Source organism: Brassica napus, chromosome A5, assembly GCF_020379485.1.
Source record: "Brassica napus cultivar Da-Ae chromosome A5, Da-Ae, whole genome shotgun sequence".
In the NCBI taxonomy this organism is placed as follows: Eukaryota; Viridiplantae; Streptophyta; class Magnoliopsida; order Brassicales; family Brassicaceae; genus Brassica; species Brassica napus.
Window position 1 is genome coordinate 4,597,675 of NC_063438.1, and position 123,458 is coordinate 4,721,132.

General features: G+C 34.6%; 17 protein-coding genes, 1 long non-coding RNA gene, 1 other non-coding gene and 1 pseudogene across 23 annotated transcripts; 9 read left to right on the plus strand and 11 right to left on the minus strand.

Annotated features, from left to right (window-relative positions):
* The first annotated feature begins 2,241 nt into the window (after positions 1 to 2,241).
* On the plus strand, positions 2,242 to 5,918 carry LOC106398760 (interactor of constitutive active ROPs 2, chloroplastic-like). Its single transcript, XM_013839280.3, has 4 exons — positions 2,242 to 2,512; positions 3,380 to 3,443; positions 3,566 to 3,746; positions 4,313 to 5,918. Exons 2-4 carry the CDS (start codon positions 3,424 to 3,426, stop codon positions 5,723 to 5,725), a joined length of 1,614 nt encoding a protein of 537 aa, XP_013694734.2. The 5' UTR covers positions 2,242 to 2,512; positions 3,380 to 3,423; the 3' UTR covers positions 5,726 to 5,918.
* A 256-nt stretch (positions 5,919 to 6,174) lies between these two features.
* On the minus strand, positions 6,175 to 10,899 carry LOC106398782 (probable LRR receptor-like serine/threonine-protein kinase At1g67720). 3 transcript variants are annotated; one of them, XM_048780565.1, is made up of 12 exons: positions 10,761 to 10,899; positions 10,556 to 10,643; positions 9,183 to 10,223; positions 8,954 to 9,086; positions 8,425 to 8,496; positions 8,279 to 8,347; positions 8,124 to 8,195; positions 7,989 to 8,051; positions 7,493 to 7,898; positions 7,038 to 7,420; positions 6,836 to 6,971; positions 6,175 to 6,655 (listed from the first exon to the last, which is right to left on the minus strand). In XM_048780565.1, the coding sequence occupies exons 2-12, from the start codon at positions 10,632 to 10,634 to the stop codon at positions 6,314 to 6,316; spliced, it is 2,796 nt and encodes a 931-aa protein (XP_048636522.1). In that variant the 5' UTR covers positions 10,635 to 10,643; positions 10,761 to 10,899; the 3' UTR covers positions 6,175 to 6,313. The 3 variants fall into 3 exon arrangements, with proteins under 3 accessions (XP_048636522.1, XP_048636524.1, XP_048636523.1); XM_048780567.1 differs by having other exon boundaries at positions 10,556 to 10,655; positions 10,761 to 10,891; XM_048780566.1 differs by having other exon boundaries at positions 10,556 to 10,638; positions 10,761 to 10,887.
* Positions 10,900 to 22,187: 11,288 nt separating this feature from the next.
* On the plus strand, positions 22,188 to 25,380 carry LOC106398793 (phenylalanine ammonia-lyase 1-like). The gene is made up of 2 exons (XM_013839306.3): positions 22,188 to 22,807; positions 23,434 to 25,380. The coding sequence occupies exons 1-2, from the start codon at positions 22,398 to 22,400 to the stop codon at positions 25,181 to 25,183; spliced, it is 2,160 nt and encodes a 719-aa protein (XP_013694760.2). The 5' UTR covers positions 22,188 to 22,397; the 3' UTR covers positions 25,184 to 25,380.
* A 1,868-nt stretch (positions 25,381 to 27,248) lies between these two features.
* Positions 27,249 to 29,024, plus strand: LOC106398803. Its single transcript, XM_013839314.3, has one exon. The coding sequence runs from the start codon at positions 27,348 to 27,350 to the stop codon at positions 28,704 to 28,706; it is 1,359 nt and encodes a 452-aa protein (XP_013694768.2). The 5' UTR covers positions 27,249 to 27,347; the 3' UTR covers positions 28,707 to 29,024.
* Positions 29,025 to 29,154: 130 nt separating this feature from the next.
* Positions 29,155 to 30,319, minus strand: LOC106398810 (indole-3-acetic acid-induced protein ARG7-like). The gene has a single exon (XM_013839318.3). The coding sequence runs from the start codon at positions 29,684 to 29,686 to the stop codon at positions 29,309 to 29,311; it is 378 nt and encodes a 125-aa protein (XP_013694772.2). The 5' UTR covers positions 29,687 to 30,319; the 3' UTR covers positions 29,155 to 29,308.
* A 2,557-nt stretch (positions 30,320 to 32,876) lies between these two features.
* LOC106423095 (putative white-brown complex homolog protein 30) lies at positions 32,877 to 37,839 on the minus strand. The gene is made up of 14 exons (XM_013863884.3): positions 37,421 to 37,839; positions 37,242 to 37,318; positions 36,851 to 37,126; positions 36,679 to 36,742; positions 36,449 to 36,595; positions 36,252 to 36,286; positions 36,092 to 36,165; positions 35,143 to 35,993; positions 34,648 to 34,944; positions 34,094 to 34,555; positions 33,860 to 34,008; positions 33,480 to 33,769; positions 33,268 to 33,401; positions 32,877 to 33,139 (listed from the first exon to the last, which is right to left on the minus strand). The coding sequence occupies exons 1-14, from the start codon at positions 37,651 to 37,653 to the stop codon at positions 32,983 to 32,985; spliced, it is 3,246 nt and encodes a 1,081-aa protein (XP_013719338.2). The 5' UTR covers positions 37,654 to 37,839; the 3' UTR covers positions 32,877 to 32,982.
* A 3,610-nt stretch (positions 37,840 to 41,449) lies between these two features.
* Positions 41,450 to 42,234, plus strand: LOC106352500 (small polypeptide DEVIL 16). The gene has a single exon (XM_013792123.3). It carries the CDS (start codon positions 41,733 to 41,735, stop codon positions 41,892 to 41,894), a length of 162 nt encoding a protein of 53 aa, XP_013647577.1. The 5' UTR covers positions 41,450 to 41,732; the 3' UTR covers positions 41,895 to 42,234.
* Positions 42,235 to 44,165: 1,931 nt separating this feature from the next.
* Positions 44,166 to 46,834, minus strand: LOC106352289 (annotated as a pseudogene).
* Positions 46,835 to 49,901: 3,067 nt separating this feature from the next.
* On the minus strand, positions 49,902 to 52,201 carry LOC106398816 (pentatricopeptide repeat-containing protein At2g36980, mitochondrial-like). Its single transcript, XM_013839325.3, has one exon. It carries the CDS (start codon positions 51,921 to 51,923, stop codon positions 50,031 to 50,033), a length of 1,893 nt encoding a protein of 630 aa, XP_013694779.2. The 5' UTR covers positions 51,924 to 52,201; the 3' UTR covers positions 49,902 to 50,030.
* A 4,108-nt stretch (positions 52,202 to 56,309) lies between these two features.
* LOC106398829 (UDP-glycosyltransferase 86A1-like) lies at positions 56,310 to 58,096 on the minus strand. The gene is made up of 2 exons (XM_013839334.3): positions 57,456 to 58,096; positions 56,310 to 57,236 (listed from the first exon to the last, which is right to left on the minus strand). Exons 1-2 carry the CDS (start codon positions 57,982 to 57,984, stop codon positions 56,311 to 56,313), a joined length of 1,455 nt encoding a protein of 484 aa, XP_013694788.2. The 5' UTR covers positions 57,985 to 58,096; the 3' UTR covers position 56,310.
* Positions 58,097 to 63,013: 4,917 nt separating this feature from the next.
* On the minus strand, positions 63,014 to 64,965 carry LOC106451080 (UDP-glycosyltransferase 86A1-like). Its single transcript, XM_013892936.3, has 2 exons — positions 64,373 to 64,965; positions 63,014 to 64,115 (listed from the first exon to the last, which is right to left on the minus strand). The coding sequence occupies exons 1-2, from the start codon at positions 64,899 to 64,901 to the stop codon at positions 63,205 to 63,207; spliced, it is 1,440 nt and encodes a 479-aa protein (XP_013748390.2). The 5' UTR covers positions 64,902 to 64,965; the 3' UTR covers positions 63,014 to 63,204.
* A 1,439-nt stretch (positions 64,966 to 66,404) lies between these two features.
* On the minus strand, positions 66,405 to 70,636 carry LOC106451081 (TSL-kinase interacting protein 1). Of its 3 annotated transcripts, none has more exons than XM_013892937.3 (13): positions 70,442 to 70,636; positions 69,935 to 70,126; positions 69,769 to 69,851; positions 69,630 to 69,677; positions 69,430 to 69,539; positions 69,062 to 69,146; positions 68,701 to 68,971; positions 68,407 to 68,532; positions 68,152 to 68,306; positions 67,842 to 68,080; positions 67,163 to 67,769; positions 66,952 to 67,083; positions 66,405 to 66,853 (listed from the first exon to the last, which is right to left on the minus strand). In XM_013892937.3, exons 2-13 carry the CDS (start codon positions 70,077 to 70,079, stop codon positions 66,731 to 66,733), a joined length of 2,124 nt encoding a protein of 707 aa, XP_013748391.2. In that variant the 5' UTR covers positions 70,080 to 70,126; positions 70,442 to 70,636; the 3' UTR covers positions 66,405 to 66,730. The 3 variants fall into 3 exon arrangements, with proteins under 3 accessions (XP_013748391.2, XP_013748393.2, XP_013748394.2); XM_013892939.3 differs by having other exon boundaries at positions 68,407 to 68,517; positions 70,442 to 70,619; XM_013892940.3 differs by having other exon boundaries at positions 68,407 to 68,514; positions 70,442 to 70,618.
* Positions 70,637 to 79,364: 8,728 nt separating this feature from the next.
* LOC106454695 (heavy metal-associated isoprenylated plant protein 5-like) lies at positions 79,365 to 81,171 on the minus strand. Its single transcript, XM_048780569.1, has 4 exons — positions 81,015 to 81,171; positions 80,482 to 80,928; positions 80,232 to 80,310; positions 79,365 to 80,124 (listed from the first exon to the last, which is right to left on the minus strand). Exons 1-4 carry the CDS (start codon positions 81,021 to 81,023, stop codon positions 79,469 to 79,471), a joined length of 1,191 nt encoding a protein of 396 aa, XP_048636526.1. The 5' UTR covers positions 81,024 to 81,171; the 3' UTR covers positions 79,365 to 79,468.
* Positions 81,172 to 82,123: 952 nt separating this feature from the next.
* On the plus strand, positions 82,124 to 84,856 carry LOC125609284. The gene is made up of 4 exons (XR_007339679.1): positions 82,124 to 83,700; positions 83,839 to 83,913; positions 84,010 to 84,207; positions 84,301 to 84,856. It is a non-coding gene; the product is annotated as an uncharacterized LOC125609284 (long non-coding RNA).
* A 4,433-nt stretch (positions 84,857 to 89,289) lies between these two features.
* LOC125609767 lies at positions 89,290 to 89,402 on the minus strand. Its single transcript, XR_007339913.1, has one exon. It is a non-coding gene; the product is annotated as a U5 spliceosomal RNA (small nuclear RNA).
* A 174-nt stretch (positions 89,403 to 89,576) lies between these two features.
* Positions 89,577 to 90,611, plus strand: LOC106451083 (zinc finger protein 593 homolog). Its single transcript, XM_048780570.1, has 4 exons — positions 89,577 to 89,718; positions 89,792 to 89,995; positions 90,107 to 90,169; positions 90,377 to 90,611. Exons 2-4 carry the CDS (start codon positions 89,805 to 89,807, stop codon positions 90,477 to 90,479), a joined length of 357 nt encoding a protein of 118 aa, XP_048636527.1. The 5' UTR covers positions 89,577 to 89,718; positions 89,792 to 89,804; the 3' UTR covers positions 90,480 to 90,611.
* A 794-nt stretch (positions 90,612 to 91,405) lies between these two features.
* LOC106454696 (membrin-11) lies at positions 91,406 to 92,866 on the plus strand. Its single transcript, XM_013896810.3, has 3 exons — positions 91,406 to 91,732; positions 91,915 to 92,185; positions 92,552 to 92,866. The coding sequence occupies exons 1-3, from the start codon at positions 91,485 to 91,487 to the stop codon at positions 92,711 to 92,713; spliced, it is 681 nt and encodes a 226-aa protein (XP_013752264.3). The 5' UTR covers positions 91,406 to 91,484; the 3' UTR covers positions 92,714 to 92,866.
* Positions 92,867 to 95,466: 2,600 nt separating this feature from the next.
* Positions 95,467 to 97,221, minus strand: LOC106454697 (transcription factor RAX2). The gene is made up of 3 exons (XM_013896812.3): positions 96,857 to 97,221; positions 96,597 to 96,726; positions 95,467 to 96,182 (listed from the first exon to the last, which is right to left on the minus strand). Exons 1-3 carry the CDS (start codon positions 96,990 to 96,992, stop codon positions 95,582 to 95,584), a joined length of 867 nt encoding a protein of 288 aa, XP_013752266.2. The 5' UTR covers positions 96,993 to 97,221; the 3' UTR covers positions 95,467 to 95,581.
* Positions 97,222 to 105,163: 7,942 nt separating this feature from the next.
* On the plus strand, positions 105,164 to 106,695 carry LOC106451084. The gene is made up of 6 exons (XM_013892944.3): positions 105,164 to 105,625; positions 105,718 to 105,815; positions 105,921 to 105,992; positions 106,083 to 106,207; positions 106,290 to 106,362; positions 106,459 to 106,695. Exons 1-6 carry the CDS (start codon positions 105,343 to 105,345, stop codon positions 106,561 to 106,563), a joined length of 756 nt encoding a protein of 251 aa, XP_013748398.2. The 5' UTR covers positions 105,164 to 105,342; the 3' UTR covers positions 106,564 to 106,695.
* A 644-nt stretch (positions 106,696 to 107,339) lies between these two features.
* On the plus strand, positions 107,340 to 109,232 carry LOC125609285 (S-adenosylmethionine synthase 3). The gene is made up of 2 exons (XM_048780572.1): positions 107,340 to 107,601; positions 107,741 to 109,232. Exon 2 carries the CDS (start codon positions 107,751 to 107,753, stop codon positions 108,921 to 108,923), a length of 1,173 nt encoding a protein of 390 aa, XP_048636529.1. The 5' UTR covers positions 107,340 to 107,601; positions 107,741 to 107,750; the 3' UTR covers positions 108,924 to 109,232.
* The last annotated feature ends 14,226 nt before the right edge of the window (positions 109,233 to 123,458 follow it).

Here is a 123,458-nt window from a genome sequence, read left to right on the forward strand (position 1 = left end):
AGTTTCAGATTATATGTTTTCAGATTCGAAATTTTTATAATTTTTTTCAAATTCTTTTTTTTGAATTTTTTTTTATTTTTTTTAATTTTCTTTTTATAATTTAAAAACAATTTTTGAAACTGTTTTAAATTTTTTTATTTTTTTATTTTAATATTTATTTTTTATAAAATTTTAAACCCTAATTCCAAAACCCCACCCCCTTAACTCTAAATCCTAAGGTTTGGATTAATTAACCGAAAGGGTATAAGTGTATATTTACCTCTTTAATGAAACCTATTTTTATGACTTTTGAGCCTTGAGTGCTACTTTGTGAACAAAAATTTAGTTTGGTGCTATCCTAGTCTTTTTCTCTTTATTTTTTATAAAATTTTAAACCCTAATTCCAAAACTCCACCCCTTAACTCTAAACCCTAAAGTTTGGATTAATTAATCTAAGGGATATAAGTGTATATTTACCTCTTTAATGAAACCTATTTTTGTGACTTTGAGCCTTGAATGCAACTTTAGGAACAAAAACTTGGTTTAGTGCTATCCTTATCTTTTTCTCTAGTAGACTAGTATATATGTATTAAAATAATAAATATGCAGGTTGCATTTATATCCCGGTAACCTATTGCGGTGGCAACTGGGCATTCCTAGGATCCCCGATAAGATAAAAAAACAGTAATGCATGGACTCCCTAAACTACTAATATTATTATGAGCACTTCTCCATCAAAGTATACACAATTCAAGAGAAAATTCAAAATCTAAATCAGAAAAGGAGCTAGTACATGGTTTTAATAAGAATCCACTGTCCACTTTTTGATGCTTTCTACGGCAGTTATGTGGTTGTTGGATCAGTGGTAGTCTATTTTAACTTAACAGTTTGACATTTATAGTGGAGTTGGATTTGTTTTGTGCAATTGATTTGCTATATTAATTTTTTTTTATTTCAATGTATTAGATTATGGTTAAGTGATGGTTTATATTTAAACCATCACTTAACCATAATCTAATACAATGTTACTAATGCATGAAGAAGAGAGAGATAGTCTTTGCGAGAACAATGTGATTCAAATAAACCCTATAAAAAAGTGGACTGAGGGATTAGGTGTATATTTTTAGCAAAAAGGTAGCGGATGGGAGTATAAAAACTATAAAGTATATAGAAAATTGCATCCTAAATCTTAAGTTATTCACAATAAACTATAGGGGTGTGTGACTCATAATATTACCGTTGGCAATTAAGGAGTCTTATGCGGCCGAACAATGTCACGTGACTGGCGCGTCTTCAAGCTTTTTACTGTTTTACTACTTTCTTTCACTTCATATATGGACATCTTTTTACTTTTTTTTCGGATAAAAGACCTTTGTACTGTTTAACTCCTTTTTTTTTTAAACTTGATGCAACTATCAATCCCAGGAGAACTGAAAAAAGAAATTAAAGTGTAGCTAATGCCATTGACCAAAAAATAATAGAGTAGCTAATGCCTTGATGATCAAGGTGATAAAACATGTTCCCACATATTGTATTGGTAGACTATGGCTTCGAATGTTTACAACCGCCCCGCCCCACACCGCAGTTAACAGTAACAAAAATCTCTACATATACCATATATCTATACGTTTTTATAACTGTTAAAACCGCACTGCATGTGAACCGCTTGTCCCGCACCGCTCAAACCGCAGTTACTATTCGGAGCCATAAGCGGTTTAATTGCAGTGCGGTTTTAACACTTATAAAAACGTATAGATATATGATATATGTAGAGATTTTTGTTATTGTTAACTGTGGTGCAGGGTAGAGCAGTTCGTAACATTCGAAAGCCATAATGCCTTCAGACAAATTTACATTGGAAATTTTGTTGGTGAGCACTAGTTTGAGATTATTTTTTTTTTTGGTCAAATAGTTTGAGATTATTTAGGCACATTTTAACAACATGAAAGGTGTAAAGTAGGGTTTGAAGCCACCACTCAAACTTAAATCATTTTAAATAAATTAAATTATTTATCTCAATAACATACTACTAAACTAGATATTGTTCATGCAAATTAAAAACAAATTTGAAAATTAATTAAGGAATAAATTAATTGTAACTATTACTTCTAAACAACTTATATGTCATATCACTGAGGTCGGAAAGAGAAGGGGTAAATAAAACTAGGGACTAATTTGAAATATAATTATCCGGGGGTAAAATCATGATTTCACCAAAATCTAATTTTCTGCACAGGTCTCTATTTTCTCTTTCTGGAAATTAATGTAAACAAATAGACAGTTCAGTGCAAAAAAAAAGAAAAGAAAAAAGACTTGGGGAAACGAGTAGAGTCCAGTAAGAGAACAACACTAGGGACAAAGAGAGAAGAAGATTCATGTCTGAAGCTCAATTGGTCTGAAGACTCTTCAAAGTTTGGTCCTTTTCCTCTTTTTTATTTCCATATCTTGGCATCTCCGATCTCTCTCTCTATCTCTCTGTTCTTAAAGCATTTTGGACCAAAAGAGAGAAGCAGCTGAAGCTACAGTTTTGCAGGTGATGAACATTGAACACTACTTTCTCTTCTTTGAATTAAGCTTTCAAATGATTCTCTCACAGATTATTTGGTAAAAGATTTCATTTTTGATGTGTTTAAAATACCTAATTTTTTTATCAAATTTTTATGCATTATTATGCTGCAGAAAGTACAAATCTTTTAGAGTTTGGTTTAATTATCATGTTTACTCTCCTCTGAAAATTAGACATCTGTTTCTTTTTGGATTGTTATTAAAGCTTGAAGATTCGGCCAAAAACTTTTAATAATAATTTTTCCAGGAAAAATGCAAAGCGTTTCTCTGTTGTTTTCTTTTAAAGAAAATTATTTTCTGTGGCTTAAATTCAAATTTCTTCTTGTTTTTTTTTCTCTTCTTAAAGATCTGTTATATGCTATTTTGGGGGAAATACACCTAATAAAACCAGAACCCACCGTTAACTAAATGACAGATAATGTTATTTTCTCCCACCAAAGATTCCAAAATTTGAAGACATTAAAAAAAATCTAAAAATTTATGACTTGACAACTAAAATAGATTTATGTGGGATTTAGAAACGTACTTTCTTTGCTTGTAACTTGGTTTATCTTTGTGATTAGATTGAAACTTATCTTGACTGTGAACAGTTTTATTCTTTTTAATGTTTGTCTTGTTGCCTTGGTTTGGTGGTAGTGTGGTAGTTAGTTTGAGATGGAGTCTCTTTGAAGCTAGTGTAGTTTTAGTTTGTTAGGTCTTTTCTGTATACTTGCTTAAGTTTTGTACTTCGGTTGAGTTTGTTGTATATGCTGCTTATCATAATATCTTATAATACATATTTGTGTGTGTGTTTCTTCCTTCTTTCTCACACATACACAGTTTCTTCTTTTACCAGGTTCTTCTTCAAAGGGTGTGTGTTTCAAACTCTAATCCCAAACAATGCAGACTCCAAAACAAAGGTAATAATAATAATAATAATCCTTACTCTTGTCCACAGCTTTCCCTGTTCTGTTCTTTTACTGTCTTTATTATGGTCACTGGGACTGAGTTGTTGGTTGTTTTTTCACTGTGATTATGATAGGCCTGGGTCGTTAGAGGTGCCTCAGAAGAAGTCTCCTACAGCAACTCCTAGAACTGCTCGTAAGCTCAAAACTGCAGATGCTGACCCTGTTTCATCTCCCAACCCGAAAATCAGGACGCCTAAAACACAGAGCCCAAAAGTAGTTGCTGATCGCCGTTCTCCAAAAGCCCCTGTAAATGAGGTACTTGTAGCTTTACAAAATGCTTTTCTTGCATCATTACCTATATGCTTTGACGCATACTAGTCTCAGTTTTGACCTTTCACTGAATTTGTTTGTGTTATGGAGCGCTTGAGACTTATTTTTGTTTCTGCTTCATGCTAAAGTATCTTTTAGGTGTTTGTGTATTCATTCTTACAACAACTCACTGAACCTTGAAAGTTGGCAAGTCTGGAACAATAATGTATAGTTTGTACCATGGTTCTAAAAATCAGTCTAGGTGGAAATCGTCCTAGCTGATACAATTTTTGGACTTATGCAACTCAAATCGGTTTAAACCATTCTAAATCGATTTAAATAATTCTAAATCAGTTTAAATCGGTTTTAATAGTTGAAACTACTCTAAATCTGTTAAATTAAGTAATAAAATTAGTACAAGTCCACAAATTTGTCCTTTTGTTTTATACATCTAATTTTAATAAATTATCAAAAAAATATAATAATTAAACCCCAGAAACTAAATATCTTATTTAAATTAAGATATATATAATTGAGTTGTTTTGTATTTGTTGTTGCTTAATGCATGCAAGATTCAGAAGAGGAGAACATGGGGAACACCAGAAGCAGCAGCATCTCAGCTATCACAGCTGCAAGAGGAGCTAAAGAAGGCCAAGGAACAGCTAAGCGCATCAGAAGCTTCCAAGAACAAAGCTCAAGACGAAGCAAACGAAACAAAACAGCAGCTAACAGAGATAACCGCCTCCGAGGACTCAAGAATCGACGAGCTCCGCAAACTCTCTCAAGAGCGAGACAAAGCGTGGCAGTCCGAACTCGAAGCAATGCAGAGACAGCACGCCATGGACTCCGCCGCGCTAGCTTCTGCGATGAGCGAGGTCCAGAAACTCAAAGCACAGGTGTCTGAATCCGAGTCAGTTAGGATGGAACTTAAAGAGACGCTGGCTCTCGTCGAGGAGCTTAGAGTTGAGGTGTACGACGCAAAGGAAGGAGAAGCTAAGGCCCATGAGGTTGTTTCAGCGACTGAGAAGCAGTTGGAGATAGCTAACTTGACTCTGGAGATGCTGCGTTCTGATGGGATGAAGATGTCTGAAGCTTGCAACGCTCTTACGACCGAGCTAGAGCAGTGTAAGTCAGAGGTGAAGTCGCTGGAGGAGCTTGTGAGACAGATGGAGGAAGAACGAGGTAACAATGAGGAGGATGATTCAGAGATAAACGCTGCGAGGGAAGAGATTAGCCAGCTGAAGAATGCAGTGGAAGTTACTGAGAGAAGGTATCACGAAGAGTATATACAAAGCACGTTGCAGATAAGAAGCGCTTATGAGCAAGTGGAGGTTGTTAAGTCCGGATACGCGGAGAAAGAAGCTGAGTTTGAGGAAGAGCTGAAGAGAATTAAAGCTGAGAGAGAGGCTTTGCATGAACGGTTGATGGATAAAGAAGCTAAGCTGAGGATACTGGTTGATGATAACGAGTTACTCAACTTGAAGATTAAAGAAGCTGAGGAGGTGGAGAGTGATATGATGGAGCTGAGAGGGAATCTAATGGACAAGGAGATGGAGCTGCAGAGTCTAAGGAGCGAGATGGAGAAGATGGGGAGGGAGAAGGAGGAAGCCTTGGAGAGGCTTGGGAGTTTGAGTGAGGAAGCTGAGAAGAGCGGGAAGAGAGCGGAGAACGCGAGGGAACAGCTAGGAGCAGCGCAAGTGACTAACACGGAGCTAGAAGGTGAGCTTAGGAGACTTAAGGTTCAGTGTGATCAGTGGAGGAAAGCGGCTGAAGCTGCAGCTTCTATGCTCTCTGGTGGTAATAATAACAGTAATGGGAAGTATGTGGAGAGAACAGGATCGCTGGAGAGTCCGTTGAGGAGGAACGTGAACATGTTGTCGCCTTATAGAGATGAAACTGATGATGACTTGTTGTCTTCGCCGAAGAAGAAGAATGGGAGTATGCTTAAGAAGTTTGGTGTGTTACTTAAGAAGAGTCAGAAGTGATAACTGAAGTAAGATTAAAAAAAAAAATCTACCATTGTTGTCTTTAATTTTCGCTTGTTGTTTTTTCTTTAATTCTCAATGTGTAGACATGTTTTAGTTCCCTAAGCTGTATTCTGAACTGCTTTAGCTTCTTTGTCTATGTGACTAAGCTCAAACTCTGATCAACATTTATGAAGCTGAACTTTGTTGTTTACTTGGAACACAACAACGAGTTCGGTCCAATTCGACAGGTTTATAAAAAACTTTGTTTTCAGTTTGATAATCGGTCAGTTCAGTTTTCGAAAATAAAAAATTGGGATCAAACGAATCTAATTAACCAATTTTTTGACTGAACCAACTTAAATTATTCAAATTTAATCAATTTAAACAAAATTTTCAACCGAAAATATAATCAAAACCAAAAACTTTGGTTAGTTTCAATAAATTTTTTAAAAACTTTTCCGGTTCAATTCGGCAAAAGATTATGATCGAACCAAACTACCTGAACCCACGTGCCTAAACAGAATAATAGTATAGAAAAGCAAGTCAAAGGTTAAAGAAAAAACACTAGTGAAAGTGATGCATCTGTACAAAAGCTGAATCCTGCTACTACCTAGCTTTTGGCTGCAACACAGACTCATCAATAGCCACAAAGTTCTGCGAACCAGCCAAGTCATGCATTCCCATGTTGAGAGACGACGAATGCGCCGAGCTCCTAGAAAACTCATCTGATAAACCTCCTCTCGCCGCCAATGCTTCCTTCTCAATCCTTATAGCGTCTTGAATATCTTTCTGCACCTCAGACATAGACGGTCTCATGTTCCCGTGAGGTCTCACACACAGCAACGCCTTCTCTGCGATCTTCCACATTGACTGGAGACTGTAATCGTCTTCCGCTAGTGCTGGATCAATGATCCCTCTTATGTCCCCGTTCTCTATATGCATCTTGGCCTACACAAACCAAACCAAACCGAACCACTTTAAGACTGGTAATAATCTCCTTTTCGACCCGAAGCTCTGATACCATTTTAAGTTTTCTGAACATTCAACTTAAAACCAATTAGTGATAAGTGTTTTCTTTTAACTTCCGATATGGGATCTCAACAAACCAAAAACCGAAATGCAACTAACCCATTGGACAATGTTTCTGCAGTTGGCACCGAAGTTTTCATTAGAAATGGCTTCTTGGCCTGATATAAGCTCAAGAAGAATGACTCCAAAGCTGTATACGTCACTCTTCTCCGTTAACTGTTGCGATATATAGTACCTTAAAACAACATTATGTTAGTTTTTTTCTTCAAATTATTAGTTATTGGCGTTAAGTCTAGCTTACTCAGGGTCTAGGTATCCAACTGTGCCACGGACAATGCTGGAGACATGTGAGGCTCCATCAACTGCGAACTTGGACAAACCGAAGTCTGAAACCTTTGCCCTCATGTGTTTATCTAGTAAGATGTTACTTGTCTTGAGATCTCTGTGTATGATCGCTGGTACACACCCTGTGTGTAGATACTCAATCCCTCTGGCTGCATCTTCAGCTATCTCAAGCCGTTTAATCCAACTGATTCTCCTCTCTCGTGGTACCACGCTGTAGAGATGCTCCTTCAAAGTTCCGTTGTGCATGAACTCATACACAAGCATGTTTCTTCCCTCTTCTTCACAATAACCAAGAAACTGCACTAGGTTTCTATGATGTATCCTTGACAGTAATGTAACCTGAACAAAACTCTTGTTACATTCTAAGCAAAAACAAAACCTTGATACTTGTGGTTTAAGGCATGTGTATACCTCGTTTGCGAACTCTTTCTTTCCCTGGAAAGAGTTATTCCCAAGAACTTTAACCGCAATCTCCTTCCCCTCTCGTGTTTTCCCGTAGTAGACAATCCCAAAACCTCCCGAACCAATCCTCTTCTCAAACTTCTTTGTGGCTTCCTCTATCTCATATAGTGTGAAGCACTGTGCAGCGTCCCCATGAGCATCACTCAGGGTAGATGACGCTCTTTGAACATGCAAAGGACGGTTCGTTAACTCCGCCGAAGTTTTACACTTGTTGTTCTTCTTAGCTTTGCACAACCAGATGCAAGAAAAGATTGTGGCGATAAGAAGAACACAAGCACCAAATGATGCACCAATGATGACACCTAGCTTCTTCCCTTTATCTCCACGTTCTTTAAGGTTAAGGTTACCAGTTAAGCTGCAAACACACAAAGATAGAGGAACTTATAAGCTACTTATAGTGTTTAAAGCAGCTTAACTCTGTACTTGAAAGGGACGAGATACTTACTTCGAGTACACGTTTTTGAGGCGTGATGGTATTGTCCCACTTAACATATTGTTCTGCAGGTACCTGCAATACTCAATGCAGGTTAGGTGCATAAAAATGTATTTTCCACCATATCAATAAGTCTAAGTAGCTTACACTTCGGTCAGATTTGGTAGTTTAGCCAACGGTGAAGGGATCTTTCCGATTAATCGGTTGTTCTCGAGGTGTCTGCCACATAAAAACAATTCATATTAAAACCAATAGACAATACAAAATCCGGAAGAGAGTGTTTTGTTTTCTTTTTTTATTACATTATCTTCAGGTTTGTGCACCTAGAGAAATCTGGTATTTGACCCGTCAGAGAGTTCCCATCAAGCCACCTGCCAGAGACAAAAGTTGAAACATCAATAACAAACCCAAAGATACAACAAGAGTCCCAAGAGATAAGTACACTTACAACTCAACTAAACCAGTTAACTTTGTCAAGTCAGATGGTATATCTCCTGTCATGTTCTTATTCGAGAGCTTTCTGCAGTTAAACAACATGCAAAGGAAAATAAGTGAACCATAACATAGTCAAAACCATGGTTCTAAAAATCATCTAAGCAGCACCCAGAAGGCAAATCCCTCCTAGCCGAAACGATTTTCTTAAAATAACGACTCAAATCGTTTTTAAACCTTTCTAAATCGGTTTAAACTGTTCTAAAGGGGTTTGAATCAGTTTAAATCCATCTAAATTAGTAGAAATTTGTTAAAGTAAGTAAAGTAAATAATGTAAGTACATGTATTTTATTTTGATAATTCATCAAAATAATTTTGTAACTAAACTCGAAAACCAAAATATTTTATATAAATGTAAAATATATATATATAACAAATGATAATTTGTTACTGCCTGCCTAATGATTTTTTGAGCATTGGTTGAAACATATGTGCAAATTCTACTGAGTGCAAATGCTACAGCCTACAGGGATAGGCATCCTTACACTGCAACAACTCTTGGTTGTGGATCCGAGTTACATATCACCCACGACCACGGTGAAGGTAAACATGGATCACCACCTTCTTGACCCCATTCGGTTGAAGAATATAGAGCCGCCACATTAGCCATAACAGTCGCTGCAATACAAGTCAAAAGACTCATCAAAATTCAAAACACCACAACACTTAACACTAAAGAGTAAACCCCCAACAAAAAAAAAATGCAAAACTCACCATCTACTGAACCATCACTCTTCTCCAGATACTTACAAATCTCCATAGCATTCAGAATAGGCCCTCTAGATGAATCAGCCGTTTTCGCGAACCGAAAGTTGAGCACATAAGGAAGGGTTATGTTATAGTACCCAGGCTCATAAACCTTGAACGCTCTCTGAGTGTTCTCCCTTATGTTAACAATCGCTTTGCTGTAGTCAGGCTGGTCAGGCAGAACCAACCTGAACTTCCTAGACTCGTCATCAGCCAAATCCTCAATCTCAGCGAAGTAAGTGAACGCCCAGCCGTAGCCAGGAAACCCCTCGAGGTTCATCCTGTAAGTCAAGGACCCGTTGGTCCCCACCACAGCCGTCTGCATAACCTTCTCAGGCGGTCTATCATTGCCACCTGCTTCAATAGGCAATGAGGTGGACACACGCTTGGTCCCAGCAGCCACGTCGACAAGGTAGTTAGCTCTTTTGACAAGATCAGACTCCCATATTCTGTCGTAGGGATCGTCTGGATACCGTACAGGCTCTTCAGTCTCTGCACCGAAGTTTATCCTTGCAGCCACGCTCAGATGGAACCTGTCTTCGTACTCGGTTAAGTACATTGACCCGTTCAATTGCCTAAGCTCGAGTGTTGAGATAAACGGCTGTCCTGTAGTGGCGTTTGACAGACAAACGCTAACGCTAGGAGATAAAGCGAGGAACACAAGCTCTGCCTTTTCGATGAGGTTGGCGTCTGAGATGACGATGGTGGTCCAGTGAGTGGCGCCAAGGGAGATGTCGAACTTGGGGTACACGTTGTTGTTGTCGAAGTTGCCGTAGAGGAAAGTGGCTCTGATGAGGTAACGGTTACGGCTTGTGACGTTGAGTGTGTAGCAGTATTTTCTTGAATCCTCGGCGGGGAAGTGTCTTAAGGTTGTGTACTGTGTTTTGGTTTGGTTAGGGGAAGAGATGGTGGCGGTTGTGCCGAAGAGGAGGTGAGTGTCTGGTGACCATTTGAGTCCGAGTTCGTCGGTGAATGGCTCTGCTCCTCCACAGTCCAAGCTCACAAAACCTGCCCTTTTCAAGAACAAGAACAAGTAAAGTTTCATTCTTTATGTTAGAATTGAGTTCAAATCCCATAAAGACTCCATTTTTATAATCACAAAACCTGCACTTATCAACAAGAACAATAACAACAAATAAAGTTTCATACTTTACGATAGAATTGACTTCAAATCCAACAAAGACTCAATCTTTATCTCTACTTGAATTCAACTAAACATACAAACACCAAAGCTCTTGAGATTTGTGATTCAAAGGAAAGTTTTTTCTAAGACCCTTGTTATGTTTCGATCCATTACAAGTAGGAATACATAAGAAAGTGCTCCAAAAAAAGACAATTACCTGGAGATTGGGCAGATGAAGAAGTGAAGAGAGAAATGGAAACTAGCAGACAGAACAGAAGCAGTGTCTCTCTCACCATCTCCCTGCTCTGAAGAACACACTTTTGCAACAGTTTTACATAAAAAATGGCGATAAATAAAGAAAAAAAGAATGTGATTTCAGAAAAGTGGAAGAAAAAAAAAGAATGTGGTCTCAGAGACAGAACCTGAAGTTAAACTACTTCTCTAACTTGTCTTAAAATTCTTAAGAGAGGGAACTAATGATAAACGAGAAAACGAGTGTGGAAGCGTGAGGAGATGAGTTTTGTTTGTGTTTTTGCTTTTTCTTATGCGAGGAGCTTGCATTAGCAGTGGGAGGAGAAAGAGATAGAGGTTAAAGGTGGAATGTGGGGTCCATCTTGGACCTTACTCTCTACTAGCTTCGAGTATTAAGCTACATCTAACGGTTCGTATGGTTTTAACCTTTAATCTAATGGTCCAGATCTTGCGCAATTAATGTGTGGTCAACTTTCCATGTTGTAGAGGATTATCAATCATAAACGGTGTCGTTATGTTTCCGGATTTTAATAAACGACATTCTCTAAATCTCTGCGGTTTTTAAATCATGAGATCTGTTTTTAGAAAAAAATATAGTGTTTTATTTAACCAGGGAAGATAATAATATTCTAAAACTACGTGATTCGGGTTTATCATACGCTAAAAATGAATGTGATCGATATCTTGATTACCTCGAAATTCAGTTTTTATTCAGATATACTTGACTTTATTCTTTATTTGATTTTGGTCAAGATACTTGACTAATTTTACCAACAGATAGATAGAAATGTAAGATTTTGTTTGAATAAATTTAAAATTCTTAAAATAATATTTGATGTTATCTCTATATGATATTTAGGTAAATTACATGTTTACCATTTTCATGGTACCACTTTTCATTTTTATCACCACTAAAGAGACATTTTCAAAAATACCTTATTCATTAAGTGCCAAAAGACTTTTATGTCATTATTATTTATATATATAATAAATTATTATTTAAATAAAAAATTAAAAAAAAAATTAAAAAATTAAAAAAATAAAAAAAAATTAAAAAAATAAATGTTTTTGAATTATACTTTTTCAAATTCGAACTTTTTTATAATTTTTTTATTACATTTTTTCCGAATTTTTCCGAATTTTTTTAATTTTTTTTTTCAAATTTCTTTTTGGAAAATGAAAATTATGTTTGAAACTATTTTAAAAAAAAATTATATATTTTTTAAGTATTTATTTGTATATTTATTAGAATCCTAAATTTCACATTCCAAAAACATGATTTATTATCTACTTCACCCCTCAACTCTAAACCTTAAGTCTAAATTAATTAATCCTAAGGATATAATTGTTTTTTATCCTTCATTTAAAGTGAGGTTAAAAGTTAGTGTAAACATGAAAAGTGATACTATGAATGTGATATTTGTGGCAATTTCCTCAAAAAAGAAAGATATATTCTTTTGTCACTGTTATCTTTTTCTTTAGTAAAAATTTTGTCCTCTTTTTAATGGTAATGCATCTCAACTTTACAGTATAGTATATTCCAGCGGTGATTGTAGCGATCCGTCAAAAAAGAAAGGATGTAGTGATCTCTCTCCCTAGCCATTTCCAGGTCGTTCGCCTATATTGTTGTTAATTTATATGATTATGAACTTTATTTGACAGCTCTGCAATTATATAAAGTATGAAGTGACATGCACTGACAACAATGAACGTCAAATCAATAACATTGATATGATTAAATTTAATTGAAGCATTAGTTGAAGCTTTATGTGAATTTTGGTTTACGGAAATTTCAGTTTTCTTGGGCTTTCTTATTAACCTGTTATTGAAGTCTTATGTTTTCCTCTCTTTTGTTGGACCTGGTGAGCTAAAAATGTGGTGGGCTTCAGAAGGGGTGGTGCAGAATCCATTTTCTTTCTAAACTTTCTTAACGAGTAACACATATATATGATATAATAATCTAATCCTATGACGTGCATTGATTAGGTTTGTGTGTTTTTTGAAGTTGTGTCTGATTTGGACAGCAAGAGGAAAGGGGTTTGGTGAAAATGTAAAGTGGGACCTAAATGAGCTCTCAAGAAAGAAAAGAGGGTTAGGTGAGACGAGTGGTGTGCGATGGTCCTTGCTACTGTTGTTGTTTGGTGGCCTAATTTTAAGTCATTCCCTTTTCATAATTTCTTAAGTAAAACGATGACACATCCTTTACATCTAAAAATCAGTAAAATAACAATTTAGTTCACCAAATAATTCGCTTAACAACTTTAGTTATATATATGTTTCTCTAAGATTGTCTTTTCCTTGATGATAATCTATCACATATCCGTTTTTTTGTTTTTGTTTTACATAGTTCCATCCTTAGATATCAATCAAAGCTTCCTTCGTGTTATTGTATTGTAATCTTCTAAAGAATAATAACACATTTACATATGACAAAAACAAAAGAAAATCTTTAAGTTTACATGAAGGACGATGAATATAGGGCAGGAAATCATTCATATGATACATTATTACGTACGTGGTTGGTATGATATGGTATATCGAAGAAATTCTTTCTGATTTGAGGTTGTTTATAAAAACACAAGTATTTAATTATATAGACCAGCCATGTTCTATATAATAAATGTTTTTGTTGTACACTTACCACATTCTTAAATATTCAAACATTAACCTATATAGCAAGCAATCTATTCATTCAAAGACTCCAATTTATTCAGACTTAGTATAAGAAGAAAAACATTGGTGTGACTAATATTTGGATTTATATCGTATAGCTTAGGTGGATATTTAAAAATGTGAACCGAAAGTTGTAGGAATTGCCACTACAAGAAAACAGCGGTATTCTGACGGACGTTCCGACGGAAAATGAATTCCTCGGAATATACCGAGGCATTTCCGAGGCAATTCCGAGGAAACACAAAATTTTGCTTCCTCGGAATTCCGTCGGAATATTCCGACGGAATTCCGAGGAAAATTCATTTCGTCGGAATATTCCGACGGAATACCGAGGAAACTAGTATTCCTCGGAAAAAACCGATGAATTCCGAGGAAATATTATAGACGTTAGAGAGCCGTTGGAGAGCCGTTGGGGGGGTTTTAAAAATTCCGAGGAAATTCCGACGAACTAGCCGTTTGCATCGGAATTCCGTCGGAATTTCCTCGGACCGTCGGCAGGATTTCAACTATAAATACAAGCACCCCTCTTCCTCTTCATTCACACCATATCTTCATCCTCCCTCTCACTTTCTTTACACACGAATTTGATTCATAAAAAACATGTCTTCTTCAAATTATTTTCGTTCTTGGATCGATCGACCTCATTTGGATCCGAACACGAGATTGCTTACGGAAGAATACCAACAAGGTATAACCGAATTCATGGGGTTAGTTCACCGACAACCGGAAGCAAAAACAGGTATGTTAAGATGTCCTTGCTCTAATTGTAAAAATAAAAAAGTTATTAAAGAATGGGATGTTTGGACTCATTTATATTTGAGTGGGTTTACACGAAGTTACAAAATTTGGTATCATCATGGAGAAACTGATTATGAACTTGGTAGTACTAGCGAACCTCAGCCAGCGGTTAGATTAGAAGATCCAATTAGAACGGATGTAGATTACGGTGTAGGTACTGAGCAGATGGTAAATGATCATTTTAGAGGGGAAGATTTACCCAATGCCGAAGCTAGGAGATTTTATGATATGTTGGATGCTGGAAAGCAACCATTGTACGAAGGTTGCAGAGATGGTCATTCAGCTTTATCATCTGCTACAAGATTGATGGGCATTAAGACGGATTATAATTTGGCTGAAGACTGTGTGGATGCGATTGCTGATTATGTAAAAGGTATTCTACCCGAAGATAATGTAGCTCCTGGCTCATACTACGAGGTTCAGAAACTCGTAGCTGGTCTTGGTTTATCGTATCAGGTAATAGATGTATGCAGAGACAACTGCATGATTTTTTTTTTTAAAGGAAAATTCCGAGGAAATTCCGAGGACAGATAGGTTTTCCTCGGAATTTCCTCGGAATAGATCTTCTCGATTGAAAACCCCAAGTTCCTCGGAATTCCCTCGGAAAATTCCGAGGAAATTCCGAGGAACTCTTTATGTTCGTCGGAATTTCCTCGGAAAATTCCGAGGAAATTCCGAGGAGATGGGGATTTGATTATTGATTCTTTTTCCTCGGAATCTCCTCGGTATATTCCGAGGAAATGCTGACGAACATAAGGATTTCCTCGGAATTTCCTCGGTATATTCCGAGGAAATTCCGAGGAACTGGGGGTTTTAAATCGAAAACAACGTTTTACGGATTGAATAACACGTATATAACCTTCATTAAGTGTCATAACCAGATTATGATGTTTGGAACTATGAACTTTGGTGTTTTATCCAATAACAAACACTTTTACGATTGCATGAACGAAAACCACACAACATAAGAGAAACACTTATACACTTTAATAAATGGTAAAGGGAATACTTACAATTATTTTTGAAATTGTGTTATTTCATGGTTTATGATCATCTATACAAAGAATCCTCAATGGTATGCATTATAATTGTATAAGAAATGAAATACGGCGAAAATAATCGATGTTTTAAAACCCCAAACCCTGGTTCATCAGAAATTCCTCGGAGATTACCGAGGGTATTCCGAGGAATCATTGTTCGTCGGAATATTTTCATTTAACCGGGTAAACCAAGCCGCCAAATATTTCGGGAAAATTGAATCAAAGAATTCCGAGGAAATTCCGACGAAAATATTAAATATTTCCGAGGAAATTACGACGGATAGTTTCCGTTGGACGCCTCATAATATTAGGGCGAGCCCGATCTTCTTCCCCATTTCTCTCTTTCTCTCCGCGCCGCTGAGCCTCTCCTCTCGCGATTTCCGGCGACTCCACCGTTCTCTCTCGCGTTTTTCCGGCGAATCTCCCATAATCATGTAAGAACCCTATCCCACTCTTTTAGGTTAGATTTGTATGGTTTTTAAGTAGATTTGATGATTTTGGAATGAGATTTATAGATTTTGTTAGGGTGAATGGTAGATTTGTGTAAAATCGAGTTTGATTATGTATTTCACTTGATTTGAATTTTTTTTTTAGTTTTTATTAATTTTGTGGTTATAAAAATCGAATTTGAAATTATATATATATATTGAAAACGTTTTTTGTATATAAAATCTATTTTTTGCATTTTAAATTCATTTATATATTTATTAAACATTTTAAAAATCTATAAAACTTTTTTTAAGATTAAAAATCATTTATATAATATTTAAAAACATTTTCTTTGTATTTTATATGTAAAATATAAATTTCTATATTTATTAAACATTTTTAATATTATGAAAACTATTTTTGTAATTATTTAACATTTTAAACATTTTTAAAACTATTTTTCGTAATTATTATGTTTTTGGGATTTATTTAAACTATTTTTAAAAATTTTAAACTATTTTTTATTTATTAAAACTTTTTTTATTTAAACTGTTTTTTTTAATTAAAATTATTAGAACTAATTTTTAAATATGTTTTTTTTTTAATTTACAGGTCCAATGATGATCAGATCCGGCCTCGCCAGCGTCGTAGCCGGGGTGGTATGGGGAGCCAGTCTCGGGGTTCTTCCAGCCATGTTCAGGATTCCGTTTCGCCCCACAGCTCATACCATACATCTCCCTCTCCATTACTCGCTCCTGCTGCTCCCGCTCCCGCTGCTGCACCCGCTCCTGGTCCCGCTGCTGCACCCGGTCCTATGGGAGTGATGAGGGTTGCGGAGTTGGTTCGACAGCCCGGTCGTGACCATCTTCCCTATCTCACTGAGTATCCACATGGACATGGTCAAACATGGTAATTTAAACTTTTATTTTTTAAACTATTTTTTATTTAAACTATTTTTTTATTAATAATTTATTTATTTTATTAGGTTCAACCGATCCGGGAATGGGATCAGCGCATGGATCAACCGTATGATGTACTCGGCCCTCGACAGCGGACATCCGACTTTCACTCACTTCCCTGTCGAGAAGCAGCATCTGTGGTTTCAGCAGTTTGCGGTAAGTATTCTAATTTTTAAATTATATTTTTTATATTATTAAAACTATTTTTTGTAATTATTAAACTATTTTCTATATTTATTAGACATTTTAAATATTATTAAAACTTATTTTTGTAATTATTAAACTAATTTCTATATTTATTAGACATTTTAAATATTATTAAAACTTATTTTTGTAATTATTAAATTATTTTTTTAATTATTAAACTATTTTTTATTTATTAAAACGATGATTTTTGTAATTATTAAACTATTATATTTTTGTGCTTAAAAACTATTTTTAAACTATTTCAGCAAGAATTCAACTGGAATGCCGATGATACGCTCTCTATCTATCACCATTTTGTCCATAAAGTTATGGACAACTATGGGAAGCAGATGTACGAGTGGAAGAAGAAGTGGGAAGTAAACAAGGTAGTTTTTAATTTATTAACAATTTTTAATTTATTAAACTATTTTTAAAATTATTAAACTTTTTTTTTTTAAATTAAAAGGTCCCAAAGTCGATGAACGACACGGTCTGGAAGGAGTTGTGTGCGCATTGGGATAAAGAAGAGACGAAAGAAACTTCTTCCACCAACTCCAACAACCGCAGGAGCGACCGTAAAGGAAAGGACATCTACAAGCATAACTTGGGTGCTCAATCTATTGCCACTCTGGCGGATCGCATGGTAAGCTCAACCGCTTTTTCTTCAATTATTTAAGTTTCAGAATTTTATTTTTTTGCATTTTCAAATTTCTAATGTTTGTCTAATTTATTTTTTTTCAAGGCGGAAGAAAATGAAGGCCACCCAGTTGATGATCTCGCCCTTATGAAAAGGGCGTATACCAACAAGAAGACCGGCCAGATTGATGATGGTCTTGTGAGGGACGTGGTCGACCTGGTCCAAACTCAGGTGTATGACGAAGTGTCTCAGCTTCAAACCGATGATGACGATTCGACGGCCTCGACCAACTTGTCTCGGGTTCGAATCAACGAAATCGTTGAATCGGTAAGTTTTTTTTTAAAAAAGTTCAATTTAATTATTTCTTGATTTTTATTTTATCATCAATTTAAATTATCTAAACTTGGTTATTTATATTTCAGTCGGTTCCAAAGAAAAAGGGACGTTTGGTCGGTTTGGGTCGTCGCTCCCGGTCGGCTGCTCCTTCTTCTGCACCACATGCGTATGTTGATCCAGAAGTTCTTACGGCTCAGCTGAAGGACAAGGATGATCGGATATCTGCGTTGGAGACTCAGATGGCAGCTCAACAGGCGGGCTATGAGACCTAGAAGAGGCTGAACGAGCAGATGATGGAGATGATGAAGAGGATGTACCCGAACGAGACGTTCCCGAACATTCAAGACCCGTAGTTTTTTTTTTTTTCCAAAAACTCTGAATGTTTTATTTAAATTTGAATATTATCTACTATGTTTTATTTTATGTTTTATTCAATTTTAATTTTAAATTTTAAAAATTTTAATTTTTAAAAATAAAATTAATTTAAAAAAAAAAAAAATTTTAAAAAAATAAATTTTTTCATAATTCCGAGGGAATGGAGTTCCTCGGAAAATTCCGAGGAACATTCTCCCCTCGGCAATTTCCGACGAACTTTACGTTCCTCGGAATTTTCTGAGGGAAATAGTTCCTCGGAAAAGTCCGAGGAACATTTGTTCCTCGGTATTTTCCGATAAACATTCCGAGGAATATTTCGTCGAAACTTCCGAGGATGGGACCATCGGAATTCCCTCGGTATTTTCCGAGGAACATTCCGACGAACTTCGTGTCCTCGGAGTATCCTCGGAATTTTGTTTCCTCGGAATTCCGTCGGAAAATTCCGACGGAATTCCGAGGAATTATGAATTTCCGAGGAGTTATTTCCGAGGACTTTTTTCCTCGGTATGTCCTCGGAATAGCGTTATTCCGACGACATACCGACGATTTTTTCCCTCAGTATCCCGATGTTTTCTTGTAGTGTGCGAGCTAGTGATTAAAGTTTGGGAATTCAAAATTGACCAAAAAAACAAAAGATGGTTTCTGACTTCAAATTGATCGGATGATCTGGGTAAAATCTCAACAGTTCAAGAACTCAATCATAAAAAGTAGTTAAACATACATTTCCCTATCTTTCTTTTCTCTAACATTTCAAATACTAAGTATATATAGGAAATTACTGTTGTGTGAAAATTTATCATAAATATCTTAAAACGTTAGTTGAGTCGTGATGGCAACAACTCTTATCAAGTGCGCACACAATTCTTCTTTTTCTTCTCCCCCACACTTTTGTTTTTACGCTGAAAGGACAAGATAACAAATCAGCACGACTTTCATGCATCGAATTACAAAGCAAACATTAGTACTACTCCACATTATAATTAGATATATTGTGTTGGAATTTCCATTTTTAGCTAAGAAATGAAAAATCATGGTTTAGAAGTGATACTGGAACTATAGATGCTGGATTTCTCCAATTTAAATATTGGACATATACGAGGAAAAGTAGATACTGCTTGGAGTGGTAAAGCAAGTATCAGAAGAAGTGTTCATCCCCCTTAGTAGGAGAACGAGTCATAGGAATGATGGTCTACTTAATGAGATCCAAGGAGGATAACTGAACGAGTATTTTGCTCTATTTCCGATTTGTATACTCCAAATTAATGTGAAAGACTATTTTTTAGTTTCACTCAGCCATATGTTTTAGTTTCATATTAATGTGTCAGTCATAATGTGCAAATCGCTTTTTAATTGGTCGTTCATATTAAATTGTTTTCTCCGAATACGCTAGATTGTGAAGTTTTTTATTGTGGTAACTTACATAATAGCTAGGTAAGTATAGTTTGTGATATAGTACGTAGTATTTTGCATAAGAAACTAACTACCAACTAGCTATTGCTGGCAGATCTAGGTGTGAAAATGCGCATACACGAATTAAGATCATTCAGACACCTATATTAATAGTTCCTGGCGTTGGCTTAACATATGGCAACCAGTTATAGTTAATGTTAAACCAGTTACCTACGCTATCTAGTACTATCTATATTAGCCACTAGGCGGATAAAATAAGATCCACCAATTTATAGACATATAGAGTCGTGTTCAGACTTTAAATACGTGTTCAGAAACGAAGATATAAAACCTTTAATTTGTATTATTCATTTTCGCTTAGAACTAGAAGTGAGGAAAAACTTAAACCACATTAATGGTATGGTAGATCTGTATACATTTTGCACTAGCCGTATATATTAATGCATATACCTGAATCACAACTAAACCACTTTATCTACGGTTTTCAGTATCCCTTTTGTCATTATAAACGTCTTAAGTGATAATTCATATAATTTTCTTCAAAATCTGAACTATACCGACCAAATGAAAAAATTCTAAACCTATCGGCCAAAACAAGATGAGATGCGCTCAAATCTTTGAAACGATACTGTTTATATTTAACAACAAAATAAAAGTGTATTGTTTACAAAGAGTTGGAGATAACTAAATTGCAGGAGTATAAAAAGAGTAAGAAAGAGAGAAAGAGTAAACCGATCAATCGACTAAACGAAAATCGGATATTTGCATAAGTTTCCTTTCACATTGGCCGACATCCACCTGCATCGTTTGGACCTTATCCTAAATAGTCACAACAGCTGAAAACGAGATATATTTCTAACGCCAACAAAATATTTTTAGGTGTCCAATAAACATTTATTTCAAACAAATTAACGTTACTGCTAATTTGGTAGACTGCCTAGATAGTTAAATTAATAAAATAAAATAACTTCTAAACGAAATTAACCTAAAAGTAAAGATATTTGTGTATTAATAAAATGGAGACTTTCGGATGCTAAGAATGGAAGTAAAAAATGCATGCACATGCAGGTGTTTTAGTTAAGGCGCCTTGCCATACCAACCCACCAATTCTTCCACCCATATCATCTCTACCATTTATTTGTTTTTTTTTTCTTTTTGTCCGTCCATTACTATTTTAATTTTAGCTTTCGATTAGTAATAATTCATAAAATAAACCAAATAAAGAGATTGATAATGAATTTATATATATTAGCAAATAGACGGATACATTTATTATCTTTTATCATACCCCCTGAAAAATGCAAGACACTCCTATCTACGGGTATTATTAATTTACATTAAAATTAAGATTTTGTACGACTACAAGTCTACACATTTAATCATGTGTATTCATGCTTGGTTTGATAAGGATCTATAAACTAAAAAAAATCACGACCATTAGAAAAACTCTCGTGATGATGATAGCGCAAAATTTGAACTTTCTAAACAATATGATAATTACAAAGAAATTCATTATAATATTCTTGTTGATATATTTTAATTACTTGACATTAGGGTAACAAACGAAATATAATGGAGGCTGTGTTTACACAAAGCAATTGCTTTTGTCATGCAAACGGCGTGTTGCGTCAGTCGACTCCTGTTGGAAATCTTTCCACGTAAGAATTATCTCAAACACAAATTTTATACCCAAACCAAAATTAATGAAAGATGTAAAATTGTGTCTATAATATGATTATAATGTGTCAAATTGCAATGTTCAAAATATTTTGTTTAGATTTTTTTCAGGTTTTTACCTAATGATTGGTGTGTAGATGCATTTAAACAAGTGACAAAACTTTAAGTTTTATTTGTCTCGTTGGATTTTGAATGTAAGTGCATGTACTGTCACTCAAAACAAACGAAACAAAGTTGAAAAATGCCATTACACATTTGGGTGATTCGTTAGTTGAAACAAAATAGAAAATACACATGTTTATAAAAATTAGTAAAACAAAACATATAATAAAAGAATACAAAAAAAACACAACAGGATAATTGAAATGAAAACAAAACCCTTTGAAATGTCTTATTAAACTGAAACAATATCCAAAATTTCAAAAACATTATAGAAAATATAAAAGAAATGAAAGAGTGTTATGGTGGGGACGTTAATTGAGTCAATTACGTTCATACATTATACACCTACTCCCATCACAATGAAACGCTTTACTCCAAAAAAATACTCTTTAATCCCAAAAAAAAAAAAAATCTCACAGTCTCACCAACCACGGAATGCAACTATCGTCAGCCACCAGCCACGACCATTTTTACCACCGCGATGTTGACGAGAACAAATAAAAATGACCACCGCGTTAAGAAAATCTCTTTTTTGCGATTTAAGAGTACGTAATTTCAATAAAATAGTTTTTTAGTTTTGAAAAAAAAAGAAATCAAATGAAATTCATGAGATGTTTAATTATGAGATACTCTTCTTCCATATGTCAATTTATAAATAACTTAATTATTAATTATTACTAAAAAATCAAAACTTAATTAATTACAATATCTAATAATATTAAGATATATGATAATATATTATTAGTGAGAGATTTATTTTTCATATCTGACCCTAACAAATGCTCTAAACCAAATCCACAAACTATAATCTCCACCACCCAAAGTCTCCCACACTCCATCTAACGGTCATAATTAATTCTCAACTAACTCCTTTCTCACTAATTTCCATTTTTGTTTTTATGTATGAAATGTTGTCACTACAGAAAAAAATAAATAAAAAATAATTAGCTCTCTTTGGCTTACCTACCATCAAACATTACCACCTATTTAAACCACCCTTCATTCATCTCTTTTCCCTCAGGACCAAACTCCTAAAACAAACAAAAATATATATTACGACATCTCTCAGTTCTCACCTTAGAGATCCCTCCATAATCTCCTACATTTAATTAACTCAATATTCAAATGGAGATTAACGGATCATCACACAAAGTCGACGCTATGTTATGCGGCGGAGAGATCAAGAATGTCACGGTGGCTGCGGCGGATCCTCTCAACTGGGGGGCTGCGGCGGAGCAAATGAAAGGGAGCCATTTGGATGAAGTGAAGAGAATGGTTATGGAGTTTAGGAAGCCTGTGGTGAATCTCGGAGGAGAGACTCTGACGATCGGACAAGTAGCAGCGATCTCGACCGTTGGAAATGGTGTGAAGGTGGAGCTGTCGGAGACGGCAAGAGCCGGTGTGAAGGCGAGCAGTGATTGGGTGATGGAGAGTATGGGCAAAGGCACTGATAGTTATGGTGTTACTACTGGTTTTGGTGCTACTTCTCATCGTAGAACCAAAAATGGCGTCGCACTTCAGAAGGAGCTTATAAGGTAATTAATGGATTGTAATATTTTTGCATGTTTCTGTAATTGGAAATTTAGAATAATATAAGGGTAAGTATCTTAGGTAGATACGTGGCGATTAATTGTTGGATTTGGTATGATATATCTTCTTTATATATATGAAAGATTCTTAAGATTATTGTGTATATATTGCAATTAACTTGATTTAAAATATTATTTAACATATATATATATATATAAATACTTAATTAAATTATCAGAAGCTTTGGGTAACGATGAAAAGATTTCTTTACATTAATATACTCCAATTAAATAGATTTTAAAATATTATTTAATGAGAATATATATGTATACTTTTAGTAAATTAACATAAATTTCAATAATGAATTTATGAAAAGATTTCATTAAATTTAATATATACATACTCCAATTAACTAGATTTCAAAATATTATTTAATAAGAATATATATGTATAGTTAAATAAAATAACAACCTTTAATAATAAATTTCAAATTATTAAAATCACCGGAAACAACTTCTTTTAGTCTTTATTGTTTCTTTTGGGGTAATTATTATTATTTTTAATTAAACTTGATGAATTAAATCAGGTAACTTAACCCACACGCAACTCAAATGTTTTTGTTGGTTTTCAGATTCCTGAACGCCGGAATATTCGGCAGCACGAAAGAAACATGCCACACACTACCACACTCCGCCACGAGAGCCGCCATGCTCGTACGCATCAACACTCTCCTCCAAGGATACTCCGGCATCCGCTTCGAGATCCTCGAGGCCATAACCAGCTTCCTCAACACCAACATCACTCCTTCCCTCCCTCTCCGCGGCACCATCACCGCCTCCGGAGACCTCGTCCCCCTCTCCTACATCGCCGGCCTCCTCACCGGCCGTCCCAACTCCAAAGCCACCGGTCCCAACGGCGAAGCCTTGAACGCAGAGGAAGCCTTCAAGAAGGCTGGAATCCCCTCCGGATTCTTTGACTTGCAGCCCAAGGAAGGTCTCGCCCTAGTCAACGGCACTGCCGTTGGCTCCGGCATGGCCTCGATGGTGCTCTTCGAGACGAACGTCCTCTCGGTCCTGGCAGAGGTTCTCTCAGCTGTCTTCGCCGAGGTGATGAGCGGCAAGCCGGAGTTCACCGACCACTTAACCCACAGGCTGAAACACCACCCAGGTCAGATCGAAGCCGCGGCGATAATGGAGCACATCCTCGACGGGAGCTCGTACATGAAGCTAGCTCAGAAGCTACACGAGATGGATCCGTTACAAAAACCTAAACAAGACCGTTACGCGCTCCGCACGTCACCTCAATGGCTAGGTCCTCAGATAGAAGTGATCCGTTACGCCACCAAGTCCATCGAGCGTGAGATTAACTCCGTCAACGACAACCCTTTGATCGACGTTTCAAGAAACAAGGCGATTCACGGAGGTAACTTCCAGGGAACACCCATCGGTGTCTCCATGGACAACACGCGTCTCGCTATAGCATCGATAGGGAAGCTCATGTTCGCTCAGTTCTCCGAGCTCGTCAACGACTTCTACAACAACGGTCTTCCTTCTAACCTAACCGCTTCGAGGAACCCTAGTTTGGACTACGGTTTCAAAGGAGCGGAGATCGCTATGGCTTCCTACTGCTCAGAGCTTCAGTACTTAGCCAATCCAGTTACAACCCATGTTCAATCCGCGGAGCAACACAACCAAGACGTGAACTCTTTAGGACTAATCTCGTCTCGCAAGACGGCAGAAGCTGTTGACATACTCAAACTCATGTCGACAACGTTCCTTGTCGCAATCTGCCAAGCTGTGGATCTAAGACACTTGGAGGAGAATCTAAAACAAACCGTGAAGAACACCGTCTCTCAAGTGGCTAAGAAAGTTCTAACCACTGGAGTCAACGGTGAGCTTCACCCATCTCGCTTCTGCGAGAAAGATTTACTCAAAGTCGTTGACCGTGAACAAGTCTACACGTACGCGGACGATCCATGCAGCGCTACGTACCCGTTGATCCAGAAGCTAAGGCAAGTTATCGTTGACCATGCTTTGGTCAACGGTGAGAGTGAGAAGAACGCTATGACTTCGATCTTCCACAAGATTGGTGCTTTCGAGGAGGAGCTCAAGGCGGTGCTTCCTGATGAAGTGGAGGCAGCTAGAGTGGCGTACGATAACGGGACATCTGCTATACCGAACCGGATCAAGGAGTGTAGGTCGTATCCTTTGTATAGGTTCGTGAGGGAGGAGCTTGGAACAGAGCTTTTGACCGGAGAGAAGGTGACGTCGCCGGGAGAAGAGTTTGATAAGGTTTTCACGGCGATATGTGAAGGGAAGATCATTGATCCGTTGATGGAGTGTCTCAGTGAGTGGAACGGAGCTCCCATTCCAATCTGCTAAGAGGAAGTCCTCTGTTTTTTTACTACAAAAGTTCTTTTTTTTTTCCTTTAAATATCTGAATAATTTGTACTAAGTGATACTCTGTGAAGTCCTATTTATTTGTCTAATTCCAAAGTTGTTTTATAAAACTCATTGTAAGTTCTCAAATGAACAGTTTTCTTGTTACAAAATGTGGAATGATATAATCTTCTTCGGTATATGGACTATATAACATAGGCAGACAATTGTTATAATATTTTTTGAAATAATATTAAATTTATTCAAAAAAACATTTGTACAGTGACTGTGACTTTACCTGAGTGTTTTAAAAAAATAAGACTTAAACTTAGAATCCAAAAAGAAAAATAGATCATCAAAAGGAGAACTATATCTCCATGGCTTTTGTATACTTTCGATCTTCCATCATTCTTAAACTTGAGATACGGTTCCTGACCAGCTTGTCGATCTGTTTAATCAGAGCTGCAGGGGAATTAGCCTTCTCTCCATGCCGCCTTCCATTCCTTTCGTACCAGATAGTTGATAGTGTGGCAATAAAAGAACTAGAACAATGCTTTTCAACTCTATATTATAATCTATCATACTGAGTTACCTTAATCCATACTGTATTGAATTATAGTAACAAGAGTAGATTATGTTTGTGCATGTTAGGTCTGTCCCTTTGATCCAACTTGCATTTACTCTGTATTACCCCCTTAATAGGAGTGTATTCTTAAGTAGGTTTATTATTGTTTGACGTGTTACTATTTTCGTGTGGGAGGGAGACATGTAGCAATAATGTAAAAGATAATAAAACATAAATTCAACTAACATGGTGTTTTTCTAATTACCAAAATGAGGAGAACATCTATGAGAAAAACGAGACATCTGGACATTTCATTAGTTTTATTTTTTATTTTTTTCTTATTGGTTTTTGTGTTTCCTAATTTTGGGTCAATTAGGCTTGAAGCTTCTTTGAGAGCCACACAAAGATTGTGGCTGGAACTTTGGTGGCTGGTAGACTATCCACGAAAGAAGGGTCTTGCAACTCTCTACAACCACATCAAAGATAGTGATGATCCCACTAAGTGGACGTTCTTGTAAGCTGTGTAGAGCCCTCCCATTTCACTTGTGTTCTGGTACAAGTTTATGTGGAACACCAAACCTGATATTTTGAAGACAATCACATTATGAAGATGGGTCCTCCAAAGTACCAAAAAATTAGGTGGACATAAATTAGGAGTGATTTGACATTCAACTTCTTGGTTGATGTTTACATTGTTGCCTTGTTTTTCTTTTAATTTTGTACGTTTTTGGTTTGTTAGAGCATGTCTAACATCAGTATGTAAGTGGAGTTTTCAAATTTTATAAAAATAAAAAATTAACAAAAATAGGAGTAGATAGACTTTGTATCTAAAATGAGATGTTTACCGGACCTCTTGCATGCCACATGTAATGTTCTAAATTCTAACTAGTTAAATTATTAAAAAGATAATAAACTTTAATCAAAAGAATAAGGAGTATTAACATATAATTTTAAATCTGACAAGAACCTCATCTTGTATATTTTACCGTTAAAATTGCTCTTACAATACTCATTTGATAAAAAAAGTCAACGAAACTTGTATTATACAACTTTTTTTTTGAACTTCTAAACAATTTTTTTCTTCTTTTGCATAAAATTCAAACATAAAATGTAGTTGAAATGTAGTTGAGAAGTACACCGCACAGTAAAACAATCAATATAAACAATGTCTTATGACCGAATCTAGTAATCTTAGCCAAAGAATCATCTAGAAAAAGATAACATTCCGAGAGATGCATGAGATAAAGAAGGATAAAAGCACACTTTCATAATCGCATACACTCTTTAAGCTATGCTGAAAAAGTATGCTAGTAATTCATCTTAATCATATCTTGATAATCCATCCTAAATGCATGAATGTTGAAATGCTGAAATATACACTCATCAACACCCATGAGAGGCCACTGAATAGATACTTCTTATAGATACTTCCACAACTATATATGAGATTAGATAAGGCCCAATCTAAAGCCCATATATAGCCCATCAGAGTCGTTACCAACAATAGAGATTAGGATGCGTTACACAAAATCTCTCCTCTCCTCTCTCTCTCTGTTTCGATCTACCCAAAGTCGCGGGAGCGAATAGTAAAACAACACCGACATGTCCGATCACCACCACCACCACGCGCGGCTGAACCGCCTCCGCACAACCTCCCAGCTCCTCCGCCAAACCACCGCATCCTTCTCCTCGCACCCCCTCACTTTCATCTTCCTAACGTTCCTCCTCTTCTCCTTCCACTCCCTCCTCGACCACTTCTCCCTCCTCCTCACCTCCTTCGTCGACACCGACCCTTCCCTCCGCTCCCTCCTCTCCCGCCTCCCCAACTCCCCCACGCGCCCTCATCATCACCCTCATCCACGCGCTCCCTTCCTCCAGCTCACGCGCCTCGGCACCTTAGACGACGACTTCTTCTCCACCGACGAGCACGATCCCTCCCGCCGATCCCTCCAAGGCTCCCCCTTTCGCTCTCCCCTCAACGCCACGACCTTAATCCTCTCCGGATTCGATCGCATTCCCGGCTTCCACCGCCCCATCGGCGACAACGGCCTCTCCTTACCTCAGATCATCCGCTCCGGCTTCTCCCTCAAAGATCAAGAAGAAGACGCATCTGGGCACGATCAAGAACCCCAGAGCGACAAGAAAGACCAAGACTTTGATGATAGCTTCGTGGATCTGAAACTCTTCCTCAAAGGGCTAGACCTCGGCGGCGGCGACGCGGCGGCTCTGTTTTATTTAGTGACCTTCTTATCCGCCGCCTACGGGTGGGTGATTCTAGGGTTCACCACAGTGTACTCTTTGGTGTTAGCGATTACGTTTGTTACTGTAGTCAACGATTTGCTCGGTAGGTTTCCTTCTTTCGTCGACTCTGTGTGGAGTGGTTCGAGATTAGGGTTTAAGAGAGTCACTGGCTTCGTTTTGATGAGGTGGGCGGTGAGAGACGCGTTGACGCAGCTTCTTGGGTTATGGTACTTTGGCGAGGTGGAGGATCAGTCCTCGTTTTTTCGTCTCTTCGTGAGGCTAAAGCTGATGCCTTTCACGGTTATGCCGCCGTGGATCCGAGGGTTTGAGAAGGAGGTCTCTGGGTTCTTGTTCGCTTGGTTTTTAACTGATACGCTTGTTGGTTTGGTGTTGGCGCTTGATGCTTTTGTCGCCGTTGTGGATCCGAGGATGAGGGGGAGGGAGATTGTGAAGGAAGGGGTTTACTTGATGTCTCTTTTGTTGCACCAGGCTGTGCAGATCAAGTGTCTTGAGGCGATTCTGTGTGGGTCTTTCTTCAGATGGGCGTTGGTTCGTGTTGTGGGGAAAGGGTTTGCTTCTGTGGTTCAGTCCGCGTTGGAGGTTTACTTCATGGCGGTTTGGTTAGTGTTTTACTTAGCGGTTAGGTGTAAAGATGCAAATGCGGAAGGTAGGAGGTTTGGGAGGAGAGAGATGGAGAATATGGTTGATGGGATAAGATGATAATGGATTGGTTCTCTGTAGAATAAGCTTTCAGTTTTTCGAAGGAGTCAATGCCAATGGCTACATCTCTGTGCCTCCTTTGGTTTTGAGAGTTGCAGTTGATTCATGTGATTGCCAACAATTTGATGTATGTAAGGCTGTGAGCTGTGAAAGAGAGGAAGCATTATACGACTACTGTGTATACTCATTTGCAAGAGTGTGTCTCTTTTGTATATATCTTGCTGCAGTTGTTGATGTCAATTGTACCTATCTTGTGACCTATTTGTCCCAGCCGTTTTGATCTTTATTTCTGTTTATGCATTCTTTGGATAGACGCAATTGGGAATCGGTTGCAGTAATGTTAGCTCTTGTGTGTGTTTTTTTAGTCGTTTTTCATGTTTTAGTGTCCTCTGTTAACTGGCTCTAGCTTTAGTGGCTTCATTATATCTTTGGAGGTAAAGAAGCCTAATAGAGAACTTTAATCGTATTTACTGCTTACCATTTAGCTAATAACAATGTTCACACTGAAATTTAATGACACATTCAATACAAAAAGTTTTACATTACTCTGATAGCTTAGCATTATCCAATGAATGTTCTGAGTCCTCTGTACAAGAACCTTCCTAGATACACATGCAGTTGCTCTGGTCCTGTGGAGCACCGGCGCAACGGACAACATTGAGGAAGGTACTCACATCGCAAGGAATCCATAGTCTGGAGTCAGCACTACTGAAACCGTAAGCATCTTGTGCTTGATCCAGCAATGCCTTGAAGAGTGGGTGTGTAAGCAAGGTGATCTTTATAACAAACCTCCTTGATTCCTCACCCACATAGACAACCAAGTGTCCCTTAGGGACATCTTTTGGTATCGTCTGAGCTTCCTTCTTGAACGCCAAGCAAAATCTTTGGCAGCATGTCTCGCAAAACGTACAAGGTGTTGTGACTTTGCTTGTCATTACTTTGAGTTTCTTTTCACAAGACTTGATGAATTTGCTCTTCATCTTAGTAGGAGGAGAAGATTAATACACAAGTTATAGAGTAGAGTGTTGTGATGAGAGTACTAGCTAGGTGAACTGGTTTATATATATATAGCCGAAGTAGAAATATCAAAGCTCCATAATAAATGTTTGGACATGACAGTTAGCCAGAGGGGTGAGATGGGGCAACTTTTAAGTAATACAATACTTGAATCGTGCGGTTCTGTTTTTTTTTGCTTATAAAGTAGCAACTTCATACGAAACTGTACGAACACACACTCTATGGTTAGATGTGCATTAAAGTATTGCTCTATTTTCTTGCTTAGTTCAGATTGTTGTCAGAGTTCTTGGGGAGTTGGGGGATTAAGACCCCACAAGACAGTAAGAGTAGAGATGGAGAGATAAGATCTGAAGGACAATGTCCAGTATGGGTTTACATATTCTTGGAGAGAGTGTGACCCTGGTTTATATATGATTCATGCATTGGATATTCTAAAATATTAATTCAGTTTTGATCTGCAGAAATGTTTGTCTTCTTGACTTTTCCTACAGCTGTGTTGGATCTAAGCAGCTCAAGTGACTTCTTAAATTCTCTAAACATGGACTAACATAGAATCCTGCAATGATGTTGGCTAAGTATGATCAGCATTTGCTGTATAATGCTTTGATCATATTTGGTAAAAACTTACTTGAAAAGGTGAAATTTTTTTATTTTTTACAGATGAAAAGGGGTTAGATAGGACGGTACAAGTAGACGGGGAGAAATGTAGTTCACAAGATAGAGATGGGCATGATGAAAACCTTATTGTCTCTTGGGAGGTTACATAGATGGAGATGTCAATGTTGGAGTGGTCCATAATACGAGAGAAAGAGAGTATCATTGATTAAGGTTCATCCCCCTTAAGAACTCATCCCAAATATGTTTCCTTCTAACTGAGTGAGAGAACCTCATTGTTACACCATTTCTCTTCCAAAATGTCTTTCTCAAATCTATCCATCTGTAATGTTTGTGTTGTGTGTGTGTTTTGTGAAGTTGGTTTGAGTCTGTCAAATTGAGTAACAACGACTGCTATTCTAAAACTAAGCTGGATTCTTCTGCCTTTAATTTATTGCGTGCATGTGCACTTATGCTGTTTATCTATACTTGTCTCTCTTCTCACTTTCTTGTAAGAGAGAAAATATCTGGCCATAGAACATGTTACATGTAGAAATGCCTTAGAGTTCAATTAGATTTTATAGTATAAAATTATTAGTTTAGCAAATTTTAGTGTATATATGTATATTTAAAAACGTCTGGACTTCATTTTACAATGTACTTAAATCTTAAAAATTATAGTTATTATAACGTTTTGGTTTCTATTTGCATGGCCAAAAGTGGTATGCAAATTTTTTTATTCACTAGCTTTATTACCATTCAAAATAGAAACAGGCAAAAGTTTAGATTAATTAACCAATGTATTGCTGGGTTCTCACTTCTCAGACCAGGTTTAACCATGAACCGGATGTGTATTCTGATTGGATTGATTATATATTCAAGAGGCATTTAGACCGGTAATAAAACCAAAAAATCAGCAACAAAAAAAAAATATCGAAAAACCAAAAAAATTGTTTTTCATCAAAAGTCACACAACTCTTCATTGTTGTTCTGAGCACACGTGCATTGCCGGTGGTCTTTGGTTTAAACTTGCAAAATACAGACATTGTTATTATATTGGATGGTGACTGGATTCAAGCAAGCAGAACATCCTGCCCCATCGAATTGACCGGAAGAAGGTAGTGAGAGTGTTTGCTGTTATATACAGATACAGTGTTACATAAAAAGAGCCTTTGATTCATGAATGGTATGTAACTCATGATTCAATTCACAGTAATCAAGCAATGTTTAATAAGTTAGTTTTACTTATCTACTATCTCCTATAAGGTTTTGCTATTGCATCATCACTTATACAATCAATTCAAGAACATTAATTAGTACGTAAATTAATCTAAATAAACTAAAATTTGCATTATTAAAGGGTCATTCTAAAAAAACAAGATATCTAAACTTGGACTTTTGAATCTGATGGTTCCAGCCTTGGGGGGTCTTTTGTTTAAATACGGACCCAGTATCATTAAGAAAATGTTCTGTCTGTATTTAGGTATCTAAAACTACTGTATACAAATAAGACTTTAAATTAAGGATGATGCTTCATTCAATTAATGAGATTCTTCTGTCAAGAAATAGTAAATTCGTTATATTCTTTTTGTCTGGGGGCAACAAAACCAACACACAAAAAAAAAACTATTGTTATTCACTTACTCTTGTTGCACAAGGACTTGAACCTAATATTTGCCAAATGCTTTACACATAGGCCAAAGGTACCAGTAGACTAAAAGTAGACATTGACACTGCAAGAAATCATTTTATGTTCAGACAAAAACAAGCCTATTGTGGCTGTGTTGCTACTGTTTGATGGATTATTCTCATTGGAGGATAAAGAGCACATAAGGAAATGAAGGACTATCCAAGCAGATATGTTTGATATCTAAAGATAGCTTAAACATTCAAAGCTATTTGGTGTAGATCTTGACTTTACTATGAAGGACTATCAATATCAACTCCTCTTCTTCTTGAAGTACTTTGGCTTCTTGAAGAACCATGAACAACACCATCTGATGATCAACAAACAGAATCATACAGCTTCAACAAGACCATACATACATTGCGATCTATCACAAACAAAAATCTAAACTTTACCAAAAAAACACTTATTAGTTATGGGAAGCTAGTCTTCATCAACGTATACGGATTCCTTTGAACGCCGTTAATTTGACCCCCTTATCCTTTTACCACCAACACTCTTGCCGTTTCAGTTCAGGGATCGCAAACTAAACTGATACGGTACCGCTTTAATTTACAAAATAACACTCCTTGCCGTTTTCCTCTTGTCATAAGAGACTTCGGAGTGGGCTTGGACGATTTATATGGGTTCAAAAATTTATACGCTGACGATAGAGATGTATTACAGGTTGATTCTATAGAGATGTATATGGGTTCAAAAATTTATACGCTGACGATAGAGATGTATTACAGGTTAACCATTTTTTTCCTTTTTTTGTGCTGACTGATTTATTTGCTGAAATCCCTTTACAAATTGGAAGTCTGTTGTAACTTGTAACAGAATATAATTGGAAATCTATTTTTTTAAATTCAATAAACTACTTATATTATCTGATTTAATTTCATATAATTTATCAAAAATAGAACTTTGTTACATGATTTTATACAATATGTACGCTTTTTAATCACAGGGGGCTTCAACAACAGGGAATATTATAGGTTACAGTTTCTTGAAGGTAACCATGCAGAAATAAGCTATGAATCGGCATATAACACCCATGAGAACGAGGACAATGAGACATAAGAGCCAATCACTAAGATCATATCCGTATTGAGACAACGAGCTGCATCTAGTCACCACCCACACTCCAGAGTACCTAAACCAACCAAATAACCCAAAATCAAAATCTTGTGATTTTTTTTTTTTTTGGTAAAAATGTTAGGTTAATATCTTCTTATGAATTTTGAATGATACTATGTGATGAAGACAAATCTAAAACTATACCTTTGAGCATTGGAAAGGACAAAAGCTTCAAGAGTCCATTTAGGGTAACAGAAGCTTCCAAGATACTTAAGAACAATGCTATCTCTATCTTGATTCGCGATGAGAGTCAATACAACAGGTACTAACACCGACATCTGCAAGACAAATATGATATGGTTAGTAAAATATTTGGTTGTGAAACTTCAATAAGTTATTAGAAAGTGAGGACAAACCAATTGGGCAGCACTAGCACTGTATAATATGGCAAATACATAAGCCATGCCCGTTACGCAGTAGACCAAACACACTAGCACAATATAATTGTCCTCGAAACTAGATCTCGGATTGTTGAAGAAGTAGAACATGGACAAGTACACTAAAGGTTTGATAATTGTGTTCAGATGATCCATTGTGTCTTTGGCCATAAAATGTGCCAAGCTGCTGATTCCAGCGGCACTTTCTCTCCAATATTGTATTTTATCTACAGAGAATGATCTCAGCGCTGAAATCTTACACAAAAGAGCTACAAGAAAAATAAAGCTTGGTTAATTTTCCAAAACTATTGCAAGTTCTGATGAATACAAATCAATATTTGTGTACTTTTACAACTTACAGACTGCTATAATCGTGTATGTGTAGCCAAGTGAATTAATCGTCTCATCATTCACCTTCGCAAGAGTTCCTAAACAAGCTCCTGCAACTAGTAATATTAGCAAATCTAGGGCTTGTAGTCTTGCTTCTCTAAGTCTTTGTTTCCCAATCCTGAAACATATAAACAAAACTTTAATGTACACATGATGAACACTACTAGTTTTTTTCATTCTATCGAAGTCTATAAAAACCATACCTTCCCATAAAATATCTATACTGTCGACCTACAGTAGGAGTTACTCGATTAGAATTGTCTTGAGAATTGGAGTAATTGTCTTGTAGCTGATCTTTTTGTATCTCCACATTGGTTTTAACATCTTGCCATAGATCATTACTGAAAGAATTGTCAGTGGAATCATTTTGAGCTGATCCAGATGATGATGGGAGTCCATCACATAACTTTAACATATCATGTGGTACTGGATAACCATTGTGAAGCATCCATCTCACAGGAAGTTGTTCTATAGTGATATCACTATTTGGTTTCACGATGCCTTCAAGAATATCTATATAATGATCAGGAGGATTAACACGATCAGGAACCGTGATACCTATTCCAGCAAAATACTCTTCGATTTTTTTGACAGATCCATGGTACGCGGTAAGACCACCTTTTGCTAGTAATATCATGTCATCGAACATTTTGTACATCGTATAACTGATAAAACAAAAAAAAAGAACTCGTTATTTACATTGTGATTATAACGTTAAAACGAAAATACTAATACATTATGGACATATATATCGTACCTGGGTTGATGCACGACCATGCAAATGTTGACCCCTTCAACTGCTTCACGTCGAAGTGCTCTAAGTAGCAACTGAGAAGATGCACTATCTAAACCTGTGGTAGGTTCATCTAATATCAGTAGAGAAGGTTCCATGACCATTTCAACACCAACGTTCACTCGTTTCCTTTGTCCTCCGGAGATTCCTCTTTTTTCTACCGTGCCAACCAATGAGTCTCTTACATGTTGTAGTCCTAAGCTTTCAATCACTCTTTCAATGATCAACACCTTTTCTGCTTTTGGCATATAAGCACTCAGCCTGCATGTAAAAGAAACATATGTGAACAACGCTAATCAAGCACAAAGAAAACAATAACACTTAAAGATTTAAGTCACATTTAATGAATTAATGCGGTCTCTTACTGGTGCATTGAAATTTAATTCACTTCCAGAATCAATAGAACATTATGCAGCATGTATTCTAGTATAAAAGCTAGTTCTAACTTCTAAGACATACCTGCATCTTGCACTAAAACGAAGGTTCTCCTCGACGGTAAGATTTCCATGGACAACATCATCTTGTGGTACAAATCCAGTAATCTTCTTGTATGAGTTTATAGATTCATTTTTACCATTTATGAGGATTAGACCAGCCCTAGTACATCCGGTTGACTTTCCTGCCAAGGCAGAAAGAAATGTAGTTTTTCCAGCTCCTGATGGACCCATTACTGCGGAAACACGGCCAGGCATGATCTTTCCGGTAACAGATCTCAATATCTGCTTATGTTTACCCTTCAAAGTAAGAGTTAAATCCTTAAACGCAACCTCTATCACAGGCCTAGACCTAATCTCAGTGTCTTGGGCCATGGAGATAACTCCTGAGAATGTCAAGTTCTGGTTGTTTTGCTCCATAGCTTTCTCCTTCTCTATTTGACCATACGCGTACTTAAAGATCTGACTCTGAGTATGAAGCTGTTTACCCTTTGGAGCTTGAGGCTTCTTCCCAGGCTTACTACCTCCAGTTCCAACATTAAACCCTTCATGGTTACTCGAGTTGTCTTCCATTGATTTCATCATCTTGGTCAAGTTACTCGGTCCTTTTTTCTTGTCCTTGGACTTTCCAGATGCTTTATCAGGTGTATCTTTCTTAGATGTCATGCGAGAAAATGTTTGAGATAGTTGTGCAGTTAATCCCATCTTAGGGTTTTTGGCAGCATCTCTTGCACTTTTCCACCTTTCTCGAGCTTGTGTTGTTTCTTTTGCGTGCCTCGCTGCTGCTTCTCTAGATTTGGCTTGTCTCTTTTCTCGAGTGGCAAGAACTTGATCGGAGCAGTTGTAAATCATGATCATAAGAAGACTTAGTGACGCCTACATAAACAATAAATAAAGAAACTCTAATTTAAACATGGAAAAATAAATAATAATGTAATATATATAGTTTACTTTCTTCTCATCAACTAACTTACGATTAAGATGGCTCCATATGCATGAATATTTTGGTTTGCAGTATTTGGATTACAAGTTGCGAGCTTGAAGCATGCTAAAATACCAAGAAAAGATAAATAATTATATAAACTTCATATGTTTATAATAAAAAATAATTTTCTCTGGTTTTTAGAAACTTACGTTTTTGTGAAGTAGAACCTTGTCTGCAGTAATGTCTGAATAACACATGAAAATGTTTGATCAGATCATTAACTATGTATATAAAAGGAAAACTATGTGCGTGTTGTTATTACATTTTTAACGTAACAAATTTTAGGAATATTTCATATATGAACAAATCAATCGAAGCATAAGTTGTGAGATAAAAGAATCAATACCCACTACCACAAGTGACCTTTCTAATCGTCGTTGGGCAATATGAACCTGGAGAACAAAACATATCACCACTACTCTCAGCATCAGCCCAACTATCTGCAGAACCACATGTGTGGTTTAACTTTCCAGGAGGAATTTGGTAATTATATCTGCAATGAAAAACTCTTTAATCAACCATGCAATACTATTTTTAATAAAAGTAGTAAATTAACCTAATGAATGAGCAACTTACGGCTCGCAAACTCCTGTTGCTTTATTAAGCTTGGCAAGTGGGCAATATGCACCTAGTGGACACGCTCCATTTACATAAATCAAAAGAGTAAACAACAATGAAGATGTTAGTTTAAAGTCTTAGTAATAATATTGATATAACATTAACATGTATATGTATATGAATATCTTACGTATCATGCAAGCAAGACCTTGTGGACAAAAGAAGCCCTCACAACAAGGTTGGCATTTACGAGTTCTAGATGGAAGAACTTTTCCATTTTTTATATCAAACTTTTTATCATCATCTGCATTACAACTCCATCCCGGTTCGCATCCAGAAACCCATTTAGCCAAATTGCAGTTGACATTAGGTTTTACATGAACCGTTGTTACTTCATCCCTTCTAACAAAACTACTGAAATAGAATTTTATCTCAGCAGCTGAACATAGTCTAAGTGTGATGTCACCTGCAAAACAAGAATATGAAAATTTCATTGTTTAAATGTTTGACGTCCAGTTACAAAAAAAAAAAAAAATGTTTGACGTAATAAATGTTTTAAAAAAAACAGTTCTCCTTTTTACCATCGGTTTTCTTGATACAATTGCTTAAGAAGTCTAGATTTTTATCAAAATCAAATGCTTCATCCCAATCGTCCTTCCTGAATTATATCAATAAATTATAGGTAAAATATATGTGTAAATATGTGTGTATATGCTTAAATATCGAATATACTTACAATTTTTTGAGAATATATACTTACAAATTTTTGATGCAATATCCTAAATCCCGATCAATGTCAGCCTTTAAGACATTCTTTAGACTCTGAAGTCGGTTATATATCAGGTTTGTAACGGGAACAAGAACTTTTGGATTCCCTGTTTTGCTGTAATCATCTCCATCTAAACATGATGCAAGCGATATAAACCCCAAGCCACAAACGAAGAATAACAAGATGTGTTGGAACCAACCAACATCAATCCGAAAGCGTCTCATCGTTTTCAATCAAAGTTTTGGAAAAAAAGTCAGAACTGTTCGAGCCAAAATATTTGAATTGTTTGAACAAACAGTAGAATGGATACATTGGAAGCTACCAATAGAAATATTTGTTGAAACGTAATATGTTTCTCTCTATCATGTCTTGAGAACAAAAGTTCAGTCGTCTTATAAAAAGACAATAGATAGAGAAAAACAAGTTTTTTTGGGAGAGGAAGGATTTAAATAAAAACTAACGAGCTTTTTGCAATACAAAATAAGAAAACTTGAAATGGTAACGACTAGAGATCAATGTTGGAAAGGCGAAAAATGAGAGACTTGTGTGAAAAAAGAGAGTTGAGAATAGTCACCGTAAGAGCCATGGAAGGAGATCCATGTTTGTAGCAAATGCAAAAATGGCTGAGAAAAATGAGAGGTTTTTCTTTAAATATATAATTGCTTTCCAAAAATAGAAACGGGTAGCTCTATATTGGTGAAGCATGACATTGATGATTGCTTCGGTTGCACGAATGCATGTGTTGCACGATAATATTCTTTGTTAATCTACGACAATGATTTGACTTAGGTTTTTGCCAAAACTAGTAACAGGCATTATAACAAAACAACAACAAAATCAGTAAGGAGAAAAGTCATTTATACGTTTTGAACATAAATACAGCAATTTAGGTCAAATTGTCTCGGAAACCAATCATGCAATATGTAGGCTGGGTGAATCTAATATATTAGCTAATGTAGTTACAATACGAGACAAAACGATTTTTGTTTATAAAAATCTATAGTAAGTCATATTAGTCAAGGTTACAGTAGACAGAACTATGGATTCACTTAAATTGTGAAGCAATATAATATAGCACTAAATCTACTTGTGTGGCCATGGGGATATGGGTTACACTTTACTACTTTTGGCCTCATTTGAATATTCAGAAAAAAAAATTCATGTGAGTTGCATTTTATATCGAAGATTAGTCTGAGTCGTTCAATAGATTTTGATAGCCTCGTGTTAAAAAAACATAACACATACATAAGTTAATACTATTAACACACCTAGATAGATCATGATCTGATACTGATATAAATTACTATATAGAAGTCAACATTATGGTTTTTTTCAAATATACTCATCATATTAGTTCGTTACAAATATACTGGTCGTATATATAATGTTTACAATCAATATTGTATAATGTATACATATATATAATTTCTCAAGCCATCTTGAGTAAATTAATAAACTATATTACATATAGATCACGGTTGAATTTTCTTGTGACGCAACATTTTCACATGTTAACCACATTGTGGTGGTCTAATGGTTTCTATAGGAGAGAAGTTGTCCTGTTGATCCAGACTAGGAATCGATTTTCTTCTAATGCGAAATTATTAGCTTCACATGTGGCCACATGGATATGAGCCCATGCTTACGGCCCATTTGAATACTCAGAAGAGGATCTATCTGTATGTTACACCTTTCACCCAGGTTAGGTATGTGTCTTTAATAAATTCCGATTTAACTCTTTCTTTTGTCAAAAAAAAAGACATTTTCACATGTTCATGCAAAAAGTAAACAGATACTCCTGGTACCATATCTATACGACTATACCTAGCTACTGTCCTACTTCTACATTGACATCCACCGCTTTTGTTCTGATACAAATGAAGATAAATATACAATGACTCCGCACCACAATTAATATTTATATATATTATTGTATCTCTATGTTTTTATTATTATGACCGCGCGGTCCGCACTATAATTATTTCAAGTTTGCCATTCTGATCTTATATAAAACATTTATATAGATTTTTTTTGTTCAATTTATATACAAATATTGTTTATTTAAAAAAAAAAATTGAGAAAGGGCCTTGTTTGTTTAAAAACTTACTACTAAATATTTTGTAATCATACAATCTCTACAAAATGAATAACATATTTAACAAATATGAAACGTGGTCATTTTTTTTTTGGTAAAAAAACGTGGTCATTTTCTTATGCATTTCGAATATATCGGCATATATTACATGGTCTCATACCGAAATATCGTTGACCTTCGTAGTATGTGAATTAACTGGATATTCTTAAAATTGAAAGCATTTAAAAAGTGACGAACTAAAATTGAAGTTTTAATGAAAAAAACTGACAACTCGAACAATAGTCCCACAATCTGAATCTTTTAATCATTAATGGATCGGCATGAATTAGTTAACGTATTTATATATGTTATGTAATATTTTAAATTTTAAATATTGATGTGTTAGTGTTACAAAGACTAATAACATTGAGCTTGCAATTTGTTCATTTTGAAAATAATAATTTAAAGTTTCATTTCCTTATAATAGAGACAAATAAGTATAATTTTTATACTTTTTCCAAAATCTAAAGGTAATTTGGATACGTAAATTTTCAGGAAAAGCGTGTAAAAGGTAATATAGTACGAACCCAATAAATTGCAAAGAAGACGACAGTTCTTACACATGGTAGGGTTCGGCTTACACGGACGACCACTCACGTTCAGGTGCATGCCAATGCGGCAATTGCCTCAACGATTAAGAGCATGATCAATGGAAAGATCCTAATTAGGTATAAGACACATATCTTATAAAAGATGTTTCTTCTACCTCTTATTTAAAATACGTTTCTTTTAGTTAAAAATCATGTACGAAAACGCGGATAAGACATCCGATTGAAACGTTGGGTAGTGTTTGGCTGTGGTGATTTCGCCATAGGTGGCGAACAAATTGGAGATTGCAGTATAATTTTTTTTTTTTGAAGTTTTGAATGTTCGAAACAGATGTTAAATGGCAAATATATGTATCTATGACCTAACTAACACGAAATCACTTTACAGAAAAATAGTTGATGGACGCCATGAGAAAAGCCTTGTAGAGTCAAAATCCTAAAAAAAAATTGTGGGGAAAATTGTAAAATTACAAATATACCACTCACTAAAAGAAAAATTAAATAAAATAAGAAAAAAAAGCATGGGTTGCATCGGGCCCGGAAACTGGCTATTAAACTAACAACTCTTACCACTAGACCATTGGAATTTAATTGTATCCTTTCAAAACAAAATGTAGTATTACATATATTATCTGAAATTAAAAAAAAACATTAAAAACTAGGTTCCGAATAATCTCTGATTTTCTGCTAACTCGCTAGATCTATATCAACTGCTCGATTCACGTTTAGAGTAATTCCGAATATAGGTTAAAAGCTTTTTTTTTTAATTCCTAATTATACTAAAAAATCTTTTTAAGAGACTGCGTTAATCATGATCTAAGTAGTTCAAATATTGATCTTACAATAGAGTTCGACCAGAATAAAAATAAATATAAAATTTAAATTTAACTGTGCGTCACTATGTTTTTGTTTCTTTCGCTTACGACATAACATAACAGTATAACTCTTCTTTTTCCAACAGTGTCAGTGTTTTGTTTTCTTCGTAATCATGTATGTTTTACTTTTACCTTGTATAGTACATCTATTTCATGAGTTTGTAAGATATATTCTATTGGGTTATCTTGGTAAAAACTAAATATTCAGATTTGCTTTTACCTTACTCTTTTGTTAAATGCTTTTATATTAACATTCACATTTTAGTATAAAATATATATTTTGGTTTTGGTGTAAATAGTATCAAAAATATTTTTATCATGTATATATATATAAACATTCAAGTAAACATTTGCAACCTTAAAAGGAATGACAATGAGCTCATTGTATTTTTGTTTGGTTTACGTTTCTTTGGTTTATTCTCAACTAGCAAATAAAACAAAAGCACACAACAACTTATAAATGTCTCCAATATTTTTGAGACAAGTTAAAATATATTTACTATATAAACAAAGTAAATATTCATCGCGTATGGTTGGTTTGGACAATTACTTAGTGAAAAACATACTTTTGAGCTTTTGATAATACTTGCCCCCTCCACTTGAGGACTATATACTAAACCCTCCATCTTTGTCTCTCTTCTAAAAAATCAAAGCTCATAAGCAGAAACCTTCAAACCTTCCAGTTTTTTTTTATTCTTTAAAAGTTTGTATATTGTATCGGACTCACTAAGGGAAGAAACGAATCAATGGCAGCAGAGGAGAATAGAACGTGCGAGCCTTGCAAGACTTTTGGACAGAAGTGCAGTCATGTCGTGAAGAAACAAAGGGCCAAGTTTTATATTCTTCGCCGTTGTATCGCCATGTTAGTCTGCTGGCGTGACAACAACCACGACCGCAAGGACTCTTGATTTGTTTTCTCTTGGATAACTCCTCCTGCTTTTCTAATAGCGTTTTAGTCTCTTTTCTGTCCGCTCAAGACAATTTTAGTAGCTTTTACTTGTGTACTCATTGTATCACCATCCGAGTTCAAACTTGGCATAATATGCATGCTACATTTTTTTTGGTATATTGGTTCTCATCTGCCTTTTCGTAAAATTATTAACGTGAATACGTTTTATCAATATGTATGAGTTACATAAATATGGTTACACAACTAGTGTTAAGAAGTTGTATATTATGAGATGACAGATCTATAGCTTATGTATCTCTTAGAAGAAACAATATTTGCAGTATAGAAATTAACTGGAACTGGCGTACTTGTATGTGTTGGCAACGGTTGATCTTGAATGAGAATTTTCCATCTTGAATTCAAGAGAATAGATAGACAAAAACCGATGATGTAACTTTCTGCCAAAGAATTATCAGCTCTTCAGCCCGAAGCCCTTGGAAATAGATGTTAAACGTGGAACAATTCTGGCCTTTTGTATTTTCTTTGTTAATTTAATGTTCAGGATTAAATAATTGTTTTCTATGTTAAATCACTGAATAAGAGTAAAAGTAGACTCTGCCCTATAATCTAAAGATAGAAAATTCTCTGCTTTAGAATAAATATAATACATCAAAGTCATCATCAGACTCGGAGTCATGAACAGCACAGACTCCGTCTCTTCTGCGAGTGAGGTTTTTCATTCTTGTCCTTTCTTAAACTCTCTAGCTATATATGCCAATGACGTTTTCCTTCTATAAATAATTACTATTTCTAAAATTTATGTATCATTCGTATGTTCTTTTGTTTAAATTTCTTGACCTACTGTATAATATGATCATGCATGCAGATTTAGTAATCAGTTACTGTCACTTGTCAGTAAAAAATTGAATCGGATTGATATTAACCACATATTCTATATAATTACAATAAGGGGACCATATAAAACTGTAGGACAAGTGAATCAAATTTACCTTGAAGTTTTCTTTTATTGTCTATGTTCAGCATGCAGGTTAGTTTGAATTTGTATACTGATGCAGCAATGACATTACAATAACCACTAGAATATATATATATTCTGAGAAATCATTTGGACATGCATTTATAAAGGTCGTAAAATATGCTATTTAAGTTGCTATAACTCCAACTTGAATCCATGCATGCGTATACAGATTCACCACTTCAATAATAATGCAACGCATTAATATTATGTTGACAACTAATAGAAAAAAGAAGAAGCAAACTTAGAGCAACTCCAACAATAAAAAAACATATATTTTTAAAAGAAAAAAATATTAATATTATAGTTAATCAATTATAAATTACTTTTTAAAATCAATAAAAACACTAATTTTCTCTTACATGATGACATGTATTTTGGGGTTATTAATAGTAACTAAAAACCTCTAAATTTAGAACTTTTTGTCTTTTTTCTCTTAATTTCATTTTTTTTTAAATACTTTGAACCGTTTTTCATGTTCATTATTGGAGGTGCTCTTAATGACGCCGACACACAAAATAAAAAGCAAACTAAACAATCATATACTCGGCTAATTACTCTCGACGACAGTTTTTTTTTCTACACGCTTTCAGACTATATTAAAGGCAAACTAAGTGATAGTACTACTCTATTAGTCGAGGTTAAAATTAAGAAAATCATACTCAATGACTGTTTTTTCTACACGCTTTCTGATCATCTAAAGGCAACTTAAGTGATGCTGACAAAAATAAGTGATAATATTATTCTATTAATGAAGCTTTACACATTATTCTGCAGTACTGTTTTCACACGCTTAGAAATCATTTAAGCGGCTCCAAATTTCTGAATATACTGAAATTTTCCAACCATAGAAAATAAAGAATTGTAGTGGAGAAACAGGAATAGAAAATCATTATGAACAAGTTCAGTACGAGTTATAAGAGCCCACGTGATCTTAGTCAAATTCAATCTATCATTTTGACTAGTAGGTGAGAGAGATGTAGACATTGTTTGTTTTGATTGTATCACACTGCTTGTTTGCAGAAAAAAAATAGTAACACATGATTTTGGGATAATTACATAATATATACATACCATACATCTGAGTTCCAATACTTTCGATTGGATTTTCCGTAAAGTTTAGAACTTCACAATTACATACACATATATAATATATACATACATACATATGTAATTTTAGGATCTCAACACTAGAATCTTCTATTGGTGGGGTGCTCTTAGATTTTAAGTTAACACAACTTCATGTTCTTCATAAAAAGAAGGTAAGCTCGTTTTCATGTTACCGATACAATAGTGAATGTGTATGAACAGTTTTTGTGTCTGCTTACAATTTCTCAAGGTCCAAACGTTACAGGGTTTATCATGTCATATTGAAGGCATCTCAAAGTTTCAGAAAGCTCATCAATGCGTTAGTGTGAAGTACAGTCACCGACTACAAAAGCTGAAACTTGGTTTCCTACTTCAATCCAACTACATCCAGGCGTTTTCTTCATGCCTCGTTCAGCCATTTCTCTCCTTACATCCTCAGCTTCCTTCCACCTCCCACTCGAGCACGAGCAGTACAAGTTAGACAACAGAACAAAACTCATCTCCTCGCTTGGTTCAGCCATCTTCAAAACGTTGCTAACCTCTCTCCCTAACTCTGTCTGCCAATGCGTAGAACAAGCACCAAGAAGAGCTTCCCATGAACCATTATAAGATGTAGCCAGCTCCTTTGCTTCTGCTAGGTGTCCACTTCTCCCAAACGTATCTATCATACATGTCACATGATCTACTTCCAATGGGATTCCATAATCATTAACCATTGATTTAAAAACCGCGCTGAGTGGCTGCAAGTTGTCAGCAGTCCAATGAACGTCACTTTGTCTGGTTTAGTCACTGACGCTATCATGTCTTCATAGAGCTTTAGAGCTTCCTCTGCTAACCCGTGCACACCGAATGCGAAAATCATCGTGTTCCAAGAGACCAAATCTTTGTTACCTATATCACTAAACGCACGGTTTGATTCGTTGATATCTCCACATTTAGCATACAAATTAACCAAAGCGTTACCAACATAAGCATAGCCTTGAAAGCCACAAGCCCACAATGGATCAAACAACCGTGAATCATTCTCCCCTGTCCCAAAAGAGCTAATCCTGAACACGCGTGAAGAACGGAACCATACGCAAAATGATCTGAACACACATCAGATCTCATCATCTCAACGAAAAACCTCAGAGCTTGCTCTCCATCTCCGTTCTTACCGTACCCTGCAATCATAGTAGTCCAAGTAATAATATTTCTCTCAGGAGCTAGTTTAAAAACCTCAAGAGCCTTCTCTGTTTCCCCTGTTTTCATACACGCGTCGATAACAGAGTTCCAAGATACCTGAGTCAAGACTTCAATAGACTCAAACTCTCTCATAACATCATCTTTACATCCTAATTTCGCGTATAAACTCAACACAGAGTTGCTCGCCTCAACCGCAGAGTCCCACCCGTTCTTTACCATAAACAAGATTTAATGACTCAACACAAGCATTCATCAGAGAACTAAACGTATAACAATCAGGTTCACACTCACTCTCTACCAACATCGCCTTGAATAGCCTCAAACAAGACTCAACCTTTCCACATTGGGCATGACCAGAGATCATTATATTCCACGCATACACAACCCTTTTCGGCATTTCGACAAAAACATCAAGGGCGGTTTCAAACTCTCCGGTGTTCATATACGCGAACAAAAGCGAGCACCAAGTTACTTCGTTTCTAACATCACTACACATATCTCTAAACGTTTTCTTTGCGCTAAGAGTGTCAGAACACTTACCGTACATGTCAATAAGAGAATTGTTCACCTCTAACGAAGCAACATAGCTAGAACGTACAGCTAGAGAGTGAACCTGTCGACTAGCGCAAGTGCTCAAGATCGCTGTAAAGGAGTAACCATCAGGCTTAGCGTCGGAAAGTCTCAAGTGGGTGAAGATCGAAATAGCTTCCTGATGTAGACCTAACCGAGAATAGCTCGTTAGCATTGTGTTCCACGCAACGGTGTCTCGTTCAGGCATTTCGTCGAACACTTGGCGGGCGGCTGATATACGACCTGATTTCGCTAAAGACGCGACCTTTGAAGTAAGACGAAACAAAACAGACATTTGGGTCTGATCATGAACTCGAAAGTTTGCATAAGCCAAAGTCCCTTTTCACAACAATCACCAGAATTTTGAAAGAGTAGCATTGCCGCCAAATTAATGTAAAGTGACAAAATTCGGTTTGATAACACGGTTAGCAAAGACTTTTCTTAATAACGGATTAAAGTCTATTTAGTTAGATAAATTACGTCTAGACATTCGGATACTCATTCAAGTTTAGGAGTGATTCTTTTAAAAGTTTGGATATTTTGTTCCATTTATATTTTTCGGATTAGAATTAGTTTATAATTTCACCTAATTGGTTGAGATCATTTGTCATCCCAGCATTCATCAAATTCAAATGTTTATATTTGTACATTCAAACTAATAATTGTAATTTTGGATAACTAAATTATTTCAAATATTAATATGACTACTGTATTTTGGATATATATTTATGTTTCAAAATGTATTTTTTTGGTATTCATTCGAATTTCAGTTTGGTTCAGAATCAAGTTTTAGTTCTTTAAATATAGGAATTGAGTTCATGTTAGAGTATAGCCTTCCAATTAGTTGAACTGGTTTTGGTTTGATTCTTGGGTCCAGTTATTTTGCACAAATAATGTACAAATGTAGGTCTAATTGGATCATAGGCGTCTGGATCTGGAGCAAGCTTGATAACTCTCCTGAACATTGTCATTAACACGTCATCAACCAGAAATGGGTAACCAACAGACAGTCTAATGCATAATCTGACTCATGCAATTGATCTTTGGCGCTGAAGACTTGAAAGGAGCCAGACGTTGTGATCCCTATTTCACTCATTGTCTACGCGGTAAATACCCTCAGTTTCCATATGTATTAGTTGTGTGTTTATGATCTGGAACTCTTCTGCATGGTAAAATAACCATATCAGCTGGTCTGCCCTTAACCAATTTAATTAGGATGTGTGTAAAATATTTTGCAGATCTGTATAATCTAGGGTTAATATCGCTTTATTATTAACTAATCGAACTCATTATTTGTATAATATGCTCCAAAACTGACTAATCTAGGGTTCGTAATCGCTTTATCAATCGATCGCCTCATATATGACAGATTATTCTTACATTTTGATTCAATTTATCGATATTCATACATTTGTCTTGAACGATTTGATTTCGCAGGTTTAGCGGTGGCTGGTTGGGGCCGCCGCTGCCGCCGCCGCCCTCATCTTCGCCGTTTTCCATCTCTCCCGAAGTTTTTTCCGCTCTAAGCAAGATCTTTGAATATTTGAAATCTATGTTGTCGATTTTTGAATATTGGTTTAAAGTATCCCAGTTGTTTTTGGGTTTGGGCCGGGAAATTGATGAAATTTATCTTTTTTGGGTTTGGCATTTCATATTTTTATATGATATGATTCACGAGCTCCAAATTTGATTATTGTTCAAAGCTATCAAATAGTTCTGGTCCAAAGTGTGTCCGCCTGAGCAGCGTCATGGACGTACTCATCATGGATCAACTCAGGGTCTAAGCGAAGGACTAACTCCTCAATACCGCAGGGCCGGTCCAAAGGACAGGCCACTCAAGCCATCGATTTGGGCATATATTTAAAAAAAAAAAAATCTTATATGTATCTGTTAAACAAATAGAATTTGCAAGATTCTAGGTAAATATTTATTTTGGGGATTATTCTAGCAAAGTTTAAAATGATTATGTTCATGCAATTAGAGTTAATATTGAATTAATTATAAAAATATTTTGTACAAATTATTTACAGAATATTACGCATTCACATATGGTGATGATTTAGTTATAGAACTAATGATTTTTCGAAAAATCAAGATCTGTGGAGGTCCAAAGTTTATTGAAGTTTCCAATCATTTTGCTACTCACAATATCCTGAAACTTCATATCATTAGGACTTAATATAACATTACAATTTAGATCAGTAGCACATTTCTTTTCTGAAAGTAAATTAGAGGTAAATTCAAGCATATAAAAGGCTTTTGACTTTTTATCAAACAATTTAAGCTTTTCTATTCCTCTAATAGGAATCTTATCACCATTAGCAATCATGACATTATCATGAGCATATTCAATATTTTTAATTAAGCTAGTGTCGCTAATTATATGATGAGATACACACATAAATTGCTTATCCTATACTATTAATCATTATGCTATCAAACACCGGAAGAAGTTTTCCAAAGTTAAAGCTGATAAAAATTATTTGCATTGTACTATATCACAAAATAGTTCAAGTGGACTTTATATGTTATCAATTGAGGCATATATAATTAAAAGACTTAACTATATAGATTTGGTGGATAATTTTACAAGAAATAAATGCAATAAAATCTATATTCAACAAAAAATATCATGAATTTCAATAGCTTATATAAATAGTTTATGAAATTTGATTTTCTTTGTTGCTTGATATTATTTTGTCTTCTTGATCAAATATTTATAAGGGCATAATTTTTTATTTTGGTTTCAGGCAGTATAAACCATTAGACCGGCACTGCAAAACCATGATTGATGATGCGGTAGTAGTTGGGGATGGCAAGGTTTCTCCCAAGGACCGGATCCGGATGAAAACCGAGGAAGCGGCAAGCTGGGTTGCGGAGGAAGTTGGCGAAGACACCGGAAACGTCAACCCATGTCGCATCCAACTGAAGAAGGAGGCAGTGCGATCCGGTTGAACGGCTATGACACTAACACCGTTTGTGGTATTACTGTGGGAGCTAATCCTCACATGCATTGCATAGTAGTGAAGATCATCAAAAGACAAGACAATGTGATAGAAACACGTATATCCACTTTCAGGCCCGGCTCAGTTAGACTATGGGCCTTGTGCCAAAAAAAACAATGTATTATTATAAATTAAAAAATCAGAACTCTAATTATACTATGTTTACAGATCAGGATCCTAATTACACTATTTTTATAAATCAGGAAAAGGAAATTATCAAAAAAAAAAATAGAGGAACCTAGTGCAAAACACCTTCCTAACTGTACATTTTACTCTTAAACAAACGGATTCAATATGTAAACATTATGATATGACGTAGAACATATCAAATCAGAATAAGCCATAAGCACTCTGTTTAACTTATATTTGGCTAGGAAAAGAAAGGGAGAGTACCCGCAGATTATCGATATGGCGGTGGTGGAGCAGCCATGAAAGATCTCGTCATGGTGCCTCAAGCTCCTTCCAGCACCAATTTGGACATCAGACCTGTAGGTATCCATCTTTTCTGGTACAGATTCTCGGCAGAGAGACTAAATAAGAAGAGAGCTATGATGAGAAACATCCACATAGGAAATATAAGAATTAATCTACTATTATATAAAAGGTTAGGGTCAATCCACTAATTGCCAATTAGTTTTAAGTTGAAAGACCATAATAAACCTAAATCTAACAAGAGGAGATTTTGTACTTTTTCTTCTACACGGTTTCAAACTAAATATTGTTGACAAAATAAAAAAGTAAACTAAGTGATAATATTACTCTATTAGTCCACCTTAAGATTAAGAAAATCATACCCAATGTCTTTTTTCCTACACGCTTTCTGATTAAGGCAACCTAAGTAATGCTGACAAACATAAAAGCAATTAAGTTAAGAAACTATTCTGCAGTACTGTTTTTTTTTTTTCCAACAAGCTTACAAATCAATTAGTGCGACTGCAAATATATGAATATACAGAAAATTTCCAACCAAAGAATGGTAGTGGAGAAACATTGACTGACGCAAGAAGAAAATAAAGTTAGAGAGAATAGGGATATAAAATCATTACTAACAAGTTCAGTACGACCTATAAGAGCCCACGTGATCTTAGTCAAATTCAATCTACCATTTTGACTAGTAGGTGAGAGAGATGTAGACATTGTCTGTTTGGAATAATTAGATTTTAAGTTAACACAACTTCATGTTTTTCATGAAAAGAAGGTAAGCTCGTTTTCATGTTACCGATACAATAGTGAATGTGTATGAACAGTTTTTGTGTCTGCTTACAATTTCTCAAGGTCCAAACGTTACAGGGTTTATCATGTCATATTGAAGGCATCTCAAAGTTTCCGAAAGCTCATTAATGCGTGGGTGTGAAGTACAGTCACCGACTACAAAAGCTGACACTTGGTTTCCTACTTCTATCCAGCTACATCCAGGTGTTTTCTTCATGCCTCGCTCAACCATTTCTCTCCTCACATCTTCTGCTTCCTTCCACCTCCCACTAGAGCAGTACAAGTTAGACAACAGAACAAAACTCATCTCCTCGCTTGGCTCCGCTATCTTCAGAACTTTGCTGACTTCTCTGCCTAACTCTGTGTGCCAATGCGTAGAACAAGCACCCAAAAGAGCTTCCCATGAACTATTATTATTACTACTAGCGTTATTGACGAGTGAGTTGTAAGCTGTAGCCAGCTCCTTTGCTTCTGCTAGATGCCCACTCCTCCCAAACATATCTATCATACATGTTACATGATCTACTTCCAATGCGACTCCATAATCTTCAACCATAGATTTAAAAATTTTGCATCCTTCCTCCACAAGCCCTGAATGGCTGCAAGTTGTCAGCAACCCAATGAACGTCACTTTGTCTGGTTTAGTCCCTGACGCTATCATGTCTTCACATAGCTTTAGAGCTTCCTCTGCTAACCCGTGGACACCGAACGCGAAAATCATCGTGTTCCAAGAGACCAAATCTTTGTTACCTATATCACCAAACGCACGGTTTGATTCGTTGATATCTCCACATTTAGCATACAAATTAACCAAAGCGTTACCGACATAAGCATAGCCTTGAAAGCCACGATGGATCAAACAACCGTGTATCATTCTCCCCTGTCCTAAAAGAGCTAATCCTGAACACGCGTGAAGAACAGCACCATACGCAAAATGATCAGAATACACTTCAGATCTCATCATCTCAACGAAAAACCTCAGTGCTTGCTCTCCATCGCCGTTCTTACCGTACCCTGCAATCATAGTAGTCCAAGTAATGATATTTCTCTCAGGAGCTAGTTTAAAAACCTCAAGAGCCCTCTCTGTATCTCCTGTTTTCATACACGCGTCGATAACAGAGTTCCAAGACACCTGAGTCAAGACTTCAATAGACTCAAACTCTCTCAGAGCATCATCTTTGCATCCTACTTTCGCGTAGAAGCTCAAAACAGAGTTCTTCGCCTCAACCGCAGAGTCCCACCCGCTCTTCACCATAACAGCATGAACCATCCGTCCATAAACAAGACTCGATGAATCACCACCACAAGCAGCGTTCATCAGAGAGCTAAACGTATAACAGTCCGGTTCACACTCACTCTCCAGCAACATCTCTCTGAATAAACTTAAACAAGATTCAACCTTTCCACATTGGGCATGACCAGAGATCATTATATTCCACGCATACACAACCCTTTTCGGCATTTCATCAAAAACATCAACGCCAGATTCAAACTCTCCAGAACTCATATACGCAGACAGAAGCGAGCACCAAGTTACTTCATTTCTACTATCATTGCCCATATCTCTAAACACTTTGTTCGCGCTGAGAGTGTCAGAGCACTTACCGTACATGTCAATAAGAGAATTGTTCACCTCCAACGAAGCACCATAGCTAGACCTTATAACAAGAGAGTGAATCTGTGTTCCGAATCTAACATCACGTAGACTCGCACAAGTGCTCAAGATCGCTGTAAAGGAGTAACCATCAGGCTTAGCGTCGGAGAATCTCAAGTGGGTGAACATCGAAATAGCTTCCTGATGTAGACCTAATCGGGAATAGCTCGTTAGCATTGTGTTCCACGCCACGGTGTCTCGTTCAGGCATTTCGTCGAACACTTGGCGGGCGGTGGCTATGCGACCTGATTTGGCCAAAGACGCGACCTTTGAAGTGAGACGAAACAAAACAGACATTTGGGTATATGATCACGATGAAGTCAGATCGGTTCTGTTTTTTTGTTTCAGCGGTGCGATGTAGAATCGAGAAACAGAGAAGAAAGTAAAGTGCATATATATCGCTGATGAAAAGTGGATTTGAGCAGATGGAGTAACATTTTCTGGTGTCCTAAGAACATAGTTGCACAAGCAAAACTACCTTTTCACAACAATCACCAGAATTTTGAAAGGGGGTTTGGGGTCGGCAAAGAGTAGCATTGCCGCCAAATTAATGTAAACTGACAAACCCGGTTTAATAACGGTTTATAGATTGGATAAACCGATAAATGAGAAACCTAGAATTTATATAGTTTACAGAGAGATAGTGTATTCAACTAGTTTCAGATGATTTCTATTAAAATGATAAATCCACTACTATTCAAATGAGGATTTTAAAAACCACTTTAAAATTTAGTATTATTGAACTTGTTATTTTGTAAAAACATTCTGAAATCCATTTTTATTGAACAAAATTTAAGTTTGAGATTTTAGAATGTTTTAGATGTTTTAAGGATGTTTGAGAGGAATTTCTTAGTTATAAAAATTAAATCCAAAACATATGATTTTAGATGAAATTCTAGACTTGTTTAACAAAAATCACACTAAATTATAATAGGGGAATTGGGGCATATAGCCACGAAAAAAACGTTAATTAGAGGACTAGCACTTTACCCTAACGGATCGATATACGCCGTGATATATACATAATATTACTGTAAGACCCTCTTTAATTTACCGGCTCACCTGCTATGAAAAAAAATGAAAAATCATTTTCTTTTAACCTCTAAGTAAACCGTGTCTCTTCCCTTTCCACACAACCTCCATTCCCACTTTCTTCATCTACGGTTCTTCCCCCTCCATACGCTTCTCTCGCAAATCTCCTCCACCCGCTCGCCTCCGTCTCCGTCGTTCTCGCTTCAGATCGTCTCCGTCTTTTATTTTGCTTCTCGGTTCTCTCCATCTTCGCTAACGCGTTACGGTGACGGCAGAGCCAAGTAAAACTGCCGGTGTCTTTAACTTCATATCGCCGCGGGGTTCTCAATTCTCTGCCACGACCGTAAGTTCTTGCCTCCTTATGCTTCTTCTCTGTTTCTCTGTTTTGATTATTCTATCTCGTCAAAATAGGGTTTTTACTAGTTCTCTGTATCATCGTGAAGGAACCAATAACAGATCGTATGAAGCTGTTTATACTACTATTTCTTGGAATTATCCATTTCAAATGACATAGTATTCGGGAATCACTCAACCATTTTTTGTAGTATACTATATCCTGTCATATCATGGTATGTATTGTCATTTTAGGTTTCCACTTCGAATGACATAGTAATCAGGAATCACTCACCCAGGATATTTAGTAAACTATAAGTTTGCAATTGCTTGATTTGCTACCGGTGATTCTGTGTTGTTTGAGTAGTATGCGCATGTTCAAAAGAACTGGCCTCAACCATTATGTGTAGTTTTGGTGTGGTTTGATTAGTAAGTTCGTCATGTCCGTTTTGTTGTTCATTTAATTAACAAGTGGAATAGAATTCAGCTACACTAACAAGACAAATAATATACATGTCAAACTATTCCATTTCATCTCTAATAGTAAAGCCCCTAATACTATTTTCCATTCTTCTATCGGTTCACCATCCTCCTAGTCTTTCATATGTACTTGTTTTCATTAATTTTTGTTAAGTATTTAACGTCATGTGTAGGTTTACCACTCTCCCATTAGATTTGTATCCAAGTGACGTATATAGTATATGGAATGGAAAATGTCCACCAGAATATACATGTCACTACAAGCTTTGTATATAAGTTTACCATAGATTTCGCTTCCCTGTGCTGGATTGGAGTTTATATTTTTCTATCTTGGGTTTAGTATTTGATGTCAAGTGTTCTATTATCATACCCCCTATCTTTCTATTTGATTTTGCTCATGAAGCGTCTACATACATATGTCCCCTATTATGTCAGGTGAGTTTTATTCAAAAAGGTTTGGGTTCCATTAACTAGGTTTTGGGGTTTACATTCCCCTAACTTGGCTTTAGTGTTTACTCTCAAGTATAGTTTTAACACTCCCTCGTAATGAAGCATCTAAATACATATGTTCCCTATTATGCCATGTGGGTTTAATTACAAAAAGGTTTTGGTTCCGTTTACTATGTCTTGGGGTTTATATTCCCACAACTTGGGTTTAGTGATTACTCTCAACCGTAGTTTTAACAGGCCCTCATTAAATTTGTTTCCACCTAACTTAGTATACTGTAAATGGAATGGAATGAATATAAAACTATATAACTATCAGAATAGGATTTGGGGTTTATATTTCCCCTAACTTGGGTTTAGTGATTACTTTGTCCCCTATTATGCCATGTGGGTTTAATTAGAAAAATGTTTGGGTTCCGTTTACTATGTCTTGGGGTTTATATTCCACTAACTTGGGTTTAGTGATTACTCTCAAGCCTAGTTTTAACAAGCTTTCATTAAACTTGTTTCCACCTCACATAGTATACTGTATGTGGAATGTAATGAATATAAAACTATATAACTATTTTGGATGGCAGAAGAAAGCTTTGATTGAAGCTAGAAACGAAATTTGGGAGAAAAACAAAATTATTGCACAATTGAAGAAGACAATTGCTGAGCTTAGTAGTGATTTGGTCAAGAAAGCAGAGATAGAAGAAGACATAATTAACCGCTTTCTTAAGATATAATGATCTTATTGTAATGTTTAAGCGATATTATTGTAGTGCTTACGACATGTCTTGGTCGGAACTTCTTTGTAGTTCCTATAATATCGACTAGTTTTTAATTGAAGACATCATGTTTCCTTTGTCGTAGGGTGAAGGTGAATGCAAATCTCCTTTACCTTTGTATATAATCTAGCTCATTAGGAATGTAAATACAAGTCTCCCATCTCCATTATATTATTTAGATATATGTATATATGATATACTATACAGTTACTATATGATTAACATGGCTTATATAAGGTTGAATTGTAGTTCAGATCGAATATAAATGATTAAGTGATAGAAATGTACATAACATACACTATACTATATGGAATATAACTACCTTCAATTACAAATTTATTGCACTAACGATATCATCACAGACGAACTGTAACCCACAATTGAAAATTTATTGCACTAACGACATCACCACCTTTCCCCAACCGCACACTTCACCGTCTTCGGTTTTGATTATTTTAGTAAATATAAACTGATCTATATCCAATAGAATGGAAAATATTCTCATATGACATGGCGGTGACAAACTTTAAACTGTTGTTATACTATGTGTATTCTATTTGAAGTGGAACTATTTCTATATTTTGGTATCAGCATTACGATCTATGCATTCTCCGTTTATAACGTTCTTTCTTTTACACTTCTGTTTTTTTATATTTTCATCTCTCTAGAATGTTTTCCTTCCTTTCATTTTTATTTCAGGCGTTGCCAAAATACTCTCATTGTTACTATGGTCAGTAAATCACCACGTCGTTTACTTTAGTTAAAGGAACTGGAAACCTGTTCTCTACAAGGGTATAACCGGCTAGTAAGATGGTAAAAAGACAGTGAGTACATTATGTCAACATCGTAGCTACTCTCTTAATTTCCATCTCAAATATGGCTATTGCTGCAATAAGCCCATTATAATATTCACCTAAAATTATGTAAAGCTCACTAAAATCAGATCACTTTAAATTTTTGATTCAATACACCTTCCTTAGGTCTGGACACTCTACTCATTTGATTTAAGTTTGGATCGATTCTTTTGAAGCTTAGTTACAATTATTTTTCGGATTATAACCGGTTTAATTTAACCCTAATTTGAATTGGTTGAGACCATAATTCATATGAGCATTCATCAAATATAATTTACATCAATTATTTTATTCGAAAATAACTATATATAGTTTAACTTTATATATTTATATTTAAACTATCTAACTGTATTAAAAATTTAAAACCCATATCAAAATAATTAATATATTTAAATTAATAATTGTAATTTTTATATTTAAAATATTACACGTATTAATATAACTAATGTATTTTGGATATATATATATATATATATATATATATATATTTATATGTTTTTAATATATTTTTGGTATTCATTTTCAATTTGGTTTGAATTAGGTTTTAGTTCTTCAAGTATAGGAATTTAGTTCGTGTATTGGTGCTTTCTAATCGAGTTGGCTTTGGTTTGATTCTTGGGTCCAACTATTTTTCACATGCCTAAGATAAACTATCATTCATGTTTAAGGTAGTTTTTTCATAAAGATCCTTAATTTGATTAATAGGGTTTGTATGCAAAATACATAAATGACCATATCATTACATAAGCTTCAGCCAATCGACTTATTCTAACCCATTATATGACAAAGTTTAGTTTCTATCTTATCTCGGACCTCACCAACGAATGAGTTAAAATTTGTGTCTGAAGATCCAACGCTAGTAACCGCATCTTTAATATGACATTTAACCTTCTCAACGTTGCTTCTCAGCTCACTCGAAGTTTCTTGGTTCATCAACCGTTTAATATTCACTGAGACTTCATCCCTTGTGACCATCTTCTTATCACAAAGGTTAATTCCAATTTGCCAATCATCAACCACAAGTTTTCGGTTCGTGAACTGATCGGTTAAAAGCGGATAACACAACAATGGTAAACCGCACCAAACGCTTTCTAGAATCGAATTCCATCCACAATGTGTCAAAAATCCTCCAATAACCGGGTTTGAGATTACTGCCTTCTGACAGCACCATTGGACCACAATGCCTCGACCTTCGGCCTGGTCCATAAACCCGGTTGGAAGAAAATCCGGCACGTCAGAGCTGACTATATCTGGTCGTAAAACCCAAATAAAACTAAGCCCGCTAAGAAGAAGCCCATGGGCTATCTCCACGATCTCCTTCTTACCAACATGTGCATAGCTACCAAACGAAACATAGAGAACTGATCCGGTGGGGCGGCCTTTGAGCCACTCGGTACAATCTGACTCGGTCCACAGGCTTGTGGGGACAACCGATTCGCTTGAGATAACCGGGCCGATGGCGTAAACCGGTTGGTTGGCTTGTAGAGCCGAGAGAGAGTCTGGTTCGAGTTCTTGTACGGTGTTGCATAAAACGAAATCTGCTTTCTTGACGTCTGTGAAGGCCTTGAATATTATTCTATAGACCACAGTGGTTGTGTCAACGTCTTTATCGCTCACTTGAAGATATGACATCAAGTCCTTTGGTTCTATTGCATTAACTCCTGGTATGTAATCGATCACGTCTTCACGGTTATCTAGCATATAGTTAAAAAAATGTTCAATAAATGATGTAACAAAAAACATTTAATATATAAGAAAATTTCATTGAAATTCGCTTCCACAAAATATTCAAATCATGAAAAGTCATACACCAATTTTTTGTGAATTTTTATGGATTTCATTTCATATACAGCTACGTAAATATAATATGTAACAAAATATCAGTGGCATGATTAATTAATTAAGAGGGTTACCAAGAGACTTGAAATGACCGTTGGATATGAGGAGATGCATGTGATAATAGAGATTAAGGACCAAGGCAGGTTCGGTCCAAAACGAGACATTAACAAGGTTGTGTTTCTCGCAAATCATAGATGACCAAACGTAAAACGTGTCGTTGATCAAGCAAGTCACCGGAGGATCATCACCCTGGCGGGAGATTTTGGTGATGAGATCGTCAACGTGGGCAGGGAAGACGTGGATAATGCCTTCGAAGAATTGGTCATGGTTAAGCGACCGGTCAAACTCCAAAGGGAAGCCGTCGCTCACCGTGGTGTAACGTATGTCAAGGTTCCCGGAATTGCGAGCTTCGGAGAAGATATCTCCGGCGTCACCTTGGCGAGCGGTGGAGATGTGGTGGTGGATGGAGTCAGTGTTGACGAAAGTGATGGTGAAGCCGTGAGAAGCGAGTTTGATGGCTAGGTGGACAAAAGGGATGACATGGCCTTGAAGTGGGTATGGTATCATCATGGCATGAGGCTTTCTCGACTTTGTTCTCCCCATTGATCTTCGATATTTGGAACGATTTTATTCTCTTGGTATATTTTGAGTGGTATAGATGTGCAGCTGGATATTTATACATGGTTTAGTACTTTTCTAATGGATCTTTTTATTATTATTTTTCCACACCATTCGTAGTAAACTTGAGAGAATATTCTTTTGAAGAAAAGTAAACAGTTTACCAATTAAACAATTTCTTTCAAGCTTAACATATCTCCTTTCAAGTTATATACTCTGGGCTGCTCTGGATCGACAACAAACAATATATTAACCACACGACTAATACTATATCATGCTAAGCTATATAAGTTTCCAACTTGAAACCAATTAACAATGAACGAATGAACGGACTGATTTGTGTATCATTTATTCTAGGTCTTAATTATCTCAATTCCAACATAGAATCCCTAACACTTACTCACTAATCATACATGCTCTATTGTGAATATATTAGAACTCGAATATGCATGTACATAAACATATAATGAATGATATTATATCTTTTTAGAGAAATATCTTAGATAGCCTTTAAAAAATTTGTCACCAATATAATCCCAAATAGTGCCTCCAAATGTTAGAAACCATAAAGGTTTCTAATATATATATAGTATTATAATTATTTATTTATGTTTTACTTTCTTTAAATTAGTTAATCATCTATTCGAATGACATCTGTTATTTTAGTATCCTATAGTTTTTTAAAAAACTCATAATTAAGAATTTTTGCTTCATCTCTCTCTTAATTTTATTTCTTTTTCTTTTTCTTTAAATGCTAAGAACTCTTCGTAAAACTACTACCGAAAGTGCTTTAAGAATCAAAATGATCAAATCTTTCATTAAAAAGGTAAATAAACACTTATACTCCTAGGATTAACTAATCTAGACCTTAGGTTTAGAGTAAATGGATGGAGTTTTGGGGGTGGATTTTAAAATTAAAAATACATATATATATTAAAAGGTTAAAAATAAAAATTTAAAAAATAGTGTCAAAAAGCATATTTTGAATTTCAAAAAGAAAAAGAAAAAAAATTTGAAAAAAATTTCAAAAAAATATGAAAAAGTTTGAATTTGAAAACATATAATTTGAATTTATAAAAGAAATTTATATTTATATCTAAGATATAAAAGTTGTTTGCCTCTTTACTAAAGGTTATTTTAGTCATTGAAGAATGTTTTTTTTGTGATAAAAACTTAAAATGTCTACCTTAGAGAATTGCTCTTGTTTTTATCTCGGAGAGTATATTGGGACAACATAAGCCGTCAAATTTGGTTTTGGGAAAAGATGAGGACGAAGAATTTTCAAAGGGCACGTAGATACAGTCTTTTCGTGTACGAGGACGACATGATAAGAACGAGTGGACCAGTGTATTTTCAAAGAGCACGTAGAGACAGTCTGTTCGTGTACGAGGACGACATGATAAGAACGAGTGGACCAGTGTAACTAAAGCAGATTTGTCATCTTATTGACAAGTTGGCTTGTAAGTTTTGTAATTATAACTTTAGATGTTTACTTATGGCAACAAGCACTTCAATAAGTTGTTATAAGCGCGACTAACCATTTAGTACAAACCCTCATATCTAATACATATAATATTAGTTCAGAAAACTGGTGCTTTGGATGATATTCACTCACAACACTATAAAAAGAGTGGATGTTTTCTTTCTAATGAGGAAACCAATATGGTTTGGTTTAATGAATCAAACTTAGCTACTAAAAGACTTAGGATGACGAGTCTAGCTAGTGATGATATTCAGCTTTGACTTGGACTAATTGCTGAATACGAGAAATTGAATGTTGGTTAGTGTTTGTCATGTGTAGATAAAATTGAAGGAGATAAATCTAGACATGTTTTATCTCGACAACATCGAAGACTCGTAGACTTTTATTTACAGTGGAGAAGATAGTCTTCTATCAACCAGTTATGAGAACAACTTTTTTTGTGAGGTCATATGTTTTGGAGATTAATTTTGTTAACCGTAATCACTTGATGTACTTGGTGGAGATAATGGGATAATTGTTGAACTTTTTTCTTATAACGAGGTAACCGATGTGGTTTAGTTCAAAACAAACTTAGTAACTATAGATCGACTTTGATTTTCAAGAGTGGAAATGGTTTAATATTTTGATTGGTTTGAAAGAGACGTTGAACGCTAAAATAACGGTAAAAATTTTTGACGAGAAAGTTACTCTGTTCTTTTACTCAAAACGCTTTAAAGAATTTCCTATATATTAATTTTGGAGCATTACAACATCACGATGATGATTCTTAGAATTTTTATAAAAATAAGTTGGTCCATAAAAATTTATACTATGTTTTTATTAAACTAACTATCAAATTAATATTAGTGTACCAAAGAATATTTTTTCTTTCCTTAAATAAAAGCTACGGAATTACCTAATATGGTTAACATATATATGACAATTAATGTTTATTAATAATACATATTTGATAACAATTTTTGTATTCTCTCTCTTTTTTTTGTTTAATTTTATATTATTAAAATAAATTAAACAATACATTAAAGATATAATAAAAAAATTTAGATTTTTTCTTATATGTTATATTTTTAATTTTTAAAAATGAATTTAAATTACTAAAAATGATAAAAGTTTCACATTGAAAATTTTGTGATCAATGGTTTAACTTATTTTTTTGTTCAAGCAAGATACAAATGATCATATATCGTAGGACTGAGCGTTCAGATACACGTTCGGGTTCGTATCGGATATTTAGGATTTTTGGATATTTCAGTATAAATGTATAGAACATGTTCGAGTATTTTTACACTTCTGGTCCGATTCGGGTATTTATGTTTGGGTTCGGATATTTTGGCTCGGGTTTGGATATCTAAATTTTGAAGAAAAAAATAAATAAATTATTCATTTTTTAATTTTTTTGAATTTAAAATACACTTTTAACTTAATTGGTTTACTAGTTTTCAAAAGATTAATCTTTTAATAGTTTTGGAGATAAAAAATTAAAAATAGAAAACCACTAATTTAGTTGTTGTTTTGTAATTTTAGATGAAACTTTTGTTAATACAAGAAACAAGAGATTGATTTGTATTCTAAGTGAGTAGCAAATGATTTCGTACATAATTATATGTATATTATCTAATTTTGAGCAATGTGCATCATTAATATAAATATTTTGAATAAAATGAGAGGAGTAAACTAGAAATATAGGGTTACATATACTTATGTATGGTTATCTTCGGATATTATTTGGGTTTCGATATTTTCCATTTGGGTTTGGATATCCAATCTCTATGAATTCAATAACCGCTCGGTATTTTGCTACTTCGGACCAGATTCAGATATCGGTTTGGGTATCGGATAAAATGTCCAACCCTAATAAATCGTATGAATATGAAGTTTCAATAATAGATATTTATATTATATATATATATATATATATATATATATCATTTGAAATAAATTACGTACTATATACAAATATATAAATATGTTAATTTTAAAATTTCCAGTGAAAAATTATTGAGATCATAATACTTAAATTTTGAAATTTGTATTGAAAAATCTCACACTAAAAAATTTGTGATTAATAGTTTAAATTTTTGTTACAATAAATATACAAATGTTAGAAAATAATATGAGTAGGAAGTGTCAATAATAAATATTTATATTAAAATATACTATATATCTATGTCAATATCAATAAATTTTAATTTATATCATATAGAGTAAATAAAGTAATTGTTTTGATTTATTTACCAAAAACGTGATTGTAAATTAACAAAGGGTATTGGTTTTAATTTATGTGATTACTCTATTGTATATACTTTTATATATACAATTTTTTTTTAAATAGGTGGTTTCTGATATCTTATTTCATCCTGAGAATCCGAGAAACACACTTCTTCAAATCGAAGTGATTTTTAATATTGGAAGCACTATATATATTATTTCATTCAGATTAAATAATTTAGTCTTGATTTTTATTCCTAAAAAGTTTTTAATGAAATATCATCATGAAAAGATTCCAATCACCTCCTTTTGAGTTTGTTCGAAGAATGAGAGATTTGATCATTCGTCTAATATTGTTTCTTCATAATTTTCTATCTAACTATTATAATTGTAAGAATAAGAGATTTGAACTATTTATTATAATTTTTCTGGTTTATCATTTAATAAATCAAACAGTTCTTAGTTTATACGTAATTTACATATACGAGAATGGTAAAGTATTATATATATTCTATCTATATACTATTAAGTAACTAAACCTCAAAAACCTAGGCTAATAAAATAAGTAATTTGTTTTGTTGTTCTAGAATTAAATGATTTTTAGACAAAACTGGTGAATATATACTAGACAGACATTTATATATCGCGTTTTGCACTTATATGATATATTAGATATGAACACTAACCTGTTAATATAGTTTGCCGGTGATTTTCTTCAAAATTTTGATTATTAGATATGTATCTGGAGTAGAACTAATTTTTACAGATGTCAATCTTTTTAAATTGACACTTATGTAATTCACCGAATTCATAGAAGAAGTTAAAAAAAGAAACTAAACTCATATCAACGCAACGAAAGCACAATATTGTAGAGTTAGAAAATGAAATCACTTATGGAAAGCTAATAGTAAACAAATCGAGAGCTGAAAACCCAATCTCTTTTCGTCATTATTCAATCGATGTTGTCTATTTGGTTTTGGTGATTTGTATCACCCATAATAATTAATTTTTGTTTGTGCATATGAAGTCTTAAAAATAATTAAAATAATATGTAATACGTTAACTCTTTAAAAACGATGATACAATTAAGAGATCAACATTTGTATTCGTCATTTTATAGTCGATAAAGATGGTAGTGTTGCAAAATATTAAAATCATTTAATAAACAAACATTATTATAAAACCTCACGCCGTGCATACACGCAGATTATCATCTAGTTAAAAATATTATTCGGCATGCTTATTTTCTATGAACCCACGAAACTTCTATGAACAAAAGAAGAAATGAAAAGGGAACCATAGTGTTCCAAAAAAAAAAAAAAAAAAAGGGAACCATAGCAAACTAAGCATATAAAAAACAGAAGTGTAAACATAGAAACATGTATCAACACAGAAGAAAGTGTGAAAGAGTTAAAATTTACATCAGGTTTTTGTACAGTGAAGTTATCAGTTAGTCTACACCATTACATACATTAGTCTAATCGACTTAATGTAACCCATTTATACGACACACTTCAGTTTCTAATTTCTATTCTATCTTGTACATCGCCAACGAATGAGTTAAAATTAACCTCTGAAGATCCAACGGTTGTAATCGCATCTTTGATATGGCGATTAACCTTCTCAACATTGCTTCTCAGCTCACTTAAAGTTTCTTCGTTCATCAACCGCTTAATATTCACCGAGACTTCATCCCTTGTGACCATCTTGTTCTCACAAAGGTTAATTCCAGTGCGCCAATCATCCACCACAAGCTTCCGGTTCGTGAACTGATCGTTTAAAAGCGGATAACACAACAATGGTAAACCACACCAAACGCTTTCTAGAACCGAATTCCACCCGCATTGTGTCAAAAACCCTCCAATGGCCGGGTTTGAGATTACTGCCATTTGACAACACCACTGGACCACGATGCCTCGACTTTGGGCTCGGTCCATAAACCCAGTTGGAAGAAAATCCTGCACGTCAGAGCTAACTATATCTGGACGTAAAACCCAAATGAAACTAACTCCACTTAGCAAAAGCCCATGTGCTATCTCCACAATCTCCTTCTTACCAACATGGGCATAGCTACCAAACGAGACGTAGAGGACTGATCCGGTGGGCCGGCCTTTGAGCCACTCGGTACAATCTGACTCGGCCCACAGGCTTGTTGGGACGACCAATTCGGTTGAGAAAACCGGACCGATGGCATAAACCGGTTGGTTGGCTTGTAGAGCAGAGAGAGAGTCTGGTTCTAGCTCTTGTACGGTGTTGCATAAAACGAAATCTGCTTTCTTGACGTCTGTGAAGGCCTCGAATATTATTCTATAGACAACTCTGTTTGTGTCGACGTCTTTGTCGCTCACTTGAAGATATGACATCAAGTCCTTTGGATCTATTGCCTTAACTCCTGGTATGTAATCGATCACGTCTTCACGGTTATCTAGCATATAGTTACAAATGTTCAATAAATGATGCAACTAATACCATTTAATTAAAAGTTCAGTAAAAAAAAACTAATACCATTTAATATATAAGAAAAATTCTACGTAAATTCCCTTCTACAAAATAATCAAATCATGAAGTCATATACCTAATTTTGGTGCCTTTGTATGGACTTAATTTTAGATACAGCTAAGTGAAAATAATATGTAATAAACACATCACTGGCAGGATTAGTTAAGTACTTAAGTGTGTTACCAAGAGAATTGAAATGGCCGTTGGATATGAGGAGATGCAAGTGATAATAGATATTAAGGGCCAAGGCAGGTTGGGTCCAAAACGAGACATTAACGAGGTTGTGCTTGTTACAAATCATAGATGACCAAACGTAAAACGTGTCGGCGATAAAGCAAGTCACCGGAGGATCATCGCCCCGGCGGGAGATTTTGGTGATGAGATCATCAACGTGGGCAGGAAAGACGTGGAAAAGGCCTTCGAAGAATTGGTCATGGTTAAGCGACCGGTCAAACTCCAAAGGGAAGCCGTCGCTCACCGTGGTGTAACGTATGTCAAGGTTTCCGGAGGTTCGAGCGGCGGAGAAGATATCTCCGGCGTCACCTTGGCGAGCGGTGGAGATGTGGTGGTGGATGGAATCGGTGTTGACGAAAGTAATGGTGAAGCCATGTGAAGCTAGTTTGATGGCTAAGTGGACAAAAGGGATGACATGGCCTTGAAGTGGGAATGGTATCATCATGGCATGAGGCTTTCTCGACTTTGCTCTCTCCATTGATCTTCTATATTTGGAAGAGTTTTATTCTCTTGGTATTTTGAGTGGTATAGATGCATATACGGACTTCATATTTATATATGGTATAAATGAGTTTTTTTAAGTTGATTTATTACGATATTCTAATTATTAGAAAGATTACATAGAAGATTCGACAACCGATAATATTAATCTTTATAAGAATCTACGCCTAACTGCACCATCCTGAGCCTTCCTATAAAGATCTACGCCTGTCCGATTTTACTTTCACTATGTTGAAGATCATTTGTAAGTTTTTTTTATCCGTAGTCTCCATAATTGTTTAATAAATCGATTTTTCCGGAATTGAAATATGGACATGCCGGTGTATAAATATTAATGAATTCTCGGTCTAACCACTGGATTAAGGGGTTTCCGAGTTTTTAATGGGTTTTGTTTTGGTTAGATGTTTTTTATTTAATGGATCTTCTTTTCTTTTTCTTTTGTCGATAGAAAACTTGTAAGGATGTTCTTTTGAAGAAAACTAAAACAAATTGCCAATTAAACCAATTCTTTTTTAGCTTAACATGATAATCTCCCTTCAAAGTTTCAACTATTGGCTACTTGATGAACAACATATAATGAGCATAACGTCGTATTGTTCCGGTGGAGAAAATAAACTATGCTTAGCGATCACACAACTTCTGGCAATAGTTTGAACTATATTATCGTTTATTCTATATCTTATGTCAATTCCAACTTAGAATTTCCAACCCAAAATATATTGGGACAACAGAAGCCGTCAAATTTGGTTTTGGGGAAAAGATGAGGATGATGAATTTTCAAAGGACATGTAGAGACAGTCTGTTCGTGTACGAGGACGACATGATAAGAACGAGTGACCAGTGTAACTTAAGCAGCTTTGTCATCTTATGACAAGTTGGCTTACATCAGTTTTGTAAGGGAGTTACATCATTTTTGTATCGTTGGCTTACATCAATTTTGTTTTGTAACTATAGTTTTTTTTTGTAATTATAACTTTAGATGTTTACTCATGGAAACATGGCACTTCAAGAAATCTTCTATTAACCAATTATGAGAACTCTTTTTTGTTGAGGTATTTGGTGGAAATAATGGGATAATTGTTGTTTTTCTTATAATGAGGTAACCGATGTAGTTTAGTTCAAACCAAACTTAGAGCATCTCTAATTTATATCTCTATATTTTTCTGTAAAACAAAAATTTCTATTATAAAGATGAAATTATTCTCATGTATGCATATATAAAAGAGTTTTTTCTGTTTTAGAAAAAAATATAGAGGATTTTTTGTATATTTTAGAAGAAAATATAGAGATGAAAATTTAGATGGCTCTGAGATGTTTAATGGTTTAATACTGTTTGGTTTAATTTTCAAGAGTGGAAATGATTTAGTGGTTTAATACTCTGTTTGGTTTGAAAGAGACGTTGAACGCTAAAATGGAGTTTTACGGTAGAAAATTTTGATGAGAAAGTTAAACTGTTCTTTTACTAGAACAGTTTACAGAGTTAAAATTAAAAAAAAATTATATTATTCGACATGCTTATTTGCTATGAAGCCACGGAACTTCTATAAACAAAAGAAGAAACCAAAAGGGAAACTAAGCATGTAAACAACAGTAAGTGTAAACATAGAAACATATGTATCAACACAGAAGAAAGTGTGAAAGAGTTAAAAACTTACATCAGATTTTTGTACAGTGACGCTATTAGTTATGATAAAGATTCTTCTATTCTTTTTCAACTATCAACACTCAGACCACATGCTTTGGTTCCATATTTCAGACCATGTTAGACTTATCCTTCTTGCTGTCGAACCCAAAAAGCGAACAATTTTAAAACGCATCAAGGCTGGTCGCTATGAGACGGCTCAAACCCCCGAGGCTGTCACTGAGGTTCAAATCTTCTGCATACTTTGAAGATCTAATGTCTAGATCAAGTGGTCCTAATGAGTCCGGCTGCAAACAGGAACGAAACAAGTGTTTTTTTTTTTTTAATATGTGCGCAGATGGTTCATTTGGAGGAAAAGAATATGAGATTTCGAGACTTCACTTACCCAATATACATCCGCAAGCCCATAAATGGTCTTCCCTGGAGAATCCATCGTAGGAGGATCTGCTGGACCCTCTTCCATTGGATCTCCCTGCTGATCAGGAAGGTTACAAGGCCCCTCATCACCAGATGTAGCCTAAGAAAAAGTTTTATCAAATCAGATGGCGTAGTTATGTAAACCATTGTGATAGTACATTGTGATTGATGTAGTTTACCTCCACTAGTTGAGAAGGCTCTCCATTAGAAGCAACATCAGCGAACTTAGAAAGATTTGCACGACGAGTCTTTTGGAAGGAGAAGGCATCACGTGTATCCTCATCATCCCATAGAGAAGAAGAGCCAGAAGTCACCGGTATTACACCACTTGGCTTGTTCTGGTGTCTCAGTATATGAGCAGCTATTGCAGCATCGAAAGAGTCGGAGGCAAATGAGACATCTCGGAGGAGGCAATGTGAACCCTCAGCGGCGGGTGGATCCACACAATCAGGCGCTTCAGAGAGTAGATCACCTATACTTATGTTGGTAAGACTATCAGCCCATGCTCCAGCTGATAGTGTGTTAACGCTGCTCAGATGGTCAAATGGAGTAATAGTCGCTGAAGCAGGTTCATAATTATCTCTAGCTTCTGCAGCAGCACATACTACAGATGTTTCTGGTTCAGAAGTTGGATGCTTATTAGATAAGGGTCCTGATTCAGTAAGGAGCATGTTGTCCTCATTCGCCGCATCCACATTCATGTTATCCTCGAGTGAAGGATAAGAAGCTGAAGTTGGAACCTGAGAAATAAAAGAACCTGATGCATCCTGGACAAACCAACCATACCTGCAAATAATTTTTTTTTTTAAATTAGTATATATAGTTTGGTAATTTACCGAGGAGATTATGAGAACAAACCTTAAGCGGAAAAGCGAGGGACTTCCAACCATTGAATACACTTCTACTGCGCTTAGAAAAGAGTCATTGGTCCACCTCTGATGCAAAGCTACAGTTTCTTTCCTTGCATTGTAAGGGAACAGCATTAGCTCTCCACATGCACAGCTTGAACTTCCCCATTTGCGGTTGAGATGTTCCAGTACCGAAGATATCTTCTTGCGATTACTTAGAGTAAGTTCCAGATGGGGATTGTGCTTGTCCTGTTAATAGAGTTTCATCATGTCTCATAATAATATTGCTCCAATCAGTATAATTCCAGTTCGAAGCTTACCGCTTCCAAGGATCTTCGTGTAGATTCATCAATTGGGAACAACTGAAGTTTCAGCTTGGCAGAAAACTGCATATTGGCATCACTGAGAGGAGCCTCACCAGAGGAGGGTAGAGAAAGTGGAGACTTTCTTGTTAAGTATCTTGTGGGACCTAAGTCTGAGATAAGAAGATAATCCCATTTAGAATTCGCACTTGTAAGTCCTTTACAAACAAACATCTAAGAAAATGAAATATCATCCAATACTAGCTAGTAAACCTTTTTGACCATTCACATCTTTGTCGATTGAAGTTCGTTCCAAGTGTTCTGCAGCATCAGCAACCAAAGAGACCCCATCTATTGCAGCCTTTTCCCATTTCCTATAACCTGCTGAAGATGGAAGAACTGCTTAGAGTCAAGTAAGACACCGGAACTACATCAAGTATTTCAAAAGCAACTTAAAATATAGTAGATAATGTCCAAAACTGCATGAACACTGAAGAAATACAGAATATGAGGCCAAAGAAAACTGCCTATCTAACGAACATGCATAAGAACTAGTAGAGAAAGTACCTTGTTTTCGTCGTTGTCTTCCAGCTCTCCCTAGGGCTGTATCTTCTTTTTCATCCCCAAGTCTAACACCTAAGCTTTCACCATGTTTGGTAGATGCTCTTCCAGGCCTAACATTTTGGCTGTCGCAAAGAATCAATTTAAATGGACTGTTGTCCAGTCCTCTTTCCCTGCTATGGCTTGAGATGTTTCCAAGGGAGGCGGAAGAGAAACTTTCTCCATGGCAAGCCCGTTTTCTCGAGCTTTTTCTGCGGTCTTTCAGCAGTTGGTGTTCCTTCACGATAAAGGGTTTGTTAGAAAATAGATTGAAAACCAGTTCTTGCCATATCCAAGAATAAAACAAAATTTTCATTTGCAAACTAACCAAGGCCTCTAAGAATAGCTTGAATCTCCGGGGTTTAAGGTGAAGTTTTGAAGCTTTGCAGCTATATTTTTCCAGTAAAGACCACCTGCAAGACACATGAAAAAGCATATCTCCTTTAGACAGAAGAGCCGGATGACAATTAAGATCATGATCCAGGAGAACAAAGAAAAAAATATGATGTTCAAGATCTATAGGTCAGTTGTTACTATCTAATCATGTGTATTAGTGTGAGATTGCTCGCAGTTATTCTCAAGATCTATAACTTGTTATCTAGACAAACCTCACAGAGAGTCATTCGTTTACGATAATAATGTACTTCAACAATCTATAATACCAGCACAAAGCGCATAACATAAAAAGAAATGTACCATCGTAGCATTGCAGCATTCGTATCCTTCGGGTTTTTAGCATCAAGACTCAGTTCCGGACCCAAAAGCTTGTTCATACGCCTGACTAGACGATAATAGTAATGTCTAACCTGAAAAAGCACAGCAAGTTTCCACCAAATCATGAGAAAGCAAAAGCAAACAGCAACAAGGAAACAACACTCAATGGTGTATCAACAAACCTGGTCCTTGTTTTTGCTTTGGACACGAGAAGTAATCTTCGCGAAGTTCTGAAAAATCAACACAAAGAGAACGCCACTCACACATCACCACAAAGAGAAAGAAGAAGGCCAAACCCATTCAAACTTCAAAAGCTAGTACCTTTCCAACTTGACGAAGCGCAGTGAAGAAACTCTCCTCTTCTTGATGCGTCCAAGCAGCCCATTGCCTAGTAGGCTTCTTAGCTGCATACCATAAGTAAATCAAATCAGCTCAACAAACAAACAAACAAACAAACAAAACCTCTGAATGAATTCAAACAACACACCAGGAAACTGAGGAACAGCGATAGAAGCAGAAGAGGCTATATTGGGGTTACTGTTCTGGTTTGGTTCTCGGCCCTCTTCTACAGGACCTTGACTGCTCAACGTTACCTCCTTCTCACCTTGCATTGCACAAGATCTTTCAAGCATTCATATGCTTATGAGATCCTCCTTTCAACAAAACAGAGCTCTGATTCCTAAACAATTAAAAAACATCAGAACGAATGTGAATGCATAATCATGGTGATCATCAACTCAATTTCATGAAAATTCAGCGAAACACACACAAACCCTAATTTCGAAAAGCGACAATGAATTAAAAAAACCCTAAATTTTAATTTTCACCAGATCAAATCGTAAACGCCCAATTCGAAACCCTAATTAGCTCAATCGACTTCTAAACCTCGAAAATTAAGAACTACTCATACAATTCCATAGAGAAAATAAAATCAAAAGAGAAACATGTTTGACCCCAAACAAAAAAATAGAGAAATAATAGAGAAATAATATACCTGAAGAAGATGCAAAGCTTGAGAGGCTGTGATTCGCGAACTGTAGTCGAGGATTAAGGGAAAGATCTAACTAAATTGAAGGCGAAGATATTTTTCCGACGAACATCTACGGTTGAACACGGAGAGCGAGAGAGAGGGGAGAAAAAAAAAAGGAATTTTTATTTTTCTTGTTTTTTACATTCACATAAAATTAAAAGGAAAATAAAATGAGAATGTAATAATTAATTACTTTTCGTAAGATGTGAATACTTTTTTAACCTTGCTTTGTTGTTGTACCATTATTTAATAAACTTTTTTTTTTAACTTTTCGAAGAATCAGTGAATTTTAATTTATTTATTAAGAAATGGAAAAACTCGATATAAAAAAACATTTTAATTGATTTAGTCTTGTTTTTTAATCAAATAAAGTTCACTCGGTTAGTTGCCTTCATTACGCTAAGTATATTTTAAAAATAATAATTTGCGAAAATTAACATCATGGACTCATGGAGGCATCTTTTTCAACAATTTAATGAAAAGAAATAAATGTTCTACTATTTTGCTTCTCTTTTTAAAGAAAATAAATAAATAAATTGGTTGAATCGTAACGCACGTGGCACTGGTTGGCATCTCGCAAGTCGCATGTCCGCAAAATAAATTTACGTGTAATTATTTTTATTTGTTTCTTTGTAATATTCATATTTCGTTTTGTTTATGTCTGAAATCGTCTCGGGCCCTATAAAGGGATTCAAGTTTGATCCAATACATAAATATTTATGGGCTTTTTATTACGCCTGACAGTAGTCCATAAGATCCATCATTTAGTCCGACTTATATTGTTGAAATCTTCCGATGTAACCAGTTTTGCATACGGACAGTCTCTTTAGATAAAGAGCAATAAATGGATTGAATTTTTTTGTTACTTTTTTGTTAAGACTTATTCTTGGGTTCACTCCCTAGGATGAACCCAACCAATAGGATTTCATTATTTCAAATTCGATATTTTTTTAAAAAAGGAAACAAGATATTGTCAAGTTATTTTTTTTTTTTAACGCCTTACTTTTATTAATATCAACTGAAGTTTAACAAAGTATCAGAATCGAAACATACAACAAATACATTTTTAAACTGAACATGATAACAGAAAAGTAATAACACGATGCTTCCTAACTCACTTTGCAGGATAGACTGATTCGCTAACTTTTCTATCGTTGTTCTCGGCCTTATATGATCTTGTGTTCGGCTATCATCCATTGTGATCCAACGCCTTTCATCACTTAATAGATCAGGAGGCACGATCCATCTGTTACATCGTTGCCCATTCCATATACTCCCGCTGCAGGAGATAACATGCTTTGTTGTATTCCATATCCATACCATACATAATTCCTCAAATTGACATTGATAATAATCAAACACCATCGTCTTCCATTCCATGCCTTCACATAAACGATCCATTTCTCTTCTTATTGTCAAATAATGCTGAATCTTATCGCTCCGAAGTAGTGGAGCCACAATCATCCAAGATAGATTGTCTAAAGCACACGAAGTACGTAATCTATTCCATGTCCATGGCGGTTTGAGATTCCTTCTATTCCATGTCCATGGCGGTTTGAGATTCCTTTTTTTGTTACATGGGGCTCTCAATTCTTTCAAAGAATTTTCTGGAGAGAATAAACCGCCATGACTTACCAGCCATGGGAACACACCGACAAAACAGAACCTCCAAATTTTGTTTGCCAGAAGATCACACTCAACAATTAAGGAGATAAAAAACTCACCAATTAGGGAGAAGATGGATTTGTCACAAATCTGACCCAAACGCCGTGACTGCCCAATGAGCCAATTGATAAACAGAAACTTGTATGCCCACTGCGAAACCATCACGCGACGTTGGCCGGAATAGAGGAGACAGTGTGACAATGATTTCAACGAAATCATACTTTATTGACACACTAAAACACAAACTAGAAAACAGTAAGAAAAACAAGAGTACGTACCGACGCCGGAGCCGGCGCCGGCCGGAGGTTATAGTGAAGAAGGTGTTGACTTTTATTTATCGCTTCAGAAGTCGCACGGTTTGAGAGAGAAAAAACGGTTTGTGATAAATTTTGGAACCTTTTTATTGTCAAGTTATATTATATTTTTAAAATAAAAAGATAAAAAATAAAAATAGTAGTAATTACAAAAAAATACTTTTAACGTCGTCAGGAAAAAACTAAACCCTAAATCCTAATCCCTAAACCCTAAATCTGAAATCCTAAACTCTTAGGTAAACCTTAAACCCTTGGATAAATCATAAACTCTAAATCAAAAACACTAAACACTAAAACACTCAAAGATTTAGGATTTTAATGTTTAGTATTTTTGATTTAGAATTTATGATTTATCCAAAGGTTTAGGGTTTACCTAAGAGTTTAGGGTTTATCCAAGGGTTTAGGATTTACCCAAGGGTTTAGGGTTTCAGATTTAGAGTTTAGGGATTAGGATTTAGGGTTTAGTGTTTTGCTGGCGACGCTAACAATATTTTTTTTTTAAATTCTTTTTTTTGTAAATACTATTTGTTTTACATTTTTATTTTAAAAACATAATATAACTTGACAATATTTTGTTTCCTTTTTTAAAAGATATCGAATTTGAAATAATGAAATCCTATTGGTTGGTGAACCTAGAGGTTCACCCTAGGGAATGAACCCAAGAATAAGAACAAAACTTAGGTTCACCCCCTAGGGTGAACCTTTAAATTCACCTCACCTCTAAGAACCAATCATAATGCCACATCGATTAATGGATAAAAACAATTAAATAATTTTTTAAAAAATCAAAATAGTTAAAAATAATAATAATAACGCTAATTTTAACGACGTTAAAAACGCCAACTAAACCCTAAATCCAAACCGTAACCTTAAACCCGAAACTCTAAACACTAAACCTGAACTCTATACCCTAAAACCCAAACTTAAACCCAAACCCTATACCCTAAATCCAAACCGTAACCTTAAACCCTAAACCCTAAACTCTAAACCCAAACTCTATACCCTTAAACCCAAACCTAAACCCTGAACCCAAATCCTATACCCTAAATATAAACCCTGTACGTTAAAACCTAAACCCTAAACCCAAATACTATACCCTAAAATCCGAACCTAAATCCAAACCATATACTCTAAATCCAAACCCTATACCTTAAAACCTAAACCCTAAACCCTAAACCCAAACTATATACCCTAAATTCAAACTCTAGATCCTAAATTCTAAACCCTAAACCCTAGACCTTAAATCCTAAACCCAAACCTTAAATCTTAAATTTAAACCATAAACCATAAATCCAAACCCTATATCCTAAACTCAAATCCTAGACCCTAAATCTAAATTGTAAATCCTATACCCAAATCCAAAACTAAAATATTTAGATTAATGTTGATATTGTTCTTTTAGAATTTAAGGTTTGGATTTAGAATCTACAATTTAAGTTCATGATTTAGGGTATAGAATTGGGTTTAGGGTTTAAGGTTGAATTTAGGGTCTAATGTTTGGGTTTAGGATTTAAGATCTAGGGTTTATAGTTTAGGGTTTAGAGTTTGGGTTTAGGGTATAGAGTTTGGATCTAGGGTTTAGGTTTTAAGGTATAGGGTTTGGATTTAGAGTATAGGGTTCGGGTTTAGGGTATAGAATTTGGGTTTTGGGTTTTGGGTTTTGGGTTTAGGGTTTAGGTTTTAGGGTATATGGTTTGGATTTAGGGTATAGGTTTGGGTTTAGGGTTTAGGTTTGGGTTTTAGGGTATAGAGTTCGGGTTTAGATTTAGGATTTAGGGTTTAGGTTTGGATTTAGGGTTTAGTTAAGGTTTTTAATATCGTAAAGTTGACGTTATTATTATTATTTTTTAATTATTTTAGTTTTTAAAAAATTATTTAATTGTTTTTATCCATTAATCTATGTGACATTATGATTGGTTCTTAGAGGTGAGGTGAATTTAAAGGTTCACCCTAGGGGGTGAAACTAAGTTTTGTTCCAAGAATAACTCTTTCGTTAAAGTTTGACTTATCCTTTTGTTAAAAACTAAGTTCAACGAATGGAGAAAGTCAATATGCGATGAATCCACGTGACTTTGGGTTGTTCATGCTCAAAATGTTTGACAAGTTCGATTTGTTACGCCAAAGCGTAGAGATTTGACCCGAAAAGTATTGCATGATATATTATAATATATACATGTAGAGATATAGTTTTCTTACTAGTTTTGTATAGTGGTTTACTGACGGCTTTCGTTCTGCTGTTATATAGAACCATAGTGAGAGTTAATTGGCCACAAGGCCATGATGATCATAAAAGTTAACCGTAACTCTAATTTTTACTATTGTTTAGATTTTCAAAACGTCAGGATCTGAGTCATCTGACATGTCCCCTACGATGATGATTGATGAAGATGCATCATCTCTCGGATCATATAAGTCAAACCAAGAGATTCCAAACCCAAACCCTTTTCAGATTGTGGACATAAACCTAACTTTGGCGTGGACACCATTTTATTTATCCCGTATTAACATATCATACGTGTTAACGTACGTACATAATGTCGAGTACTATAATTGTTGTTTTTTTGTAAAACCATGAATAATTGTATAACAAAAGATATAACTTGACGTCTCACTCGTTTTGATCTCTTTACTTGTTGTTCTATTGTGTCTCTCCCTGGTAATTTCAGTCGACGTAATCGAAGAATCAGTTCCAAAAAAAAACAAAAGATATAACTTATATTTGTATAACTGACAACCATTATTCATCTTTTACCTTTTGTCAGCAACCATTTTTTGTCAAAGTATTTTTTTTTCTTACATATTAACGTATTCAATCATTACTTAACCATTGTAGTAATTTGACATCATACAGATTAAGAGTAATTATATCTTTTAATTACTATTTGATTATAGTTATGTTATGTTTGCTATAATTCTTATATACTAATGAGTAATGACACTTATTCCAAATTTTATTCCTGAATGGTTCATTTCATACGTACTTGTTTTCCATTCTTTTACTGGTAAAAATGTTATAGACTCGTGGTGAGTATCTACATGGCAATATAGTAATGCAATCACAGTAAAATAGAAAGATATATATATATATATATATCACTGGTTTGCAACCACAAAATGGATATCCACTATTTTTGCTATATTTAAAATCTGAGTTTCTTGTATTTTCTGCTGCCAGATCCATCTCCATAAGGAGACATAGGTGGCCTTTGATTGGAATTTGCAACCTGTCACCTAATTCATATATTTATCACCATTGTTATTAGGTATCAAATTAATATTTTAAATACATAATCGTAGTGAGCAATGACTTAGCATCTTAGGTGGATTCCCATTTTAATTAAAAGATTAATTGATCGTTCAAATACAGGATACCTGCTTTAATTAAATAAACTGATATATTTTGTAGATATTTGATACGATTCCTCTAATTTTAGATAGGTTCGAAAAATTCCAAATAAGTTTTAGGCTAAATCAAAGTTTAATAATAAAAATAACCAAAGACAAACGTTTAATAATCCAGCAGGCCGAAATATATGAATGATAAAATCGGTCACCACTGGCCAGCCTTTGGCAGACTTCACTCGCAAAACTTTGGATGGTTTTCAAATATGACGTTGTCATTTGTACTATTCAGTCTACTATTGGAACAAAATCGTGTTTGGTCTAAAAAAAGGTTTATCATTGATTTGACTATAACATTTCATATCAGTATATGTTTGCATTTTCAGGTGAAAATGATAAGTGATATTTAGAATATGAAAGTTTATGATCTAACAGTCAGCTAAGCCCGTTCAAAAAAAAAAAGTCAGCTAAGCAAATTTGATTTCCTTATTATATGAGTGAAAAACCTAAATATCAAACCATGCATGATCATAGGATATAATTAATAAAACTTATTTAATTTTTGTATTGTTTCCTTTTTTTTTATTGTATTGTTTCTTTACTTTATGTGTATTGTTATTTTTATTATATATCCCCAGTTTCTTATATATACATCGTTTCGTGGGATATCTACTAGGATCATACACACACACACACACAAAAAAGTTGACGGGAGCATGGGAAATCAATTATTTGCTTATTTTATGTTATCTCTATTTCAACAAAAAGTGATCAATTTGACAACACGTACATGTACACATGCAATTATCTTCCTATAGAGTATGTTCTTATATTCGTTGTGATTATAATATGTACGTACATATTATAATTCGATATGTTTCCAAAGATAAATGTTTGTAATAAGTGGATTATGGGGTATAGAGGATATATTCTACGTTTTTTTTCTTCTTTTTGGATAAATTCTATGTTTCAAAAAATAACCTCAAAATAGGGAGTACGTGTTTGATTTATCCTCAACATACAATTATTGATTTATTACATGGTATTGAGAGAGAACAAAAATAGTGAGCATAATATACTCTTTCAAATTTCAGAGTTAAATGTGTATACAATCACACATAGGTACAATACAAAGAAGAGAAGATTAGAAAATGCAAAACAGGAAGCAACGGAATCATTATCAACATGGTTTTGTTTTTATTGGTTTGTCGTTCTAATCACTCTAGGAGAGATATACGTAAGGATTAAGTCACTATTTGTTTATCCTGTCAAGACTAAGTCATTAATCATGCTAAATCAGGTAATTAATTATATAAATAATGTGTATACAAAAGTACAAAACAATAATGCACATATACACGTAGAGAATGCAAACAAATGATATATGTTAAAACACCTGCGTATTGTGCAACTAACCTATTCATTACTGCACCCGCATATACATGGTGCATTTTTGCCATACTGACACGAAGGTGGTGTAGTTTGTGTTTGAAGCTAATAAGATGTTAATATACGAAATAACGTTTAGATGTTAATTTAGATATACAAATCAATACGCAACAAGATGGTGAAACTATTTTGTACGTGTGTTTCCGTCTCTGCTTTTTAGTTGGAATAGAGTCTGGCTCAAGAACATGTTAAAATATTGCATAAGGAGATGGGGACACTACGAAATAATGGGTCTTTTATATTCAAAAAAAAAAAAAAAATAATGGGTCTTTCAGGTCAAATATTCGAATTACATCACTTTAATTCGATTTCAAATAATCGCTTCTCAAACTGTAGTCTTACGTACTCCTATGTTTTCAACTATTTAGTACAGAGAAACATATATCTTATGAAAATAAACCTTTGATATTGTTTAGTAATTAAGCTAGCAACTGAGCTATACAATTCTGTAATACATCTTCTCCATTATTGAAGAGAAGGCTAATGATTCAATCAATGCCATAAAGATAAAACTTTATAAAATTCAAAAATAAAGATAAACTTTACATAAAGGGTAAGCATAATTACCATGGAGATCATTATAATCATGGTCGATCGAGAAAATAGGCTTGGGTTAGCTTTCCAACAAAAATAAAATCATTGATTGGTGTTCATCTTTTCAAGATTTCGTACAAATATTAATCATTTGAATTTATCTTTTAATATTATATCAATCAACCAAAATATTTCCTAATGATCTTATCTTTCATTCAGAAAAAAATCCACAAAATCCGTCTTGAAACGTCAAAAACAATGATCGATATAACAAATAATCCTTATCGAAGAAATTTTTACTATTATATCCCACATCATTTACGTTTTTATTTGTTTTTAATAAACCACATTACGCTTTTATCTGTTATTTGTTTGCTGACACTACAATTAAAGAAAGTAGAAACTAATTAGTGAAATATTCAAAAGAACTTTTTCTCAAAAAAAAATATGGGATAATTTGAAAAATACCCTATTTGTGATCTTAAATTTGAAAATTACACATTGTTTTATATTTTTTGACAACTACACTTTCTTGGATGTAAAAATACAGTTTTACCCTCATTTTTATTTGAACTTTTAATGTATACTAAATTTAAATTCAATTTTTTTTTATTTTTAAATAAAAAATTTAATGTGTTTTTTGGATTCACTACTTGTGTGTTGGGTCGTTCGTTTTTAGAGTTTTTTAAAGCTAAATACAACCTAGTGAATCAAAAAAACTTAGATCGTATATGTTATAAACCAGAACCTGAATAAGTCTCTATTAGTAAATTATGTAGATCAGGTGCGTAATATGCATTTTTCTTTAGTGATGTTCCCTTGATCTTCAAACTTCATACATGTGAATGTACACGAGAGAAGAACTGTATGTTACGTTCTTTACTGAATCTCGTGAATGATGTATTGGAAATAGACAGTTCTTGTATGTTTGTGTAATAAGCACTGAGTTCATCAGGAACAATATATTCCTACGAAAATCTGACTATATAAGATTTTGTGTTATTGTGTTAAAAAAAATTGTGTTCTTAGTTTTTGCAACTAAATGTCCATTTGGATCTTGTGTGTTTAAGAGAGTTAATATCTAAATTATGGAGTGTTATAGATATAGCTACTTCTTTTCGTTCATTTATTACCTCATTTTTTTTACCTTCTTGACAAACCAAAAGCTGGTCATGATCTGGTTTCTTTTGACGGGAGAAACTCAAAATGGAGAACGATATGATGGAGGTAGATATGAAGCATAAAAATGGAGAATCAGAGGGAAAATAGAAGATGGATAAAGGATCACGAGATACAATATTAAAACAGAAAAAACAATATATTTTTATAAGATATTGTATAGATAATAATATATCTTGTTGAGTTTGTTAATTTACTATTTAATTAATTATGATAACGGAACAATATACTACAACAGCTTTAAATATTCTGATTGGACAATACAGTAATTTAATATATACATAAGTGTAGTTTTCAAAATATTTAAATGAGGGTATAGTTTTCAAAATAACATCTCATGACAACGTAGATTTCCAAATTTTCCCAAAAAATATTCAGAAGAACTAGTACTCAAAAGAACAGGGTTATCTCAATTTCAAAATTTTATCTAAAGGTACCCATTTGTGAATGTTCCAGATTTAAGGTTTCACCCTTAAAAGTATCGTGTATCTACAATTCAAGCGCATGTTTACATAACAGAGCAGCCATTAGGGTTCTCGTCGCTGAACATTCCAGGGGGCGTGTTCATGTTTTGATACGAGTACGGCACATAACTTTCACTCGAGTAATTGTATCCTGAACCTGGATAACTCTGACCTCCCATCGGATAAGTCTGACCTTCAATCGAGTAACTCTGGCCGTACACGTGTCTTTCTTGCCAATATATTGGAGCCGTCGGATATGATCCATAATAATCCATTTTATTCACCATTGCCACCGGCGCAACTCCTCCTCCTACGCCGCCACCTTCCTTCTTCTCACCGTCTCCGGCCTCTTTCTTCTTATCTCCGCCCTCTACAGCCTCTTTCTTCTTCTCTCCTCCGTCTCCAGCCTCTTTCTTTTTCTCTACACCGTCTCCAGCTTCTTTCTTATTCTCTCCACCCTCTTGCTTCTTCTCTACGACTTCACTTCCTTCCTTCTTTGCTTCGTTAGCTCCAGCGGCTGTGACTTCTTTCTTTGCAGCAGGAGGGGCCGGGGCGGCACCGTCGTCTTTTTTGGCTGGAAGAAGAGGCTCCACGGTTCGTTTGAGCTTTTTAGTGAGTAGAGGCACGAGTTCTTTAACATCCATAGTTCCTTTTACAGTCACCATGTCTTTGGCTGCATCAATAGCCACCGTTTGGACGCCTGTTCAAATTATTATTATTAATTTATTAGCATAATTAAATTGCTTTGGGCTTTAACTTGGCTAAGAATAAAAGTAAATAAACTTTCATTGGTTTAGTAATAATTACCTTTAATTTTCAATATTATTTTCTTGATTTTCTGAATACATCCTTCGCAATGAAGTCTGATCTTCAAGGCAACCGAGCTCTGAACATAAACAATTTAAAGCTCGATCAGTTACATAGACAAAGTGTTAGAGTGGTTTTACGTTTTAGCTATTGTAAAACACTTAAAAGTTTTTTTTTTCTTGAAAACGAAAACACTTTTTACGTTGCTTGCATAGTCTGTCTATTGTCCTTATCAACTAAATCTATATACCTCTTTAGGAGCGGCCGGGGGTGGAGGAGCAGGAGCAGCCGCCTTATCTACACCATCGGCTTTCTTCTCTCCACTGGTGGCGGTAGATGCGTCTACTTTCGGCGGTGATGGTGGCGGTGGGTTGGCCAGTACCACCTTTCTCTTCATTCTTTCCTCCAACTTCTCGTGGAGTTTCATCGGATCGATCTTCCCGACCACCATGAGCTTGTTCCCACCCATATCCACCGTCACATCTTTCACTCCGGCGAAGTGCTTCACCATTCGCTTGATCTTCTTTGCGCAACCTTCGCAGTGCATATCCACTTTGAAGACAAAGGCAGATGCAGCAGCCACGGCCGGGGCTGCGGCTGCATCTCCTCCGCCGCTCTTTGGCTTGTTGTCGGTTGTCTCAGTAGAGACTACGGTGGCTGCCTTCTTCTCTTGTTCAACCTTGGCACCTTCTTGTTTCTACATGCACATAATTATAATACACATCAAGAAGGTTGGGATAACAAAAATTCAAAATCAAGCAAAAGAGATAGAAAGCCACTGACCTCTCCCATTCTTCGTTGAAGATAAAGATATACTTTTTAATACTAATCAAAGGATTATGTAATGTTTGAACGAGAAGAAGTGGAGGCAAATGTGTGTATATATAGAGAAGAGGGGGTTTGGTGTGTGCGTGGAGGTTGTTATAAAATTATTTGATAGTTAAATTTACTGAATATTATAAGGTTTCATGTATATCTGATATAATGTGTGTATTTGTTATGGGTGAGGTCAGCGAAAGTGGGCGTTTGACGCCGGTTCAACACAAGTGACGGTACGAGACACGAAGGCACCTAGTTTCTGAAGAGATTGATTCATTTTTAAAAAAAAATTAGGTTTCACGAAACATCAATTGATTAGTCATGTACTCTATTGCTTTTGAAAACAAAAAGGGTATCATTTCTCAGCTTTGACTACTACAAGACTAGAGTCTAGATTAGCTGAATCGTCTGAATCATTCAAGGTAATATATATATACACAGTCAGCCAATGTCACACGAATTTATATACTGCCTTATTATAAGAAACAAACATCAGTTAGAAATTACGGTCTTAAATGTGAACTAATCACATAAGCAAAATGTATATGCTGTTTTTGCCTATCTGAAGTATCGGGGTCATTTTGTTATTTTGTTAACAGTTAAATTATACTTAAAATATATTCAAATCATAAAAATAAGTTCACTAAAAGCATAACATATTATAATTCATGTGGAAACAAGAGAGGAGTAACTATACGAGCAATACATTTTGTTTCTATGATATATCATCAAAATATACAACCGATAGTTTAGGGAGTTACAATTCATAAACGAATTATTGAACTAAATTATTATACATTACATAAAGGCTAAATCAATATGTTTTTGTTTTCTTTCTTCATCATTAACATGATTACAAGATGGTACTCAAGATATTGATTCTTAAAATTGTATAGTCTTGTCTTGTTCTAAGTGAAGTTGGTGGAGCCTCTCTTTTTATGTTTTCTATTGAAGCAGCCACGCATTCTTTTTGAGGTATTTCTAATTTTCCAAATATTTACAGTTGTTTTAGAATGAAGTATATATAATATCTTTTCAGAAATCCACATTAGTTTGTAAATTTTGTAGAAAATAAAATAGCTTTACCACTTCAAAAGTTTACAATACTTATATAATAAAAATAACATAATCGTTTACTATTAAATCCATTTCATTCTTTAAATTTTGGCTACTTTTTATAATATATATGTGTGGTATTTTGGAATAAGCTCATTTTACTCTTATCATATTTATATTTTACAATACAAGGAGAAACAAACGCACATGGTTGTAATTTGTCAAGTAGTTTGACCTATTTGTATACTTTGTACTAGTACATAAAAAAATTCTAGGTCTGTGTGTAACATGCATATCTAACACTACTAAAAGCTCGATATACTGAGCAGAGAGCTATGACACGTAGGACAGTTTATTCAGACCAATCAGAGAGCATCATTTTTATTGAAAGGCTATGTTTCAGACAGCCCATCTCTTGGCCCAAATATATTCCAAAGCAAGTGATCTCTGACGACTCCGCTTCACCTTCATCGTCTCCCATCGGGAAAGTCAATCATCTCTGCAAACAGTCAATCATCACCCGAAAAAGCTATGCCACCGCTGATTCTATTGGTCTTGAATCTTGATTGCTGAGTCCTCATCGCTATCACCAGAAGACGACCCTAGAAACTGTAAGCTATTTTTGTTTCCTATCTGGTCTGCTCATTTTTTTCCTGGACTATATTAGTTAATTGCATAAATAATACAATCAAGTAAGACTGGCATTGGCGATCCCACCTTACAGCTCAGAACAATCTGGTCAAATCAACTGATTCTGATTAACACTCTTCAAGACTTAAGTCTTTGTGTTTGTCTTCTTCGTATTTAGTTCACTTATGTGGTCTAATTTCCATATTTTCCATATTTTCTTTCTTTGAACGATTTTAGTTTTATTTTTACAGTTAACTGTGTCAAATCTTTGGAGAGCCATCCAGATCATCAACGTCATCTTCAAGAGCAAAAAAAAAAAAAAAGAGTCTGCAAATCAGTTGATGAACATCCATTCGATTTATATATGTCTTTACTGGCTATCTAAATGAACCACCTCTGTTTCTGATTACAACTGGTGATCACAAGCTACTCTTTTTTTAAGACATTCTTTTTAGTTTTTGGTATAATCTTCCATCAGTCACGACTTTTAATAAGTAATGAGGTTTAATAAACTTTGAAGTAAAATTCAGAGCATGTGGGGTTGAGTTTCAGGTCTCGAAGCCTGCATCAGATGGAATTAATGTGGGTGTGCTCCGATTCTAAAATAGCTGTTGAGAAAAGGAAGAAAAATCTACCGAAGATGTAGAAATATTGCATCATTTTCATTATTGCGGAAAAGTTTCACCGGAGACGTAAACGTGGATTCATCATGTCTCGAGTTGATACCTTGAAGGATATTGGGGGGTTTGCTCTAGACGGTGATGGGGTTAGCTAATTCACTGTAGAACCTTGGATTTTGGCCACAAAATACCTCAGAATCAAAGTTACCTGAAAAAGTTAAACCCTTCCTCTTTTCTTTTTTTTTAATCTGGTTAAACTGTTTTGCTTCATAGGTGATGTTTGTGACAACACATTAAGGTGTTCCTGAAGATTTCTATGGAGCCAAAGTCACTGGATCAAGAAGGTAGCAACATTTTAAGCTATCACTAAAAAACTCTAAGATATGTTATGCCACTAATTTCTCATTACTGTACTGTAGCTTCCCTTGAGGCTAATCAGAAGAATCCTTGGGTTTTGTTAAAAAGAAAAATTGTGTTTCCAGGCAACTTGGCTCCAACCAGTTTAGAGGAATTATGTACGGTACCCAAGCTACTACATTGGTAAACCTCGAAGATTTGTAAGTTGGAAATGCAAGTTTTTTTTTTCTGGATATACAAATCGAGAATGCTCATCTTTTATTAGAGTAAAGATTTATAAATTCGTAAATGTCCAGATGACAATGATACATTTTGTCAAAAGCTTTATGGACAACTCAACTGAAATCTTTTTGGTATGAAACTTCCCTGTTCAAACGACTACGTTAATTACATATTATTGAGTGAAGACAGAGAGAACAGATGGGCGAAGAGGAGAAACAGGAGATGGAAGAAAATTTTGGAAAAGTTGATGATGGTGCCCGCTTCATGTAAACGTATGTGTGTGTTATACAGATTAGCAAGAGATCCGTTATGTATATTGTTTCAAATTGAGTACCAGACCATCTAATCAGTTGATATGTATTCAGATTTTGAATATATGTATAGACAAAGGCACATGGTGGCACTTCGGATTCCACTTGACAACATCGACAATGGTGCCCCCGCTACTGAGTCTACGTACACTTTCAAGTTCTGAGGATGGGCTGCCTGTATATCGTGTTTTGTGGGAGAAGCATCCGTCACGTTTTAGTCATACAGCCTTCTCTCCCTATGTTTTGTTTAGTGGAAAGCACATGGAAATTGATGTCTTGAACTTTCCTTATGCGTACAGATTCAGTAGTTATTTTTAATGTTTTTGGTATACCATCCCCTGTTTTCATTCGAGCTCCATCTATCTTCTTCTAACTGATCGGGCTATGGCTGTAGCGTGACTAGGTAACCCTGAACAAGGAAAATGCTAACAGGGAAGAGGCTGAGAACGGAAACCCAGTTGTTGTGGGTCTAGCTTCTGAGAATGTGTGGGGAATTGTATAGAAATCTTAGGTAGAGACTCTTCAAAATCTTTGTTTGTATAATATTGTTATTTTGATCTTTTAATGTTTCTTCGGTTTGAGTTATATATTGGGATATGTTTCATGGTGACTGAACATGTTTTGGAGTGATTTAATTAGAACTTTAGCGAATCCCTCCCTCCTATTGATACATGGTGTATCTGTTCCAAGTGTGCAAGTGTTTCATATGCCAACTCAAATCTAAAGTTTAACAAAACTTTGACTAATTAGTCAATTGTATGTTCTAATGTACATATTTTAACTAATTAATAAAGCAAAAATAGTTATGTAACAAATTTATATATGTATTATATATCTATATTTGCATTTGTGATATAAATAATTAAAGTTGTTTATATTTAAAAAAATAATAATGTTTCATTTTAGTTGTATTACTAAAAATAAAGAAAATTAACAGTAAGTATCTCTTTTTAAAATAACAAAAAAGTAGAAAAACTCGCAGAATTATTAAAGAGCTACATTTATTCTATCAGAAAATACCATCAGAAGAGAATACTAAACATTTTGTCTAAATTTTTGTAAGAACTTTAAAATAGTATATATAAAAATAAATAGGTGACTACTACCAATATATCTCAACTAATAAAATTTGAAATTTAATCTATAAGTTTATTTATATATAAAGTATTTGTATTCTATATAAATAATTACATACATTTATAATAGATTACACAAGAATACAAAATAAACTAAAATAATGGCTAATCAATCTATATAAATATAAAGTTGAAGATGGGTTTTAACATTTTATGTTGATAAAAACTATTTAGAAGACAAATTTTATAAGATATGAAAAGTAAAAATTTAAAATACTCATAAAATAAGTAATTTAAAATTTATACTAAAATTATAAGATATATCAAAATAAAAAGCAACAAAAATATTAACTTCCATCTTCTCGAGCACGAGTACCTGAGAGAGAAGAAGAGATATGCAGCAACGACGTTGTTCAGTCGCTGCCTTAAGCATGGAAACAAAGGCAGGACAATTAGAGCCGGTATAGTAGCTGCATTGGTGAAAATGCTAAGTGTTGATGAAGCTTAGACAATACTGTTGGACTATATAAGTAACCTAGACATGAAAGCCGTGATAGTAAAAACTAATACTTTACTGGCATTTATAGATATTCTCCAGGTGGATTAAGCTACAATCTGAGAGAAGGCGCAGCCATTGCTTTCCCTGTATAAGAGAGACACTGAGAGGCTGGTCTCAGTAGGTAGATTCGGTTCAGTTGTGCCCACTGATGGATCTGTCCAACATTGGAAACAGAGGTAGACAAAAGGAAAGCTACATCTTCGTTAGAGCTTCTTCGTAAAGCATGCCAATAATTTCTGTTCAATTATTTTGTTCACTCGATTTGAAATTTTGGAGACCAATTCATTTGTGGAATCAAATCCGGAGTAGGTGAGCCGAAAGGTTTTCCAGAATCAAACTCTTTGGTTTACTGTCTCTTTATTTTGTTATATTTGTAATATAAGTGGGAAAATAACCAAACTCTTTTGTTTTCCGTATTTATCAATTTCTGTTTTTGTTTTTCTTCGTGTGAATTGGTTACTCTTCTCAGCAAAGTTACTTGGAAGAAAAGCAACAGTTGTAAGCAGATGATTTAGCATACATTATTTGTTGAATTTTAAAATATTTATGTGGCTTCGTTAGGCAAATTAGGGATCACATGTACTTATAAACTTGCCCGATGCTCTAAAGAGTCAATATCTTTGCTGAAGGGATCAAAACTTGCAACATTACCTCATAAATTGTATTTCACATGATCGTCAAACCCCAAAAATGAGAGATTCAAAATGAGATTATTCGTTAGTTTTATTCATTGTTTAAAAGTTTCTTCAAGGCCGAAAGCGAAGTGAGTCATATTAGTCTTCTCATTGTTTTGTGGTTTTTGTTTATTGTGTTTACAAACGGTTCAAATCTGTCATATGATGCATGCATCATACATGGTTTGTTTTCATTAACAACTTCAACGACCATTCAACCCCAAATAGTAGCTTGAGTAGCAAGAAATCTGAAATTTCAAGATTAGTTTAATCTGAAGAACCGAAGCATTTTGGAACAGAACAATTTTTAGGTACAATAAATTCTGGGTATCCAAATGGTTTTGTTTTTCATAGTTAAGCAAATATGCACATTGCAAAAAAAAAAACAATAAATTTTAATTTTAAATAGTTTCAGATTCATAAATTATTTTTCTTTTAGTGCTGTAAAAATATACATGAATATATACTCAAAAAATAACATTTAAATTTATATTGTAGTTAAATTTTATGCAAAAAACCCGGGCGTAGCCCGGGAAAGGTTCTAGTATTTGTAAATTGCCTAAAAAGAATGTGCATGAATTAATATCTATATATTTATATGCATATTTCGATGAAAATTGTATATATGTATTAAGAATGTAATCTCCACGTTGTGTTTTCATATACTATTCGTTTCACCTGCCCAATGCGTATACACTACTTTACTCAATTCGTACAGCACTTATAGCATATATAATTAATGTTTTCATTTTTACAAAATAATTAGTTTGGTCCATCGTAGAGCAATTATTGATTTGATAAAGTCACTTGGATTTGTATCTCATCTCTATAGAATGATGGAAGCAGCTAAAAACGTGGGCAGCATAACAGAGACAAAGACACGAGGAACGGCCATATTTACTTTTTGAATTCTGTGAGTAAACCTAACTACAGTACTATAACTTTTCAACTGGAACAACAGTAAAAAGAAACAAGGTGACAAATGGTGAAAAAATGTCTCAAAGAGTTGCGTATTTGCGTTCGTTCCTCCTTTTACGGGTCCATTTTGTCAACATCAGGTTTTATTGTGTGTTTGTTGAATTTTTCATTTGGTCCCTATTAGATGACGTAATGTCTGAGGTGGGCACATATTATTTTACGATGATCAAACAAAAAAAAATTGCCATCGTAGATCATGTAGGAAACAACCGAATCAAATAATTTATTATAACTTATGAATGACAAAATCAGTTCAAAACTATAGATCATATATTAAAACAATAAAAATGACACTTAAATAGCTAAACAAATATCTTAAATGTTATATGATCGGCCGAAATGCCAGTAAATGTTTTATAAGATATTTATACTTCTTTTATTTTCTTATTTATAAAAATTAAAAATTATATAAAAAATAATAATAAGTAGAGAATGATAACTTGTATTGTTAAAGTTGTAAATAAAATAAAATATTGTATTCATAAAACTAGATAAATATATTTTCAAAGTTATGTGTTGTAACAAAGTTATTTATTGATCAAACAAAAAAAAAAGCAGATCAACACTACCAAATGTTGGCGGGTGAGATCTGCATGCAAATCTTCTGCTTTTTCACAAAAAGACAAAAAATATTGAACTGCATGCAGATCTCCCGTTTGAACTGCTTTTGCGAACACAAAAGGGTGAATGGTGAATGCTGTGCGGGAGAACTGTATGTGCAGAAGAACTGCACTTGTCCCGTTCTTCCATTCGGACACTTAATTGAGATCCGAATACACTTCCACCGGTGCAAAATAATGCGCGTGTCTTACTTTTAGATTACTATAAATCAATTGTGGAATCACTCATCTTGCTGACAAAACGTGGAAAACGAACAAATCTAAACTGAAAAAGGCTCATCTACTGAATCGCATAGGAACGAATGTCATTAATTAGAATGTCATCTAGTTCGATATTCTTTAATTAAAGTATCATCGATCTTTATTCTTTTCACTGAGTCCTAAACCGAAAAAGTATAACATAAGTGAATGAAAATGAGCGGGCAAAACGGTGAAGTTCAAGGAGTAACATACCATGAAACAAATCACCATATAACATGAACAGAAACCGACGATACAAAATGGACTTTTAAATGTAGTGAGGCGCAAGTTAAGAACAACAAATGAGCCTACGTAAGCCTTTCTGTAAATCGGAATAAGAGAAATGTGATAATGTACACAAAAAGATGGTTCTTGTAAGTAGCATTTGTACAAGTAATTTCAGCTAGACTAGGAACATTTGTCTTAACGTAAGAAGAAAATTGAAGAAACTACGGTTTTAAGCGACATTGTAGTAACTTGTTCATATGATTGTCCCCAAGCTAATAATATCCGTTTTGATACTCTTAACAAACACTTACCAAAACCATTAGACTCAGATATTAGGAGGCATTATATACTAGAAGACAGCATGAACGCATAATCTAATGGTTTAGTGTTTACTACAATGTTCGATACAATAATTCACAAATGCAAAGCAAAGATAATGAACCTCTTCTGACAAAATTACATTTTCAAAGAACAACTACTATCCTCATCGACTTAATTTTTAAAATAATATTCCTGAGAAATGCTTTAACCATAATGTATATGCAAGAAAACAAGAAACATATTGAAATTGTCCATTTCTTAAACCAACAACTAAACAAAGCCAATTAAGTTGAGAGTTTCACATCACGACCACTAAAAAAAATTTTCAAACTCATTATTGCTGGGCCAGCTCAAGATCCGGACCCTCCAAAAATAGGCGTATGCCACTTAGAGTGGAGAACACACGGTATTCTTTAGTAAAAGGCGAAAGAATAGTTCGCTTTGTGCTCACCACATGGCTGCGTGGCTTGTTGAGAGAGCAGCAGACCTATATTTATAGTGCAACTTCTGCTGCTTCTTCCCCCAGTTTTCCGATGTGGGACGCGTGAACGAAATGCACTAACTGATTTAATAATATACTCTTCGCGGGCTTACATCGGCCTTAAATAATATTTGGGCTTTAAAACTCAAAAGATGGGCCTCGCGTAAGTCCTCTTGGTTTCATTCAAACCCGCCAAAATTAGGTTTATTTATAAATGAAGAGTGAGACTCCTCTAGGGCTTCTCCTCCGCATCGTCGTCTCCAGCTTCTCCTCGTGTAGTTTTCTTCTCTAAATCGTAAGTTCTTTTCTTATATTAATCCATTTTAGATAATTGATGATTCAATTTCACTTAATTTCTGCAAACTTAGGAGTATATAAAAGATGGGAAGATGCCCTACTAGGAAGGTGAAGAAGAGGCGTTTGTCTCACAAAACAGCTCGTCGTGACAAATTCGAAGTCAAAGGAGATGATTTAGTGTACACTGAGCTGCGTAAACCAGAGACGGAGACAAAGCCTTTGGAGCTTAGCGAGGACTTGCCTGGAATGGGACAGTTCTACTGCTTACACTGCGAGTATGTTTCTTGTCTTTTTGTTCCATACTGTTCATTTTTTTTTTGTTTGAATCAGTCAAAGTGTGTTTCTATTATTCAATTGTTTTCTTTGGTCTGGTCTCTATGTTTCAGTCGGTACTTCTGTAATGTGTCGGTGAGAGATGATCATTTTAAGACGAAGAAACACAAGAAGCGGTAAGTGAGAAGCTCTTCTTCAAGCTGAAATTATTACTCTGAGCAGTTGCTATTTTTAAACACCTTTCGTTGGTTATATTGTTTGATCTGCTTGTTGTTTGCCTGAATTGAGAGTTATGAATGGTTTGAATTGAGAATGAGTGATGTGGGTTTGAATCACTTGTGTGTGTGTGCCTGAATTTGATTTCTCCATTTGGATTGTTGCAGTGTGAAGTTAATGAATGGACCTGCGCCACACTCACAACTAGATGCTGATTTGGCCGCTGGAATGGGAATGCCAGACAATGGTCCAAAGCTCATGGCTGCTTGAGTCTTTTTTTTTTTGGATTGTTGTTGTAAGATGGTCCGTAGTACAACTCCTAAATTAATGATATATGTTTTTTTTTTTTCTGATTGTCTAACACTGATTTAAGTTAAAAGTTAGCAAACGTTGAAGAGCTAATGGCCAATGGCGAGATTATTTGCAACTTTACTTCACAAGAAAGGCTTGTGGATTGATCATGGATTAGTGAATATTACCGAGGCGAGCAATTAGATTAAGAGATCACAATAATAATAATGCTATACCATTAAATCTGAAACGTTGTTACAAAATAAGTAAAAAAGTACATGTTCTAGTGTTTGATGTCTGACCAAATTAGTAAGTACTAATAACCTGCGACCCTTGTTCCGCAACTTTTCCATCATCAATCACCGCGATAACATGCACGTTCCTCAAAGTAGCAAGCCTATGACTCTATGAGCCACCACGATAGACGTTCTGCCAGAGCAAGCCTGGTCCAACGCTTCTTGCACCGACCTCTCTGACACTGCATCAAGAGCGCTTGTACCCTCCTCAAAAAGCATGATCTCACGAGTGCACGTGCGATAGCTATCCTCCTGAGAGTTGGACACCTCGCTCTCCTACATATGTTTTGTAACCGTCGGATAGTGAGGATATGGAACTTGTGGGTGTTGGCTAGTGTCGCAGCTTGTATGATCTCTGCTTCGGTGGCACATTCGTGTCCGTATCGTGGTTCAGAATAATCACGGTTCTTGAGGTACTATGGCTAACCGAGCTTTAACCGCACCCGCTTGGGCTAAAGTCTTGCCAGCTCCAGCACAGTCAGAAACAAATTAAAGGCCGAACATTAGATGGGCCTAACAAAAGAGAATTATTTAAAGGCCCATTAATTATTAGATGGGCTTATCAAAAGATAATTAAAGGCCCACAACATAAGCCTTCAGAGTTAAGAATCTTCTTCTTCTTCGTTTGCATCTCTGATTCTAGAGAACGCTTCGTCGACGAGAAGATCTACGATTAGAGTCGTAAACAATGGCGTCTGGAGTCGTCGGAGGAGGCGGATCCTTATCGGAGGCATACAGTACCGCAAAAAAGATTCTCCTCAGGGCTCGCGACGGGATCGAGAGGCTGGAGAGGTTTGAATCCGCTTCTCTCGTGGATTCTTCCGATCTCACCTCCTCCGTGAAACGCGACATCACCGAGGTCCAGTCTCTATGCGCCAGCATGGATGGTCTCTGGCGCTCAATCTCCGTTAAATCCCAGCGCGATCTCTGGAGAAGGTGATCAATCCCTGATTTCAAAAAATCGAATCTCGAGATTGATTAGAGTTATCGGAGAATCTTAGATCAAGGACTTTGCATTTAGGGATTAGTCATTGGTGATCTGAGATGATCAAATTAGGAATTGGTTAGTTTCATTAGATTCTTCTATGCTTTGTTGATATCATCAAGCGAATTTGCAGAAAGACGGAACAAGTTGGAGAAGAGGCTGAGTATTTGAACAAAAGTCTGGAGAAGTACATGTGGAGGAATCAGAGGAAGATGAATGAAGCTAAAGAGAGGGCGGATTTGTTGAACAGAGGGAGCGGAGAAGGAGCACACATCTTGCAGATATTTGATGACGAGGCTCAAGCGATGAACTCTGTCAAGAACTCAAAGAGATTGCTGGAAGATTCGTTTTCAAGTGGAGTTGCTATCCTCGCCAAGTATGCTGAGCAAAGGGATCGTTTGAAGGTAACTCCTCCAACCGATGGCTTTGATAATATGGCTTTGATAATCTGCAGGCCGTCTAATAGCACGTGCATGTGGAGCGGTCGAACATGGTCCGAATATAAAAATAAAAATTTTAAAGAAATTTTCTAACAATATATACATAAATTATAGTCTAAAACTTCAAAATTTAAATACAGTACTGACTAATTTAAAGTTTATAATTTATAAAAAAATGTTAAACGTATATAAATATAACTATTACTTTCTAAAGCTATTTCATTATGCTTTAAATATATCGTTAATATTTTTGAACAAGGTCCAAAAAATAATTGAGACGGCCCTGATAATCTGCATAAGTATTTAACATTGTTGTTTTGGAATATACAGAGGGCACAGCGTAAAGCTTTGGATGTTCTGAACACAGTAGGGCTCTCCAACTCTGTGCTCAGGCTCATTGAGAGGCGCAATCGCGTTGACACTTGGATCAAGTACGCTGGTATGATCGCGACGATTGTCATATTGTATCTGTTCATTAAATGGACACGCTGAATCTAAGGAAATTGGAACACGATGTAGTTACACCAGATTGTATGTAGAGAGTTATGTGGCTTGATCCTATGCATTTTTTTTTTGTCTCTTACAAAGACATTTCCCGCATCTTATATAGTTCATCAAGTTTGAGTTTGTCAAATTATGTCTCCATTTACTTTGCTTTTTCATTGATAAGCCATTTTCGTACCAATGAGAGATTCTACAGCCAGCAGACGTAATGGTACATTGTGATGTCTCATGGATTGTGTATGTATTGGTTAAGTGGCAAGCTGGCTGTGAGAAATGAGAATGAACTGGTTTGATACCAATGAGAGATTATAACTACTATTATGACAGCAAGCTTACCATCATTAGCCTCTATTTTGGGGTTTCACTCCATTTTAGACGTTTTTCTTTCTGATGTTAGTGTAGATTTTTATTTCATTAATTCAATAAAGGGGCGGGCAAACCAAAGTTCTAAAATATCTATTGAAAATTCAAGTATTATCATACACATTTTGCCCAAACTTTTGCACATATGAACAAAGATTTTTATGATCATTGTAGTTATGCCTAAACCTTTGATTTTTGAACATATGAATAATTTAACTTTTGGTCATTCTTCCTAAATTGACTCAGCTTCAGCTCTGTTATCACGCTGATCTCTCTTGCTATTTCATGATAACTGCAAATAGTCAAAGTTCAAACATTACAACAGTCCTCAATAAACCATAGTTTTTGTATTTACTAGACTATTTACTTTATTCCTTGCATGTTAATTCCAATCTTACTAATTTAATTGTAGCCCTAACATTCTTTTCACTAATATTCATCAGTCGGTCTATTAGTGTTTGAATAATTCAATGATTTATTGATAGATATCTTTTACAGAGAGGCAGTAGTGTCGCATTTTTGTCGGTTTCCTCTCCACTCAAAGAAGACATTCTTTCCTCATGCCTGATTCCCTTAATGCAGACTATTTAAAATAACACATCTGTAATGATGCATGCACAAAGTATATACGTTAGTGAGAATTTTCAATAAACAATAGTGAAGATTCTTTTGTTTTCTTCTAAGTCGTCGGTCGAGTAAGAAAACAAATGTGACGGATAACTTTATTTATACTATCATGTGTACGAAAATAGTAATGGTTTACTTTATTTATCTGTAGTTTAAAAAAAAGGATATTCCTCTTCTTTTTCTTGAAACTTAAAAGGGCATTCTTCTTTATCTGTAGTTATGTTGATCTAATTTTTTTTTTCTTTGGTATTAGATTTGGATGATATAATCCAAGCTTTCAGCGGTTAAAGTGGGTGATATAACCTTATACATGTCTTTATATATAGTGTTTCTAATGTTTTCATACTATATATCTTTGACCAGTTTCGATGGAGGAATATGATTTACCTTTTAAAGTCTGTAATTTTTAAATTAGTGTGATCTAGACATTTTTGGCGTGCATATAAATTTCAAATCCCCTATATAATAGATGATGATGAGGGATATGATTATAACACACATATATATAGTTGGTCTTTGATCAGATTGGTTGATTAATTAATGATTCAAGTATAAGCAAAGAGCGTGGAATTAAAAAAAAAGTATCACATTAAAGAAATACAAGTGGGAATAGTGTTTGCATGTGTTTTATTTTGTGTTTATTGATAAGATTTGAGATTGCCTAATGAGGGTGAGGGGAACAATACAAAGTAGCATACCAAATACACTGATATTTTTATAAAGCGATCGGAATTATACCTTACAATAAAATGTTATCAATCTGATAGATTAATATAGGCGTGTTGCTGTAAAATGATAATAAACTAAGTTAAACTAATAACAAGTGTATCCATAATATGGCATACTAACATACATAATCATAAATCATCTCATGTTGTTTGCACAACTGCTCACAGACTCTTCATCTCTTTTAGTATGTTGGCAGACTAGTTGGAAATTATTTGAAAAGTTTATTTTGCTAGATTCATTATATTGATTTGATGTGGATAGATAGTCGTTATTGGTAAAAAGCTGTAATGTTTTAAAATTTATTTTAACAAAGTTGTTTTATTGATTCTGTAAAAGTAGTTATTTGGTAAGCAAACAAATTGACATATATGTTGACTTATTGCTCATCGAACTGGAACTAACCTTGAGATTGACATCCCTTAATAGTGTTGTGGTGGTGATAAAACCAAGTTCGAACAACAAACCATCATTGGATCTAATCTAAGTTCGTGCGTATTTTGAGACTTCCATTTTGTAAGAAATCTCAAAGCTAATATATATAGTCTAAGGATATATCATATATATATATATATATATATATCACAAAAATGGAAAATAATCTAATATTAATATTTGCAAAAGGGGGTGAGATTATTATGATATGAGCAGATTTTTGTATCACTCTTTTTCAAAGTAGGTAGATACCATAAAAAAAATTCATGGTAAACAACATGTAATCTCCTTATTAGCTTCTAAGTCCCGAAGCTTGAGTCATATAATGTACCCACTTGGTTACAATTGCTACAGCCTGATAAATCCAAACCTTATCTCTCTATTAATGCATCGATCGTATTATTAAGAGACAAAAAGGTAAACATGTAACTGTAGCTTAATGAGTTAATGATCATAAGAATATTGGCTGTATACAGAAATCGATCTGTTTGGCACAATTCTTTCTTGATCACTAAAAGAATCACATTTAACAGCCACAGGTTTGACAAAATATAAAGGCAATATAAAGGCAATTCATAATAAATTATAAATTGGAACTAATGAATAACATTTTAAAATCCTCTTTAAAAAGCAAGTACAGTATCAATAATTTATTTTTAGTTTTAAGAGAAAAGAGAGGAAGTGAGTCAATGTTGGTAAGAGAGATCAATAGTACAACATGAACGTATCATCGGTCTTGTTTTCATCAAACCACAAGCTGTTGCTACTACTACTCGTACAACTACTACTTATTAAGTGATTGATCTCCTCCATTCCATAGTCTTCCATTGATCTCTCTTCATGATGATGATCATGTTGTTCCATCTTCACTCTTGTTACTGTACTTGTTGTACTTGACCCACTTCTTACATCACTCAACAACATTATTCCTTTGTTTGTACTTTGCTCCCGGCTGTCTTCTTGATGGCTCATTATAAGCTTGTTGCTATTTGGAGAATTTACCAAACTGTCCACGGCTTCTTGGTATAATAGTTGTTGTTGTTGTTGGTCCATCATTGTCATCATCATCTCCTGATGAGGTGTTATCAGCTCATTTGTAGATATTGATGGGTTATACGGAGGAAGACTATTGGTCATGTTGTAGTGTGATGATGATGGTGATGATGATGATGAGGCAATGGCTAAGAGATGATGAGGTGGTGGAGGAGCCATAGTGGCAATGAGTTTCTTCTTGAGCTTAGTGTTCCAATAGTTCTTGATGTCGTTATCAGTTCTACCATGCAGGTGAGCTGCAATTACTGACCACCTGCATTATCAACATGATTTACTCCTTTATGTAACCGCAATAATTAAATAAAAAATATACTTTATCGCTTAATTTTTTCTTCAGTAGTTGTCAAAGTGAATTTGCTCCCATCTGTTTTCCTAGATTATGAACTAAAGAATATACCCTCAAAAGGAGGCAATTATACTGCACTAAATGTGGGCATGCAAAAGCTAAAATCAATTATTTTTCATAAGAAGAAAAAGAGATTAAAATTTCCTTCAAACATGCAAAGTCTCTTGCTTTTTGATACCCGCTTAAGGTCTCCATTTCTTTCCCATAATTTTAACAAGAGTTGTCATTTTACATAATAAGATAAGATATGTCAACCAAACTGATTAATATTGGAACCATATCAGTTTTTTGTACTAAATGTTGAAGCTAGACATTTTTAACCTGCTTCCAATGGAGGAAAAGAGGCTGAAGATAATCTTGTCTTCTTCCTCAGAGAAATCTCCATGTCTTATGTTTGGCCTCAAATAGTTTAACCACCTCAGTCTACAACTCTTCCCACATCTTCTTAAACCTTTATTCATCATATTATATATAAAAAAAATCAGCCAAGAGCCACCAAGGGTTTAAAATCCAAAGAGACAATCATACAAAAAAAGTCTCCAATAAATCAACCCATTCGAATCATGAGATATAACATATACCAGCTTTGTGAGGGAGAGCAATCCAGTTGCCACCAGTGCCTTGTTTCTCTATGTAATCTTTAAGCTTTGCATCTTCTTCAGGAGACCATGGACCTCTCTTGACGTTTGCTTTGTCACAACATGGAGCCCTCCCCATCTCTCTACGATCTCTCTCGGTCCTTATAGCTACTCTGTGTTTTGTTTGAGGAATATTAGTTTTGATTTTAAAGAGAGAAGAAGAGAAAGAAGAGGTGTTTTCTGGTTCTAAAAATTATCAGAGGTGGAAGACATATATTTATTGCTATATGTATTGGAAACGCCCAAGTCAATGTAAAACTTATTTTCTATTTTCTTTCCATTATGCCTTTCCCTCTTCTCCCCATTTGGATTAACTTCATTATTATAAAATATATTTATATGTAGCGAGATAGAGAGAAATAATGGAGTATCAAAAATATAGATGTGTTTTTTTGGTCATCAAAACAAAACAAGAACAGCTGGTCTAAGTTGTGAAAGTGGAGAAAATTCTTAAGAAAAGCAATTATTGTTAATAATTTAATTAATCAAGTGACTTAATGCTTTTCTAGTGTATTTAGAAAAAAAATGTAGAAATGGTTTCTGGAAATAAAACAAATGGACAAATGGTTGAAAGTTTCCTTTGCATCCCCATTTCAATTTAACTTACGTGTTTGTCTTTTGAAGAGACCAGACACCCTTCATCGACCGAGTTTTACCAGTTCATGGTCTACTTTGTATTAAACTGAATCAAACCAACCACAATCAACATGATTTTCAGCTTTAGTTCAGCATATTTAGGTTAGTAATAATTTTCATTAGGATAAACATTATTTGATATTCAAAAACCGTACTTCTTTCAAAAAAAGTACTATTAACATTTTCAAACAGCAATCAAATATATATGGTCTAAGAATATGGTAATAAATACTATCATAAATGAGAAGAATGGTGCATGTAGATTTTATAGTCAAACATTTATGCATGGTATTAATTTTCTTGGTAAACTATTCACCAATAAAAAAGAGAAGGAAATAATAGTTCATGGACTGCCGCTGCCCAAAGGTAGTGACTAGTGATAAGAAAAAAATAAGATAAAATAACACGAGAAGTTGACATTAAACCAAAAAATTAGAGAAAGCATGAAAGTGACGCGTACATACTAAAAGTCATTTCCCTCAAGACTTTGTCAAAGTGATTGTTTTGATCCCGATGACACCACACATACATACATACATACATTCTCATGGGGGAGAATATATGTATTCAAGCATTTATTGTTTTCGTACAAAGACGTGTATGTGTTTGCATATAGACATATAGTATATACACATACGTACAGATAAATAGTAGCAACAAGTAAATGGATTCGATGGGGCAGCGGTTAAAGTTGGTAAGTTGGCATTTTTCAAAACCATATTTAAGAGGGTTTCCGAAAATGAAAATGAAAATATAACTTGGTTACACTCATTTCTTATTTTAGAGAGAGCTACATGCCTACACACTTCTCAAATCAGCAAATTCGCTTAAGAGTACTCCTCACTTCATACACCAAATAGCAGTTGCGTGCTGTATACTTGGCGAGCATTCACTGCTACAAAATAGATGTATGATTCATTCAGATCTCTTAGAAACACAAAGAATTATAAGAACAACTTTTCTTATTAGCTTTAGAAACTACTCAAAACTAAAGCTCTCAATATGTTTCTCTTAGATCATATGGAACACCTCTCCATTAGACCTATATTTATATGAAAGACAATTCCCTTTAACATGTGGGATATGGAAAACACAACCTAACCTAAATAGAAACTTCCTTTTCCTATTTCTAGGTTTCCTTATTGTGTTTATCTTAACATATTAAACATCTAATAATATGTTAAGTTTCCACAAGCTTGGAATTATCCAACATTCACCCCCTTAATTCCAACTTGAATTAGGGAGATCAATTTCTTGAACTCCGATTAAGCTCCTCATTTGCTTGAACATAATCCTTGCTAATGGCTTGGTAAGGATGTCGGCCTTCTGCTCAACACCCGGCACATGCTCCACTTCGATATGCCCGTTCTCCACACACTCACGAATGAAGTGATATTTCTTGAGTACATGCTTACTCCTTCCATGGAAAACTGGATTCTTGGTTAGAGCAATGGCTGATTTGTTGTCGATCCTAAGCTTGACTCTCTCGCCTTCTTTGCTTAGTATCTCACTCAACAATTCCTTGATCCATATAGCTTGCTTCGCTGCTTCTGTTGCTGCCATGAATTCTGCTTCGCATGATGACAATGCAACCGTCTGCTGCTTCTGCGACGTCCAAGTAATCAGTGATGAACCGTAGTAGAATGCATGTCCTGACGTGCTCCTCCCGTCATCGAGATCAATGTTGTGACTGCTGTCACTATAACCAACGACACTCCTTGACCCATCTCTCTTGAAGAACAGACCGAAGTTTGTTGTTCCTTTCACATACCGCAGTATGTGCTTGATGGCTTGTCCGTGAGAGTTTCTCGGATTGTGCATGTATCTGCTAAGAACACCTACTGCGTAACACAGGTCGGGTCTTGTGTGAAGCAGATACCTCAAACATCCTATGATTCTTCTGAACTCGGTAGCATCTATCTCTTGTTCATCTTCAGCTTTTGAGATCTTCAAATTCGCCTCCATTGGAATTTGAGTTGCGTTACACGCTTCCATCTTTGTGTCACGCAGGATTCCTTGAGCATACCTCTCTTGTTTTATTCTGATTCCGTCTGCTCCTTGAATCACCTCTATGCCAAGGTAGTACGTTAGCTTACCTAAATCTGACATCTCGAACTTCTTAGACATCTCCTCCTTGAATTGCCTAATCATCTTAAGCGAAGTTCCTGTCACAAATAGATCATCAACGTAGATGGCTATGATCAAGACGTCTCCTCCTTCAGTCTTGCAGTACACTGATGGTTCCTTCGTGCACTTCTCAAATCTCATCTCCTTGAGAACCTGATCAAGTTTCACACTCCATGCTCTGGGTGCCTGGCGTAACACATGCAACGTCTTGTGTAACACACACACTCGATCTTCTTCTCTTTTCTTCTCAGAACCAGTCGGTCTATCTACAAGCTCCCATATCTTGTTTCTTGTGATAGACTCCAACTCGTCTTCCATAGCTTCAACCCAATCTTCTTCACATGATAGGTTGAACTCATCTGAGGCAATCTCTCCTCCTCTATCGGTGCATCCTAGATTGAACACATCTGAGGCAACCTCTCCTCCTCTATTGGTGCAACCTAGATTGAACATAGCTGAGGCAAACTGTCCTCCTCTATCGGTGTGAGATCTTTTGAACCGATAGAATGCCTCACGATTATCTGCTGGCGTTGGTGGTGCGATTCGTTCACACATATCTCCAAGCAATAATCTCCCTGGCTTTGATGTACAAACCATGGCCTTAGTCGGGAATGAATGTCTGATCTGCTTCCCTGCGAAACATGTGTCACACACGCCTTCTTCGTGTGTTACACTCGGGAATGAGTGTCTTGTTTGCTTCCCTGCGAGACATATGTCACACACGCCTTCTTCGTGTGTTACACTCTGCATTCCTACAACCATCTCCTTCCTTACCATGTTGTTCATCACTCCATAGCATATATGTCCTTGTCGAGCATGCCACCTCCATGTAGCATCATCGTCCCTGACATGTAAACATTCCGGGTAGCTTATCTCCATAGGGGTCTTGTAGAGACGGTTTGGAGATCTTGTCACACGAACTAGCAACCTTCCATGCGAATCTGTGAGCGTTAAGTAGACATCTTTCATGTTAACCTCACATCCGTTCTCTGTTGCTTGCCCAAGACTTAATATATTGTGCTTCAGATCAGGTATGTAGTATATGTCCTTGAGTGCCTTCTTCTCTCCAGTCTTGCACACAAATGTAACCACACCCTTTCCTACAATGTCAACACACGATCCATCACCAAACTTCACCTTCCCTTTGGTGTTGAGATTCAAACTCGAAAAGAACTCCTTGTTCCCTGTCATGTGATTGCTCGCTCCATTATCCAAATACCAGACACTTGCATCGCCTTTGTTGATATCAAGATTCTTCGGAATCACCTTATCTTCGTTCAAAAACACCACCTCGTGTACATAGAGTGCATCGGCCTCTTCTGTCTCGTTTAGGTTGGTTTCTTGATCCTTCTCTGACTTCTCGGGACAGACAGTTGCGTAGTGACCAGGCTTGTCACATCTCCAACATATCAGCTTTGAGCGATTCTTTTCCGAGTTGTTATCTTCGGTGTGTGACGCACGGTTTTGGTTGTGTGACCTACCTCGACCTCTGCCTCTACCGTTCCGTCCTCTTCCTCTACCACGGGAATTCTCATAGCCCCTCTGACTATGCTCTTCATTGTTCGAAAACATCAGCTTCCCTTGGTCTTCTTTCTGAGTTTCTTCTCCTACACGCTCCTCGTACGCCTTAAGCCTTCCAACTATGTCTTCAAACCCCGTCGAGTTGAGATCTAGGACTTGCTCAAGTGATGCTACGATCTGGATATACTTGTGTCTTGGAAGACCCTTCAAGAACTTCTTGACCATCTTGGATTCTTCTATGTTTTCTCCCAATGAGGTTGCTTTGGATGATAGGCCCGATATCTTCCCCGCGAAGTCATCGACCGTATCTGAATCATCCATCTTCAACCTGTCAAACTCCGCCATCAACGTCTGAAGTCTCGCCTCCCTTACACGATCAGCTCCTAGGTGTCGCGACTTGATGGCGTTCCAGATCTCTTTTGATGCGGTTTGTTCTCCCACCTGGAGAATCAATGTTTCGGGAACAGATTGAAACAAAAGAGCTATCGCAACATCGTTCTTCTTTTGATCATCTGAACCGGGTTCGATTGTGTCCCACACTTCATGAACACGTAGTAGAACCTTCATCCTCATCGACCAAACTGTGTAGTTTGTCGATGACAACATCGGACATTGGATGGATGTAGATCCAAAGTCCTTCGTGCGTGGAGCCCTAGTCACGTCAGCCATCTTGCCGTCGCGATCTCTTGTTCACAAGCACCAGGATCTTAAGCTACAACTTAAGCTTAGATCGAGTCTCCAACCTGAGGCTCTGATACCAATTCAGATCTCTTAGAAACACAAAGAGTTATAAGAACAACTTTTCTTATTAGCTTTAGAAACTACTCAAAACTAAAGCTCTCAATATGTTTCTCTTAGATCATATGGAACACCTCTCCATTAGACCTATATTTATATGAAAGACAATTCCCTTTAACATGTGGGATATGGAAAACACAACCTAACCTAAATAGAAACTTCCTTTTCCTATTTCTAGGTTTCCTTATTGTGTTTATCTTAACATATTAAACATCTAATAATATGTTAAGTTTCCACAAGCTTGGAATTATCCAACATTCATTACTACTGATATATAATTATATATATACTTATCAATTTAGTATGCATCCATCTGCGATATTAATTATCAACTTGTTGATTCTAGTTTTTAAGTTCTATAACACGGTTATAACTTTGTATGAATATGTTACAACAGAAGACTACTCCAGACTCCAGTTATAATTTGCTAATCTGAAATAGGTTTTTTACAGAATGTGCATTGCAACAAGTTCTTATATATTGTTACATTTCATGATTTGTATATTTCTAATTATTGAGATGGAGTCCCTACACGAGAAGATTTTTCAGTGACTTCATGGTTATACCGAGAGGTCGATCGAAATCAATAGTTTTATATTAAACAGGTCAATAATTGATAAAGGCGGTCTTTTAGTAACATACAATAATATGCATCTGCCACGATTTTCCACTCAAATAGGTGCCTATCTAGTGAATATAGACGGGTGACGGAAAATCTCTTTAAGATGTTAACCCTTACAATTATGAATTGTTGACATGTAATCTAATATAATAGAAAATAAGACAGCAGTATATCATGAAAGCAACTATATATAATGATATACATTATAAAAAGTATTTCATGCCAGACTTAAACTATTTTTATAATTTAATAAATACAAGTTTGTTGTATTCAGTTTTTTTTTTAATCTCGCATGAACTAAGAGCATCTCCAAAATAAACCAAACTATATAATTTCAAATATATAATTTTTTGTTTTCCAAAAAAAATTTCAAAACTTCAAACTTTGAGTTTTGAGGACTGAAGTTTCACTATTCAAAACTCTAAATTTCAAATTTCATCTTTTTATTTGTATTTAGTCCTTATAACTAGTTACACATCACATTTATAATTATTAAGTATTTTCTCATTTATTATTTTAATCTTTAAAACTTATGTATATCATAAATATTTCAAATTTGTTTTTATAAATACATACACATAAAATTAAATAAAAAGATTTAAATAAGATTTATAATATTTTAAAACTAGAATTAGACAATTCAAAAGAAACTTTAATTTTTTAAAAAAAAAATACATGAAAACATAATTATTACGCAAATTTAAATATTACAACAATACTAATGGTCTAGTAAATTTGCTCTAAAACTTCTAAAATCTCTAAAATATTGTCTAGACAAATCTTGTGTAATCGAACGGAAATAATTTATGGATTAATGTGGTATTTTGCTTGTAGTTTAATATTTAACTATCTATTTCTATTTATAATTTTATATTTTAGTGTAAGATTTTATTAGTTAGTATTACTGTAATATTTTTATATATGTGCTAGTTATTTATATTTTTATGGTTTTATATTAATAATGACAAATATAAGGATTACAATGTAAAATACAGGTAATTTTGAAGTTAAATTTAAAATTTTACTTTTGGAGAAGAACGCCTTAAAACTTCAAATATAAAGTTTTGAAAACTCTAAAATAGAGAGTCTTTTTAGAGATACTCTAAATATTTACGATGATTCTCTTGCGACAAGAATGCAAGCACAACATTTCATTTTCTTCTTCTTGTAATTCATAATTACTTAGTAATTACAGTCTTGTGGATAGCCATATTATGGATCAAATGTGATTTGATATATGAAGATGACAAAAAGACAAGCTAGGCTAAAGGTTACTGTTCGTTTACCTAATATCAGAGCTAAGCTATGTAGTTTGTGAAGAACCTACTCGGTTCAAGAAGAAATGATCACTTAAAACTCATTCCGAAGAATTGTTCATTTTGTGTGTTGGGAAGCCCTTAAACAATTGACGTGAGAGGGTTTTAAGTTACAAGGCTCACTACTTATTAGGCATGTGGGACGCACGAGTGAATTTATTTTGTTTGTTGGACCTACAAAAGTCAAGCTGGATCGATGTCCAACTCAAAACCTATGCAAAATATGAAAATTTGAGTTTCTTGAGTGAGAGATGAGAGCAGGAGAGAAGATACGTGTAGTATTTGAAACATGATAGTAGGAGTATTTCTACTTGGCAGAAAACTGAGAATAAATTTGGAGAATAAATTTGGCAGTCTTATAGGATATGCGCGGTAGTTTATCTTCGGAGAGCCCATAGACATAAGAACGCCTCTGTTAAAGATATTGATCTTAGATGATTTCTCATAATTTAAGAAAAAAGAAGCAATATAAAAAAGGAAAAGTAAGAAAATATTAGAGATATGTTGGGCCGGAAGATATACCATGTAAAGTATAATAGAATAGATATATTATTGTGTTGTGTTTGATAAGAAAATACAATATGTTATATAGTGGTAACATTAACATAATGTTAACACTAAATAATGCTAATTTTTCTAAACACTTAATGTAAATATGTTAGAATATCTTGACAGTAACTTGTTTTTCAAATCTTTTCTTTTAATCTTTGGAGTCTTCATGGATTTCACGGGCTTCACAATCTAGGTCCGTAAGATACATATCTTCCGGCCCAACGTATCTCTAATAGAAAACGTCCTCGAAAATTCTTTAAATCATGAAATGTAACTGAGAATAAATTTGGCAGTCTTATACGATGCTTGTTATTTGTATTTGTTTTGCTATCACATGATTATCGTGCGATCAGTCAAATCATTATTTGAATCGCACAAATTTTTTTAAAAATTTGATATTTTATTAACTAAAAATAGTTATGCCGCTACTTTAAATTCAAACACGTAATATGTTCTTTTAAGAACCACTTAAAGATTCTTTATGAATGAAATGATTAATTCTGATATATTTTCTTGCATCAAATATATATATAGATATATATATATATTTCATGTGGGTATTCTAAAAGTTCCCTATAAAATGGAACTTGTAAGATTTATTTTAAATTTTTGTGCAAAAAATATTTATATTTAAATACTTAAAATCGAATTAAGAAGGAAAAAAATGGGACGTGGGATGGGATGGCAGCGTGTTGAGACCACGAGAAAAGGTGTAAAACGACAACGTTTGAGCATAACGTCGTGTCACTTTCTTTGCCTTTCTTCCATCGTCTCAAAACTATCTCCTTCTCTACCACTTCCCTCACCTTTACCAACACTCACACACCAAAGACTACACTCACCAGCTCTCTTCTCCAATGGCTGCCATTACCGCATTCTCCGCTCTCTCAAGCCCCATCTCTCCTCCTACTTCGTCGCCTTTACTCAGCTCCCCTCCGTCTCTCTCCAGATTCCCCAACGTGTCTCCGTTTCCCTCACTCTCCACCTCTCGCCGTAGAAAGATTCCAGCCTGTTCTTCCATTAACAACGGAGATGACGCGGTTGAAGAAACAAGAAGTGATGATGAGGAGGAGAGTAGAGAGACTCTGATGCTATCAGTCTCTCCTCTGCCTCTCCTCCTCGTAGCTACTCTCCCTGGAGGTAAACCCTACACAACTTCCTCTGAACACTTTGACCAATAAGGTTGAGTGGATGACAAAGTTATGTTAATGTTTGTCTTTTTCTTGTGGCAGCTGGAACTGTAAGATCTGTTATTGGTCCCTTTGTGGAGATTGTGAAGTCATTGAATCTACCTGACTGGCTTGTTCATTGGGGTCATCCTGGTAACATGGTAAAAGCTTCCTCCTCCCTACCAAAGTTTCAAGCTTTGTAACTTCTTTTGTCTTATGACATGTGTTCTGTTTCCGCTGATGAATTTGTTCTTGTTTCTTCTCAGGCAGTGGTTCTTTTTGCTATGGGTGGATATGGAACATACCTAGGCTTCCGGATTCGTTATTCAGATGACATTGTAAGATAAATGTTAACTAAAATATATATAATGTTACAAGAAACGTTGTTGTTGATTAGAGAGTATTTTGTTTTGTTTGAAATGGTTTAGGAGGAGAAGGCAAAGGCGAAAGATTTGCACCCGAAGCTCCTAGCTGGAATGTTTTTCTTCTTCTCCCTTGGAGCAACAGGTGGTATCACATCCCTCCTTACCTCAGACAAACCCATCTTCGAAAGGTATCATCTTTGAACTTAGTATTGAGTTTTTTTTTTTTCAAGTGCAATGATTATAATATGGTTGTGGATTTGTGCAATGTAGCCCACACGCTGTTACAGGATTCATAGGTCTTGCTCTCTTGACCATTCAAACAGTCTTACCAACTTTGTTCAAGGTAAAAAAAAGAAAGCTTTATGCAGGAGTTTCTGATCTTGATGATTTTGTTTTGGGATCAAGAAACTGGTTGTTGTTGTTTTTGAAAAATGCGCAGGACAAGCCTGAGCTGAGAGGCGTGCACGGGATCTTGGGTAGTGGGATAATGGCGCTTTTCTTAGTCCATGCTGCTTTTGGACTTCAGCTCGGTCTCAGTTACTAGATCTCTTCCTCTCATATGTTTTGTATTCTTGAGCTGCAACCACAACCATGTAGAGTCAATAAATTTGTAAAATAATGTGAACATTATTATTTGTCTTGTTTATAATTTTTATGCTATATAAACTTATGCTTATTTTTGTTTGTTTTTGTTTTTGAACGAATATACCTACCAATACGTGGCGGTGATTTGGGTTTTCGGTTTAGTTTCCAAGGTCTCATTCATGTTTTATATGTTTTTGTTGATTTCGGTTAATAAAATTTCGGGTTAAAAACAAATTTTATAATTTTTTGTGAGATCTAATTTAGATCCGTATTCATTTTATTTCTCTTCAAGATAATATATCAAAATAAAACATGGAATCAAGTATGTATGTTATTTAGGTTTCAAACTTTTTTTTTTTGAAGCACAGGTTTCAAATATTCTTTTCGAATAATAATTTAGATATTTTAATTCATTATTTCAAGACTGGGTTGAATTTGGATAATACTAAGTAATCCAAATTATCATCCTACAAAGATCTAATCAAGTATTTTAAACGGTTCAAATTATTGGGTTTGGGTTCGGTTTGGATATCTGGTTGATGAGCGCTCAAGCCTACCGACCAACATCTAAATATGAAAATGACAAATCATGTCATTGACAGAAGATATGTTCCGTCTTCCCACAAAAATCTAAAGGATCCGGGTCGGAGTTAATATAAACGATCCAATTAAAAATATCGATACCGGGTCGGGTCCTCGCCTCACCAACCACACTCCACACCAACGACACGGAGGTTGGTGGGATAATCTCTAACCACATCTCACCGTCTACTCCTCCTCAACAAAAGATCCAACGGCCTTAAAGAATCACACTCCCCTACACTCAAAACACGTGATCGCATCTCCGCCAACCATATAATCGCACGAGAAGAGCGGGCAAACACACACAGAGCGAGTCGAACTCCGAGTCACCCGCCGAGTTTCTCTCACTCTCCTCTCCTCAATAAAATCTCTCTTCTCCAGATCTCGAATCTCACCTCTACACTTCCGTCGCCAGGTTCGTTTCTCTTCGACCCATTGTTCCTCTAGATCTAGGAGTTCGAACCCTTGTGTTTGTGTTGATAGATCTGACGAAAGTTCGAACCTTTCGGTGGATAAAGTTTGAGACTTTATTGTTTTTTTTCTTCCTTTTGTAGCTTTTCAGACATGGAAACGTTCCTATTCACATCCGAGTCCGTCAACGAGGGACATCCCGACAAGCTCTGCGACCAAGTCTCCGACGCGATCCTCGACGCGTGCTTAGAGCAAGACCCCGAGAGCAAGGTGGCTTGCGAGACGTGCACCAAGACCAACATGGTCATGGTCTTCGGCGAGATCACGACCGCTGCTAAAGTAGATTACGAGAAGATCGTCAGATCCACTTGTCGCGAGATTGGTTTCATCTCCGCTGATGTTGGTCTCGACGCTGATAAATGCAACGTCTTGGTTAACATCGAGCAGCAGAGCCCCGACATTGCTCAGGGAGTTCACGGTCATTTAACCAAGAAGCCTGAGGATATTGGAGCTGGTGATCAGGGACACATGTTCGGTTACGCTACCGATGAGACTCCTGAGCTGATGCCGTTGACTCATGTTCTTGCGACCAAGCTTGGCGCGAAGCTTACTGAGGTGAGGAAGAACAAGACTTGTCCTTGGTTGAGGCCTGATGGGAAGACGCAGGTCACCGTTGAGTATAAGAACGACGGTGGAGCGATGATTCCGATTCGTGTCCACACCGTTCTCATCTCGACTCAGCATGATGAGACTGTGACCAACGATGAGATCGCTGCTGACTTGAAGGAGCATGTGATCAAGCCGGTGATTCCCGCTAAGTACCTTGACGACAACACCATCTTTCACTTGAACCCCTCTGGTCGTTTTGTGATCGGTGGGCCTCACGGTGATGCTGGACTCACCGGGAGGAAGATCATTATTGATACTTACGGTGGTTGGGGTGCTCACGGTGGTGGTGCTTTCTCAGGGAAGGATCCAACCAAGGTTGACAGAAGCGGTGCTTACATCGTCAGGCAAGCTGCGAAGAGTGTGGTGGCTGCTGGACTCGCGCGCCGCTGTATTGTCCAGGTGTCGTACGCCATTGGTGTCCCTGAGCCTCTCTCGGTGTTTGTTGACACGTACAAGACCGGGACTATTCCGGATAAGGATATCCTTGTGTTGATCAAGGAGGCCTTTGACTTTAGGCCAGGGATGATGGCTATTAACCTTGATTTGAAGAGAGGAGGTAACTTCAGGTTCCAGAAGACTGCTGCTTATGGGCATTTTGGGCGTGATGATCCTGATTTCACTTGGGAGGTGGTGAAGCCACTCAAGCCAAAGGCTTAAACAAGAAGGTGGTTGTTGCAAGAACTCTTGAGTTGCTGAGACACTCTGTCTCTCTCTCTCTCCCTCTCCACTATTGGGGACTTATCCATTATTATACCATTGTTATTGGGAAAGATTTGAATAATGCTATACATTTTACATTTTGTTTTTGCTGCTATTGGAGTTCGAACACAAGGCCCATGTGTGTTAGTGAACGAACAGAAGATTTGAGTTTTATGTTTTTGAATTTCCTGTTTTTTTTTCCTTTCTTCTTATGCTCTTGTATTGTAAGTTTGATTGTGTAATCAAGAAGTCCATCTTTGTCATCTACTTCCTCTCAGTCTCTGTGAAAATTGAATCCATACACCAGCTGTGAAAGGTCCATTAGCGCGGTTGGGTGTTACAGTTTGATTCATTGAATGAGACATTAAACATGAAAGGGAAGTTTTACCAAGAAGCTCCGTAGTTAATAACAGCCAGTAGATAAGAGAAACGCTCAATGAAAAAGTTCAGAGCAAGAATAGATTTACAATGAGTAAAAAAGAACCTAGTAACTGGAGATTTACAAGACTTAGTGTGGTGAATAATGTTGAGTAGGCTTTGAACGGTTCTTAGATTGAAGGAACAATCGAAAATTCATGGATTGATCAGTACTTCACTTAGAGCATTTCCAATGTATAACTCCATTTTTTCTTCTAAAATGGAGTAAAAGTGAAAATGGAGAAAAATTGATTCAATCCTACTCCATTTTCTACTTTATAATGGAGTGATGAACAAACAAAAAATAGATATTTCATTATGGAGTTAAATATGAAGTTGGGTTAGGAGCATTCCTTACTCCATATTCACTTTTACTCCATTTTAGAGAAAAAAAATGGAGTAGGGATGGAGATGCCCTTAGTATAGTTTACTTGGTAAATACCGCGGGTGAATATTTAAAAGTTTTTATTAAATATTCAACAATTTTGCTGACAAAATGAACTAAAATAAAATAAAATATTTAACAATTTATAGTTTCGATTCTATTAATGACTTCATGTTTACTTCGTTTGGATGATCCACATTTTTAGCATAACACTAAATATGTTTGTGATTTGTCCTGTTGGTTTGGTTGCTTTTTTTTTGGTACAAATTTAATGGTAGTTGAAAATTGTTGTATCATCGCATCTTGATTTGTTGTCTACGGGAGGTTTTGGGAAAGTAAAAGCTACCAGTAATTCCATGACATAATACATGAGTAACATGACACTTATGATTGTTTTTTCTTGTAACGCGACTAAGCACAAAAAGAATGTTACATAAGATGTCTTAAACAGGAAAGAAAAGGGTTGGAACCGTGCTTACCATAGAGACGATTTTTATTATTTAGATGTAGATGTATGTCACACAGAATCATAAAGCAGATTTTCATTGATTATTTTTTACCTGTCTGAAACTATTTTTTGCCCTGTTTGAAATCGGTGGCGAGAACTTTTCCAGCAATAGTCACCAGTGGACATTTGAACTTTGTAGACAGGTCCAAATGCTCTTTGGCCAACTAATGTAGTGAAATTACATGTTGCTTTCTGCAATCCCTTAATCACCCACAGAAGAACATATTTGAAAATAGATATAGAAGACCAAGAATTAAAAAAAAAAATTAAGAGTTTTCTTCAACCTATAATGCATTGTTTTACATTTTCATTTTTATACTATAAATTTATAATCAAACTAATATGCAAACTCAAAGAAACAATGTTCAAATTCGGTTAGAAGGAATCTATTTTTTTAATTTAAATAATTTAATATGATATGAACTTCATTTTACAAAGATGTAAAATTTTACGGACCCAAATTTTCTTAGTTTTGTTTTTTTTTAAACTGATAATATTTATCTAACCGTAAAAAAAATATGCAAAACTCAGCATCACAAATTATGAAGCGAACACATATAATATAAGCTCATTGGTATATCTAAAAGCTTAATATTGTTTCAGAATATATCTGTTCAATATAATTATTTGATTCGTGTATCTTATATGTAAGGAAATTGTCTTGTTTTGTGCGGTAAAACTTATCTACTACAACTCTTTAAAGTATGACAGTAAGATGAAGAAAGAATCTCTGATTTATAAACAAACTGAAACTGCATGAGAAGTGTAACCGCCACAAGTCTCTCGGCTTTGTGATCATACAAAGGAACAGATCTTATACCATGTCTCAGCTCACCACATACAAACATGCCTACCCCAAAAAAATCGTCCTTCACTAGCATGTCGTGTCGGGAACTTCCACTTTGAGCAACGCCAGCTCTGGTACTGTAAGCTGAAACTCAAGCTCCTCGTCCCAAATAGCTCCCAAGTGCTTTCTTCATTACTCTATCACCTCTTACTCCTGTTATCCCCACCTGCTTTCACACAAAATATTTCAATGCATATGAAACAGATCTCAGAGTAGAGAATCACAATGTATTAAGCATCTAAATCAAAGTGACTCTTGTGTGATGAGTTGCTTACCCTTGTGTAGAAGTTAGGAGAAGACCAAGTGCTGAAACATGCTTGCTGGGAAACCAGAGTCCCATCCTTTTACCATATATACTTTCACTCTCAGAGTTGTTGGTAACTTTGCTTTTGGGTCAAAAACTTCTCTGTCCGAACCTTTAATATCATAAAGTCTGGTTTCTTCATGTATTGCATCATCCAGAGGGCTTTTCTATAGCCCTGCAGATCAAAGGTAAAGGATGCATCGGGTGGGATGGAGTTTTGGTAAATGTTGAAAAGGCCTGTGAGAAAATAAAATTAAAAAACTGCAAACCTGCATGTTGAAAACAACTATTGTGAGCTCCGTATACCCAAGCGTTGAACGGCTTGTAGTTGGAGGAGGTTACTCGTGTTGTATGTCCTTTGGATATATCCTCAACAGGTTCGTCTGTGAGTTGTTTAGCCTTGTGTGGAACTTATGAACATAGCTACAAAGGTTAAAAATCAGTGAGAAAGCTCAACTGGAAAAAATAGCTAGCTTTACAAACGAAATGAATATATTGGTTGCTCAAGTTTTTTCATTTATTGACATGTAAGTTTTTGAAAGCTGATATGTCAATTGTGGAGAATCTCTTAATGTGTTGATTCAAATTATTAGCAGAGTTATTATGGGTTCACCCCCTAGGGTGAATTTCTAGATTCACCAACCAATAGGATTTCGTTATTTCAATTTCGATATCTTTTAAAAAAGGAAATAAAATATTGTTGAGTTATATTATGTTTTAAAATAAAAAGGTAAAAAAAAATAGTAGTTACAAAAACAAAGAATTTAAAAAAAAAATATTGTTAACGTCGCCAGCAAAACACTAAACCTAAATCCTAATCCCTAAACCCTAAATCTGAAACCCTAAACCCTTGGGTAAACCCTAAACCCTTGGATAAATCATAAATTCTAAATCAAAAACACTAAGCACTAAAATCCTAAACCCTTGAGTGTTTTAGTGTTTAGTGTTTTTGATTTAGAGTTTATGATTTAGCCAAGGATCTAGGTTTATCCAAGGGTTTAGGGTTTTAGATTTAGGGTTTAGGGATTAGGATTTAGGGTTTAGTTTTTCCTGACGACGTTAAAAATATTTTTTGTAATTACTAATATTTTTATTTTTATTTTTTATATTTTAAAAACATAATATAACTTGACAATATTTTGTTTCTTTTTTTAAAAAATATCAAATTGAAATAATGAAATCCTATTGGTTGGTGAACCTAGGGAGTGAACCCAATAATTAGTCTATTAGCATGCATGTATACATTCTCTATTGTAAAGTCCATCGTTTATGTTATATAACTTAGTGATGCTATTGAACAACATCGTATTTGTATGTCCAGTTTAAGCATTAGTTGTATATGAATTCAATTATTCGATTCCACAAGGTCCAAAGGGCTGAAGATAACAACACAAAGTATACTGACAATCATCCGGTAACTTCACGGTTGATGACATCGTATTTTGGGAATGATTAGGTTTTTCTTATTAATCCAGTTAACAATTACTAGGTGATCACCTGCGCCATGCGCGGAGTGAGGAAACTTAAAGAAATTATAAGTTTGAATATATAGATATTAGAAATGTAAAAGTCATAGATACAAATATTACATGTTATTTATATTAGGGATTCAACGAAATTGTGGATATGTAAATAAAGTAAGCTTCAAAGTTTTTTAAAACTTGTGTTATTTGTTTTGTGTGATTGAAGTATAGTTCGAGAAAATAAATCTATAAGAGTAAACAAAAACTTATATAAAATTAATTATGAAATAAAGATAAAACGAAAATATGCAATATAATTATTGCTTTCAGAAAATAAAATATGAATATAAGATAAACGAAACATAGGCGATAAAATAAAATAAAATGTGAAAGCATATCCTATATAATAAGGAAACAAAATAAATAAAAAAACTAAGAAACTACGACTGCTGTGAAAAGTGTCTTCAAAACTCTTCGTTTACAATCCTATAAAGTCCGCCATTGGGTTTACTTCTGGTTTTGTTAATGATGATTTAGAAAGAGTGATGTGGTGAGGAGCTGTGTTGCAGACACTGCGTATTTATATAGAGTTTTAATGATGAAAACAAATAGCCAAAATTATAGTCGCAAATATTTACTAATTAATATTTCTATACTTGCCGTACAATTTACTTTAAAACTGATCTTTTCACATGTTTTTAAAAAAAGCGCAGCTCTCAAATTAGGCAAAATTTGGATCTTGAATCGTATATGGAACGTGTTTCTCAACGACTATAACTAAGGTAAATTACTTGATGGTTTAAAAATTCATTTAGTGAAGATTATGAATTGATTATAAACTTGATAAATAGTACTGTACAGCAGGTTTGCATTATGGCGAAAGAGAATATTCAGTATCCATATTCTTAGGTAATCCCAATATAATTTAATTTGTAAAATAAGGAAATCTGAGGAAATAAAGTTAGCCGATAGCATTAATATGTTTGTAGTATATGACCAAATATTCACATTCCCTATAGCTTATAAATTACAAATATTTATACCAGAATAAGAAATTAATTCAAACCATATAGAAACAGCTTAAATTTGGGACGTATAAAATAAGGAAATCTGAGGAAGTAAACCTTGTCAATCTAAATATTAAACTGTTTGTAGGCCAAGGAAAAATATTGACTTGATTTCAAAATCATCGGAAGAAAATCAATTATGAATTGATTCCACACTTGACTCCAGAATTTAAGATCTGAACTGGCCAAATCTTTGATTTTCTTCCGATGATTTTGATAATTAATAATTTGATTGTATCAAATATTATGAATTGTTTACGAAAATTTAATGTATTTTCCTAAATTACTGTCGATTTTAATTGCTTTTCTAACTAAGATTAATAATTTTGAACATATATGTAGTTTCAAATATTCCATAGTTTGATGATTGGTCGAAATATTGCATAGATTTATGCATAACTTGATCATGATCTTCGAAGTATTAAATAAAAAAAAAATTGATTTTAAAGAATTCTTATTTTTATATTGTTCACTTCATAGCTTTGTTATAAATATTTTAAAGCAATATTACATGTTTGAGAATTTTTTTCCGAATCTGATGTAAAAATGTTGCACTTAGTCTTTCACAAAATCAAACGATCTCTTCAACGAATATCTATCACAGTATTTTGAAAAAGAGTATTGAATTAAATATTGTTCACTTCATAAATCTGTTATGTGTTTTTAAGCAATATATGATCTAGTCACGCAAATTTAATGTAAAAAATATTTCTGTTGCAAAAAATATGTATAAATCAACGATGGACAACATGTATTCGTATATAACTTTGACGTGATAAAACCGTATTCAAATAACAACTATGCAATATGGTTTACAGAGTCTATATGAGTCTGTAAATGTTCTTGCTGTAAAAAAAAAAAAAAACAACTATGCAATATCCGTTAAATCCCTTATATAGGAAACTCCTCTTTTCACGTCATTTTGTTTTCATTATCACGCTAACATTGCCATTGACAATAATGTATTTGATCCCGTGATTGACAATTCAAATTTGAATCATATGTTATGGGAAAAATCAAAATGGTAATGTATTAAATTGTATTGCCTTGAATTTAAACTATCATAAAATGATCGTCGACTACAATTGCATTGATAATTATGAAAACGATAAACATGGTTAACATGCAATGGAGAAGATTTGAAACTATTATTAGCTCTTAAAAATATAATATATTAGATCGTTTTATGTCATTTAAAAAAAAGTGTACGTATATATCTATTACATTTTGCCATATGTAGTAATTCTTCAACATTGCGATTGTGATTGGTATCTTTATCTAATACGAGAAGAGTTGCAGCAACAGATATATAAGTAGATATGTAGATACATACGTAGACAATGAATTTTATGTAGTCTAACTATATAGAAAGGCATTAATATTTAAGTCAGACTATATAAAAAAATCGATCATTACAAAGAATCTCAGGTTATGGCAATAAAATCTCTGCGTATTTAAAGATCCAACCGTTTGTAATTGAAGCTTAGCAAGTAAGGCGCATGTTTATTTTTTTTTGTTAGTCAATACTCAATAAGCTTATAGTATATTCAAATTTTTTAATGTAATGATCAATGGTAAATATTGTAATTAGTCTAGTTAAGAAAGAGTTTTTGAATATATAAGGTGAGATAGCTTGTGGTGCTGACACGTAGGAAATGGCACACATGTAATAAACACATGAATGAAAGGTTAGTTAATACAATGCTCCTCAAATAATAAGAAAGGGATTACCTCTATTTCATATTAATGTCGTTAAACTTTCTTTTTGCATATATCAAATGATAATTATATATTTTATTTTATTTTTAATTAATGTGTTATTTTCTTTGAATTTTTAATCAGTGAAGTAAAATAATAGTAATATGAAACTAAAAATAATAAACATACACATTGAAAATATAGGAAAACATTTAAAATGAAATACATTTAAAATGATAACTGATATGGAACGGAGTGATATGTGTTAATCATTTTGAAACTGTAACTCAAAAAATCTACTAGACACTATATATTTGTCAAAATATTTAGTCATTTTTCTATGAATGGAAATTTATTAATGAAAATGAAGATTTGGTACAAGGTGAACTTGCAAATAATTGCTGCTAAGCCAGATTGTGAATAAAAGTCTCACTAAAGCTAAAAAGGATTTAAACACAAGTCATATTTCAGTAAGCCAAAAATCTATTGGAATGTATTTGTGTATGAAACAAAAATTCTCACCCACAACTTACTACGTGCAGTATGGAGTTTAGATTTCAGCTCTATCGTTTTGGTCTCCACAGAAGTCATTGACAGAAAGATATGAAAATATATATGAAATGTAGATAAAAGAAAGAAGATAGGCAATGAATTCGATTAGAAGGCCATCGATCACTCAACTCAACTCATTGCTTTTGTCGTGTGGCATGTATTGTGGTGCAAGCATCCAAGTTTGATAAATTATTATCATAACAAAAATGACGTACGCTAACGCTCTTCAATTATATGCGTATCCAAATGATTCTTCTATATGTTATTATATGCATACAAGTATGTGTAAATCAAGACACTCTCAGAGTTCCACGTACGCTACACACCATATTTTAATAACTATTACCTCATAATAGTTGTATACGTACAAAATACACGTATATGTATCAAACACCGAAAATAATAATAACAAACATATATACAATGACACGTCCACGGTCCACAACGTTTTTCTTTGGGCATGGCTGTTACCACTTATCATCAGAGACTTGTCATTTCATATAAGCTTCATTTTAATCTTCATTTTTGGTAAAGATCCCTGCGTCGCCCTCTCCTTACAATTGTGTCTAAGATTTAAACTATGTAAGAAATTGTTCTATCTATCCAACTCAAGCTTGTTTTGGTGAACACTTAAAACATAACCGAGCATATAAAAAAGGCAACATGAGAAAAAGATGTCAAAGAGTTATCTCCTAGTCAATGTTTTTAAACCGACCCGGACGAACCAGACACATTCCGGATCATCGGATCATCGGATCAACCGCGGGCGAACCACGGATTAATAAATAAATTAGTTTTACTATCTAATATTATATTTTTATGAAAATAAATATATAGTGAACCACGGATTAATAAATAAATTAGTTTTACTATATAATATTTATTTTTATGAAAATAAATATATAGAATCTAAATTTAAGTTTTTCTAAATCTTCTATAAAACATAAAATAATAGTTTGTATTTAGAAAATACTTAACTTTAATTTTATAGTTTATTTTCATTTTACATATAAAATATAAAAAATATAGGTGATGATTGTTTCTATAGTTTTAGTTTTAGTTTTACTTTTAGATTTTGGTTTTAGATTTTAGATTTTAGTTTTTGGTCTTAACTTTTAGGTTTTGTTTCTGGTTTTCAGCTTTTGTTTTGGTTTTTAGTATTTAGATTTTGGTTTTGATGTATTCTTAGTTAATCAATACATTGTTTTGAAACAATAAATAAATACCAATAAATTTTAAAAAGTTACCATTAAAATTATCAAAATATAGTGGTTTTTATTTAAAAAGATTATCATGTTTTAAAATTATTTTATTTTAAGTATTATACAAAAATAGAAATAATAAAATATCTATAAATAAAAAAATGTATATTTATAAATATTGGTTTTTGAAGATTTTATGATTTTTTAAATATTGTTTTTTTAACAAAATCCAAACCGGATTTACCGGTCAACCGCGGATCCGGATCGGATTTCAAAACATTTCTCCTAGTACAATAAGGCAGGAGGAAGTGAATTTAATTGTTACATTCCCCGTACGAGGCAAGCGCACAGCTTGCGTTCTTGGCAAAAAAATAAAAATGTGGATGTTGTGATGACTTGTGATGTTGATCTCGTACCATACGAATGCCAAAGAGTAAGCACTTTGCATATTAATTTCACTGAAATTCGGTAATGTAATTTTCTGTTGCGCAAGTCATTGTGTACAAAATCAATTTAATTGTACTTTTGAGCCTCCAACCTAACCACCTTCGATAGAAACATTACCTTTTTCTGTAGTTACAATATGGACAATTTCGGAGAAACTTATGATAAAGTAATTCTTACAAAACTAGAAACTTTATGACATGCTTGCGAAGATCAAAGTTAGTATGTGGTCTTGTTTTCATGAAATAGGTTCTTTTAATGAGAGTAAATAACTAAACTTCCTAAAAATATTAACATTGTTTTAATCAGATTGTCTATGAACATAGTTTTGGCAAAAACTAATATTTCATAGTAACTAATGGATAAGATCAAGATCAAGATCGAGAGAATTAATTTTGGATTTGATGGAGTTGGATAACTTGTTTTGGTCAAAAAATAGTTGCATTAACCTAGCAGTTTATTTGATTGACTAACACAAATCTTAACTTAAATAGGATTTCTTATCAATGTTTAAAATGACTCATCTTCATATATAGAAGTAATTTCTTTAAATTTTCTACACATTATCTGAATTTTAACTTACTAAAAATCATATGTACCTTATCTTACAATTTTTTTTTTCATATACTATTTCTTTTGCGAGATAAAAACTTTTCTACCGGGCTATCGAGAGCCTTTCACTTTTGTTATTACGGGTTCATAAAGCCAAGTGCAGAGCTGTTCACGTTCAGCTTCTAGACCACCATTGATGTTTTCAGTGTCAAATCAAGTCAGATAAGATTTTGGTTTTCCGATGTTGTCTACGGTTCTGAAATTTCTCACCAAAAGTTTTTGCCGGTCAACATTCCAGGTTTTTATTGGTGTATCAATATCGTGTTATTCGACTATCATTTGTTTTCTCAAATATATTTTTGAGTCTTAAATAAAGCTTCTCTTTCGATCTTTTATTTTAAACACATTTATCTCTATTTTTGTTGTAATGGTCTTCATATATGGTTTTGTTGTGGTTGAGTTCATTTCGGTTATATTCATTCGAGCCATTGGACATTTAGACTATAATCATTTGTGACAAAAAAAAAGGAATAACGAGTAAGCAGATCAAAGCAAGTAATCACCTTAACTAGTACTTGAGAGGTTTCCTAAGTGACGGAATTGGCTTACAACCCTTCTCAAGCGATCGGGCTAAGGATGATAGATGCCTCTGGTGTCTTTGGGTCCAGGGTTGTCGGACTAATATATATTAACTTGTTTGGCTGCATATATGAAAAAGTGTTTGCGTGTTTAGCAATTTTTGAGGTGTCTAGAATGTGGAGATTCCCAACGGATAATACTTGACTGCGATGTAGCTTTTTTAATATTTGGTGCGCCTATATCTCTTCAATATCTACTGGTTATTTTTTGTCCAAATATCATTTTTTTTTTTGGTCAAACACTTCTTTTAACTAACTTCTAACAAAAATAGAAAATTATCTTTTGACATATTGAAACACCTATCTCCTGTATATTAATCCTTCAACATTAAAACATGTTTATATTAATCTTGAAATATTACAACATGTTTTCGTAACCACGTGTTATCACTATGATGATTCTTAGAATCCTTAGAAAAAATAATTAGTTCATATAAATTATATTATACATTTAACTAAACTAACTATCAAATTGTTTAGTAGTGTACAAAAAAATATTTTCAATTCTTTCCTCAAATGAAAGCTACGTAATTATCTAATATGATTAACATATATATGACCATTAATGATTACAAATAATCATATTTGATAACACTTTTGTATCCTCTCACATTAAAAAGTTTGTGATTAACGATTTAAATTTTTGTTACAGCAAATAAACAAATGTTAATAAAATCATATGAGTAAAAAGTGTCACTAATTAGTATTTATATTAAAATATAATATATATATGTCAATATCACTAAAGTTTAATTATATACCATATAAATTAAATAAAATGATTATTTTCATTTATGTTCTTACTCTAATGTGTATACTTTTATGTATACAAATTATTTTTTAAATAGTTGGTTTCTAATATGTTATTTGATCCTGACAATCCGAGAAATATAATTTTTCAAATCGAGGTGATTTTTAATATTGTAAGCACTATATATATATATTATTTCATTTATATTAAATAATTTAGTCTTGATTTTATTCCTTAAAGGCTTTTAAAATATCATTACATGATTCTAATCATCTTCTTTTGAGTTGTTCAAAGAATAAGAGATTTGATCATTCGTCTAATACTTGTTTCTCCGTAATACCCTATCTAGTTATTATAATTGTAAGAATGAAAGATTTAAACGATTTATTATGGTTTTTTCGTTAGTCATTTAATAAATCAAATAGCACTTATTTTATACATAGTTTATATATACTAGAATGATAAAGTACTATATATATATTATCTGTATACTTTTAAGTAACTAAACTTAAAAAGCGTAGGAAATAAATAATTGTTTTTCTATAATTAGATGATTTTTAGAACAGACAGTGAATATATACTAGACAAACATTTATACTTAGAATCTTCACTTATATTCTATAACAGTTTGATATATTAGATTTGAACACTAACTTGTTAATATAATTTGTCGGTGATTTTTTTCAAATTTTGATTTTTAGATATTTATCTGGAGATAAACTAATTTTTACATATCTGCATCTTTTTAAATTGACATTTATGCAATTTAGATTTTTTTTAAAAAAAAAGAAACAAAATTCATATCAGTGAAACATAAACGAGAACGAATGCATAAATTTATAGATGTAGAAAATGAAATCACTTATAGAGCATTAATAGTAAACAAATCGAGAGCAGAAAACCTAATTTTTTTTTGTCATTCAATCGATGTTACCTATCTGGTTTTGGTGATTTGTGTTAGTCTCAAAATTTAATTTTATTTTTTGCTTATCAAATTTAAAATAATTAAAATGAAAGTAATACATTAATTTTTCAACAAAAATGATAAATTTAAAAACTAATATTTATATTCGTCATTTTACGATCGTTAAAAATGTGAATATTGTAAAATGTTAAAACTATTTGATAAACAAATATTAGTATAAAAAATTCATCCACGCACGTTGGAGGTTATCATCTGATATTATATTAAAGTTAAAGTTGACTGATTCTATGTTTTGGTTTTGAAAATTTCTATGAAACACCTGTATTTGTAAATTGTAACGCTGTGTTTATTTTGGATCTTGTGACAGCCGATAAAAAAGTTTACTGTTTTTGTGTTTTCATTAGTTATCTTTTTTTTGTCAACGTTTTCATTAGTTGTCTAGCAGCCGACAGAATGTAATGAGCCTTCTTATTTCGAATCCAATTTAGGTAAATTTTTAACTTCATTAGAAAAAAAAAACAAAAAAAATTGCGGTCCCATTTTCGACCAACATTTATGCAAGTAATTATCTTAAAAATCAAAATCCAAACGCATGATTCATTGTTTATTACTCAAACTCAGGAACTCGCTCTAAACCATCATACGACTGCGTTAAATGATCTGGATACTGTGACAAATTTTATAATGTAATCTTGATCGATCTGATACGAATTTATAAAATCAAATATGCAAAATAATACTGTAATGAAGTTGGTTTTGTTGACAAAAAATAAAATAGCTAATGAATTTTTTGTCGGTCATAAGGGACCACAACCGTCGACTATCAAGACTCATATCACCGTTGCCGACAAATATAGTGAAAGCTTTTTTTTTTTTTCAGTTAAATAAAATTTCGTTTATTTCATAATAATCATTCATTTAATTTAAATTATAAAATACTATGAATTTCAACCTTGTCCTCAGGGACATCTGCCAATTTAATTTGTTTATGTTAAAATATAAAAAATAATTTTCTACCAAGCTCGAGTAAAGAAAAGAGGATCAGAAGTACTTCATAATTTAAAATAACACAATATATAATCTCTCGAAAAACTGAATATTGACATTTATAATCGATATAAGTTTAAGGCTGATGATCGTGTTGGTTTAAGTTCAATATTCATATAAAGCTTTCTTCAAAAAAAAAAATATTCATATAAAGCTATTTTGTTACAATGAATTAGGCAACATTATATATATAGATATACTCTAAATGTTAGATTCAGATTTATTATGGATTTCCAATTTAAAACTAATTGGAATGAATAGATTGAGATTAATTCTATATTTCTAATATAGGATGTTTCTCATCAATACCCTCCCTTACGCTCAGACATCTAAGTCTGAAGCGTGGACAATGTGGGAATAACATCCACAGAAGGTCCAACATCGGTATAGTAGTAGTAGTTGTAGTAAATTAGGTCAAAAGATCTTATCGCTTTGATACCATTTTAGATTCAGGTTGATATAGGTTATCAACTGAAAACCAATTGGTAATGAATGGATTGACATTAACCTTTTATATAGTAGTAGATTAATTCTTATATTTCCAATGCGGGATATTTCTCATCAATACTAAACAATATTTGAATTTTAGTAAGAAAAATATTTCGATTTTTCAAAATTAGTCCTTAAGAATCATGACTAAAGTGGCAGAAGATATTTTACATAAATCAATCTTTATTCTTAACATAAATTTCCTGTAAGCAGCAAATATGCTGATTAAGATTTTTAAAATTCAACATATTTTCCAATATAGTTTTTGTGATTAAATGTAATGTTTGTTACAGCTAGGATAGTTATAGTGTAAGAATGTATATTGCTAAGCACTTCACTCTGAACATCATACAATCAACCAATATATTAGATATTTAGGTGATGATTGTCTAATAAAATTTTAGATTTTAGTTTTTATTTTATTTTGGATTTCGATTTCTAGTTCTTTTTTTTTAGTTTTTGGAAAAAAAAATTGAATGGTGATTTTAGATGTTAAATTCTGGATTTTAGTATATGTTTAAGAAAAGTTGATAAATTGATGAATAATAATCAATATTAACAATAAAATATCTTATGAATATAATAAAAAATAAAAATACTACCTAAAACACAATTCAAAGATAGTAATATGGATTTGTCATTCTGAATAATTTGATGAATTTGTTTCTAAACCAGTTTTGCATGAATATGATCATCCACCCTTGTCATTCTGAATAATTCCGATTATTTTTAAATTTTTTTTAAATTAGTATTTTTTGCATAGTTTATTTATTAATGTGAATTTACATAATTGAGTATGGGAACATATGATCAATGAAAAATAATTGGTCCAATTGTATGTATAATCACTTATTTTATTTGATGACATGATGGTGACTGGTGAAGTGAAAGTATGAGAGTGAGAAGGGGAATAAGCATTGGAAAAATATGAAAGAAGAAATCTTCACAAAATGTAAATGAAAATAAAAAAATAAAAAATCATTGTGGTAAATCTAAAAATACAGATTTTGTTTTTGTGTAGAATAAATAGTTGTTTGGAAACTAGTTTTTTAGTTTTTAGAAAATCTTTTTAACAAAATCTTGATTAGTAAATAAACAAAGTAGTTTTGTTACAAAAACAAAAGCTTAAAAAACTAGTTTACAAATTCCCAAACAGTCAATGCTTAATTTGAGGCCCCTAAATCCCTGGCCTCCTCCTGTTTTT

Excerpts from the sequence above, each read along its gene's own strand:
- LOC106398760 (XM_013839280.3), top strand. The coding sequence starts at position 3,424 with ATGCAGACTCCAAAACAAAG. Across the intron at positions 3,444-3,565 it reads ATGCAGACTCCAAAACAAAG|GCCTGGGTCGTTAGAGGTGC; the intron begins GTAATAATAATA and ends TGATTATGATAG. Across the intron at positions 3,747-4,312 it reads CAAAAGCCCCTGTAAATGAG|ATTCAGAAGAGGAGAACATG; the intron begins GTACTTGTAGCT and ends AATGCATGCAAG.
- LOC106398782 (XM_048780565.1), bottom strand. The coding sequence starts at position 10,634 with ATGGTGAGAGAGACACTGCTTCTGTTCTGTCTGCTAGTTTCCATTTCT. Across the intron at positions 8,497-8,953 it reads CAACCAAGAGTTGTTGCAGT|AAAGCTCTCGAATAAGAACA; the intron begins GTAAGGATGCCT and ends GTTTAACTGCAG. Across the intron at positions 6,972-7,037 it reads GTTGGATACCTAGACCCTGA|GTACTATATATCGCAACAGT; the intron begins GTAAGCTAGACT and ends TGTTGTTTTAAG.
- LOC106398793 (XM_013839306.3), top strand. The coding sequence starts at position 22,398 with ATGGAGATTAACGGATCATCACACAAAGTCGACGCTATGTTATGCGGC. Across the intron at positions 22,808-23,433 it reads CTTCAGAAGGAGCTTATAAG|ATTCCTGAACGCCGGAATAT; the intron begins GTAATTAATGGA and ends GTTGGTTTTCAG.
- LOC106398803 (XM_013839314.3), top strand. The coding sequence starts at position 27,348 with ATGTCCGATCACCACCACCACCACGCGCGGCTGAACCGCCTCCGCACA.
- LOC106398810 (XM_013839318.3), bottom strand. The coding sequence starts at position 29,686 with ATGAAGAGCAAATTCATCAAGTCTTGTGAAAAGAAACTCAAAGTAATG.
- LOC106423095 (XM_013863884.3), bottom strand. The coding sequence starts at position 37,653 with ATGAGACGCTTTCGGATTGATGTTGGTTGGTTCCAACACATCTTGTTA. Across the intron at positions 36,743-36,850 it reads AGGTCTTGCTTGCATGATAC|CGTGTCCACTAGGTGCATAT; the intron begins GTAAGATATTCA and ends ATGTAAATGGAG. Across the intron at positions 34,556-34,647 it reads ATGGTCGTGCATCAACCCAG|TTATACGATGTACAAAATGT; the intron begins GTACGATATATA and ends TTGTTTTATCAG.
- LOC106352500 (XM_013792123.3), top strand. The coding sequence starts at position 41,733 with ATGGCAGCAGAGGAGAATAGAACGTGCGAGCCTTGCAAGACTTTTGGA.
- LOC106398816 (XM_013839325.3), bottom strand. The coding sequence starts at position 51,923 with ATGTCTGTTTTGTTTCGTCTCACTTCAAAGGTCGCGTCTTTGGCCAAA.
- LOC106398829 (XM_013839334.3), bottom strand. The coding sequence starts at position 57,984 with ATGGGGAGAACAAAGTCGAGAAAGCCTCATGCCATGATGATACCATAC. Across the intron at positions 57,237-57,455 it reads CGGTCATTTCAAGTCTCTTG|ATAACCGTGAAGACGTGATC; the intron begins GTAACCCTCTTA and ends ACTATATGCTAG.
- LOC106451080 (XM_013892936.3), bottom strand. The coding sequence starts at position 64,901 with ATGGAGAGAGCAAAGTCGAGAAAGCCTCATGCCATGATGATACCATTC. Across the intron at positions 64,116-64,372 it reads CGGCCATTTCAATTCTCTTG|ATAACCGTGAAGACGTGATC; the intron begins GTAACACACTTA and ends ACTATATGCTAG.
- LOC106451081 (XM_013892937.3), bottom strand. The coding sequence starts at position 70,079 with ATGCTTGAAAGATCTTGTGCAATGCAAGGTGAGAAGGAGGTAACGTTG. Across the intron at positions 69,147-69,429 it reads AATGCTGCAATGCTACGATG|GTGGTCTTTACTGGAAAAAT; the intron begins GTACATTTCTTT and ends TGTGTCTTGCAG. Across the intron at positions 68,307-68,406 it reads AGATGTGAATGGTCAAAAAG|ACTTAGGTCCCACAAGATAC; the intron begins GTTTACTAGCTA and ends TTCTTATCTCAG.
- LOC106454695 (XM_048780569.1), bottom strand. Across the intron at positions 80,311-80,481 it reads CCCCGGCCGCTCCTAAAGAG|AGCTCGGTTGCCTTGAAGAT; the intron begins GTATATAGATTT and ends GTTTATGTTCAG. Across the intron at positions 80,125-80,231 it reads AATAATATTGAAAATTAAAG|GCGTCCAAACGGTGGCTATT; the intron begins GTAATTATTACT and ends TAATTTGAACAG.
- LOC106451083 (XM_048780570.1), top strand. The coding sequence starts at position 89,805 with ATGGGAAGATGCCCTACTAGGAAGGTGAAGAAGAGGCGTTTGTCTCAC. Across the intron at positions 89,996-90,106 it reads TTCTACTGCTTACACTGCGA|TCGGTACTTCTGTAATGTGT; the intron begins GTATGTTTCTTG and ends TCTATGTTTCAG. Across the intron at positions 90,170-90,376 it reads ACGAAGAAACACAAGAAGCG|TGTGAAGTTAATGAATGGAC; the intron begins GTAAGTGAGAAG and ends GGATTGTTGCAG.
- LOC106454696 (XM_013896810.3), top strand. The coding sequence starts at position 91,485 with ATGGCGTCTGGAGTCGTCGGAGGAGGCGGATCCTTATCGGAGGCATAC. Across the intron at positions 91,733-91,914 it reads CAGCGCGATCTCTGGAGAAG|AAAGACGGAACAAGTTGGAG; the intron begins GTGATCAATCCC and ends GCGAATTTGCAG. Across the intron at positions 92,186-92,551 it reads AGCAAAGGGATCGTTTGAAG|AGGGCACAGCGTAAAGCTTT; the intron begins GTAACTCCTCCA and ends TGGAATATACAG.
- LOC106454697 (XM_013896812.3), bottom strand. The coding sequence starts at position 96,992 with ATGGGGAGGGCTCCATGTTGTGACAAAGCAAACGTCAAGAGAGGTCCA. Across the intron at positions 96,727-96,856 it reads TGCTCTCCCTCACAAAGCTG|GTTTAAGAAGATGTGGGAAG; the intron begins GTATATGTTATA and ends TGATGAATAAAG. Across the intron at positions 96,183-96,596 it reads TTTTCCTCCATTGGAAGCAG|GTGGTCAGTAATTGCAGCTC; the intron begins GTTAAAAATGTC and ends TTGATAATGCAG.
- LOC106451084 (XM_013892944.3), top strand. The coding sequence starts at position 105,343 with ATGGCTGCCATTACCGCATTCTCCGCTCTCTCAAGCCCCATCTCTCCT. Across the intron at positions 105,993-106,082 it reads TTCGTTATTCAGATGACATT|GAGGAGAAGGCAAAGGCGAA; the intron begins GTAAGATAAATG and ends GAAATGGTTTAG. Across the intron at positions 106,363-106,458 it reads TCTTACCAACTTTGTTCAAG|GACAAGCCTGAGCTGAGAGG; the intron begins GTAAAAAAAAGA and ends AAAAATGCGCAG.
- LOC125609285 (XM_048780572.1), top strand. The coding sequence starts at position 107,751 with ATGGAAACGTTCCTATTCACATCCGAGTCCGTCAACGAGGGACATCCC.